Source organism: Camelus dromedarius, chromosome 9 (assembly GCF_036321535.1).
Source record: "Camelus dromedarius isolate mCamDro1 chromosome 9, mCamDro1.pat, whole genome shotgun sequence".
Lineage (NCBI taxonomy): Eukaryota > Metazoa > Chordata > Mammalia > Artiodactyla > Camelidae > Camelus > Camelus dromedarius.
The window spans coordinates 51,124,939-51,250,662 of record NC_087444.1 but is presented as its reverse complement, the minus strand read 5'-3'; the positions used below and the strand labels follow the sequence as shown (position 1 = coordinate 51,250,662).

Genomic DNA, 125,724 nt, shown 5'->3' with positions numbered 1-125,724 from the left:
ATTGGATCGTCCTCCAAGTAAATAGACTTAAAGACTAGCCTGTCATCTTGAGGGAAGATTTTCTAGATTCTTTTATGTTGTTTCCTCGCATCTCACTTCCTTTTCACAAGTCACAACCAAATCTGGTGGACTCAGTTTCTGGAATTCTCCTACAGGGCCTACTCCAGATCGACTCCGCAGCCATGGCACCAGGCCACTAAGGTTTATAGTTGGCCTCCTGTACCATGGGTTCCGCAACCAGGATTCAACCAACCGATGAAAGAAAATTCTTGGGAAAAAAAAAATCCCAGAAGGTTCCAAGAATTCCCATCCGAAACTATTTACATAACATTTACACTGTAGTTACAAGTACTTACATAGTATTTACATTTTATTAGGTATTATAAGTAATTTAGAGATGACTTAAAATATGTGGGGGGATGTGCTTAGATTATGTGCAAATACTACACCATTTTATATACAGGACTTGAGCATTCTTGGAATTTTGTATCCGCAGGGTCCCTGCAACCAGTCTCCCTCCTCTGAACTGAGACACAACTGTACTTGCCATGTGATGGTAGAAGTAGAGCTTTCGGGGAAAAAGAGAGAAGGAATGTGTTAGGTAAGAGAGGGCATCACAAATTCCTCATTTAAAACTCTGGGAAGAGGCCAGTTTTGTGGCTGTCATGAACCAGCCTAGGACATAGACACATAAAAGTGACATTGTGGAGGGAAAGTAAGGGTGCAGGGCAGTAAATTCTAGCTTGCAAGTCATGCACCCTGGCAAGGGGCTGCATGTGTCAGTAGTGTGCTGGTAAATATTTGTATCTGTAACGAACCTGTGCGGTTGCAGTTGGCAAATGAGCTTAGTTCCAATCCTGCAGCTGCGGTTGGTAAATGGGTGTAGTTCCAATATGATTGCTACTTGACATTTGCTATACGTTAATGAGTTAGAGAAAAATGAAATATCAGACACATGTTGATTGGATTATCATTCACTTGCCAATGACCTGAATAACTCTGCTGAATAATTTTCAAATACTGAAAGAATATTTCCTCATTTTTTGGGCTCTTCACAATATAATAGCTACTGGCACCACTTACTTGTAGATTTAATCTGCATCATTAACATTTCCTGCATTTATTTCTTAATTCTAGACTATCAATAAAACAATAAAACAAGCCCTAATCTGTAGCCTTTGCTGATTTTTGCGGTGTAAACATCCCCACCTTGGATGATTTCAAGTTACCAAAATGTTGGGAAGAGAGGCGCAGTCAGAAATCATTGGAAAGTATCTCCACCTTACAGATACAGTAGATGTAAATAATTTCAGAAGTATAAATAACAGTAAAATGTCGTGAATAATTAGGAAATGATAAATACTAAGTATTACCTTTGTCTTTGATATAACGTAATTGACTGAAAGTTTATATAGTTTAATTTTAATAATGCTTGCATTGAACAACCGGGCTCCCAAAATCCCTGAAAATTTGACAGTTGGTTCTCATGAACCAGTGTCTTAAAATGGTAAGCCTAAACAGTTATGTTCTCTTAATCAACCAGCAAGTAGGGGCTCATAAGGAAGACCAGGATTCCTAGTAAACAAACAGAAAATAGATTTTTTTCCCCTCACCTTTCATATATATATATATATTTGCCAACCTGGTTTATTTATACACATCTGCAAAGAGATATGATGAGGGTTTCAAAGGGGTGATTCCATGTAGAAATATGAAATTTATCCAGGAAACTAATAAAGGGTTTATAGGACAAAGTAAACCAAATGGAAATGAAGGCAATGAAAATGGATGTGTTCACAGAACACAAATTGCTCATCACAAAATAAATGAAACTCAGCCACACGTTGACTTGGGCCACCTTCCAATTCTGGGACACTCACCTCTGCTTCCTTGACTGGCCAGGGGAATTCCCTCCTGGACTTCCTTTGGCAGTCTTAGGAAAGTTCCCTGGCCTTCCAGCTTCCTGCCAGGAAGAGGACAGAGCTGAACTTTATTCACTTGATTTGTTAGAGCAGGCAGAGACCTAGATATGAGCAGAGAACGGGGGACACAGACCAAACGGCCGGAATTGGGCAGAAAGGAGGGGCACAGGCCAAATGCAAGAAATCACACATCATGCAAGCATCAGGGGTTCCTGGGCAGAGAAAGAAAAGCAGGAACCTCTGGGCTGATAAGTGGCCCAGAGGCCAACAAAGAAAGTTGGGAAAAAGCAGGAATCTCCAGTGTAACCTTTTGCTCATTATGCCCTCATTTCAATAAAATTAGCCTTGCAGATTAGAAATATCCATCATGCACCGATGCCATGACACTTCTGATCCAGACTAAACAAGGACAAAAATCCCTCCTCCCTTTGGGAAGGTGGAGTTGGGATAAAAATCAGGGAATATGACCCCAGACCCTTCCCTCCCTAATGAATATTCTGCCCACTTATTTTTACACTCTATGTAACCAACTTGCCAAAAAACTCAGGGCAGCTGCTCACCTGAGCCTGCCTGCTCTCCACTTGAGAATGTACTATCCATTACTTAATAAATCCTCACTTCACTTTTTTAATCTCCACGTCTTGTCTCTGAGTTCTTTCTGGGACAGGATGAAAACCTGGAACTCCGGTTACATGCACTGGCAACATCTTCAGTGGCAAGACCATCACTGCAGTTAGGATGCAGCCCAGGACATGACTAGGAATAAACCAAAGAGGCAACAGACGCTTCCAGCCCTGTGTTCCTTTCATCCCCGGAGTGGCCAAAGCTATAATTTAGTTTAGACAAGGGCCCTTTGCATATGATGAAACAACCTGTGTATAGGAGGAGGGCCATTGGAGTGAGGTAACCTTTCTGGAGAAACTGACTTATTTCCTCATTGTTTTCACCACTTTCCCAGTAGGGTCTAGGGCCCAAGGCCAGAAGGAGCACCAGAGGGTAGGGCAGGTGCCCAAGGTAAGGGGCAGAGGCCTGAAGGGCAAGCCACGTCTCAAGAAGCAGAGGTGATCACACCTTACTCCTCCCGTCCCTCCCCCTTCCAGACCACACGTTCCCTGTGGGAGTAAATTTCCTGGGGCTAGTTCTCCTAACTTCTGGGGCCCCTCATTGGCCATCTTGTCTGCTGAGTCCTTGCATCCCAATGTCTGGTCTCCTCCTCTGTTCCAGAAACTGGGAAGCTCCTCCCTACCTTGGTCCTTGCCCCAAGTCCTAATCTCTTACTGAGAACCTTCTTCTCCAAGCTCCTTGCAGAGCATGGCAGTTCTCATTCAGGTATCAGCTCAGACACCACCTCCTCGGGGTAACCTTCCCAGACCTCCCTCCTTAATGTTCTCCTATCTCTAGCCTTTTAGACATATTTTCCTATTAGATTTCCTTATCACTTTGGGGGCTTATTTGTTTTCTGTCTACCTCGCTAGAATGTAAGCTCTTTGAAACCAGGGGCCTTGTGCCTCTTGTTCACTGATGTAGCCGTGAATCAAAAGAGTGCCCAGCACACAGCAGGTGCTTAGTAAGTGCCAAGTGGATAAATGATGTAGTAGATGTGGAGCTGGTCAAAGAAGGAGCCAGGAAAGTGACCTGGTCACAGAAGACCTCACATTTATATTTGTGATGCTTTCCCAAATGGGCTACTGTCCCATCATAGGATAGACTAGACAGGATTGAAAGAAGGTGTTCATCAAGCAATGTAGGGGGAGAGTATAGCTAGCTCAGTGGTAGAATGTTGCTTAACATGTACCAGGCCCTGGGTTCAATCCCCAGTACCTCCAATAAATAAACCCCCCAAAAGCAAGCAACTTAAATGTGGACCTGTTCCCCTAAGACACCACTATAGTACAGTAGAACTCTTCTATTGCTGGTTGTGGTCAGGAGGAGTGTATGTTAAAAGCATTGAACATAATATTTAAAAAATACACTACAAGGTTTATAAGATGGTTTTTGAAGTTCTTTGTTAAAACACTGGGAGCCTCAAAAAAAAAAAAAAAAATGGGCCCTTCCCCCTTGTCCTTGGAGAGGCTTTGATGAAAAGATAAGCTCTCATGGACCTGGGAGGTGCATTTTGTATCTCAGTATCACCCCCAGTGTCTATTACAGGGTAGGGTGCCCAGTACCATCCAGAGGTGATCCAGGGCTTGCTGAGTAGATCCAGAATCTTCTGCTACCAGCCGGCTTCTCTTTAGGTCCTAGTGGCTCAGGCCCCAGCCTGGAAAGATACCCTTGACAGGGTCCCTTGACATCGGTTTCTCCTCCCCTCGTCCCGTCCAATCCGTCAGCACACTCTGGTGAAGGTACACTCAGACAAAGCTTGAATCCACTGTTTCGGGTCCGAGTTCTCACACCTCCGGCCCGGACAAATTCAACCACCTCCTAGCTGGCTTCCCGGCGCCTGACCTGAAACCCTCCTGCTCCAGACCCCCCGCAGCAGCCAAAACGACCTTTTGAGAACAGAAGCCTGAACAATTCTTCCGCAATGTGAAACCACCGGGCATAGCGTAGGACCCAAACTCCTCACTCCAGCGGACTCGGTCCCGCAACCTCGCTCTACAGCCCGGCCCTGCCCGGGCCCCACCTCAGCAAATTCCGGCAGCAGGCTCCCCAGACGCCCTAAATTCATTCCAGCCACAGGCTTCGCAATCCTCCGGGCTCCCTGCCTGGAATAGCGACCCCCAGTCACCCACCCCACGACCTCAGCGCTGCTGCCTCCTCGGTGCCCAGCTCGGGACCAACACAAGCTCCTCAGCAAGGCCTTCTCTGAACATCTAAAGGACGTGTCACCCTCCAAAAGGATTTTCCCTGCTTATTGTTTGTTTCTCCCCCTAGACTGTCAGCTCCATGAACCTTGTCTGTCGTGTTCACTGATGTATCTCTGTGCCTAAAGTAATACCCAGCACACAGTAGGCATTCAAACTATATTTGTTCAGTGAGTAAATAAAAGGTGGGATTGTGTCAGAGAAAGAGCTTTAGGCAGCAGGCTCCCAGTTCCTGCATTTCTGTCTCCACCACAGTGGCCAGGGCACCTGCCTTCTCCTTTCCCTCACCTGCTGCACACACGGAAACACAGTTCCATCTGCCCTGCATCGGACTAGGGGTCCAGGGGTCTGACCCCCCACCTCCAGCCCCCCAGCCCTTGCTGCCCAGCCAAGAGGAGCTTGAGGGTAGGCCCTTGCCTTACATTAGGCCCTCTACCCATCCACAGTCAGCCCAGGGCCTTGCCCTTTGCACCCAACGAATGCTTGTTGACTTGAATGGACATTGAACTCCCTCCTGGAGTCTGAGAGCATTGCTGGACTTTATAGCTGGGGAAATTTTTTCCCTCTGCAAGCTACAGTCAAATCCAAGTCCAGTCCCAACATAAAGGAGCTAGCTCCCCATGGCTAAATCTGGAGAAAAAAAATTCAAGCAACAAAATATGTGATATTATTGGATTATAACTCATAAAAAAATTGAATAGCCATGAGTCCATACTAATATAAAAAATAATTGAATAAATAAATAAATGAGGGAGAAGGAGCAGCTTTTTTGTACAGAATTCCAATTAATAAATGAAGAATTAACTCCCCCCAGGCATTTATTACTGATGAGAAACATAGTAGCTTAAAGTGGAGAAACCCAGCAGATACCACCTTCAAGAAATCATGGCCAAAATCACCAGCCGTAAAACATTTCACCGTCTTGTGTCACTAAGGCCAGATCACTTCTGTGGTTTTCCTGCCAAAAATGTATAACGTTGACCTAGAGAAAGCATCAGATAAACCCAAACTGAGGGACATTCTACGAAATAATGGACCCATACTTTTTGAAAGTACCAGAGTTTCAAAGGGGGAAAAAAAAGATTGAGGAGCTATGACAACCAAATGAAAAGTGGGATTCTGGACCCAAAGGACCTTAGTGAGAAAACTGGCAAAATTTGTGAAAGTCTATAGATTAGATAACAGTAATGTTCATTTCCTGGTTTTTATGGTTGAATGGTGATTGTGTAAAACGACTACAAGGGAAACTGGGTGAAAGGTACATGGACATTTCCTTCTATATTTTTGCAACATTTGTGTACATCTACAATCAATTCGAATTGAAAGTTACAACGTTTCAAGTGGACGTGATTTACATGGGATCATCCTTGGGCACACACACAACGCTGAGTGTGCCTCCCGAGAAAGCAAGCTGGGGAGCCGGCTGGGGAGTGGGCAGGTGCACGACGGGCGATGTGCGCCTCTTTTAGCATGTTTTCGGCGCGCGGGGCCGGCGTTCCGGGAGGGGGCGGGACCGGAAGTGGCGGCACGCCGGGACCGCGGCTGTGGTCGCAGCCGTGAAGGCCGCGCGTATCCGTGCGTCCGGCTTCAGGGGACGTTCCCCGCAGCGGAGGGCCGTCACCATGTCGTCGGTGAGCCCCATCCAGATCCCCAGCCGCCTCCCGCTGCTGCTCACGCACGAGGGCGTGCTGCTGCCGGGCTCCACCATGCGCACTAGCGTGGACTCGGCCCGCAACTTGCAGCTGGTGCGGAGCCGCCTGCTCAAGGGCACGTCGCTACAGAGCACCATCCTGGGCGTCATCCCCAACACGCCCGACCCGGCCAGCGACGCGCAGGACCTGCCGCCGCTGCACAGGTAGGCCGGGCGGCGCGGCGGCGGCGGCGGCGCGGCCTTCTCCCGGGACCCCGGCGTGGCCCGGGACGCGGGGCTCGGGGCGGCCCCGCGGCGGGGCTCGGCCTCTTCGGACGACTCAAGTGCCAGGCAGGGGTGACAGAGGAATGCCTCGTGACCGTTAAATGAGCTAGTGCATGGAGTGACAGCTGCACGTTAGCTGTTTGCAGTATGATGTGAACGCCCCGCCCCCCGGGTCCTCAGACTCCGAGGCCTTAGGCCCGGACTCTTAACTCTCCAGCCCCTCCTCTTTCTTTCCCTTCCTTTCTTCCTTCCCTTCCTTCCCGTCTTGTAACTGAAATCCTTGCTCTTCACGCACGTTCTCTTTTCCTTGTCCATCCTAAATTGCACCATCTCTTCATTAACTTTTGGGTGCCTTTATTCCACACTCCCTGCCTACTCTCCTCCCCTCAGTACTTCTGTTTCCCTTCCTCGAAGGCCTTCCCTGTTCACATTTTCCCTTGTCTCCCTTTCTGGAACTTTCCTACCTTCTCATCTCTCCTTCTCTCATATCTTATAATTTCTTAGGCCCCAAGCTTACCACTAGATTACCCCACGCCACGGCCCTAGTTGTGTGACTTTGTGTGACAGGCCGAACCTATGCCCGTTTCTTTTCTTCATTTGTCATCTAGAAACCAGCAGCATCCATCTCCTAGGTGTGTTATGAGGATTAAGTGAAATCACGTGTGTGGTCTGCTTTGCCTCATGCTGGATAAAGGGTTGCACTGTCAGTATTACACCCACCAGCCACCTGTGGCTTGAGAGCACTTGAAATGTGGCTTGTCCAAATTGATACTCTAAAGTGATCAGTTGTCCTGCTTTGCCAGGGATGGTCCTGGTTTTAGTACTGCAAGTCTTGTGTTCCAGACAAACCAGGGTGATTGTCACCCTAAATGTGCTTGAAGCGTACAATACACACCAGATTTTGAAAATTTAGTGTGAAAAATGTTGGTGAATAAATAGATTCTAAATAGATTAAATGTTGGAATGGTAATATTTTGGCTGTTTGGGGTTAAATAAAATATTAACTTTCCATGTTTCTTTTTTCTTTGTAATGTGGCTACTAAAAGTACCTATGTGGTTCACATTCTGTTTCTGTTGGACAATGCTGTATATAGTATGCTCTCAACAAATTCACCTCCCAAGCACCTTACCTCTTGTGATATTTTCAATTTAGAGCCCCTTCCTCATTCACCTGCAGTTATCCTCTTTTAAAATTAGGTGTACCTGACCCTGAATGGATTTCGGGAGGGTGAGGAATGTCTTATCTTTGTCCAAAATATCGTGATTATGTCCATTTTTTTTTAAAAGGAGAGTCCATAGTTTTAATCAGATTCTCAAAGGAGATTTAGTAGCCCTTCCCTCCCCTCCTAAAACAAAACAAAACAAACCATAATTGTCCATCATTAGTCCACACTGTAAAAGCCTTGCTTTTCTCAAGTATGGAAAACATTTTGGTTTCCATTTGATCTGCTTTGCTTATTGCTTGAGTGGAATTAGATACTTTTCAAATTTCAGTAAACTGTAATAAATTGTGTTGGATTCTGGTTTCTCTACATATGACCCTACTCCTTAAACCTTTGTTTATTTCTACCATAGTTTTTTTGCTTTCTGTGCCCAGGCACTTAGTTGCCTGTTAAGGCAAGAGTGCTCCTGATAAGATTTTTTGTTTTATGTCTACTACTTACCATTGGTACACTGTGAATTTCGAAAGTAGGTTTAGTCATGTTTCAGGTTTGAGTGACTATTTGTTGGTGTTATTCTGGCAAGATTTTGGAGGGTTTTTAATTTCTTTTATGTAAATCCCTCCAAAATAACAACTAAATTCTCCTGCTTGGAAGTAATCACTCATATTCAGATGATATAATCTGAATATAAATCTGGTATAATCTGGTCTGATATAATCTGAGTATAATCTGGTCCTTGTTGTTCATATTGCCTTTGTTTTAAATGAATAACAATGTTAAAATTTAATCATTTTAGTTAGAAAACATACATTGAAAATTCTTTATAGAATTTCAACATCATAAGGACCCACCAGACCATCTCGTTATCCTAGAAATACTGTTCGCTACTTGAAAAGTTTATGTAGAAAGATTGCAATTCCTTAGTATTAGGTTCTAATGTCTTTTTTCTCTAATATGTATGACCTTTACATACTCTTACTTTAAAAAATTGAAAAACTGGTAGTAGTACAAATATTGAGTTATCCATAATTCTGTTTCAATACCCAAATCTTTCCAGTTACCTGCTCTTCCGGGTGGTAGTTGGACCCCAGGAGGAAGGCGAGGGCTCCGCTCCTGTCTCGAGTTTCCTTCAGACCATGCAGGTGAAGATGCCTCCGTCTTCAAGAGGAGCAGCAGAAGCAATTTGTTTCCTCTGTGCTCCTTGTCATATAGAGTGGCAGGGCCAGGTGTTGACTTACCTGAACCACTTCCTTCATGGTTTTGAACAGCACAGACACTTTCTGCATGTCAGAGTGCAGGCATGTTGCCCGACCCAGGAGGCTTTATGAGGAAGAGCTTTGGATTATCCCCACAGTGTAGCACTTGGCTCCCGTGCCACCTCAGGACTGTCTTTTTCATGGCCCCTTGGTGACCCATTGTTTTCTTAGTGAAAATGGATAACATTGTCCTCACGCATTTCAAGATGGCCCTCCAGTCTTGTATCTTTCCATTCTTCATTTCCTCATAGTGCTGACAGCTCATCCCTCTTCATTTTTGGGTTACTTCATCTCTGAGACCCCAAATTAGTTTCATTGGCATTTGTCTGACAAAAAAAAAAAAAATGCTTTCTGTATAGCAGATGCACCAGTTCATAATTTGGATCGAGTCTTTGTCCGTGCCCTACTCTTACCTGTATCTATTAGTACTCTTAAGCACTTGACATATTACCTGATAATACTAACATTTTAAAATTTAATGTTTTATATTAGCAAGTATATAACGAATAGCTCTGCTTCGATTTTTCTACATCTGCCTTCACTCTTTTTAAGGAAAGTCTATGAGTAGAATTTCTTAAATTCAGAAATGAACTTTCAAGAAAGGAGTGAAAATCAAAACTCTTATAGTCACAGAAGCCTCGTCTGTTGCAGAACTTGGGCCTATCCTAGTAGACCACTTCCTTGTTTCTAAATCATTATTAATCATGATGATAAATTTCACTCAACATCGTCAGATATTCAGGAAGATAAGGTGAAACCAAGTGAAAACTGTAAAGAGGTCTCAGTGGGTCTTTCCCAGAAGTGCATAACGTTTGCTTCCAGAGCTTTGGTAGAAATGCTTCTCCTCCATAAATGTTGAGATGTAAGCATCGGGCATTAAATAACAGCTGTGCTTTGCAGCACCCCAGCTGTTTAGAAGCTGTGTTAATAGTGTTTGCTTTTATACTTCTTATAAGTACAAATTCACGTTGTCCATTGTGAGGGGAAAAGAATAAAATTTTTCGTAATAATTCAGGTCCCCAGTTTGCTGTGTAATATCCTTGTAATCACGGGTAACTAACCTGTTACCCTTTTTGAGTCTCAGTTACTCATTATGCTGAGGAGGTAGTGCTGTGTTCCCCACGGGGGTCAAAGGTGGTGTGTGATGAAATAATACTTTGGAAAGCCTTTTGTAGACTGCAGAGCAATAAACCTGTATGTTAGTGGCATTATTCCATTGCCTAAATGGGTAGTTTTATTTATTTGTTTGTTTTCATTTTTTAAATTTACGTATTTATTTTACAATATCACATTTTTAAAAATTGAAGTTTAGTTGATGTATGGTGTTATGTTATGACTGGGTAGTTTTAAATGTAGATTTCACAAATGGTGGTTGGGGGAAGGAGTACGAGGGCCTTTTATTGTTTCAATATGGGCAGAACTGAACTAGTGTCGTTACAGAAAAGACTCGGACGATTAAGGGTTGCAAGACAAATGGAGGGCTTTAATGTTAAAAAAAAAAAAAAAAAAGAAAGAAAGAAAGAAAAGAAAAGAAAGGTGGTTGGCATATATCCACCGCAGTTGAGCCACCTACATAATCACCTCCTCTTGGAAAACTGCTTTTTGCAGTAGTGCTGCTTTTAGGTTTTCCCACCAGGGTAGCTGATGGTTCTCAGATACTTTTGGAACTCTTGTATTATCTAAGTGGGTTTCTAAATGACACAAATCTTACCCATTGTTGTCAGACTTTGTTTGGATTAAAATAAAACTTCACAACTCTCAAAAAGTAGCTCTCAGGAATCTCAAAAATTCTGTGAACTATAAAACAGCACAGTCATTAAGGTGTGGAGCTGCCACTTAAAGGGAAAGAACACCACTCATTGGGATACTAATACATGTGGAGCTGTTGCAAAATCAAGATGTTGATTTTGGTTATGCCTAGTAAAGCGTGTGGTAGAAGAATTAGAATATTTAGAAAGATGACTTAACTTCATGTGAAATCTGTGCATTTTTATGGATCATAGTTAGAAGGGAAGTATTAGATTAATAGAATAATTTGTTTACTTCATACCTATTTTTATGTTTAAAACCTAGAGCCCAACAAATAGTACAACTTGTCTAAAATAGCATTAAACGTAGTCCTTTCCCCTAGAACTTTTACCCAAAATGTCTCTCATTAGGTACTCTTTCTAGCCATCTGATCATTTCACACATCACGTTTTTTCTTTAAATAGGGTGCATTCAAGTCAACTATAAGTAATTAAAACTAAGAACCAGTTAACATGTTTAAAACCTTTATGTGTTTTTTCTCATTAGGAGGAAAGGCATAGTGTAAATCCCCCTTTATCTCTTTTCAGTTTGGAACATTTTCCTTTCACCAGTTAGCAAAAGTATTTTATTTGCTTTGTAAGAAAACTCATTTTCAGTCTCACCTGTAATCAGTGACATAGCCCAAATAATTTAATGTGTTTCCTAGTCCGGAGGTTTGGATTTGTGCCTCTGGTTTCCCCTTGGTTTCTGGTTGGTTAATGCCTTAGGCTGGGGAACCGGTTCTGGTCTGTTGATGCTTATTGTGGACAGATCTGTAAACTCTTTCTGCATTTGTGTAAGCATTGTTGTGTCATCTACAGTGAATTATAGTCTCAGTTGGTCTCTGATCAGTTTAGATTAGATTAGGGAGGTATGGCTAACTCCCTCAGGCCATCTGGTTGGTTTTCAGACCCTGGGAGAGAAAATCCACTGTTGGTTGGTGACTGAAGGCAAGGAGCCACAACACAGATAACTCAAAATAATACGTAACTGCCAAATCATTTCATGTTTTTAAAGTATGTGATCTTTTTCCTTTCCACCAAATCATCATCCTAATTTTTTGGTTTAAATGATTGTTTAAATCAAGTTTTTTTTTTTAATATATTTATTTATTTTTTTGGTTGGGGGAGGTAATAGGTTTATTTAGTGTTTATTTGTTCTTAAAGGAGGTAGTGGGAATTGAACCCATGGCCTCGTGCATGCTAAGCACGTGCTCTACCACTTGAGCTATACCCTGCCCCCTAAATCAAGTTTTATCCCCCATCCCCTTGGTCTGACTGGAAGGGTGAGGAGGAAAGATATGCACAGCTCAGAACAGACTGAGTGGCAGAGGGAAGCCAAAGGTTACAGGTAATCTATGAATGAATCACCTACAGGAGGTAATCAAGAATTCAATGCACACATAAGTCAGCAAGCTCACTAAATTATCCACATACCGAGTGTGTCCACCGTGAGTGTGTCTGAGATGGGCAAGTGCAGTTTCCTGGTGTCACCGTTTTCCAGGGCATTGAGAGCTCTGGTCACCTTCACTTCAGTTTCTTTTCTGAAATGACCACCTTTCCTACAGCCGAGGGGAGAAAATATCGTTGTAGTTTGGGATCTGGAAGTGTCCTCTAACTGTTGGCCTTTCTGTTTTGTGTAACTTTGGCATAGTTTGGAGGAGACTTCCTTTCTGTGCATTAAGTTTACTTGTGATTGGGTCAGCATTGCATGATAAGGAGCTAGGACTGCAAACTTGTTCAACTAGTATTAGGTGAGGCGATTACCACTTAGTCGAGAACTAGGTTTATACCTTCTTGAGATGTAGGTCTGTGTTAACTCTCCTCAGTCCACGACAGTGTGGCCTCTGATATTCAGCCCCACATTTAGGAATTCAGAATTCAAGGGCATACACGTTAATTCCCAGATTTGATGGCACTTTGTGATAAGGCAGACATGTAGGTTTATAGATTGTGTAAAAATCCTGGCTTGATGTCAGTAGCAGAGCTGGTATTGGAACACGAATTTCTTAGATTGGTTTACATCATGCTCTTTATATATAAATCTGTTTAAAGTGCTAATAATATATATTGTGGTGTAAGGTTGCCTCATTACTAGTTGGCAAATATAATTTGAGCTGTGTAATTCTCCACTGCTTTTACTTTTACGTTTTTATGCTTAAATAATCCAAATATTTAGGAATTTCTACCTAATTCTTAAAAGAGGCACTAATTAGAATGAGATGGCCCCATAGCAGATGGTAGGGACTTAATCAGGCTGTGTACTAGCTGCTAAATTAAATAGAGAAATAATTCATTTCCACTTTAGATGTTCTTTGTTTTTTAATGAATTTCTCAGAAAGGCAACAGTTTTGAGGTGAGTTTCTGTTCTGCCGTATCGAACACTTGTAACACGGATGTTCTGTATGTTTTTCAGGATTGGGACAGCTGCACTGGCGGTCCAGGTTGTTGGCAGTAACTGGCCCAAGCCCCACTATACTTTGCTGATTACAGGCCTATGCCGTTTCCAGATTGTACAGGTCGTGAAAGAGAAGCCGTATCCTGTTGCTGATGTGGAACAGTTGGACCGGCTTGAGGAATTTCCCAACACCTGTAAAACCAGGGAGGAGCTAGGAGAACTCTCAGAAGAGTTTTACAAATACGCAGTACAGGTGAGTTGCTTTTAAGTTATTCCTTAAAACCCTATTTTGCTCGGTTTCTTCGTTGCCCTAAGATGTGATGAATGCATTGAGTGGCGAATTTTTAGGGCAGCATATGTTTAAATGATTTAGTAGGGTATTATAATATACTCATTTCAATTTGCTATTGTCTGGGATTGTACCTAAGACATACTAGCCAACCCTTTCTAAAATTTTTCCAAAGAGTATTTCTAGAGCTTTTCTTATAAGTTCCAGGGTCTCCATACCAGATAATTATTAAACCTAAATAATCTTAAATATTAATACACTGTACAGAGCTATTTATCACTAGACTATCTAGGCATTAAATTATACAGGTTATGTTGGTTCAGAAGTCAAAGTCACACTGTGACTGGTAATAAGTGTGGAAGGTTAAGCCCGCGGTAGACTGATTTCAAGTGTGGTTAAACCTTGACCATCTAGAATGCTGGGAAGGAAGCACAGGTTAGGCATGCATTGACTATTGGGCTCTTTAATTCTAGGTTTGAGTTTTTTGGTTAACTCCAGATTGAACATAAAGCTCATCCCATTTTGTTTCAAATCTTATTGAAAAATATTATAAAATATATTTTTATATATAAAAATATTTTATCTATTGATGTAATCCAGTGATGAAACTGGATCTGTGAGAGTCAGGCAGCATGTAAACTGATCATTAAGAAGCATGTAGGGCAGGTGTTCGTAGCGTGATTGTATTTGTACCTGATGTGGCATTTCAAGTGTGGTAAACAATGGAAAACTAGAAAATTTGGAGCTACAACTGCTGTTGGGGCTAAAAGGAAGAATCTACTTGAAGAAAGAACCAGAGCCAGTGAATATGCTGTTTAGGAATGAAGGAGGTAGAGGGGAAAATAGACTTTGCCTCTTCCTTTCCCTGGGTCATCCTCCTGGGTCTTCGTTCTCCTGTTGTACACAGCTTCTTGGCTTCTTTCTCTTGTTCTTTATTTCTACCCACTTTGAATCAACAGAAGAATTTTAAGCATATAAAGATTTTGCAATGACATTAAAGGAATTTTTGGAAAGAAACACAATTTTACTATCATGCATCTGATTTAATTTTTGCTTTCTTCTGGTTTTGGTTCCTATTCAGTCTTATGTTTTGATTTTTGATCCATATCTATTTTTTTATTGAGTTATAGTTGGTTTATAATGCTGTGTCAATTTCTGGCATACAGCACAATTTTTCAGTCATACATGAATATATATATATATATATATATATTTATTTTCATATTCTTTTTCCCCATGAGCTACCACAAGATCTTGTGTATATTTCCCTGTGCTATACAGTATAAACTTATTTATGTATTCTATATATACCTGTCAGTATCTACCAATCTCAAACTCCCAGTCTGTCCCTTCCACTCTCCTCCCCGCTGGCAACCACAAGTTTGTATTCTGTTTGTGAGTCTGTTTCTGTTTTATATTTAAGTTCATTTGTCTTCTTCTTCCTTTTTTTTTTTTTTTTAAGATTCCACATATCAGTGATACCATACCATATGGTATTTTCCTTTCTCTTTCTGGCTTACTTCACTTAGAATGACATTCTTCAGGGACATCCATGTTGCTGCAAATGGCATTCATATCTAATTTCAATATTAAGTACTTTTATAAATTCCATTGATTCAGGATGTCATAATTATATCATTTCTCTTCTTAGGCTTTAGGATTGTTTCCAATTAATGCTTTTCCTCCAACCCCTTGTACATCTGCTTCCACAGCCCTCATTGGTAGACCTCTTCAGTAGCTTCCTAACTAATCTCCTTCTAGCTTCTTCTTTCCCTGACCTGCTCAGGAGTCCTTTCTCAATAATCTTTGAGCATCCCTCTCCCCTGAGTAAGAGACTCTAATAGCTCTAGGATGAAGTTCACATTTCTTAGTATAACATTAAGGCCCTTCACACCTCTAGTTACTTCCATTTATACCTAAGGTTCTAGCCACACTGTACAGCAGAGAGCGTCACATTTTATTTCCCGTTTCTGTGATTTTTTCCTTCTGTTCTCTCTGCTGGGAGTGTTCCACCTTCTTTGAATTTTTAGATTTGATTTTTGCTTTCCCAGCTCCTGTAGACTGTTAATGCTCCTTTGCGTGTGTCTCCACAACCATTTAAACATCCCTTTTAACATAATGCTTATCACATTATATTGAAATGTGTCTTATGGGTTTGTTTCCCCTCCCAAACTAGAATTCATCCCTGCTTTAGCCATCCTGTACTGAGCACTATGTTGTGTCTGACAAATAGTTTGTACTCAATAAATACTCAGAGAAAGAATTTTAACTGTTTTACTTTATTTTTTTAGGAGAATTTTCTAATTATGTTATCTACTTCTCCCACACCAGAACAGCTTCATCAAAATTATGCTTTAATTCTTTTGGCTATAGGCAGGTAACAGTTTCCAAAGTTACAGTGCTTTTAGGGAGATTTGATTATTACTGGCATATGAAATCTCGTTAGAGTGACTGTATGAGGATTCGGTACATTGTGAGTTAGTCAGTACGGGCTAAGTTTTGCTGTGTTAAGTACCCCCAAATCTCAGTCACATAAGGCGACAAAGTTGTACTCCCCACCCGCACTTCATTGCCCTAGTGGGGCAATGATCTACCGAGTAGAAGTCACGTAGGGACCCAGGTGGGTTGAAGCTTCATTTTAAAACATGCTTCCGTCATTGCTGAGGAAGGAAGAGGAGATGTGGCATGTTTCTCAATGGCTTTTAATGCTTCTGGCCAGAAGGAACTGTCACCTCCCCTCATGTTTCATGGTTGAAGGCAAGACCCACAGCCACATCTGTGTTCAGAGGTGAGAAAGAGCAGCCCCCTACCATGTGCCCAAAAGGACAGGGGACTCTGTCAGCAGCCCCAATGACTATCACAGTTACTGAAAGCTTGCCTTGAGCTTAATCTGTCTTAACTCCAGGATGTCCCCTAGAAGTTGTTTTAAAAAAGATCACTCATAGTCAGTGCTCAAATTCTAGCTAACCCAGTGTTCTGCTAAAAAAAACCCCAGCATTTTGGCTACTGATTGGTTAACATAATAGCCTTAACCTTGTTACATTTCCAGAATTGGATAATTATACTGATTGTGTAAGAGAATGCCCTTGTTCTTAAGAACAAAGGTCATGATGTCTGCGATTTATTCTAAAATGTTCAGCAATAATTGTGTGAGTGTATAAAGAGAGGGAGAGAAGGCAAATGTGGCAAATTGCTAACAGTTGGTGAGTTTAGGGGAAGGATATTGGGGGAAGGAGTTTACTATCGCAACTTTTCTATAAATTTTGATTTTTTTCAAAATCATAGTATAAAATCACAAATTTACAAAACCTTTTATAAATATTAATGTTATCCATTTTTGAGCCATTTTTGCTTTTCATCATGATTGACATTTTAAAAGTACTTCTTTTTTCCTCTGAGGTGGGTAAAAATGCCTGGATATAATAATCAGTGATCTTTCAAAAACAAAGACTTTCTCTGAGGCCCAAACATTAAACTTAGATGATGGTCTGATTTTTTAAATCTACAAATAATGCCAGATTTCATTAGAAAGACTTTTTTTTTCCCTTGTAGTTGGTTGAAATGTTGGATATGTCTGTCCCTGCAGTTGCTAAATTGAGACGTCTTTTAGATAGTCTTCCAAGGGAAGCTTTACCAGACATTCTGACATCAATTATCCGGACAAGCAACAAAGAGAAGCTCCAGGTACAGTGTGCCTTCTGAAATGCCAAGTTACTATGGCACTTTTCATTTGGGTCTAGATAGTAAGTTTTGACTTTCAGGTAAGAGATACTGGAGACTCCTAGAAGTACTTAAGATGCTTTTACCCTTAAATTGGCTTGTTTGTTTGTTTAATGGAGGTACTGGGGATTGAACCCAGGACCTTTGTGCATGCTAAGCACATGCTCTACCACTGAGCTATCCCCTCCCCACTAAATTGACATTTTTTTTTTTCATTTACTTCATTGCTTTAAAAAAATTTTAGTTATAAAACTATCTTTTTAAAATTGTGGTTTAGTTGACATACATTATATTTGTTTCAGTGGTAGAGCATAATGATTCAATATTGACTTTAAAAAAATTTTTTTTCCTTTTTTTGCGGGGGGCAGTAATCAGGTTTATTTATTTATATATTTAATTAATTTATTTATTTTAAGTGAAGGTGCTGGGGATTGAACCCAAGACCTCGTACATGCTAAGCACACACTCAGCTACTGAGCTATACCCTCCCCTAGTATTAAGTTGACTTTTGGTTGTGATTGTTCTACACTGTTGTGTACTCAGGCAGTTGTTTTATTTGCATTATCAGTACTTGTAGTTTGTCAACTTATGGAAAAAGTTAAGGCAGAGAATAATAAAAAAGATAAATATTTAATTTAATTTAAATATATAATTACACTTTGTCTCACTACTGGAGCCAAGACCTTTCCCGTGTGTGTAGGCATGCTTTTTTGACCTCTTCATATTTCTTACATAAGCCACACCTGTGATGCATTATCTGTGATTTTCAATTTCTGTTTCTTTAAAGTGAAATAAGTTTTAAAGTACTTGAACAATAATCCAGGTGTAGACTCTTAGATTTGAATGTCTTTCCTCCAAACTATAAGTTTTTTTGAATACTTATTTTTATAGTATTTTTAAGCAGTCTGCTTCATCTTCCTAGAACATTAAAGTTTTCATTGAAGCAAGTCTCCTTATTTTATCAGTTTATTTAGTACTTGAATCCAGCAACTTTATTTAATACTTAAATCCAGGAACTCATGCAGACAGGCTGGGTTTAAACACAAGAACTCAGCTCACCTGGTAGGAGCAGAGAGTGCAGGGGTCCTTGAGACTAACCTGGCTGTGGGCAAGCATGTTCCACCAAGAGACCGGAGAACATCAGTCACTCAGACAAATCAGTAGTGGAGTTTGGTTAAAAGTGCTCCTATTCTCTTGGATATATAAAAATTTAATGCCGTGAACCTAGAATTTGTGTAGGCCTAATATGTAGACATATTCTGGGCTTTAGAAAGAATTGACATAAAATGTGGTTTTGTTCTTGCTCTTGGAACAGCAGACGTGGCTTCATTTTTAAAAGGGTAGATACCTTCATGCTTCTCTTTTTTGGGATTCTGGCACTGTGCCAGGTGACCTTGCTGATTTAATACAGTGACTTTAGTTGTGTCAGCCATCGGGTAGCTGTGACTACTGATGGTAGTGGCCTTCTTTACCTGATGACTGAAGTCCTGACTCTTGACTGCCTTGTTTTGGAGCATGTGTTTCTGAGAGAGCGGTTCTGCAAATTGACTCACGTTTCCTCAGATTTTAGATGCCGTGAGTCTGGAGGAACGGTTCAAGATGACCATACCACTGCTTGTCAGGCAAATTGAAGGCCTGAAATTGCTTCAAAAAACCAGAAAACACAAGCAAGATGATGATAAGCGGGTAAATACTTCTTTTAATCCATTTCTTCAGTTTTCTAGTTGTTTTTCTGTGATGTGAAATTCAGGGATTTTTGGAGGGGAAAAAGGGAGGAATAAAGAAAGGAACAAAGAAGAAGTAAGTTCATTGTCTCTTACATTCAGGTTACTGATACAGTTTTGGATTCTTGTTTGCTTCCCTACCTCTCCGTGTCTGAGTTCTTTTTTTTCTTTTAAGCATGTAGACATTTTCTCATTTTTTGTTGTTTCTTTTGGTAATCATCGAAAGGGATAGTTTACTAAGCCATTTCTCTTTCTGCTAAACGTTGTGTGATGTTTTCAATATTTTAAAAATTAGCAAATAACTGCATGAGTGTCTTTCAAGTATAACTGTTTTCACTGCATGTAGTATTTGTTAAGAACATACCACAAAATTGTTTCCTAAAAGGACTCTGTCAGTGTGTTGTGCCCTAATTTGGCTGACTTTTAACTTAATAAATGTTTCAGTTTTCATTTAGTCAACTGTTAGTCTTTTCCTGTCTTCTAAACTTAGAGACCATCTTTCCTCCAAATATCCACTTTCTTTTAGTTCTCCTTTAGTTGATTGTTTAAATATTTAACTCTTTAGCACGTATGTTTTTATTTTGCTCTAACACATTCGCCACCTCACCCAAATCTAGGTGAGAGTTGTGTTTCCTCAAGGGCACCCGATCAATGTGTTAATAAGGTGGGCGATCAATGTGTTAATAAGGTGAAGACAGCAGTTATATTTTTTCCATAATAGCTTTTTATTTAATTTAACACCATTATTAAATAATCCTTCAGTTCCCCATTGATTTGTGACGTTTTTATTATCATATATTGCATTTACTTGGATGATGAGATCTGCCTGAAGACTGCTTGGAGCTGTTGATCTTACTGTTATGCTGTAGGCACATTTAAGATAGTAAAGTAGCTTTGATGTGGACAAGGGTGAAGATGACAGCTCTCTGAAAGCAGTGGGAGGTTAAGTGAAAGGTTGAGAATAATGTTGGAGATTTGATGCCATCAGCACAGAAACATTCCTCCGTCTAAGAGACTACATTGTGGAGAAAGAAGAGCAGAAGTGAAGGATTCCTTGCGGGTGGGACTCAGGAAGGAGTGGGGAGGTAGGCTGAGAATGATGGGAGAGAGAGGAGTCGCTTATCTGTGGCGGATGTTCTAGGACATCGTGGGCGGCATCTAGGACATCGCACTGTTGAAAGCAAACACCAGAAGTCTCAGTTATTTCTGGCTTGAGATCGGAGCACTAACTCAGTTACTCATTTTGTGCAGAAAGACAAACCACCGTGTACTCTGCATTGGGAGACACAGAAAACTTACAGCTCCCTATCAATAAATAATACCATTGCTTAGACAGAGAGTTGTTCAGAATTGCTCTAAACAAGCAGCAGCTGAAATGCAGCAATCAGAGGCTAATATTTGGAGTTTGCCTAAAACTGATTCCTTGCCTGCTCCCCTAGGAGTTTGAAAGTGCTCTTTTAGTAGCTAGAGGAAAAACTGCATGAAGAGTCCTTTCGTCTCAACAATGAAATAATTGATGTGTTCTTTAAAAATCTAACTTTAAAAATATTTTATTTTTGGTTTTTTATACTTTAAAATATTTTATTAATTTCATCTGCTAATGACTTAAGAATAAAAGTATATATTTAATATTTGTTTCTATAAAATTAATTTTTTCACTGTTTTTAAGCTTTTTATATTTGAGTAAGTTCATAGGTTAAAAAATAAATTCCGAGGCTTTTAAATTGAATACCAGCATACCATTTTGCTCCAGTAATGGCTAGAGTAGATGCATGATGTTAATGAGCAGAGAATTTCAAAAGAGCACAAAGGTAGTTTTTAAATATGATAGAGAGCCTTGGAGAAAGAGAACTTATATAGGACTGTTTGACTTGGCATGGGAGACTGTTTTTGGATTTCAAAGAACAATTTCAGCACGGTAGAAATGAAAGACAAAGTACCGAGTACGAATCACTGAAGTAATTGGTGATGAAAAAGCAGAACATCACGAGAAGGGAAGTAAATCATGTGTAGTAAACTAGGAGGGACCGTAGGTAAGATGGAATGTTTTGAAAGGAGAAGGACTTTTCTGTGTGTTGAAGACAAAGAAAATAAAGCCAGTGGTGAAAAGATTAAAGATGTTTGAAACTTTGTAGTGTAGGTTGGAAAAGGAAATTTATTCAGTTGCCAAATGGTAAATAGTAAGTATATCAAGAAAATAGTGGCTGCAGTAATAACTCCAAAAAAGATAATTCCTAGATGTTTTAATTATTTCTAACAGCCAGTTCCTTGAATTTTTTTCCTCATGCTGGTCATCTAAGCATATGCCAAAGAATCATGTCCACCTTATATTGGTCTGCTTTTTAAATTCTGTAGCCTCCATGTGTGCATGTGCCTCCTACTTACCATTTTCAGCTTCATAGTTCCTAAAGATTTAGACTCTAGCCAGAAAAATGTCTCTTCAGCACCAGTTATAACCTTAAGTGTAGCTAAGTACTTTGTTTTCGATTTATTTTGACTCTTTTACTTTCCGCCTTAGGTTATAGCAATACGCCCTATTAGGAGGATTACGCACATCCCAGGTACTTTAGAAGACGAGGACGAGGATGAGGATAATGATGACATTGTCATGCTAGAGAAAAAAATACGAACGTCCAGTATGCCAGAGCAGGCCCACAAAGTCTGTGTCAAAGAGATAAAAAGGTAAATTGTGGAAGCTGTGCATTCATGAGTATTTTCATTTTGCTTATTAATGTTAAAAATAATTGCTCACGGATTTGCAAATATTAACTGCTATATAGAAAATAGATAAAGAAGTTCCTTCTGTATAGCACAGGGAACTGTATTCAATATCTTGTAGTAACCTATGATAAAAAGGAATATGAAAATGAATATATGTATGTATATGTGTGACTGAAACGCTATGCTGTACACCAGAAACTGGTGCAACATTGTAAACTGACTATACTTCAATTAAAAAAAAAAAATCGTTGCTTGTGGAAACGAATCTGCTATTTTGCATTACAAAGCTGAGTGATTTGTTTTATATTCTTTGATCTTTCTCGTTTTTTGTATTTAATATAGTCATGGACCACTCTAGTCATCTTTCCATTGTCAGCCTTAATCTCTTTTATCTCTTGTCTTTCACGGCTTTTCTAATTCTCAGGGTATAGCTGCAATCTATGGAATACTTTTCCTTCTTTCCTAAACCAGAATCTGATTCGTAAAATATTCTTAAGACTCCTGAATCAATACCGCTTTCAGGAATCTTGTTCTCAAATATGGAATATAAGTGACACAACTCTTCTACCTACCGTGTGCTGCCAGATACAATTACTGTTGCAACTGCCTTTTCATTGTCTTAAATACTTGGCCCACACTTGTTTAGACAGTAATGTTTGTTCAGTTAATACTTGTGTTCTTCACACGTTTCTGTTTTATTCCTTAGACTATAAATTCTTAGAAGGCAGGGACTGTCAGTTTCTCTTTGTTCAGGATAAAGTGCAAGGGAACCTTGATACCAGAATAGGGTATATGGGTTGATTACATTCTCTGGATGATCTCAGGGTTAAATAGAAAACCAGTTTTTTTCTTTACCTACTTGCAGTGTTATTCCTGTTTTTTTCTTTTTCTTTCTTTCTTTCTGTCTTTTTTTTTTAGTAATCTTTCTTTTTTGTTTTTTTTTGGGGGGGGTAGTAATTATATTTATTTATTTACTTATTTTAGCAGAGGTACTGGGGCTTGAACCCAGGACCCTGTGCATGCTAAGCATGTGCTCTACCACTGAGCTATACCCTCCTCCCCATACTTGCAGTATTGTAACTACGTTGCATTTTCTTTTATGAGTGAATTATAAGCAACCTGACTGAATGCTCAGTAACTGAAGATTTGACTTCTGAGGTTCACAGTTAAGAACATAAGTAAATATAGTTGAGGTCTATTTTATATTGACTCTGACATCAGTTAATAAATGCAGAACATCTGTTTTGTACAGAACACTATTTAATAAGCACTGCATATATTATGGAAGTTGCACTTTTTAATTGAATATCTCATGAGCTGGCTTCATCTCTGATACAGAACAACATGTAATTATTATGCATGGTTAGGCACTTAAATCTTATTGTCATAAGTAAATCAGTATGTAAGTGTGACTTGAGACTCTCCCTGTGAGATATTAATGTTGATAAGACCATATTTCAAGGATAGCATTAGATCTTGTCCACTCTACCCCAGTTTACAAATATCTGTTTGAAACAAAATAATCGTTTTAATAACTAGATTAAAAATTTTTTTTTTCAGTTTTGTTTGACCAAATATATATGATATATCTGACCAAGAAAAGGAGATATGCTTGATTTTTCTGGTTTATGGAATTTTTCTATGTTCTTGAACAGGTTTGCTATGTATTCTTTCCCCACAGGCTCAAAAAAATGCCTCAGTCAATGCCAGAATATGCGCTGACGAGAAATTATTTAGAACTTATGGTGGAACTTCCCTGGAACAAAAGTACAACTGGTGAGCAAACAAAAGAGCACCTTTTCCACAGCCTGTCACCCGGAAAGCTTATGCAAATTCTGTAGAAATACTGATCACCTCCCTGTCACAGGAGTTCATGATGTAAACTGTTCAGAGACTGAACCTGAGTCACCTAGGTCTTAGGATCGAGCAGGAAAAGAAGGTGCTGCGTGAAAGTGCCCTTCACGCGATTTGGAGAAAGTAGGATTTTCTGTACTTAGTGAAATATGTGTTTTCAATAGCAATAGTCAATCAGACAGCAACTTTTATATTTATGTCAGGAGCCAGAAGAAAACCAACACGTTTGAGGTAGTTGGCAATAAGTGCCCAGTCAGTCCTAGAGATGGTAAAGCTTTGTGTTTTCTAAAAGAGACAATTACGGATAAAGTCAGGATCACAGTAGAATGGTTTCACCATTTGGAAGTTTGTTTTTCTCCCACCAGAACCTATGTAAAGAGTGTAGATTCTTTTTATCCCTCTTTCCTTCAATAGAATTTTTCTGTCCATCAGGAGCATTTTACACTGGTTTTCTTATATCTTTGCTTTCTGTTTTCTCCTAGGATGAGAAATATACTTAGTTGTCTTTCAGAATCATTTTATTTGCATCAGTTAGTATAGAAACAAGATTTATTGAGTTCAGCAGTGGATTGGTTTGCCTCAACTACTCTTGGCATTAGAATAGCTGTATGGTTGAGTTTTGAGAATTCAGCAGATTTATTTATTGATTATCCAGGCTGATGAAACTCCTACATTTAAAACGGTGCTAGAGGTTTTGATAAGTGTTAGCCCTAAAACACACGTTTATGTGCCACATAAGGTATTTTTTACATACCAGATTTCAGGATGTTGAATTTTTAACATTAAATACTTTCCTGTTGACCTACAGAGGACTGTCCTCTCTGGTATGGAGAATTAAATTTTTTTTTGTCTCACAGAGGGCCCAGAATGAAGCATATTTATGTTCAATTAACTGTGCTGGGGCAATGTTAAGGTTAAAATACCCCCCTTTTAATTAGCTTTTTTTGGGTAGGATCATTTAACAGTTATTAATGTGTATAGCTAGATACTGAGATGAGATTGGCCTAATCATCTTCCTTCTGTTTTGACCACCTTTGTTTTTGTTCATTTATTTATTTTGTTTTGACCACCTTTAGATTTCATTCCCATTACAGTTCTTTGGTTCTTGTTTTGGGAAGCAAGTACATTCTAAGTTAGGCTAATTTTTCCTTTAGGAATATTCTGTAATTTTGCATTTATCCCATTGTCTAGATTTTGGTTTAAGTGTCTCTTTCTGTTTGAATGTTTGTAAATAAAGTTATAAGGCTAATTGATATTTTGTTTTCTGTTAAATTCTGGGAATCCATAAATTTTCCTTAGGTTAAATCAGGTTATACTGGTGAACTATAGGAGGAATCGTTCAGAAGCAACACTGGTAAAATTTTTCTTTATTTTCCAGTTTTATTAGGGTATAGTTGACATATAGTGAACTGCACATATGTAATGTGAACATTTTGATGAGTTTTAACGTGAGTATGTAACTGTAGTACCATTACCATAATCAAGGAAATGAACATACTCATCGCTTCTAAAAGTTTCCTCATGCTTCTCTGTGATTCCCTCCCTGCCTTCCCATTCCCGAGCAACCGCTGTGCACTAGTTCATATTTCCTAAAATTTTGTGTAAATGAAATGATATAGTATGTGTCCCCCTCCTTTTTTTTTTTTTGGTTATTTCCCTCAGCATAATTAAATTAAATTCATCCATGTTACTGTGTATATCGGTGATTGGTTTATCCATTTACCTGTTGATGGACATTTGTATTGTTTCCAGCATTTTAACAACGGTATATAAACTTGCTCTGAACTATGCTGGCAAATTTATTTTTTAATTTATTTCATGTTTATATTTATGACAAAATATTGCCTTCTAGTTGAAGGTGTTTTACCAAATAAACTGAAGCCGAATATCTTGGTTTAATTTTTAATTCAGAATTTTCTGGAAACACCATAGTAGGTGAATGCAGGGGAGCATGCATTCCCATTGATTTAGCCCCGAGTTGTCAGCTGATCTGTTTGAGTTCAGATGTCTGTCTGGATCCAGCTGGGCTATGGGGAAATCCATTTTGGTTCATTTGTCTTCTGTTAACTCAACTCTCCAGTGCCTGCTTTTAAGTGAAGTGGCCCTATTCTTAGAGATTTGAAGAGGGCCCTGCTCCCTGTTAGTTTAGACCTGGGAAAGGAATTACATTTAACCTTCATGTGTTTAGCTGCTCTGCTTCCATCTCATCTTCCAAGCTTCCATATTGGTATGTGTTTGCTAGGTATTTGTTTGTGTCATTGATGGAGTCATAATGATACCCAAACTCTGTTATTTTCCCTTTTGACCACAGAGTGAGTGCAGGACATGAAGCACGTCTACATAGCTTGGTAACACCAACGGTCTTGTTTTGAAATTTTGGTGTTCTCTCGGTAATATTTTTTTGTACTCCAGGATTTGTTTTAACTAATGACTTAAGTGAGGGTGCATATAGTGTAATGGCCTGAGAATATTAAAATTGCAGATTTCATTATTTGCTAGTAGTAGCCTAGTAAGTTGCTCTTGCTTTCCTCCCTCCCTCACTTGTCCTCTTGATAAAGTGAAATTCATGACTAACAAGGACTTTTTGTCAGGTTCACACGTGTAATTTTGGACAGTTGAGGCCAAAATGTTTATTTGAATGCAGAGTGCTGACTCCCATTTTTTACTGAAGTAATCCAGAAAATAGAAAATTAAGGCAAAGCTTTTATTTTTTCACAACTCAGAGAGTTTCTACTGGGTGTGTGTGAGCATCATAAGTGCGTAGGACTCATGGAGCCTTCATGAAAACCCTCCTGGTCCAGCATTTCAGCGGGGAACTGAAGATGGGTAAACTGTGGTGTGAAAGTAGGCATGTTGAGCTTCTGAACCATTACTACACAGACTTAGGTCTAAGTGGTTTTTGTGGGTCAGGTTATAAAACCATGAAAATGTCTTCCATAATCCTCATAAGACAAGCTTATGTCAGTAGAGATTATCAAAAGTAGAGAGGAAAGCAGAGATGAACGAGTTGTAGGAAATAAGTTTCTTGATTTTCCCATCTTGGGAGCCAGTAGATACCATTTCAATCTTCTGATTATAAATAGAGAAATATATGTTCCAGCAGGTTTGAAATTTTTTACATTTAACCATGAGTATTATTCAAAATAGTAAGAGTGCATTCTGAATCATTAAAAAGAGCAATCAAAAAAAATGCATCCTGTATAGAAAAGATACACGATATATAACATGGAAATTATCTTTCCTTAAAAGTTTGAAGGAATGTAACTTTTTAAATTGTCTTTACTTGGCATGTTAGAAGAAATTCCTTCATTGCTTTCATTATTTTCTAAAATACACAGAATTCTATTCTTAGTTTACTGAATGTTAATCAAGAATGGATGTTGCATTATAACAAGAGCCTTTTTAGTTACAAAATGACATTTTTGATGGAAAGTTTTTCTCCTTGGATGTGATAATGTAATGAATATGTTGATAACTTTATATTGAACCGTATTTGCATAAGTAAAATAAGTCCCACTGGGACTTAGTAGATTACTCTTTGAATAGACTTGATTTACCAGCATTTTAATATTTAGAGCTATGCAAAATGGAATTGGTCTGAAGTGGGTTCTTTTAATTTACTATGGTAGGTTTTAGTGTCAGAGCCAGCATCATAAAACAGGAAACTTTCTTTCAATTGTTCATACATTCATTGGTTGGGTTCTGAAACCAGGAAAGGGGGAAGAAATTTTATTCTTTCCTTTCCAAATCACTCAGCCAGGACTGACTAAAATCCATAGTACTATAAATTACATGTATTGCTGATTAGCTAGGTTTTTATAGACTAGCTTAGGAACCAAGTTACGATTTAAGGGCTTTTTGTTTTTTCCCCTGTAGGAAAAACACATGGCAAGTTCCAATAAGTGATTGAAAGAGTGGACATGTGTGTGTGTGTTTCTCTCCCATTTTCTTCTTTCACTGTCGGTATGATCACATGGTTGTGGATTAGCTTCTGGCTGCCGTCTAGCTGATGAATTCATTTTGGCTTCCAGGGCCTAGTGTTTAATCGGTGATTATTTTAGGTACTAAAGCACATCAATAAACCTAATGAAAGCTTGGATAGAAGCAGGGCCTAATTCATACATTTCTGCTGAGACTTTAATCAATAGAACTTAGGCAGTTCTTTATGTCTTAATTTTTTTTTTGATCCAGCCCTTCTGTTTTAGAAAATTAGCTGAAGGAAATAATTACAGATGTATGTGGAGATTTAGTTACAAGGACGCACAGTGAAGCATGCTTTATAACTGTAAAGATTTGTAGATAGCCTAAATGCTCAGCAATAGGGAATTAGTTAAATGAGTGCGATTAAGTAATGGAATATTATGCAGCCACTAAAATGTTACTGAAGAGTACATTTGCAGTCAAATGCTCTTCTCCTGAGCTATACCCCCAGGACTGAAGAGTACATTTGACACTGAAAAAGGTCCTCAGTGTGTTAAGTGAAAAAAATTTTCCAAAACTTGAACTCCTCATAAAATCTTATTTTGAAAAATAGATGTGCAAGTGCTCATGTGCACATGCACATGCACACACACACAGAACCTGGAATAGTGTTGAAGTGAAGGTGGTGCAGCTTTCTTGGGGGCATGAGATTATGGGGACTATTTCCTTCTGATTTATTCGTGTCATAAAGTTTTCTGGGATGAGCGTATATTCTGTAATAAACGAAAAAAGGAACAAATACCAGGACAAATAGAATATGTATAAATTATGTCTCCTTAGAAATAATGTGTATCAAGAAAATCATTCCCAAATGAAATGATAAGAGTATTAACTCTTTGAGTTTTTAATTATGTAGTTTCTACTCTTTCTGTAAATACTAAATCTTCTTAAGCAAAAACCCAAATCCAGGTCTCCCTGAAGACTCATTTAGAAGGATCCAAGCCTGTTCTTGTCATGTCTTTTTTTTCAAAAGAATATTTTGGCTCTTGCCAGCCTGGAAGGGAATTCTTCTATGTAAAAATCCCACGTGCTTAGATTATTTCTGTTGGATTATTTGGCAGACCGTCTGGACATTCGAGCAGCCCGGATTCTCCTGGACAATGACCATTATGCCATGGAAAAATTGAAGAAAAGAGTGCTGGAGTACTTGGCTGTCAGACAGCTGAAAAACAACCTGAAGGGCCCCATTCTGTGCTTTGTCGGCCCTCCTGGCGTTGGTAAAACAAGCGTGGGAAGATCAGTGGCCAAGACTCTGGGTCGAGAGTTCCACAGGATTGCACTTGGAGGAGTGTGTGATCAGTCCGACATTCGAGGACACAGGTAGAATACTTCTTTCAGTTTCATCTCTGATTTCCTTCCTTTTCGCATGACCAGAGTCCCCCCAAAAGCCAAGGCATAACATATATCTTAAAGGGCTATTTGCGGTGCCTTGCGTGGAGAGGACTAGCCTAGAGCCTCCACCATGATGTTATGCCCACACTAACCTTGGTATGAGTGTGACGACGGATGGGGTGTCTGGGCCACAGCTTTCCTGGAGTCTCATTTGAATGTAATTACAAATTAGTTGTGATTAAGTATTATAATGTCTTTACATTCATTTTGGCCCAGTATCATTTCATAGATAATGACCCATAACTTTTAGAGTTTAAAAAATAGCTGGGGCAGGTAGAAGGAGGTAAGAAGTCTTTGGTAACAAATTTATTATATTTGCAGTTTAAACATTGTTTTAAGAAGGATGATTTGCAGTGCAAGTATGAGTAATAAGGTAAAAGGTTAGGATAATTAAGGCCTTCCCTTGCATTTTGACGCCCTTACTATAAAAATACGTTCAACTGTAAGAACTGTGTCTCTGACTAATCTGACATTATTAGAATCAGATTTGCATGTCACATTCATTGTTTTGTTCTCTGTGGTCTCTGTTGCTCAGATTGGAAGATGCTTTAGGAAAGTGTGAACCTCTATTTCACAGTTGCGAGTTGTAAGAAAACATACCTATAGTGTAGAAGTATTTAAAAATATAAAAATCATGAACTGCTTAAAAGAATATGATGTACACCTGAAACTGATATGATGTTATATGTCAATTCTGTCTCAAAAAAAACTTAAAAGGAGCTGTTTAGCTTTGAGTAGAAAGTAATTAAACTAAAGATAAAACTTCTGTCCTCAATACCGTACCCTCAATCTTTTTTTAAAATTTTTTTTAATGGAGGTGCTGGGGATTGAGCGCACGGCCTCATGCATGCTAAGCATGAACCCTTAATCTTAAAGTTGTAAAAGCAATCCAGATTATAAGTGGAGACATTGGCAGGCATGCCAGGGGCAGGCAGTGAACAACTGCCAGTGGCTAAGGGTAATTTAAATGCATATGTGCAGTTTGGTGAATATGGAATACATGTGGATTGTGGGGAAAAAAAAGAATGTGATGCTTTTATAAAAACATCTCATTTTCCACTTGACTTATTCACAGGATCTTTACGCAGGGATGGGAAACTATTTCAGAAACTTTTGAAGAAAAATGGTTCTTTTTATTCTCTTTTGTTTGCTTATTTACAATTCTTAGGCATTGAAGAAAATCATTCCCAGATTTTTTAATAAACAAGCAGTGAAGACTGCAGATTAGATCAAGGAATTGCTTTGGGTTATTCTTTCTGGCAGTTTCAAGTGATAGGATGTTTCTGTTGCCCAGACTGTCTTATTCTCATATGTGCCACTAGGGGCTGTCATTTGCTTTCGTAAAGAAATCGGCAGGCATCTTGGACCAACCTTGGAGAAGCTGGATCTAAGGCTGAAACCTTCTAATTTTAGCTTCAGAGCTTTAGGGAGGTGTTCCCCATGCAAGTGACTTGATCCTGCCCTCAGAGTTGTTTTTGTTTGTCTCTTCCTTTCGTTATCTGTAGCAGTATTGTGTAAGAATTTGATGGAATTTAAAGAGTGGGTCTGTGGAGTTACTCTCAGGTGAAATTAATGTCCGTGGGCACATGGCATGTAGGTGTTTGTCCTTATTTCTTTCTACATTGGTATTAATTATTCATTAAGGCTTGGAAAGTGCTTAGTGCCTGGCACACAGTGAGCATTCAATAAAAGTTAGCTCTAATTATTATTTTAATTCTAAAGTCTCAGGCAGGCAAGTTGAGATTTATAAGCTTCAATATGACTTTTTATAAAATTCAATCTGATTTTTAAACTGTACCTAAAATATCCTGTTTTTGGCATTATTGTCTAATTTATGTGGCAGAATTGTGAAGTGTATTTTATGATCCTGTTGGTGGACAGTGTGTAATGTCGTAATTCCATCATTTCTTAAGAACATTGTGGGTTTTAAGCAGATCTTTGTTTTACATCTTTACTGATATTGAGAGATACAAAATCTATTCACTTTTTTCAAGTGACTGTACTTCCCCTGTGTGACTATCACAAAGAGAATTGAATCTGTAAAGAAAATAAGAACTTATTTCCTTCACGAGTGTTTTGTGAAAGAGCTTGTGTATTCATCTAAAATCTGTGTAAATATAAGCTTTTTAGAAATGTGTAGAGGTTGTGATTGTTGCCAAGTAACAGGTATGTGGTTTTGTCTATGAAGCCTGACTTTTGATGCAGCTTGCTGGTCAGTACGTGCTCCCTAGCCATCACTGTGTCAGGTGTTTCATTTGTGCTCTTGGGGACTTGTTACCAACCTGCCCCCTAAATTATCAGAGCCTGCAGAAAATTTTTATTTGAAAACCTGTTTGGAAGCAGGTGGAGAGTGGGGAGTGGCTGTTAAGAGGAGGAGGGGGTCGAGAGCAGAGTATGCGCTTATGTCAGAGTTACGGGTCGGAGGAGGAGAAAGAACAGTAGAGGATTCTAGCACAATCATGGGGTGGAGTTTGCGGGAACAAGTGGTTCCACATGACAGTGGAGGCATTTGGGAACACCCAGGTCTTGGCATTTAAGTACTGGTCACATGCTCACAATTAGAGTTCATGCAAAGTTTTGTTTTTCCTCAGCCTGTGAGTAGGCACTACTGTTCTGCAGTCTGAAAATAGCCAAGGAAAAACAGAGCTGCTTTCTGTTATCTTCCTTGCTTATTCTCTTGATTTTGTCACACACTTTCTGTGTTTTCCCATGCACGGAACTCCAGTCTTTTGTGAGAAGTACCTGTTTACAGGAAGTAGAGTGCTAATAAGTTAAGACTTGATTTTTAAAACAACCTAAGCCATGTCTTTTAGAGTTAAAATGATAGTGAGGCAAGAGATGGGGAGAAAAAAAAACATTTCGTTTGCATATAAATCTTAAACTGGGAAAATAATAGTTATCTGACTAAACGTTGGCCTGTTGTTTTTGTTCATATTATTTTGAATTGATTAAAGGAAAAATAGTTGTGCTTATTTTCCATATTAACTAATGCATTTTTTTCAGTGTAAACATTTTTCATTTCTCATTCTCTCCATTGGGATTTTTCCGTCTACTTTTATAAGCCACAGAATCTCTGTTCCCATCTATCGGTTTTTATGACTTACATTTTTATATTTAAATATTATACTTAAATAACTTAAATCAGTTCATAGACATTAAATGTAAAGTGACTTCTTTTAGGATGAAGTTTTAGGAAATCATGTTTGTATAACAGTCTCTTTTTCATTAGCTGTTCTTGGTGAGATACAGTATTGTGACATTTCTTAAGTTATTGTCGATATTTACTTTTCAGAAGTCACTTACCTCTGTTTGCCCAGATAATAAAATTGTATCATTTCAGGGAACCCTTGGCTCAGTTTTCAAACAAGATGAGAAGAAAAACGATCTTTTTCTTTCCATGGTGATAAATTTTCATATGTAACCTGAAATTGGTGATGTTTTAAATAAATTAGCTGTTTCATTATTAGTCTCTACAAGGGGGAAATAACTGAAGCAGCAAGCACTTAATATATCTCTAGCATAGTATACCAGAAAGGGTACGGTTTGCTCACTGTCCTCCTTATAACCTGTATTTGCATACAGCTCGTCTTCGCCCTTCTAAAACGTACAGGTTTATTTTAAGGCCCTAACCCAGGGCTTCTTCCATTAAGATGAGTGCAGTCAGTTATGACCCTTCTCTCCTGTAAACTGACCGCTTATTATCTATCGTGTTCTTGTAACGATTGACACAGACCTTTGTTGTTTCGAGCACATGCCTGTAGAGATAAAGCATATGTAAAAAGGAGGAGCACTGTGGAGTACGGCTTTTCCCATGTCTCACACTCCTCTGCATCACTCTGGGCTGCCGAGCACGGTACCACGTGCTCTCTGAGCGCTGTATGAGTTCAAGGAAGAGTAAAACGTGATTACACATTGGAAGTCGTGCAGTCCTTTAGGTGAGCGCACCGTGCAAATGAATGTATGGAAAGACTGAGGGATGACTGCTCCAAGAACAGTTGGATTGGTTTAACCTGCTATACTAAAGACTATTTTTAGTTCTTTAAAGACTCTTTCTTTTTTAAAAAGATCATTAGGATCTCTTTCAGGGTTATTTTTTCCATTTTGAGATATATGTGTGTTTGTGTATCTGTATATATACATACACATACATACATCCTTGGTAGAAAATTTCAAAAATAAAAGGGAAAAAAATCCCCGTTTTTCTGCCATACAAAGGTAATCACTTTCAACATGTTATTTCCTGCCAGACGTTTCATTGAGCAGCTTTTGCCCCTTTTTTTTTTAAAGCAGCTGAATTATAATCCTGCACTTTCTACTTAATATTATAATATAAACATTTTATATTACTAATTGCTTATGAATATAATTTTAATACTTTGTATTATAGCCCACAAGCACTCCTTAATTCAATTGAAGAGGCATGAAAAAAATTGATAGTAAAAATGCCTGGTTTTCTCCCTGGTCTGCACACCTCATTCCTGACATGTAGATGTCCTTGGCAGCGACAGGCTGACCAGCCTTTTGGATCACATTAGATTTGAATCTACCCAGAGGTGGTGCAGAGTAGTAAAATAGTTGGTTATCATGGAGCTGTAAATAGATGATATTGTAATTCCATGTAGTTGTTCTCTGAAGTATAACACAGACTACTTTTTGGAAAATGAAAAATGCTGATCTTGTAACTTAAAATTTTGAAGCGTATAGATGCTTTTGTTTTTGCATATCTTATACACTAGTTGAAGAGCCCTGAAAAGGCTGTGAACTGCCTGTAACAATTACAACTATAAGTTCATATATTTTTAAGTTAACTTGTATACTTCAGTTTTAAGAAAAACTCCTAGGTCGTTATGTATTCAGGCTGAGTAAGTACTCGAAGTGAAACATTCTTTGCAAACTTTCCCGTATTGTGCTGTATTTTTAGATGTTGTACCACAAGGATGACTGTAGAAAAGACAGTTATGTTTACCCTCAAAAAGGTTGGAGTTTGTAAACTCTAGTTTGTTGTGCTAGTTTCACTTACTTCTTACCTATGCAGTTTCTCAGTAGGAAATTTTGATATGCTAATTTGTTTTTAAAATGTTTGTGTTTGTTTGGTGACGTTGAAAGAGAACATTTTTACTTGTATATTGCTACATTTTTCACCATCTGATTCGTATTGCAAAGGTTTATTCAAAGTATATTCCGTATCTTCAGTCAGCAAATTGCATGCTACCCATACCTTCTGGTAAAGGACAAGCACATCATAGGTATTTTCCGTAGCTTATGGGCTCTGACGATACTTGTTTTCTTGGTTTGACATCTTGACTTGATTTGACGTTTGGGGATGTTACCTGTGATTGAGCAGCTCTGAGGATGTTGAGTGTGTTTCATGCTGTTATCACCGAGCAAAGGGCTTGTGTGTCCACCGCACAGAAAGCCGAGCTCTGACAGCGGGTTTATAGCAAAGGAGGGGTTTATTGCAGGGCGCTAAGCAAGGGAGTGGGAGACAAACCTCAGGCCCACTCCCACTTGGTCTTTGAGTTAGGGTTTTTTTTTAAAAGGCGAAGATGAAGAAGCTGGGGTTAATTATCATCTTGTGACATTTCTGTGACATTTCTTAGTCATAGTTTCAGGAATCAGCGTGTGTCTGGTTTATAATTTTCTGGCCAGGTGGTCCATGGCTCGAGGGTCTGTTAGCTCACCTTGCCCTGGAGAAACAACCTCAGTTTGTACATTAATAGTGATGTCTACAACAGCAATTTTAGTACATTAATGATGTTATCCACAACAGTAGTTTCAGTCATCTGACTCTGGTTGATTGGCGTTGAGTTACTGCAGGATTGAGGTCAGAGGGGGCAAGAAAAGAATAACGTTTTGGATAAAGAAATTAATTATAAACCCAGTGAGGAAACTTGGTTTGAGGGTGAGGGCTCGGTTCCACTATGAAAGGACATTTATAAGATTTGCTACGACAGGTTTCTTTTGTAGAGCACAGGGAACTATGTTCAATATCTTACAGTAATCTATAATGAAAAAGAATATGAAAAGGAGTATATGTCTGACTGAAACATGCTGTGCAGCAGAAATTGAGACAACATTGTAAACTTACTATACTTCAGTTAAAAAGTCATGAGATAGAGATTGAAATGAGACCCAAATTTAGGTGTACTGACTTCTGCTTTTGTATTTTTTTCAGGAAACCAGAAGTGGACTTTAAATAGCTATTGCTAATAATAATTAGAGTTAACATCGTTTGAAAGCTAACTGTGTGCCAGACACTCTGCTGGGTGCTTTACCTGTTATATTCTCTTGTGTTCTCATGTAAATCCACCAGGATGGCACTGTGGTTATCCCCATCTTAGCAGATAGAAAGATACTTGGATGCTGGCATAGCTGATCCGGTGTCCTTAAACAGGAGAAACAAGCTTCTGTTTGGGGAACAATCTCACGACTCAGCTCCTGCATCTAATCTGGATTAAGACCCACTCTGTCATCAGAGTGCTCACTGGGTCTTTTGAGGAGGCCGTATACTTGGTACCCAGGGATAAAACCTAGGTCGTAAGTATGTGTCAGGAGAATTGGAGGGCCAGCAAATGCTGCAGACATTGCATTATTGAAACGATCACTTTGTGAGAGGTGGTTAGGAAAAGTTTCATAGAATTTCTGGAATTTATGTGGGTGGGGAGAGTCCTAAGAGCAGGAAGTTACCATATTAACAAAGGTTAAAAAAAAAAAAACATAAGGAGTATTAATAGGATCTTGATTGTGGATGAAGCAAGAACATAACAACAAGTGAGTAAAGCTGTTGGGGGCTGGACTGTGAAGAGCCTTGAATTCCAGACAAAGGAGTTTGGACCTAATTCTCTAGGTTTAGGAAGCAGTGGAAAGTTTAGAAGGAATTGTTTATATACAGCAACTAGTATCTAAGTTTCCACTTCTTCTTTAGAAAGGGCAGCTGCCTAGAATACTATTTTCTCCCCATGACTTTAGGTCTAGAATTGTCAGTACTTATTTTTGTAATCTACCTGTCAAAAGCAGTGAGGAAAGGAAAAGAAATTAATGCAGCAAGAAATAACCGTTAGAGGCTTTGAGTTTTTTTTGTTTTTTTTGTTTTTTTAAATTTGCCTTCCCTACTTATTCACAAAAGGCTGACAAATCTGTAAGTTCTCTAGAGGGATACTTTCAGGGAATTTATTAGTTTTGAGTCTTGGCCTTCCTATACCCCATTCTGAAACCCTGAATGTGCTAATAACCCCTTATTGTAACAGGACAGTATTTATTGTATCTAGTTCCAGGGCCTTGATCACTCCCCCAGATGAAGGGCATTCCCACGATATTTTTGAGGCTTCCTTGTCTTTTCAAAGGTCACTGTTTACTCTGCCCTACTTTACAGCAGTCATGTGGCAGAACCAAGCCTGGTCCGTGAGCCGGCTTTGTGCAGGTCATGAGATACAGCCCAGCCGCCATCCCCCTTGCCGTTGGTCTGCTGCTCACAGGCACGCCCCCTTTATGCCTCTTCACAACAGCGTTTGATTTGTGCATGGCTTAGGCAGCAGGGTTGTAGTTAAAACTAGTAAATCGCTGCTTAAAATAAAGTTTTTGCTGGCTTTGTAAAAAAAAAAAAAAGGCCCTTTTTTCCTTTTGACAAACATATTTGTTTTTATTTCATATCACACTGTGCGTCTCAGTTACGTAGATGATTCTTGTTCAGATATGTTGAAGCAGCCTCTACAGTGTGAATGCCCAGCAGAGTGTCTGGCTGGATTTGGTTATGCCAGTTAGTGTATATAGGATGAGCACAGTTTTATTCAAAAGGCCAGAAGTAATGGGATTTTGGCACAAACACTGTTGACCCCAGATCCTCTTACTCCAATTAATAACAAATTATTGCCTCTGAAATTAAAAATTTTGGAATTTTTCTTTCTTTCGGGGACTACTTGTTGAGTGTCCCTTTGAACCAATTCTCATTTCCTTCATGAAGATGGTGGTGTTTTAACCAGCGCTGGGTCAGCCGTTTCAGTCTGTAAAAAGGAGGTTGTGTTGGGGGATAAGAAGTACCAGGAAGGAGGGTACTTGGAAAAACTGAAAAATATGGGAATTAAATTCATTGGGCTCTTTGCATGTTTTAGAATCTTGAAGAATAAGAATAACTATGTGACTTTAAGAGTAATTTTTTTCAATTTCACTAAGTAGCAAGAATCAGATACAATGATTCCAGTACCCTGGGTTAAATAGACAGACAGACAGAATTAAATAGAAAAAAAGACAAGAATTGATACTCTTGGATGTATCAGAGGGCTTTTTAAATTTGCAGTACCTCTTGGCTGTATTGCTCTGATAACTAAATGACTTTTTTCCGAGCCACAGTTTTGATGTCTAAATGACACCGCTCCTGCCTCCCGACATCTTTGTTGTGAATTTGCTGCTTGTCTTCTGTAGGCGCACCTATGTTGGCAGCATGCCAGGCCGTATAATCAATGGCTTGAAGACCGTTGGGGTGAACAATCCAGTGTTCCTATTAGATGAGGTGGACAAACTAGGAAAAAGTCTTCAGGGTGATCCCGCTGCAGCTCTGCTTGAGGTAAGATTTAGAAAATTTCCTGTCTGTAATCACACTTGAAGAGTGTGGATGAGAATAGTTAATCATATTAAAGTGACATGTACGTTGCCATGGGTTTAGTTGTGGGAAAAACACTTTGATACAGACTAAAACCTGAAGCAATTTGATATTTAAATTAAAATGTCATAGAGATTTCTTTTTCTTTCCTTTTTCTGATAATTCCCCTCATTTCTTTTTTCTTTTTCTCTTTTTGTTTTTATCAAATAGTTTAACAAAATTCTATGCATACTTTTTGTTTAAAGACCAGTAATTCTATAGGATTATTACAAAAAAAATCAGCAAGCTAGTCTCTCGTCCTTGGGTTCCTTATTTCCTCTTCTGCACTTTGACCTCTGACTCTTAGTTCTTTCTCACGATAGCATGGCTGTATTGTTTTCTTGATTTTACAGTTTTGGGCATTATCTATTGATTGCTGTCTGTGGGAGATGAGAGTTTGGCTTGCTTGCTTCCTTCTGTCCCTACCATGTCATTTTTATACCCCCAAACTCCCAATACAAATTTTATCCTGATTTTGTTAAGTCATTATTGACCATTTACATTATAGTTATACAAGTGCTTTTCACACCAGAGCCGTGTGGTGAACGATGGTCACTTTTCTTTTCCTGTCCTCCTTTTTGTTTTTATGTATGTGTTTTCAAAAATCTTTGTTGAGTTAATAATTATATTGTTTCTTTTGTTTATTTGCACCAATTGTCTAGTTCTCCTTTCAAGACTTTCAGACACCCTGTGCTCCATCAGTTTTGTCTTCTCCGGGCCTCGGATCCAAACTGGTCGTTTCCACATCCGGTACAGAGCTCCCCCTCCCACTCCCCGATGTTGGGGTTCCTGTTGCCGGTGTTTCACGCCTTCCTCTTTCTTGGTTTATTCTCTCATTGTCATAGTGTTAATCCCACAGTAGCTTCCTGAGAAAGCCTGCATAGGTGGAAAATGTTTTTCAACTTGCATATCAAAAACTTTCTTTATGTCTCCCTCATTCTTGATCGGTAGTTTGGGTATAGAATTCCAGTTGGAAGTAATTTTCTTGCAAAATTTTAAAGACGTTTCTCCATTGTTTTCCAGTTCCCAGTGTTGCTCTTGATGAGACTACCATTGTGGTCTTGCCTTTTGTGACTTGTTTTGCTCTCTGAAAACTTTTCAGATCTTTTCTTTATCCCACTGTTCTGAAAATGTATATCAATGCCTTGGCGGGGATCTCTTAGTGTCCATTTTTGCTGATGCTTTGAAGATTCTTTGAATTGGAAAATCCTGTCCTTTTATTTCTGTAAAATTCTCTTGAATCCTTTTGTTGACAACTTCATTTTTTTTGGAACTCCTGTTCATTTGATGTTAGATCTTTAATTTTCTTCTCTCTCCTATTACTTTATTTTTCGCTCTACTTTCTGTGAAGACTTCCTCAGTTTTATCTTTTAATCCTTCTATGAGTTTATCATTTCAAAGATCAACTTTTTAAAATTTCTCTGCATATTCTTTTTATAGTATTTTGCCCTTGTTACATAGTTGTAATGTCTTTTTATCCCTGAGAAATATACTAATAGGTTTTTAAAAAATTTTTTTCTCTTTGCCCAAAAGCTGCATTTATCTATTTTCTATATATTTTTTCTGATCGCTGTCTTTTATATTAGTTTTTCTGATAATTTTTGTTTGTGTGTCATATTTAATAGAGAGGAACAAAAACTGATTGGAAGCTGTGAACATAGGAGAGGGGCGTATTGATTATGAGTTTCCCAGTAGGGTCATCTGAGTAGGCTGTAGGATTACAGGACCTCCTGTGTCAGTAACTTCAGATCTTTCTTTTGAGACTGATCAGATTTCTCAGAGAAGAATCTTCAAGTCTCTTGGCTTGACAGTGAAGGCCCAGCTGCCAGCATTCTGGGAACCCAGTAGGGAAAGTATCACTGCATTCTGTGTCCCGGATGTATGTGTTCACCTGAACTGTTGTGTGTGAACTGTTCAGTTCGTACATACCTGCTCAGCTGTGCCCAGTGTCACCTGTGCAGGGAACCACTGTTTTTTGTTCTTAAGAAAATAAACCTCCAGTACTTTGCTGGGATAGGGGAAAGGGTCTGGGAACTGACTGCTTCATAAATTTACTTTAACCTGTCCTCCTTATTTACCACCTCTGCCCCCACTTTTTATCCTGGTCTAAGTAAAATATTAATATTCAGATTGATTTGTAAAATTGGGGGAAAACTTGCTTTGTGAAACTTTTTTTTCTTGTTTATTTCCTTGCTCACAGTTCCCTCTGGCTTCCTGTTTCTTTTCTGTTTTCATAAACTTAGAACAGAATGGCCTAGAACATGTGTCTTGTAAGCAGGGAGACCTTACTTTCTGGTTTTCCTGGGACAGTCTCAGTTTATGCCTGATTATTAACTGCACTCTCTTTTAATCTTAGAAGTTAGGTCCTATTTGGACAATAAAAAGGACACTCTACTTAAAAGCCCCAGAGCTTGGAGATAAGAGTTTGATTTGGTTTAGTTTTGCTTGTTTTATTGGAAGGTAGTTGTCTGGTGGCTTGGTAATTGGTTTACTGATCAGTACTATGAACAATAAAATAGTGACCATTGTTTAAGATTTTAGTGGTTTCTTAGATGTTGACGTTAGATTTTCAGTTTAATTTACATTGGGGCATTTTTCAGATAATCTGACAGATTTTCCCATTAGACACTTATAGTTACTGTTGAAAAGAATTTAAGAGTAATTCCCTGATACTTAGGTTTCCCAAAAGACAGTGGGAATTGTGAAATAAGTCCACCAAATACAGCTTCACAAGTGGTAGGAGACGGTGATTAATCCCCCGTCTTTTTTGCAAAGTATATTTTGAGTGTTCACCTGGTGCTTTGTAGTGATGGAGTAACATTTGTTGAATTGATCTTTGATTACAAGCAGCTGGCATAATGATATTTTCTTGTCTGATGGAGAACTTGGTGTTCACTTTTTTGACAACTGATTTCTTAAACTAAAAGTATGAAAGCCTCAAATAATGCCTCAGAGTAAATGCCACCTGGGGGCCCACGCTCATCACGGAGGCTTAGTGGTGAGTAGCGTCAGTTCCTTGTAGGCTGTGGTGCTGGAGAGTGAAGCAGGATACGGAAACCGAAGAACCGAGCGGCCTGGTCCCTGACCTCCTTCTCCTCCCCACCTGCCCCAAGCCTGGGTGAAAACCTCTCATACTTCACAGGTTGTTGAAACAAATGAGAATATATGTAAAAGCAGTCCGTAAACTGTAAAACACTCTACACATGTTATTTTACTTTAATATCCACTGACATTTCCTGTATGTCCATTTTGAAAGCCACTTGCCATTTCTGTCACCAGTAGACCCACCTGAATGAAAAAAAGAACAAATTCAACTATTCAACACCTTGTGTTTAAAGTAGAATATATTACTAAGATTCAGGAATATCCAAGAGGGTAGTTTTTAAATCTTTCTATATCGACTGCCTACGTTTAAAAAAAAATTGGCATGTAGATATCATTTATGAAGTATACTTGTACAAGATTATTTTATTTTACAACTAATGTATATCAAGAGAATATATACTAAATATGAAGAACATAATAGTAGATATAGAGTGATTATTCTGGATAAATTAGAGAATAAGCTTGTTCTGCCTGTAGATTCTTCTTGCTTTTATATTTGTTCATGAAGGATATGCTGATTTCCTTGAGCTTCCATGGAGTTGTTGCTTGTATAAAATAGAATGTATTTCTAGTTATTGTTACAAACATTTGGATAGCCTCTTTTGAAAATTTATTGGAAAAATATAAAAATAGATCCAACTACTTGATAAATGTTGGTAGACAGTAGAATTCAGGCAACTCTGTTGTTGGATACAAGGAAAGTCCTTTTATGTAATTATTAGACTCAAAATTACAGAATTTTTTTCTTATCAGGTAGATTTTATCTTATTTATAATAGATGCAAGATTCAGACTTTTTTGTTAACTATGAGTGCATTTCTGAAATATACTTTCATGTGATGGGCAAATAAAATACATGGATACTTTACCAATTTTCTATATAGGCAGTATTCATGGTTCTAAGTAATATATAGTATCCCCAAAGCAGAGAAGCCACTAGTCTAGATACAGTAAACTTCTTTCTTTAAAACTGAAGTTCTTACTTACTTAATTAGAATTGTAATTACAATTGGTAGTTAGATCAAGTAGTGTATTTACTATGTAGACACAACGAACGTATTCTCTTCTAAGCTTTACCACCATTGTCAAAGAATGTCAAAGAGAGGGGACTCAGGAAAATCCAGCCCTGTCCTTTTATAATAAAAAACTTGAGGTTCAGGATATCTTAATTTTTTATCTTATCACATGCTCTGTTTACAATATAAATTCTGGAACTCTAGCAGAGCGAAAAATGCCGTAAATACCGATGTTATGAGAGAAGTGTAGGTGAAGACCCATGCCCACTTTCTGGCTTCTTTTTCTCTCCTCCATCTCTAATTAGGGGAAGGACTGCAGCTGACTGCAGATGATCAGACTAAGCTAACTTAGGGAAATTTATGGCTTGCTAATCATTACTTTCCAGAGCTAGCAACCCTTTTTTTGGTTTGTTTTTTCCATTTCAAGCTCGTACAAGGGAAGAACCTTCTAACTAAGCTTGTTCAAGGATTTAATATTATGGAGTCATCACATAGACAAAATGTTTACATATTCTTTTCTATTATGGTTTATTACAGGATATTGCATATAGTTCCCTGTGCTATATAGTAAGACTTTCTTGTTTATTTTATATATAGTAATTTGTATCTGCTAATATAAAACTCCTAATTTTCCCTCCCCCAATCCCTTTCCCCTTTGGTAACCATAAGTTTGTTTTCTACGTCTGTGAGTCTGTTTAACTTGAAAAAGAATATGAATATATATATATATATGCACATATGCATAACTGAATCACTCTGCTGTACACCAGAAACTAACACAACATTGTAAATCAACTATACTTCAATATAGCAAACCTTGTTGCCAGTGCCAAGGCATAGTTGCAGATTCCAGAAAAATGTCTTAATGTCTTTGTTAGCTTTTTGATTTTCTTTTTATACCCTACTTCCATTTTCTGTCTCTCCCTTATTACCCACCCTCTCTACCCCTCACATATACGTGCTCAGGCTGCCACCAGACTATCCACTGCCGTCCAGCCCTTAGCTGTGTTCTTAATGAAAATAACTATTCCTCATTTCTACCCTGTTTAACACTCCTGTTAATTAGAGTTTGTGGTGATTGGATTGCATGACTAAATTTACATGAAAACTTATCTTGGAATTTGTTGGGACAATTACTGGTATGAATTTGAGGCTGGATAATTTCCAAGGCTTTCTTCTCCTCTGCTGCCATCCTCTGGGATGCTGTATCAGGGAATCATTGGACAAACATGTAGACCACATCTTGGCCCTTGTCATCTTTCTGTCTCTATAAGGGCTTACCACTGGATTCACTCGTAGAATAAGAAGAGAAAAGAAAAAAGAATACTTGAGAAATGTAGAGACAGTAAATTGTAAAAAATAAGTTGAGAAATAGTAGTTTGATTAATAAATTGAGAAATAATGATGAGCTGGGTTTAGTCTCTGCCTCCCAGGTTGTCAGGAACAAGCACTTTTCAAAATACCCTGTCTAAACATGTAGGGAAATATTTTACCAGTATTTAACATGTTATGTCTATATTCTTGTTTTTCATACAAAGATTAGAAAATATTTACAAAATTATATAGAGACCTCCTTTATATTAATGATTCTCTTTTGCCAAAAATAAATAAAAAATTTGGATATTCTGTAGAAAATGTATGCTCTACTTTGGGCAGTTTAATTCACAAATGGAGATGGGGATTCATTGATTAAACCAAAGCAGCTCACCTTTTAAAAAGTTACTACTTAAATAATATTTTATTGATTTTTTTTTACCACTTTAGTGTGGTATAATTGACATATAGTAAAGTGAGTGTATTTAAAATGTACAATTTGCTGAATTTTGACATGTGTATAAATTATGAAGCTATATGCATAATCATGATAGTGAACATTGAGTTTCCAGTTCTGAAATGAGAAATTCATTGGAGGGAATCAGCAGTAGATTTGAACTGGCAGGAGAAAGAATCAGTGAATTTGAAGATAAATTGATAGAAATTATTTAGTCTGAAGAACAGATAAAAAAGAATGAATAAAGTCAACAGACCGTCAGGGAAATATGGAATACCATTAAGCACACCAGTATATGCATAAGAGGACAGGAAAGGGAGACGGGAGCAGAAAAAATTTTCAAAGAAATAATAGATGAAAACTTTCCAGATTTAATGAAAAACATAAATCTACACATCCAAGAAGCGTAGTGAATCCATGTAAGATAAACACAAAGAAATCCATGGGCAAATAAAATACATCTTATTGACATCTTGTGTTTTGGTTGTTTTCTGTCCCCTTTGTAAGAAGGATCCTACTTTTTTCCTTTGAATTACATTATTAACTATATGGACAGTTTATTAGTTCAGAAGGCATATATTCTGTTGTATATTCTGGTTTTTTTTATACTACTTTTGGTACCTTTAAGTTAAAAAAAAAAAGCACATCTTTATTTCTCTTAGGTATCAACATCATAATGAAATAGGATTTCTTGTCCCTCCCTTGTATAAAATGAAATAATATACAGTAATCAATCCCTTCCTCATCTCACCACCTGGTTACTTTAATTGATTGTACTCTTTTTTTAACATTATGAATCTTTATCAAAAACTATTTTCAACCTTTATATTCTTTCTTATTTTAAATTAATAGCTTTTTTAAAAGCAGTTTTAGAATAAAATTGAGTGAAAAGTTCCAAGGACCCCATATAACTAACTTCTCACCCTCTGTTACCCAGTTTCCCCTTTTATTAATATCTTGCATTAGTGTGGTACATTTTTTAAATTGATGAGCCAGTATTAACACATTATTTTAGCTAAAGTCCATAGTTTACATCGGGGTTGAATTTGTACTGTATATTCTGTGAGTTTTGGTGAATATATAGTGACCTGTATTCCACCATTACATCGTAAAGAATAGTTTCATTGCCCTAAAAATCCCACATACTCCACCTAGTCTCCTTTCTCCTCTCCCTACATCCCTGTCAATCACTGTCTCCATATTTACTGTTTACTGTCTCTATAGTTTGTCTTTTCCAGAAATGTCATGTTGTTGGGCTTATGTAGTCTTTTCAGATTGACTTCTTTCACTCAGTAATAATGTATTTAAGATTCTTCCATGTCATTTTGTGGCTCATTTCTTTTTATCGCAGAATAATACTCCATTGTATGGACAAACCACAGTTTGTTTATCCATTTATCTATTGAAGGACATGTTAGTTACTTCTAGTTTTTGACAATTAGGAACAAAGCTACCATAAATGTTGACGTGCAGGTTTTTGTGTGGTCATAAGTTTTCGGCCCAGAGTAAATACCAGGGAGTGCAATTGCTGGATCATAAGGTAAGAGCATGTTAAATTTTATAAGAAACTGTCACACTGTCTTCCAAAGTTGCCATACCATTTTGCATTCCACCAGCAGTGAACGAGAGTTCTTGTTGCTCCACATCCTCCCCGGTATTTGGTTGTCAGTGTTTTGGATTTTGGCCATTGTAATAAGTGTGCAGTAGTATCTTGTTTTTATATTCTTTTTTGTAAACACATTTTCCACCTTTATTTTTTAATTAACAGATTTATTGAAATACAATTCACATACCATAAAATTCACCCCTTTAAATGTGCAATTCTGCAGTTTTTCAGTATTTTGACAAATTATCCAGTTTTGGAACACTGTCATTGCCTATGTCTCTGTTAGCAGCCGCTCTCCATTGCCCCCTCCCACAAGCCCCTGGCAATGACTAATCTTTCTGTCTCCATGGATTTGCCTATTCTGGATACTTTGTATAAATGAAATCATATAGTATGTGACCTCTTATGACTGTCTTGTTTCACTTAGCATAATGTCTTTCAGGGTTCATCCATGTTATATGTATCAGAACTTTGTTCCTTTTTATGGCTAAGTAATATTCTGTTGTATGAGCATACTACATTTTGTTTATCATTGGCTGATGGACATTTGGCTTGTTCCTACCTTTTGCTTATTCTGAATATACTTCTATGACCATTCATGTACAGGCTTTTGTGTAGACATAGGTTTTCAGTTCTTTTGGGTGTATACCTAGGAGTGGAGTTGCTGGATCATAAGGAAATTCTGTATTTAACGTTTTGAGAAACTTCCAAACTATTTTCCCTAGTGGCTACACCATTTTACCATCTCACTAATGATGTAGGAGGGTTCCAGTTTCTTTGCATCCTCCTCAACACCTATTATTGTCTGTCTTTTTTATGTTAGCCACCCGTTTGCTTAGTATGTGTAAAATGATAGCTCATTGTGATTTTGATTTTCAGTCCCCTAATTGCTAATAACATTGAGCATCTTTTCATGTATTTGTTGGCCAATTGCAGATCTCCTTTATAGAAACAGCTATTTAAATCATTTGCCCATTTTTAACTGGGTATTTTTCTTTTTCATAGTGAGTTTCTTACATATTCTGGTTACAAGTTCCTTCTCAGATTCATGATTTGCAGATATTTTCACCAGTTTTGTGGGCCTTTTTTCACTTTTTTTGATGGTGTTCTTTGAAGCAGAGAAGTTTTTAATTATGATAAAGTCTAATTTATCTATATTTTTCTTGTGTCATTTGTGGTTTTGATGCCATATCTAAGAAGCCATTGTCTAATCCAAGGTCATGAAGATTTACTCCTACATTTTCTTCTAAGAGTTTTACATTTTTAGTTTTTATATTTAGGTCTATAATCCATTTTTAGTTAATGTCTGTATGTGGTGTGAGATGTAGGGACCCTCTTCATTCTTTTGCATGTGAATATCCAGTTGTGCCAAGCACCATTTGTTGAAGACTTCTTTTTTCCTGGGATGTTTCCATGGAAAATCAGTTAACTATAAGTGTAAGGGTTTATTTCTGGACTTCCAACCATTCCATTGATCTGTATTTCTTTGCTTACTCCAGTATCACATGGTCTTGATTACTGTGGTTTTGTAGAAATTATTGAAGTTGGAAAGTGTGAATCCTCCAGATTTGTTCTTCTTTGTAAAGATGGTTCAGCCATTCTTGGTCTTTTGTATTTCCATATGAGTTTTAGGATCAGCTTGTCACTTTGTACAGAAAAGCCAGCTAGGATTTTGATAGGTTTTACACTGAATCTGTAGATCACTTTGGTGAGTACTGCCATATTAATAATGTTAATTCTTCCATTCTATGAACTTGGGGGTCCTGTTTGTTTAGGTCTTCTGTAATTTCTTTCAACTATGTTTTGTGGTTTTTGAGTATGTAAGTCTTGTAATTCTTTTGCTAAACTTGTTCTTAAATGTTTTATTCCTTTTGATACTATTGGAAATTGAATTGTTTTCTGCATTTCTTCTTTGAATTGTTCATTCCTTATATAAAAAAATTACAGAAGGCAGGGGTTATAGCTCAGTGGTAGAGTGCATGCTTAGCATGCACAAGGTCCTGGGTTCAATCCCAGTACCTCTATTAACTAAAAATAAAAAAATAAACTAAATAAAAGCTAAAAAAAAAAAGAAATACAAATTGGTTTCTGTGTATCAGTCTTGTATTCTGCAACCTTTCAGAACTTGTTTATTCTAGTAGTTTTTTTCAGCGGGTTCTTTAGGATTTTACAAGATCATGTTGTCTGCAAATACAGATACTTTTACTTCTTTCCAATCTGGATGCCTTATTGCCCCACCCCCCACCCCCTGGCCAATTGCCTTGGCTGGAACCTCTAGTACAATGTTGGATAGAAATGGCAGGATCTATTCAGATCAAATTTATTGGCATACAGTTGTTTATAGTATAGTCTTACTCCTTTTTTATTTCTGTAAGTTTGATAGTAATGTGACCTGTGTCTTTCTTGATTTTAGTAATTTGAGTGTTCTCCCTGTTCTTAATATTGCTAAATGTTTGTCAGTTTTGTTGAACTACTCAAAAAACCAACTTTTGGTTTATTGATTTTCCCAGTTGTTTTACTCTTCACTGTTTCATTTATTTACTCTAATTATTCTCTAATTCTTCCTTCTACTTGTTTGTGTTCTGTTTGCACTTCTTTTCCTACTTTCTTAAGGTGGAAGGTTAGGTTATTGATTTGAAATTTAATATAAGCATTTCAGCTATCAGTATATTTATAAGCACTACTTTAGCTGCATCTCATAAATTCTAGTAACATATTTTAGGTTTTTTTTATTCATCTCAAAATATTTTCCAATTTCCCTTACGATTTCTTTTTGATTCTTCAGTTATTTAGGGGTTAATTTCATGTTTTATGAACTTCCAGATTTTCTTTTTATTCATTTCTAATTTGATCACATTGTGATTGGAGATTATAGTTTCTATGATTTCAGGCCTTTGAACTATAGACGTTTGTTTAAGGCTTGCTTATGGTCTTTGCTGGAGATTGTTATATGTGCCCTTGACAGTAATGTGTATACTGCTGCTGTTGGGTGGGTTGTTCTCTAGGTTTTGTTATGTCTAATTGGTTTATAGTATTGTTCACGTCTGTACTGGTCTGTTGAAGACCTATCTTCAAGTTCATTGATTCTTTCTTCTGCCAGCTAAAATTACTCTTTAGCCCATCTAGTGAATTTTTCATTTAAATTACTATATTTTTCAACTTTTAGTTTCTATTTGCATCTTTTTTATGATTCCTGTCTCTTTATTGGTATTCTGTATTTGTTAGAACATCATTCTTACAGTTTCCTGCAGTTCTTTGATTTCCTTTAGTTTTGTTTTTTAATTGTGGTAGAATACACATAACATAAAATTGGCCGTCTTAACTATTTTAAAGTATACAGTTCAGTAGTGACAGATATAGTCACATTTTTGTGTAACGAACCTCTAGAACTTTTCCATCTTGCAAAACTGAAACTCTGTGCTAATTAAATGCAACTCTGTGTTTCTTCCTTCTTCAGCCCCTGCCACCTATTATTCTCCTTTCTGTTTCTGTAAGTTTAACTAATCTATATGCCTTATATAAGTGGAATCATACAATATTTGTCTTTTTACAACTGATTTATTTCATTTTGCACAGTATCTTGAAGGTTCACCTATATTGTAGCATTTCTGTTTTAAGTATATTTTTAATAGCTGATTTTAAATCTTTGTCTAAGAAGTCTAACATCTGGGCTTCCTCAGGGACTGTTTCTAGTCACTACTTTTTTTTTTTCTTTTACTGATTTTAGGCCATACTTTGTGTTTCTTCATGTGCCTCATAATTTCTTTGTTGAAACTGAACATATAAAATATTTTAAAATATATTTTAAAATATAAATATTAAAAATACGATTTTTAAACTAATCAGATTTCCCCCTCCCTAAGGGTTTGTTGTTTTGTTGTTGTTGCTATTTGGTTTTTTTTAGTGATTTTCCTGGTCTTATTCTGTAAAATCTGTATTCTTTGTCATGTGTGGCCACTGAAGCTGCTCAGTTTGTCTAGTGGCCAGCTAATGGTAGGACAAAGATTTCCTTAAGTGCCTAAATCAGTGGTCTTCCACGCTTTTCCGAGGGGCTCTGTGTTTAACACTAGGGCAGGTAGTTTATAACTGCCTCAGCCTTCACTTCCTGCTTTTACACAGCCTCAGTGTCTGCCAGAGGTGGGCTTTGAGGGCTGTCTCAGATCGTTCCTGGTCATACTTACAGTCCTGTACATATACATGACTGCCTAGATTCCCAGAACACCTCAGAGCTTTTGAAAGGCCTCCATGAGTATCTCATCCCAGAGTTTTTCATTAAGTTTTTTGATCAGCCTGTTGTTTGTCCCAACTGATGTCGCTGCCTCAGGCAGCTGCAGTGTCAAACACTTGCTATTGGTTTTTGACAAATGCACCGAGGATAGTGCTGTTCACACAGAGTGTTCTCTGAGTCAGATCAAATAAAGATGCATCCTGAGAATGAGGCCTTTCCAAGGAACTGCCAGACCCCTCAGACAGTGACATTCTCGGGGGCTGGGGCTTGTGGAGAGCTCTAATCCTGTTCTGCCCCATAGGGGCTGCTGGACTGCTGGTTTTCACAGCTATTGTAGTTGTGAGGCTGCCATGAACTTGGGAGAAGGGAAGGGTGTAAAGCAAGTGAAAACACCCCAAAGCTTGTTATACTTATGGAGATTCAGCTGTTTTTCTTGAAAAAACACTTGTTAATTTCTAGAATTCTGAAAAAATTGATTTTGACATTTTCCAGTGTTCTCATTGCTTTTATGGAGAAGCAGATTTTCAGACTTCCTTACTCCCTCATTCTAGAAGTGTGTCCTCCTACATTTAGTTTGAATTCTGTGCTTAAATGATTTCATTGCTTCTGACCTTTTTATTATGATTTATCTGTTGTTCAGATGGAGTGTATCTTCAGGTTACTTTCTTTAAGGATTTGTTTGTAAGTTATGTTTTGAGGCCTTTGTATTTGCTAAGGTCTCTTTGATGCCTGCACTGGTAGTCCCCATATGTTTTGTTAGCATATTCCATCAGCAAAAATTTTTGAAAATCCCTCTCTCTATAATATAAATACATATGTAATAAGGATGTATTAGTTTGCTAAGTCTGCCATAACAAAATGTTACAGATTAGGTGGCTTAAAAAAGCAAACAAATTTATTTCCTCACATTTCTGGAGGTTTGAAGGCCAAGATCAAGGTGTTGGCAGGTTTGATTCCTCCTGAGGCCTCTCTCCTTTGTTTGCAGATGGCCGTCTCTTCTCTGTGTTCCCGCATCCCTTTGTCTCTCTTTCTCTCTCTCCTTGTAAGGACACCAGTCATATTGGATTAGGAACCCCACCCTTACGGCTTCTTTTAACCTTAGTTACCTCCTTAAAGGCCGTATTTCCAAATATAGTCACATTGAGGAGACACAATTCAATCCATAAGGAAGAACAGATATGTAATATGTGTATAGCATACGTGTACCGTTGTACTGTTGTTAGGTACTCATATATACAACACACGCAGAATAAATTTTAAAAATTACATTTTGGTGAAGGAAATGATGTATTCTAATCAGGTAATTGTTTTGTTTCATAATGTGGCTATTAAAGCTTATTCTAGAAATAAAAATGTCAATTCTTATTTTCTCATTGTTCCCGTTTTTGCCTCTATTATCTCTAATGGTATTTTGCAGGAATCTTTTTAAACACTCCACTCACCCATTTTTAGTCTATAAAACACTTAATCAGGCACACATGGACCGCAGTGGCTACAACCACAGGTAAAGCAGGTGAGTGAGGGCCTCGCCATCAGCTGTGGGATTTCCACTCCTCTCTTAGGATATTTCATGTGTGTGTGAAGTGTGTACCAAGTGAGGGTGTTACTTCATTTTGTATAATGAGTATTTCATAAACTAATTTCTTTCTGGTATTACAGATGCACGAAGATGAATATATTACTGTTTTCTGCTCGTACTTTGGTGGGTTACTCTGAACATTCCACTTTTGTGGCCAGCGGTCTAAGCACAAGATGCAGCTGCAGTCACAGTTGGGTAGTGGGCTCGCAGGTGCCCACTTTGTTACACTTCATATCTTATGTGTGTGGCATATATTCTGCGTGATAAAATATTTTTTAAAATATTTCAGGTCATCATAATTTTGCTTGAAAATTCTGTAGGTGTTGTCCTAATAACATTTGTCATTTATTATCACACAGGAGGAATTTAAGGCTTTTCAGTCTGCAGTGTTGTGTCTTCTAGAATATTTTCTTGGCTGTTTCTTTCACTATAGGCTATTTTACATTTGCTGAGATCCTTTCTTTAGTTACATCAATTATCTGTGAATTAGACGTGTTTATTTTTTCCTTATCTTTCCCCTACACGGCTTTACGCCTTTTTCTTCTGTGTTCTGGACATTTTCTCAACTTTATTGTTATCACTGATTGAATTCCTGTGGGAGTTATTTGTGTGTGGCTTCCAAAGTTGATTTTAATTATTTGATTTTACTTTATTTATTTATTTTTACTTTTTGTTGTGGAGAATTTCGACTGCAGCGAAAGTTGAGAGAATAGCATAATGAACCGTTAAGCTTATCACCCAGTTTTAACAGTTACCATCTGATGGCTAGTCTTGTTTCATCTCTTCCTACCCATTCTCCCTCATCCCACTCCTATTTACCTTGAATCGAATTCCAGACATCATTTCTTTTCATGACTATGTTAGTATCTATCTCTAGAAGAAACAGACCTTTATAAAATAGCACCATATTCCCGTTCTTAAAGCTAACAGGTGCCTAGTCATGTGTAGTGAGTGGAGCATGCTCCTGGATTGCCTACAGACATCTGTAGTTCTTCTCTGGCCAGAAACTCTTACTGAAGAACAGTCCTCAGCATACACTCTGCCCCCCCCCCCCATAGTTTATCCCACCTCTGGCCTCATGTCCTGGAGAATAAAGTGTCATATCACAGCTATTTCCATTGCCAGGCATGCTGCGTAGGAATGATAGTTCAAGATTGATGTAGTAAGACCTTTTAATGAAGAGAAGAAAGAAAAAAACAGTTCTGGTCATTCTTGAAAGCAGCTCCTCTGTGTGGGTGAATTGGACCATGGAAGCCTTGGCTCTAAAGTTTGGGGGAAAGCAGCAGTTTGATGGCTAAAAAGTTCTCACTGTAATTCTTGTCCGTCTGTGAACTCAGCAGTTTACCTTGGTTTCATCTGAGTAGTGGTTACTAGAATGCTTCTCATCTGGCACACTGCTGATCAGTTTTTCTGTGTAACATCTGCATATCTTTTTCTGTTTTGCTAAATCAAAGATGGAGGCAAGCAAATTGGGCATCACTGATTTTCTCTCCTCACAACCTAGCTGTCGTGTAATACATTCTAAAAGACCTCATTCATAGCTCAGGAACATTGCTTTATTAATTTTCCTACTTTTTAAAAACCTCAGTGTCTTAAAATTTTAAGAGAAAAAAAAAATCACTTGGACAGTGCAGTAAACATTTCTCAAACATATCCAACATGTATGTATTAAATTTCATCACAGCCATTAAATAATAGATTTGTACTTAACTAGAATGGGTTTAACTAAGATTGCCATACATAGATTAACAGTTTTCAGGTAATTGATAGACAGTAATATTACTCTTAACCAATTCTATACTGAACATAATTAGAATTGCCTTGGGTGACTTGAAAGTAACTTATTATAACATTAAACATTATTAAGTCTTGTGAAAATATGAGTAGTAGAACTTTCTGGGAATTGTATTCTAGATAAACATACAGTTTCCAGTACAATGAATGTTTAACAAAATTCAAGAGCTTCAGAGAGCTTTGAATTAAGACTAACTTGTGGGTATATTTGAAAACAAGTAAAACTTTAGAAAGAGAATCAGAAGCAAGGAGAAGCTAGTTACATAGTAAAATTGTGATGGTAAGTATTTTAGTCATTTTACTTTTCAAATATGTTTGTCGACCCTGTTTATATCTTATACTAATCTAGTCTAAGTGAAAGTTATAATGTGTTAAAAGGTTTAGAACATGTGGAAGGCACTTGGTGCCTTTACAGTCCTGTGTAGAACTCTCCGCTGTGGGTGCCTGCAGCTTGGAGCATTTGAGCAGGGATCTTAGAAGACATATCCTCCTTAATATACAATTGTTCAGTGTTTAAAGAATCTAATCGGTAAATTGACTAATTTATCCAATTAAAATATTTTTGAGAGATACTGATATTTTGCTCATTATAAACAGAAAGGTTTTACTTTAAGGCATTTTTTTAAAGTGAGCTATCCCTTGTGCTTTGTCAGAATATAGGAGTAATTTTTATCCGTTCACTTTTGTTTGGAATTCCCCTTTCAGTTAAAGACTTTCTGATAATGTTTGAGGGGAAATACACTAATTACTATTTTACCTGTTACCTAAGAATTTCAAAATGCTCTACACGTTTACTTTATATTCCCATAGCAGTTGAGAAGGGTGTGTTACCGAGAGGGAAACTGGTTCTGCAGGATTGGTAACTAATTCATGGCCACACAGTGAGTCATTAATAGGTTAAGAACAAAGCTTGAATGGCTAATTCTTGCTTCTTTGGGCTTCTGTATGTTAAAAAATCTTTGGTATTGAATATATTTCTTTTTGGTCTTCAGTGTTTTCCTCATGTTTCTCAAACTAGCTGTATTGAGCAGAAATATCAACCTTGCTAATATATCACGTGTGTTTTAAAATTGATGCAGCTTTCTGTTGGAACTACTGAATCGGTTTAAATGTTTATTCTCCCACAGGTGTTGGATCCCGAACAGAATCATAACTTCACAGATCATTATCTCAATGTGGCCTTTGACCTTTCCCAAGTCCTTTTTATAGCTACGGCCAACACCACTGCTACTATTCCACCTGCCTTGTTGGACAGAATGGAGATCATTCAGGTGCCAGGTACTTGATTTGTAAACAAAATCATTATTTTGTTAAATAAGAAGCTATTTCTGAGAGCTTTTCTGAGCATAACTCTTTAAAATTGGTCGAGCTGTGGAGTTTTTAGTAAAAAGTTGATTTGCCAATGTATGATCTTCAAAAGTTCTGAATCTGGTATATAAACCAGCTTTTATGTAGATTCAGAGCCACAGAATTTTGCAAAATATTGTTTATTTGTTTTAATGGTGACAGATAAAGAGTGAATGTTCTGTAAAACATACGAGTAAATTTTGCACAACAATTTCAGATTTAACGTAGCATTAAAGAATGATCATTTTTATGGAAAACACGATATTCTTCTTTGAAGCAATTTCTAAAATTATTGACAAAAATAATTATTTTTTAAAGTAAGTACCTGAAAAGCAAAAATGGATCCTCGTATAACCAGTGTAGCTTCCTGTCTATCAGATTTTGAAGTTTTTACCATCTCTGAGAAAGTTTAATCATTCATTCTCATTGAGAGGTAGATCCTATAGCTTTCTGTTTGTTATATCTGGCCTCATTTTTATATAAAAGTTTAGGATGCTTTTAAATTCCTCTTCTTCTTAGTTGACTCTGTCAAATAGTTACATACTTTTTTTTTCAACCAGGTCTCCTTCACTGGAGTGTGTAAAATAAAGTCCTTTAGTTACTAACACTAAGTAAATCCCAGTGTTTTCACCTTATTTCAATTGCTCAGAATTACTTTTCCCTAGAAGAGATCAAATGTTAGTGGACATCTGTTAAAATGAAAATATAATTAAGTATATATTTCATATTAATCTGACTTTTTACTATCAAGTAAATGGTAATTGAATTTCTTAGTTATCTGTGAGCCCTACAGGTTCCTATATTTAGTTTTAAAATACAGTGGAGTAAAAAATTGCTTTGTGCTCATTTATAAGACTGAAATAAATAAGTAATGAGACCCAGTTGTCTGGAAACTGCAACTTAAGGCAAAAATCCATAAGACATACTAGTATGCTTGAAGTGAGACTATCAGGACAGCTGCTGCAGAGGTGACAGTGGTGCCGCCTTCCACCAGCAGGTTTGGTTGTCCTTTCCTCTCGCTTTTCTGGTGTTTTTTATTTCCTTTTTCTCCTCAAAAGATGCCTTGTCAATTCGCCTTTTTAATTTTGCTTGGAATTGGAAAAGGGGCGATCATTGTAGGGGGCAATTTTGTCTTACAGGATTTAAAAACAGTAAATTTTATACTCATTGAGGTTTTTAAGGAAATAAGAAAAGTAAATAAGAACACAGAGGTTTTGAAATATAAATTATATGCATAATTCCGGCATGTAGAGGGGAAAAAACTTGATGGGGAAAAAACTTTTTAGTTTTTGTACTGTTTTGTTGCTAAGATTTATAGGTGGAGTTCTGGAAATAGCTCCTTTGCAGCTCTTCCCTTGAAGTCTTAGTAAGAAGTCTTTGTTGTTGCTGTTGTAAGTTTTTTCAGTTATGTATCAAATTATACTAAAGAAAAGGAATGTGTTATTTTCTTACTAAATAATAAAATAAAAACTCACATTTAAGTTAAGGAGGTAACTATCTCTAAGTTAATGAGACTGAGATTTTTTTTTTTCTTCTTTGAGAGAGATACCATTTAATCAAAAGACTTTCAAGCACTGTGCTTAGTAAGTACTTGTTTTGTTTGTGAAAAAGTCAGGAATGCTAACAACTATGGGCTGGAGATTGAATTTCTTTATTCTGATTGCAATCTTAGTTGAAGTAATACTTAAATTCATTTTAAATCCAAGATTCGTTGAAACAGCTTTGGGTTTATTACTGAAGCGTGGTGCTGTGGAAGCCATGTGAATAATCACAAAGTGTGGTGGTGTCTTTTCCAGGGTACACACAAGAGGAGAAGATAGAGATTGCCCACAGGCACTTGATCCCTAAGCAACTGGAGCAGCATGGGTTGACTCCTCAGCAGATTCAGATCCCTCAGGTCACCACTCTGGACATCATCACCAGGTTAGTCTGCCGTCCTGAGGCTTCACTCATGTGCACGTCTAGACAGGAGATTGCTGTTTTACTGGAAACTCACAGTATCCATTTCTCTCTGTCTCTCTCTCCAGCAGATTCCCAGCAAGCATTGCCATAGCTGTTGATTCACACAGAGCTCTGTATTAGGCAGAAATTCATAGGGAAAGCATTTAGAGTTTCTTCCTAGCTAACTAAGGACTTGAGCCAGAATTTCAGCTTTTCCACAGTAGTAATGTAAGGGATTAATTTAATAAATTAACACCCCAAAACTGAGATACCTTTTATGCCCCAGGATCTTAAACGTTGAGTTCTCCTAAGAAGTGAGATGCTTCTTTCAGACATCTCTTTTAAGTTACTCAGATTTTCTTTTCTTCTCTTTGAGAGGTTTTAAAAATCTATGTTCGAGTTTTCACCTTTGGAATTAACACCAGGACAACAATAAAGGTGCTTCCCAAGTTAGCTACCAAATGGTTAAGCCTGTGGCAAGCAGGACATAAATTATCTGAGTGCAGTGTTGCTGAGTCTAATTTATAGATTGCATGTTTGAATGGAAAATATATCCTGTTGAGAATTTATATGTACAATAGCCTCTCACAGTTTTCCTGGCTCAGCATTGCAGGTCCATTGCATCATCTGGCAAATGGTGTCAGACTGCCAGGACTCCACATGCAGCGCTTTCCCAGCAACTGCTGCGTTTCAAGAGAAGTGAAGTCTCGCTCCCTTTTGAACTCTGACTTAGAGTTTGGCTAGGCAGACTGCTTTTTGATCTAAGCCAGCCTCCTTATGGAAGTCTGTTTGGAAGTCTATTTAAATTTACATACAAAATAGTTAGACTCTATCTGATCTGCGAGTTCCTTTTCTTAACTTGTGGTTTGCTGTCTGGGTAATGCCAGGGGAGGTAAAGTATTTTATCATTTTAAATATGGTGATTTATATGCCAGAGTCTTCCAAAAATATCATTATTCCAGATAACACCCCTTATGTCTGAGTAACTTTCAACAAGTCACTTAACCTTTTTGATAGCTTCCCCATCTGTAAAAGCTAAGTGATAGGGGAAAATACCCATTGATAGCTTATCTGGCTCTAAATAATAATGATTCTGAAGAGTAATCATTGTTATTTCCCAGTTGTTGCCTGGAGAACTGCTTCCTTTTTATATACTTGTTAGCTCAAACATCAGATATTAAAAGCTGTGAACATTGGGAAATTTCTCTGAGCAGTTTTAATATTTTTAAAAACAGCACAGGTATTTGCTACTCCAGGCAAGTTCTGGATATTTAGTGAGTTACCCAACTTAGGACCTAGGTTTTCATCTTGCATGTGTTTTTCATCTTATCCTGTGTCACAGTCACAGACCCACAGTGTTCAGGAGGAGGGGAGGGGGTCTTAGGAGCCGTCTGGTCCTCCTCACCTCCCGTATAGCCAGCCTGCTTGACTTCTTCCAGTGCTGGAGCGCTCACTGCTGACTGCTCCTTGTGAGTAAATACAGCTGCTGTAAAATAATCTTTATATTCACCCTCTTACAATTTTCTCATTCTGCCCAATACGTACACATGGAATCTAAATATAATTTCTCTCTTGTACAGCCCTTCTGGCATTAAAAAAAAATGCCATCAGGTCCCCATCCCATAAAGGTTCTCTTCTCTAAGCTAAACTTCCCTCTTCTCTTTACCATTCCTCTTGACCCACTTTTAAGACTTTTCCCCTTCTTGGTTAGTCTTCTTCTGAATGATTCCTGTGATGTCAATGTCCTTTTTTAATTAAACACCCATAGTAGAATGCAGTATTTCAGATGTAGCCTAAACAGTCGTGGTATAAGAAGCCCACTGATTTTCTTATTGTGACTCTGTTATTTTATGACTGTGTCTCAGGATTCTTAGCTTTTTTGAGTTGTGCTCTTGCCTATTGCACTTACAGTTACCCAACACCTTCAGTTCTTTTCCATATGAATTTCTGCTACGCCTGGTCTATCCCATCGCATATTTATAGGGGTTGAATTTTTCAAAGCCTAACTAGAGAAGTGTGTAATTATGTATGTTTTAATATACGTGTTCGTCTCAGCTACCATTGCAGCAAACTGATTTTCTCTTTCATCTTGATTATCATCAAGTACATTAGTTTTACGTCCTCTGAAAATTGGCATCTTCATGATCATCAGCCAGCTCTTACTTGACACCAGTGCTTCTTCCTTTTTTGGTTTAAAGATGCTAAGTAGGGGTTGAGTGTCTGCTCTCTCTCAGTCAGCTGTTCATGTCGCACTGTCTGCGTTAGTTCCCAGCCCCGTATTGCTGTAAACGCCTAAAAGCATCTCTCTGTTGTTGCTGGCGCCCTTATTATCTTTGGCATGCTGCAGCTTCCTCTGGACGTCCCGTGCCTTTTCTGCGTGTGCATGCCATTCCTCCGTAAGCTTCCTCAGGCCGTTCTCTTTCATCTTTGTGCAGACCCTTTAATCTGGGCTCATCAGATAGTTGTCTCAGAAGCTGAACTGGGTTTTGGCTTTTGTTTTTACATGTTGGTTTGTTTATTTTTAGGATGCCTCCCTGTTTTCTTTCTTACTGAAATTACATGAAGCTGTGGAATATGGACTTTTCTCTCCTCCTTATTCCTTTGATTGAAGTGAGTCTTTAGAGTGTTTAGCCAAGAACTTATTTACCTTCTCTCAGAACTTAAGAAATCTGCTTCACTGCAGTCTGAAATCTATGTCTGACTTCCTAATCAGTGCAGTTTTTCAGAGGGAACTGCGTTCTCTCTCTCTGATGCTGTCCATTCAGACTCATCCAGAGCTGGTGGCCAAGAATGACTGTACCATCTAAAGGTTTATGAAGTGGCGTACAGGGTTTAAGTCTGGCATACAAGTTTTTAAAGACAGCTATAGTGAATCACATTTAGAATCTTTTTCACAAAACCACAGTGCTTGCCTCATTAGCATACTTACTCTCTTTAGAAGTCTCTGCAGTGAAAGTACACTGAATGGGATAATAGGCACAGTTCCTAGTATGACTGGATTTCTGTCTCAAATTGTTTTCTGCTTTAGTTGGGAAAATAGTTCTATTTTTCTGATTCTTTCAGCAATATTTCAAGTATAATAAATTTATCAGAATTTTCTTAAATAGACAAAATTTTAAGAAAGCTTTTACACTTATCACCAAGGAGTAAGTGTTTTATGCACTGCCAGTTTACTTCGGCAGTATAACTTGAAGAACCAAGAATTCATTTTTTTTCTTTTTTTTATTGAAGTGCAGTCAATTACAGTGTGTCAGTCTCTGGTGTACAGCACAATGTCCCAGTCATGCATATACGTACGTATATTCATTTTCATATTAAGAATTCATTTCTTAAGAATAGAGTAATGGTTTAAGATATTCTGTATAAAGGGAAATGCTGTAGCCGAAAATACTTCTGAATCTTTAAGAAATAACAGTACTTTAATGAGGAATTTTTAAAGGTGAGGAAGTTAGTACTCAAGAAACTAATGAACTTTTAAATATACACTTCCTTTAGTGTAATTGTTTTTTTTTTTTCTTTTTTATACTTAATTCTCTTTTTGGGGGAGGAGGTAATTAGGTTTATGTACTTATGTATTTATGGAGGTACTGGGGACTGAATCCAGGACCTCGTGCATGCTAAGCATGCCGTCCACCACTGAGCTATACCCTCCCCTCCTCCTTTAGTATAATTATTAATCACATTACTTCTCTCTCTTTGTACAGGTGGTGTTTAGCCAAAAATAAAATATTTTTCTTCAATTTGATGACAGGTACACCCGAGAGGCAGGGGTTCGCTCTCTGGACAGGAAGCTGGGAGCCATTTGCCGAGCCGTGGCTGTGAAGGTGGCAGAGGGACAGCACAGAGAAGCCAAGTTGGACCGTCCCGACGTGACTGAGGGAGAAGGTCTGTGACCTTGATCTGGTGCCTGCAGGCGGCCAGGAGGGAATGGCAAAAAAGAGAGTTGGATGTGGAGGGTCGCTGTGGGTGGTTCTCGGAGCAGTGGGACATGCTTCTCCCCTGGTAAATGCATCCGACGAGTAGGTAGAGCTTCCTGGTTGATGTGCTGTATCAAGAGGATTCTCTTCTACAGACAGTAGAGTTTTAGCAGGAATAACACTTAGTATTAATGGTTTAAGGATATATTTTCTCCAACTTTATAAAGGTGGCACACTTTATGTTTGGGTTCTGGTGTTCTCTTTTTCCCATCTGATTTGGGTTGTTAAAAAAAAAAATCCATGCTGTCCAAGTACTGCAAGAGTAGATCTTTATACCCTGGAATAGCTTCTGGTGTAATAATTTGGTTTTCTCACACATTTTCTTTGCTAGGTACACAATTAAGATGTAATTTAAATTATTTTTTGTTAGAAAACTCATTGTGGAGGCGGTGACAGGGAGAGAAAGGGAAGGGTTCTACTTCAGTTAATGAATCGGGGGCATCTCCTCTAGTACGACCATGTTGCTGCATGGTCAACGAGACTTGCTTTAACAAACATGACTGTAATAGAGAACTGAACATTTCTTTCGTAGTAAAGAGATTTACTAGATGTTCCTCTGTTTCCGTAGCTGTTTCTAGGAAGGAGTTTGAGGAATATGGCTGAAGAAGCATGATTTGTGATAAGTGTAGTGGAATTACAAAGGTAAACATCTTCCCTGCTTTTCCTTCTATTGCTCTGCCAAGTGCATTTAACAGCAGTGTCATGCGAAGAGTAGACTTTCCCAGATCCTCCTATTTCTAGTTCATGCTTCACGCCTGTTCGCACTGTGCCTCAAACCTCACTGGTTCATTTCTGCAGAGTAAACCTCCCACCTTCTGTTGAATTGGGGGTGGGGGTAGGGGGTAGTGCCCTTGTTATGTGGAGTAGGAATAGTGACCTTAAACTCTTAATTGTTTCTTACACAGATTTAAAAACCTTTTGTCTTTAGTTTACTTCTCACCCATATTTTCAGGGGTACCTCAGATTCCTGAGCCTTGGTAGGATTTTGTGGATAAACCCCCCGGCCTCCACAGACATTAAGGCTTCCACGTCTTCTAATCTGCTAAGTGTTTATTACTTCTTGTTCATCTACATTCTGTTACCCAGAATGTCAGCATCTCTCGTCTTCTTTATTATTCTTTTTGTTCTTGTGGATTAATGCTTTTTTGTTTTCAATTTCTTAATTGTCGTTTTAATAGGATCTGGAGAAGAAATTTAAAGATAAACACATTTTCAGACCACCATTTTCAGAAATCTGAATTTTTGAAAAGTGCCTTAGGTGAGTGATAGCCTATCATGAATGAAATCACTGGTGTAGCTGAGAGTGAGAGTGGACAGAGATATTTTTCTCTTTTTTCCCCTTCTAAATGTAAGGCCTAGATCCTCATGAGATTTCTCATTTTTATTCTTAGAACATCCCCGTTGTGCTGTGGCCTCCAGCATCTGAGCCTGTGTGCTTTAGTTCTTGTCTGATAAGACAGAGAGTGAAATGAGTTTATCTAGTTAACACGTTTTGAAAGTTGTGTTTAAGATTTAGATGGTGTCATTTGGAATTTATAATACATTCAGTGGGATCTGATGTCAAAAGAAGCTTCCCATAGTTACACAGTGCTTAATATTTATATGTATATCCACTAGCATATCTCTAATAATGTCTGTGATCATATTAGCTATTTAAAGATAACCCAGAAATATTCAAGAACTTGTTCAAATAGTTGTGAACTATGTGAGAACATACAGTGTTTCATGGTAACATTTAGTTGGTTATTGTTATTTTTAATCCATGATTCGCAGAATAAAGCCTAAATAACAACGCAGTTAAGCAGATTTGGGTGGTTAAGTTATTACCTAGGACACCCATATAAATAAATAATCAGGATAAATACTTGTCTCTTGAGAGGGTGATTTTGATAATAGTTCTTATTAGCTAACCGTGGACTCCAAGCTGGGTCTTATATTGTTGATACCCTGAGTTACTGTAAACAACTCTCCTCTAGATTTTAGTAAAATTATTATAAGGTATTCTGAAAATTGGTGTTTATGACCTCAAGCCAAAAGAAAAATTTCTGCCAAAAAAGTGTCTCTTAGATTTTCATGTCACAGTTCAAATGGAGCTAGCTTAATAACTGAAAGTTTCTCATTAAGAAATGAGTTATTTCAAATTAGAGTATAAAATGAAAGTTGTTTTCGAAATTTCAAGTAACTCAGTGAGGGAATTATTTTTAATGTTAAAAATATTGCTGGACTCAGAGTCACTGCCAGGAAGAAAAGTAATTTCAGGCCACAAGCATTAAAAACAGGCAGAACCTCCAGCATATCGAACAAACTTTCTGGAGGAGGCCCAGAAATACTGGTCTGTGAACAGTTGTCTTTGTATTTGTGAGGTCTTAACTGGCAGTTCAACAGAATAAATAACAGGATTTAAAAGACGAGTCAGCTTTCTCGCTGATTGGTGTTAGAGGAGGAATGTGTAGGGTTTTGGTCCCTTACCTAAAAAGTATGGGAATTATTTCAGGAAAGCCTCACTGCCTGTGTTTCTCTGCATGTTATTAGTGTATTCTGAATTGCCCTTTTCCTTTCTGGGATATTAGTTGGGTTGAAAGATAAAAGTTTGTGGCTGAAGTTATATTCTGCTTTTGCCTGCCTTTAGCCAAGGACAGAAAAGTTCCATGTGTTCAGACTTGGATGTATCTCTGTGGAGCTAGGCACACCTCTATTTGTTCAAGTACTCATGTACCATATATGTCTTTTAATATCTAGTAAGTTTTTTTCCCTCAAAAATTATCCTCAGCAAAGATGGACTCACGTTATAGCCAATCCTTACAAAGTTTCTCAGGATATGGAGCACTCCCCATTATTTTTGAAAAGTATAGTATTTATTGGAGAATCTGCATTAAACTTCATGTACTTCAAGATGTTAGTTTCTTACTGTTCTCATAGAAGTCACCTGAAAAATTGGTTGGGAAAAAAAGAGAATTAGCCTCTTAACAGTTATTCCTGAGGTGTGTTAGATGTCATTATAAGTAAGCTTTTTAAATGTCGCTTAAATCAGTATGTACATGGTTATGTTATGGAGCGCTCAGATAAACACCTAAAGGGAAAACGAACCAGCTGGCTGCCTTATGGTTAGTGGCCGGGTACCTTGGGCCTGGGATGAAGTTCCCAGTGGCTGCGTCATACGTGGTTTCAGGAATGACTGTGTCTCGGCTAGCCTTGATATATCTGGCAGTGGAAGCCCTCTAGCTTTGTTTTCCTTCAGGATTGCTTTGCCTATTGTAGGTTCATCAAATATTCATACTAATTTTAGAATCAGCTTGTCTATCTCTACAAGTAAATAAGTAAATAAATAGGTAAAGCTTTTTGATATTTTGATTCTGATTGTATTGAAACTGTGAATCTCTTTGGGGAGAATTGACAATTTGGTATTATCAAGTCTTCTGTCAATTCATAACTAGCTTCATTTATATAAATTTTAATAAATGTTTTTAAGTGTTTCAGTGGTGAGCTTTTGCGTATTTTTCCTTTAGCTGTTTTCCTAGTTAATTGATCCTTTTGTGCATGTGTATTGTAAATAGTCTTCTTAATTTTTAATTTTCTAATTGTTTTGGTTGCTAGTATATGGGGATACTATATTCACTTGTATCCAGCAAACTTGCCAAGTTGACATATTAATTCTAACTATAGATTTTTTTCGATTTTCTCCATACAACACCAGTTACTACAAATGCAAATAATGTCCATTTTCGCTTTTCATTTCTGATCATTATACTTTTTATTTTAGTTCTTTCCTAGTGAACTAACCTCTAGAAAAATGTTGAATAGAAATAGTGGTAATAGACAAGAGAGGCAGAAAAAGAGCCTATGAAGAATTACCAGCCTCTGTAGCCTTTGTTTTGTACCTTCAGGCCACCACTCATCACCTGACTGACTATTACAAAATCTCAGTTGAGGAGGATTCTCAGTAGCTGTCTAGTTTGGCTCTGAGTTGATTCACAAGTCCCTTCACAACAGTCTCCAATAAACACTATGCCTTGCCAATCTGACTTTGTTAACAGACCCTTCTTTATAAACTTGGCTATCTACTTCCCAGTCCATAGGAAAGTAGAAGCTGTGGATTGGAAAAAGGGCTAAGTGGTTGGGTGGTGTGAGTCATACGCAGTAGGATTTGATGTCAGTGAAAACATGCCCGTCCTCTCATGATAGATTCCCTGGGGGCCCTGCTGACCACAAAACAGGCTGGCTAGACCACAGATCTAACTCCAGGACAGTTTCTGTAGCTCAGTCTCCATCCCGGTTTGACTTAGTTGCGCATTTTGACATGTGTTGTTTCCCTGATACATTTGCCTTGTGTATAGGACAGTGAAATCAACCTAATATACTGGGAGAAGGCAGAGACAGTATTAACTTCTTGGCATATCCTTTCCAGACAGCTTCACAGTTCAAAATGCATCAAAAGAAAACATTCAAATTTCACAGCACTAAGTTCTCCTCCTTCGTGCACTTTAATTCTCCCAGGTCCTCCCCTGGCTGCGAGCTGGAGGAAAGGGATCCTGCCTGCTGCTTCAGCAAGTCTGCTTGCTGCCTGGGGTCAGATGCCACGGGGAGAGCCTGTGCGTGGGCTCCCTCCTCGCTCGCTGCTGCGGTTCCTCACTGTACATCCCGCGTGTTTTCTAGGGCAGCTATTTTCTTAGCCTTCCTTGGATCCAGTTCTCCGGAGGAATCATCTTCTGTCGGGCTGCTTTCAGGGCTCTTTGTTGTGGCTTCCTGCCATTGACTTCTCAAGCCCTAAGCATGCTTCACGATGGTTATTTTAAGTGTGGTTCCTTTGTTACCAAAACAGGAAGCTGTTCCTGCAGGAGAAACAAGTGCTTTTGATCCTGTCAGCTTTTTTTTTTTTCTTTCAAACTAGTCGTCTCCATATCTGAGGCATATCCATTCTCTTGTCTGATGTCATGAATTTCTTATATTAACAGAAAACACTATATATAATGTTTTCAGGAAGTAGCCTCTGAACTTTGTATAACTTTTTGCTGAATTCTTTTGTCTTTGACTTCTTGGAGCAGTCTTCTGATTGTTGCAAGATCTGTCCCTTTATCCTTTGGATTTTACATTATTCAATGCTGTGTAACAAATTACCCCCAAACTGAGTACAGCAATTACCAAACACTTGTCATCTCACGGTATCTGTAGGTCAGAGTCCAGGAGCAGGTTAGCCAGGTAGTTCTGACTCGAGACCTCTCACGAGGCTCCACTTAGGCTGTTAGCCACCAGGTGGGTCACCATAGGGAAGAACGGCGTCCAAGCTCACTTACATGGTCATTAGCTGAAAAGGGTCGTGAGACTCCATTCCAGCATGTGTGTGGAGGCTTCCCCACACCAACAAGCAATTCTGGGACACCAGCTGGGTGTCCCAGAATTCAACTCAATTCTGACCCTGTCTACCTAGAGACAGCCTCGGATTCCACAGGCAGAGGGCTCAGTCCCATAAGACCGCTCTTCACACAGAGGCCGGTCACACGCCCAGGCTATTCCCTGTACTTCTGACCAACTGGCTCAAATCGGAGGTTCCCATGGCCCCTTCCTCAGGTTTAATTAATTTGCTAAAACGGCTCACCAAATCCAGGAGACCTCCCCCTCTACGCACTAGATTACTGATTTATTATAAAAGGATATTAAAGGATACGCATCAGCTACATAGGGTGAAATCTTGAACAAAGGCGCCTCTGTCCTGGAGCCTGGGGCCTGGCATGCAGAAGCTCTCCAAAAAAGGACCAAAAAACTGTCCTTTGGGGTTTTTATGGTGCTTCATTACATAGTTGTGAGTGACTAGATTGTTGGCCAATGGTGACGGATTTAACCTTAAGCGCCCCCCTACCCCAAAATCATTGGGTGCGATAGAAGGTTTCAACCCTCTAATCTCCTGGCAACCAGCACCCATCCTAAGTACTTCTAAAAGTCATCTCATTCACCTAACAAAAGACACCTTGATCATTTTTAACACAGGATATTCTGAAGGTTTGGGGAGCTATGAGCCAGGAGCTGTGGGCAGATATATTGAGAAGTTTATTTGGTCATCCGAATGACCAAGTATATACGTACCTCTCATAAATCACAGTATCACATAGTGGCCTTAAGTTCCATGCTGACTCTTGGCCAGATTTTCAATTTCTCATCACTTAGGCCTCTCCCTAGGCTCAGGACATAGCTGTTGGCTTCCCCAGAAAGAGTGCCGTGTGAAAGGGAGAAATTGAGAGCCCAAGACAGAAGCTGCAGTCTTTTGTCATCATGACTTCTGCCACATTCTGTTGGCCACACAGACCAACCATGGTACAGTGAGAGATGGCAGTGCTCAGGCGTGGTGTCCTTGGGGGCCATGCTGAAGGCTGGCTCTCACAGATTTTTGGTTTACTTATTTTAAAGAAGGTTGTTATATATTTCATTTCTATTAATACACCCCCCCCATTTCTGAGGATTGAAATAATTTATTTAGAGTTTTAAAGAAACCCTGTGGTTTGGGTTGTTAATAGAGAATGGAAATTGCTGTGCTGCAGAAACAGTTAAGAATAGCTATATAATTCGGGCGTGCCTTCAGGGGAGAAAAACTTAATAAGACCCACAAGCAAATGAATGATTCTTTAGTAACAACCGAAACAACCTTTATTTGTCAGCTTTTAATGGGGATTTTGTAGATAGTGTTCTTGTTTGTTTTGTTTTGGGACATAAAAACTTTGCTAGCTGTTTTCAGTGAAGCAAGGATAATTGAGTCGTTTCTTAATTACTTGGTTCCAGTTACATATAAAAGTCCTCTAACCTAATTCCCTTCCTTTCTGGCTAGAGTTAGAACAAAAAAGAGAGAGTAATTTGTGTGTGTGCCTCTGAGCCCCAAAACCACAGACTGGATGCTTTGGCTGTTTATTTTATATTGTTACAATAATACTCAGAAGTCAGATTGTTAGTTTCTGAAGAAATGCCTAAGTCTGATGGTAAGAGGTCTTTGAACACAGCATGACAGTTCCCAGTTTTAGTATTGTTATATGGGCTAAATTTAAATTGGCCTACATTTTCCTGCTCTTTAAGGAGCAAAACTTTGAGAATTTCTGCATGTTCGTACAGAATGTACTGATTTAAACGGCCATACCAGTTCAGTAGTCATCACGATCTAAGATACTTTATTATCAGAAGGATTTTTCTAAGCCAGCATTTAAGTTTGTGCTGTTGAATATCCATCCATCAAACTTGAGCTGATTTCTTACTAAAGACGCAGGTTGTGCCGATAGGGCTAAAAAGTTTTGATTCATTTTTGCATTTTCAGTATTTAAAGTCTTGCTTCAATCTGTTCATCCTTATCTTTCCTTTGATTGTATTAGTGACTCAGAACAAATAAAATTTTCTAATAGCCAAAGGAACAACTAAGGTTAACTGTTAAGGAATATGGACTTCAGAGAGAGTTTTAGTCCCAAGGCATATTGGTTCTAAAGCTATGGGGGCTTGTAGGGTTCTGTTACAACTAATTGGATTTTGCAAACCAAGATAAAATTAAATTTAGAGATTAAGACTTTCTATGCTAAATCCTTTGCATTTGTAGGGGTGTTAGGCAGCATGTTGTTTCCAAACATCTAAAATCAAGTGGTATTCCAATGGTGAGATGAAAAGATCGCGTTGGTATATACTGCCACTGTCATGAAGAGGCACCACATACTCTTTTCTGACATTTACACTGATTTACTGATTGTTCCCTCTTCAGTACTAGCCTGGCTTAAGAGAGCTTTGTTTGCCTGTGTAGACCGGAAGGAAGCTGAGATAAAAGAAAACCCTGCTTACATATGATAGGAGCCAAATGTTTTGTTTAAATTTAAACTATTTGGAGACAGGAAAATCTAATATTGTCAAGAAATTAAAAAGTCATTGTTCCATTTAATGAATCATATAGGAAGATTCAGTGGCCTTTGAGTATCATTGACATATTATCAAAACCAGTCTTATGTTACAAGATAGTAAAACTGTACTTATTTTTTTTAAATATTACAGACAGTCTCTGCATTGTAGCTGATAATCCAGACAATTCTCCAAGACTGTTTTCTGAATCTGTGACACAGGAAGTGAGATTTATTAATACCAAAAAAACCTCTGGGAGACAGGGTGCAAACCTCTTGTCTGGGGTGAAGTTAGGGTCCTGTGTCTTGGATAATGTTGATTTATTCAGTCAGTGAGTCAGCTAGCATTCACTGAACACTTACTGTATGCCAAGTTCCAGACTGGACTCTGGGAAGCAGATGAAAGAGATGTCTAACAAGTGTGTAGTCCACTGGAGGAGGCAGATATATAAACAAATAATTTTTAGATAGCGGATAAATGCTGGTTTTTAAAGTTTTGTAGCGGCATTGGATTGATCTTTTTTTTTATTGTAAACTTCATTTTATTTATTGTAAATACGGTAGCTTTTAAAAATTGCTTTTAGTAAATTGAGACAAAATGATCATTCACTTACATCTCAAAATTAATTTGGATAGATAAATAGATGGGGAAAAATGTTTTCCAGATAGTCTTTTTTGATGGTCTTTATTTTCACGAATAGGTAACTACTACTAAAGTTGAAAAGTGGTTCCCAATCATGATTTCCACCTCTGTCTTAACAGGTATTATATAGAAATGTGTCGTAGGTAAACTTGAAAGGAAGTGTATTTGGTAATGTTAAAGCTGTATTACCATCCCCCACAAAATGAAGAAAATACTGGCAAAAAGGACTTAGAAGATTTCATTGCTAGTATAAAGGCTTCTCTGGGCATTTGGTCCACAGATTTCTTCATTATGACTAGTTCCTTTAAAAAAAAACACACAAATTATTGTAGAATAGACTACACTGTATAGCACAGGAAAATATACACAAAATGTTATGATAACTCACAGAGAAAAAAATGTGACAATGAGTGTGTATATGTCCATGAATAACTGAAAAATTGTGCTGAACACTGGAATTTGACACAACATTGTAAAATGATTATAAATCAATAAAAAATGTTAAAAAAAAAAAAAGAAAATGTAAGCTCAGAAAAAAAAAAAAAAACACACAAATTGAAAATATTCAGGCGCAAATGCCTTCTTGGCAGTAGGGGTCAGTAACTTGAATCTCAGTTGCGTTTAGCACACTTCCTCTGGTTGGGGGCATGGTTTCTGGAAAAGATCTACCTGAAACTGACAGACAAATTACATAGTTGAAGATATTTCAGGTTTTTCTGATTTGTTTTTAAGATATTTTGTTTTCCTCTTTCTGCCTTCCTAAGAGAAGCCTCTCAAATGCATTTTCTCTACGGTCAGTTTAGCTTTGAGGCACATACTTCTACTGTCTTGGAAGAAATAACAGAAACACTTACAATCTCAGTATCTCATCTCACTTTTTAAAGTAGATTCTTTTTTTTTTTTTTTTTTTTTTTTTTTAGTTTTATAACCGCACCCATACAGATCTTTCTCCTTATGCCTAAACGGGTTCTGGATCCATGATACACACCCCTGTGTGCTAAGAGATTGCGAGGTAAACATACTCCCCTTCACTGGCTCGTGCACAGCCTCTCTGCCAACTACCCGTTAACACACCTAGCCCTGCGTACAAATACAGTTCAGCACCCCAGTTTGCATGCTTCAAAACTCAGGAGCCCAGGGTGATTGAACTCAACTTGCAAGAAAGATTTTTAATCATTCAGTAATCATTTTCTTACATACTTTACTTTTCACAGATTAAAAATGTTTATATTTTCTTGACAAAGTCAGCATTAAAAACCTGGTAATTTCTTGGCAAATCAAAGTAATGATTAAGTATTTTGGTGATTTGTCATTTGTCCACAGATGTTATTAAGATTTGAGAATGAAATAGCCAAATTCAATTTAATTCTGCAGACCTTAGTGGAACACCTGTATTGTTTGTATAAGGCACTGCGATGAGTTGATACGGCAAGATTAGAGGTCATCTCGTCTAACTTTCGCTTTACAGGTAGGGAATTGAGGTCCTCACCCAAGACTGTGCTCCATACATTTGTTGAGTTATGGCTGGAGTAGTGGACCACAAACCCAGGCTGTCTGACTCCAAGGCCTCTTGGAAGTAAGGAGTATCAGTTATACCTCTACTGGATATTCCTGTAGGTCAGGAATACTGAAAATGGGAAGTTTCTTGTTTCTATAGCTAAAGCAATTTAATATCTCTGTCTGAGGCCCTAAAGTTCTTTAATCTAAACATTTCAGATACTTTTAGTGGCTAAGAGTTGACGACTGGGAAAATTTGTCGCTTTGTAGAAACAATTGTTTTTGTTCAATATTAAAGGATAATCCTTTTTAATGGCAAAATCATCACTATTATACAGATATAAAGTGAACATGTGTTAAAGATTTTAATTAACTCTATTAATCAATGAGAGAACCAGTAAGATGTTAACATCTGGTTCAGTGGACCATCCAGAAAGTAGACACATATATAGGCAATCAGGAGTGCTGACATTCATTTGCAAAACCAGCTTCTTGGAAAGAGAGGAGGCAAAATTGATTTTCATTTCTATGGACAAGAACATCTGCATTACTATTAGTTTTCTAGCACTTACAGAACAGCTAGTCATCTATTTTGGCTGATTTCCAAGTCTTTCATGGTTTTTTCTGACAGTGGTCACAGAAGGGAATTTGTGTATGTCATACCAGTTGTGTTGATCATTTTTAGTCGAGAGGAAAGTAATCTGATCTCTACATTTACCACCAGGCTGCCTTGTCAGGGCTATGGGCGCTTTTCTAGATTGGACTTTGGGCGGGACCAAGGGTGTCCTCGGCTAGGGGTCGGAATCCTCATACTGTGATTTGCTGTGGGCCTCAGGAGACTTGTTTAACCTTCCTAGGTCTCAGTTTCCTTGAGTATAAAATGAAGGATTGGACCAGAATTTTTTACTTTCTGCCTAGCTCTTAAATTTGTATATATCACAGTTCTATCCTATGCTTCCTGAATTCCTGATTCTTTCTGAATTCTGCTAAGCCTTGGAATGACAGCTGGGCATCCTCAGGGACTTCATATTAGTGTGACAGGAAAAGGTCATATTTGTTCCTTTGGAGAATTAACCCCCTGTTTCTGGGCCCTGTTATTTAATCGTTAACAGTGTTGTACACCTTATCCTTCCCTCCATCCTGACACCAAAGGAATTAAAAAACTGTTATTCATGAAAACGAACACGAATTTCGTAATCTGGAAGAAGGGGTTCCTTTTATGGCTGCATCGTAAAGCGTAGCTTTTGAACTCACGAGCCTGGGCTTGAGAGTGTAGTGTATGCTTCAAGGTAAGCAGGATGTAGAGAACAGTAAGTGATAACTAAAATGTTCTGTCTGGAGGGAAGATGCCTGTAGATAACTGGGGGCTGCTCGTGGTGGGGTAGATTTTTGTCTCCCCGCCTTTCTGGGGGATAGTCTTTGGTGTTAGTATCCTGCTCCAAGCCTCTGCTGTCTTCTCTTGGTTTCCCTTGGTCACCTGCCCAAAGACACCATTTGCTGCAAGATCTATTCAAGAGATAAGAAACTTAAAAAACAAAAAGAGAGAGCTATTGGAGCTTCCTGCGGTATCACACCCTCTCTTCTTCCTCCTTACCTCCCTCTTCAGATCATCCTTTCTCCCTCCTTCCCACAGTGATTCTCTGGCTCTTGGACCTGCTTTCACATAAATCACGTTCCTCTGACAGGAGAGGTGGCTGGGAAAGACCCCCTGAGATGTCCTAGTACAGTTGCTTTAGGAAAGCTTGCCCCTTCCCCGGGAAGAGTTTGAAGCTAAGGAAGATCCTTTGGGAACAGCTGTGGCTTGGCCGTCGGGGAGCGCCCTCAAGTCTCACTCCTGCTTCGCCACCGCTCACATCTGTCCTGCTGCAGGGCCGCCACCATTGAGCAGAGTGAGGGCCTTGCAGCTTCTGCCCCTGCTGTTGCCTTCTTGCTGTTAAGCTCCTTGGTTATGCCCTGACCACCCTCTCTCTGTCCTGAATTAGACTCAGAACAGGCTGATAATACCCACGAGAGAAACCTGGGACAGAGTCTTGAGTCTTGGTGCCTTTTTGTTGTTGTTGTTAAATGTATTTAATTTATGGGATTCCCAGCAGTCATGTGATTATAGTCAAAGCCCCGTCTGTGGGGCCCTGGGTGGGACTGCGGTGCAGAGGACATTTTGTTTTCTTCTAATGAAAGGGCCTACAGAGTAAGATGTGTGAGTCTTAGAAGTCTGTATGAGATATTACTCCAACTGTATAATTCAGTTCCTCTTGTTTATGCCTATTAAGGCTTTCAGCAGTATCAGATTCTCCCAGCAACTCTCTGAGGGTTGCTATAATTATTATGGTTTTACTGATTAGAAAACCAGATACAAAGAGATAAAGTAACTTTTTTTTAAAGCCACCTAGGAAGCCAGAGCCAGGATTGGAGGTGATTATTGACTATCTCATCACGGAATCTTAACCTCATAACTCAGGGAATAGCTTGTGTTAACATTTTGGACTGTATCATTTCATTCATTCTCATATACATTTATATTACATTATATTGGTAAAAATCATGGCATGTGGTATTTTATTCTCTCCCCATTCCTCCATTTGATGATGTTTCAAAAGAATTTTCTCACATCACTTAAAAACACTTAGGAAACAACTTTAGTGACTGTAGTATTTTATTAGATGAATAGATGAACCATGGTTTACTGACCTGTGTTCCCCATGTTGAATATTCATCCTGGATCTGATTTTTGCTTTTATACATTGTGCTGCAGTGAGTAGCTCTGTTGTCTAAACATTTGTCTGAACTTTCGGTTATACCCTTAAGGATGGGTTCCTGCGAAAATAGAATCACTGGGTTTGAGATTGTGAGTGTTTGGGAGCCTTCCAATATACTGACAAATGGCTTTCCAGAAAGATTAAGTCAGTTGATACTTCCATAAGCAACAGTGTTTGAGAGGATCTCTCTCCACTCTAACATTGATCTTTGCCACTCCTTAAACTTCTCTACTGCTTACTTTAATTTGGTAACCAGAAAATGGTATCTTGCTTTTATAATGTAAACTTCTTTGCTTCTTGGTGTTTTTCATGTGACTGTTAACCATTTGTTAAGAACCACTGTTTTAGCCCAAGATAAGGGCATACACAAAAAAAAGTTAACTGTACAGTTTCAGTAGGAAACTGTGGGACACAGTCCATATTATAGGGCGGTTGAACTTTTATTTAATTATTGTTATTTGCCTTGCCTTCAAAAGTCCATCTGGCTTGAATGTGACAGTCTGGGGCAAGGCTGGTGATGAGTCCCAGGGACTCAGCCGTTGTCTTCTCTTGGTGCTGACCCCTTCGGACAGGAGAGAACATGGCAGGCGAGCTGAGTCCTGAAAGCTTGTACGTAGGACCCAGAAGAGTCAGCCATACCCTGGGCCTCATGTTTTTGAATGGCGTGCTGGTGAGATGATGTTTCACTTGCTGTTTGTCTTAGTGAGGAACCAAGAGTGTGTGTCTGTGAACATCCAGCATTTCCTTACTCTCATTTTGCATTACACAAGGTGCAGTGGATGATTCCTAAGATCCAGTGCCAGCCTGTCTCCTGATCAGCTGGCACCATTTTCTTGACTTGAGCTTTAGTTTTCTAGGCTTGTGTGCCGTGATGGAACACTCTGAAGCACAGATTAGTTCTCAGTTTACTGAATTTTTCATCACACAGCTGCTGTGCCTAAGGCCGGGAGTGAACTGCCATCCTTCATATTATGAGGTCTAGTTGCATTAGAAATAGCTCTCCCCAGCCCTACGCCTCCAGGGCTCAAAGTGCTGGATTCACTACTTCACTTGGACAGGGGTGGGATGTCCCAAAGCATCGGTCACATCACTGTGGACTGGCTTTCAGCCATCCCCTCCAGCTTTCCTTCCTCCTGTGGTCGTGAACTCCAGGCAGCAGTTAGGCCTCAGGAAAGCCTGTTCCGAAGCACTTGCAGGCTGACGAGACCGGCAGCCCTTCTGTGCATGGGCTAGGGTTTCAGAGCCCTTCCTTTTTAGGGTGCAGTAACCTTAGACAGGAGTGCTTTTTACCCTGTGCATTAACTTTAATTAAGCAGTGACACCTGGTTTCTGTCCCACTCTGAGATCTACGTGTAGCTGAACAGATGGTTCAGGTGCCTTCCCGTCCTTGGTCGTTGACGTCGCTGGGATACGCTGCAAACAGAGCAGCGGGCAGAGGGGCTCTCACAAGCTGCTGAGTAGCCCAGGCATTGCTGGACTTTGTGAAGCAGATAAGTATGTGTGTTAGAACTTGGGAAGATCAGGGAAGACTTCCTAGACTCTGTTGGAGCCAAACTTTGAAAGATCAAGTGATGTTACAGAGGTTTTACTGTGAGAAAATATATATATATACCTCAAGACTCACATTTAGGATCCAGTATGCATATCACACTGTGCGGTCTACAGAGGGTTTCCCCTTTAATTCTCGCAGGAGTCCCGTAGAGAGAGGTAGTGAGAGGCTTAATGCTTTGCATAGGATCAAACAGCAGTTCAAATTTTTTGCCACTTGCTGGCTGGCTGTTTTCACTCGTGGTTCGGTCTTGAAGAGGAGGCCCTGCGGGAGAGCAGACTAAAGAGAGCCCTTCGCAGCAAGGTCCCAGCAAGGCTGTGACACACGGAGGTCATTTGGGGACTTTGTTAGAGTCCAAGATTAAGGTCTAATATTATTAAACATGCTAAGTAATCACTTTTGAAAAGGAAAGTTAGCGAAAAACAATTTTTTTTAAACTAAATGAGCTATCAGAGTTGAAGAATCATAGCAAAACTAAAATATGTACAGGTATACAGTGCTTAGGTGACTACATGTTGTAAACTAATGTATACGGTAGTCATTTCCTGAAGGAAGGGTGTATGTAAAGAAGGTAAGGAAAGATATTTCAAAATACTTCATGAGATAGTACAAGAACTAGAAGAATTACGGCAAAAGTAAAAGCAAAGCAAAGCAAGGAATGAGGGTGAATAGAGCCAAATATCGCCTACATTTTTTAAACCTCTTCTCATTTTGGGTTTCTGGCTATAGACTTAAGTAACATTTTTCTTTACTCAAATCGGAGTTACAAATACCAGTAGGAAAGGTAGCCTGGTAGGTCACTTGTCTCCTGTTCCCTGGATGTCTGGTCTCAACCAGAATGAGTCAGTACTTTGACAAGGTGTCAGCAAGCAGGTAAGGGAAATAAGCCCACTATTCTAGGGGTTTCAAGCCCGGCTTCATGTTCTCTTACCCTGGCACTGCCAGTTATGTTTGTTTTTATTGGAAAATGATAACCTTGGAGTTGAACTATGTTTACATAAGAGGCATTGCTTACATGGGTCCTGTCACTGCCAAGTTCACGTTGCCTGTCAGGAAATAGGACACCTGATGGAAGGCCTCTGAAGAGGAAATTGAAGCGTTTGAGTTGTGTTGATCTAACAGACTTGTGCAAGGTGATCTATTGCATCTGATCCTTGAGTATCTGGCCTCCAAAGGCCATTAGTTGAGTAGTGCCAGGCGTTGCTCTTGGGTTAATATAATGGTTAAGAAGAAGACAGGCAAGGTTGCTGTCCACCTGGAGCTTACACTTTAATGTAAAGGAGGAGACGAAGGACACACAAGTGAAAGTAAACGAACAAGGCAATGCGTTGTGTCACCCTGAGGGGACTCTTGTAACACTGATTCTTCTCCTGCGTTCCACAGATGCGCAAGGTGAATTTTTGTGCCTTAATGAATGTATAAAGGCGAGTGAACTGTTGGAAGTCCACTGTGCTTCTATTTGATATTCACTGCTAATGAATTTTCGTACCTGCAAATGTCAGAATTCTTAAGTATGTGTTTCTTTTAGGTTGCAGAGAACATGTCTTGGAAGATGCAAAACCCGAATCCATCGGTGACACTGATGACTTGGCCCTGCCACCTGAAATGCCGATTTTGATTGACTTCCACGCTCTGAAAGACATCCTCGGGCCCCCGATGTATGAAATGGAGGTGAGCATTCTCGTTTCGCTGTTGGTACCCACCAGTTCACTCTGTTGGTTGCTTAATGGACTAGGGGAGAAGTAGCTTTGGGTGTTTGGGGAGGCTGAGTTTTGTCTTAAGTTTGGAAACTTGTTTTCTCTGTGGTGTTGAATTTTGGTGCTTAATGTGATAATGTGGCTTTTGCAGAACACCAGAGACCCTGGCCAGACCCTCTTTTAGAAACCCAGTCTGATCTTTTTCTCTGCATCCAGTTCCATTTTAAGAACAGTGTTTCTGACTTTCCTCTTTAGAAATTCTATATTCCTATTGTGTGTGCTTTAATTAAGGATTCCTTTGTGCCAGCAAAGGCTTGTGGAGGGAGGAGGAAAGCAGCCTAGTACAAAATACCTGAAGTTGGGAACCTGGCTTCAGCTTCAGGCTGCTCTAGTGCAGACCAGCTGGTGTCTTCCAGGATCTATTCTTTCTTTATTATTACTAGTTTCTCTGGGTTAAGCCCATGTACAGGTCTAGCCCCATTTCCACCTCTCCCCTGACTGTCCCACACGGCAGAATGCCCAACTGGAAAGTCCTGGAAGGAAGCAGGGCTGACTGAGTTGAGGCAGCTGGATGGAAGGAGATGTCTGAGTCTGTGACTGCCAAGGCCCTGTGATGTGTTTTATAGGATGCTTACTTGAGCTTTTATGAGTTAGTTACTAGGAAAAATATGTATTTTACTACTGAGCTTATTAGCATCTTTCTTCAGAAGCCTTACCATCACCTTTTCAGTATAAGGAAAAAAGATTTTCAGAAGATACATCTGGTAAATTATGAAGAAGATAACCTCACCATCTAACATTTGAAATCACTGCCAGTAAATAAGGTTTTCCTCAAAACTGAGGAGAGGAGAAGTAGTCCCCAAACCTACCTTATTTCTCTATGTAAACTCTGAGCTGGTCATTAATGCCTGCAAGCCCCTGAAAAGCTCTCAGCTACAAGAACAGAACACGTTTACTCTTGGTGGTGAATCTGGTCCTGAACCATAGAATCAGAAACATTATTCTGGTTGTTGGAATTCTTAAGATATTGTGGATTTAAATTTTGAAGTGTTGAAAGAAGCAGAGCGAAACTTGTCTTGGTTGAGGAAGTGGGCCAGCACTGCTTTCCTGTTCCAAGAGAGCGCGGTGGTGTTGTGAGCAAGGATGGAAACAGGTTCTGCACGCACGTGTCCGGCGGGCTTGCTCCTCTAGGCTCTCCACAGCGGTACGTGCCAGCCGTCCTTGCGGAGCTCACACCGGAGGCCTTAATAAACACAAAAGATGGATGTGCGCTTCTGTTGCACACACCCCTCCTTCCCAGCCATTTCTGCTCCTGTTAGGTTTGGAAGCACTGCTGACATTCTTGGAGCTTTGGCAGAGAAAGAGCCAAAGGACCGAAAGAGTAGTTTTACAAACATGGCTTAACAGCTCTGTTTGAAATCATTGGAGAAACTGTTTCCTTTTCCTTGTGGCATCTGAGGTATTACACTTTCACTGACATGAATCCAGTAGCCACTTTGACTTCTATTTTTCTATAAATCTTAGAATAGAAGGTCCTGTGCCTGGGAGTGAGGGACATTTTGTTCACCTTTTCTACACTTGAGAGAACTCACCCTGTCGCCGGGCGTTTCCGTCTCTACCTCGATGACCATCAGCCCCCAAGTTTTTAACCACCCTCTGCCTCAGCTTTTGCACCAATGAGATTAAGATTTATGGATCATTTCTTCATTGTCCACGAGGGCTGTCACTGTCCTAGGAGTCCCCCATTTTACAGACAGAGAAAAAGCTTAAAGAGGTTAAATGAATCATGCAAATTCACATCAGGTGCAACCAGTGAAGCCAGTATTTAAACTTAGCTCAGCCAAGTGCAAGTCCAGTATGCTTTCCATGTGCCTGCAGACCACGCTCATTCCTGCCCTTTCCTGCTAAAAGAGAATCACTTAAGTATGGCAGTTTTACAGAAAAGGCATCTGCTCTACATCAGATTTTCACTTATATTCTCACCGACTGTAGTGCTGTGTTTTGGGGTGGGAGAGGTCGGGTTGGGCTTCTTGGCCACTTTCTGTTTGTGTATCTGTTAGGTGTCAGGCACTGGAGGAGACCCTGTCACAAGCAACACATCGAGTCTTCAGGTATGGCGTCTTTCCGATACCAGATGAGGAACCAGGCTTAGCGTGTTTAAGTGACTTGTGAGAAGATGCACCTTTTGCCAGAACTGAGATTTGGTTCCCGGCCTGACCCCACGCTTGTGTTTTGTGTGTTTCGTTAGAGAAGTGTGACCCAGCGCCCCTGAGCAGCCAGCCCTCTGCTGTGTGCGGTGCTCGTGGGGGCTATCCCCGCCTCCCTGCCTCTCTGCGCCCGCCTAGGTCAAGAGTCTGGAGAGACAGATTATACTAGGAGTACTGGAGGCCATGGTGAGGTGTTCCCAAGATGCTGGAACGTGCCTTTTGGGGTTTAAAAGTCTGTATTCTCCATGAAGATAAAAGTTGAGGTTCTGTCATTTGTCCTAGAAGGAGTTCCATTTTCAGTAAATGCATGCTGCTGGCAATACAGGAGTAAACAGGCAAGGGGTGATTCTACCTTCCGTGGAGCTTACATTAGTAGGGAAAAGAAACAAATTAACAGATGATTATCAGTTGAGATTGATTCTGTAAAGCAGACACACAGGGTGGTCCTGAGCTAGGGAGTGGCTGCTCCAGCCGTGTCTGGGGTGGACTTTGGAGCTAGACTGGAGAGTCTTGCTGATGGAGTACCTGTGGGGAAAAGGAAACAGTAATCAAAAGGGATTTCGGGTTTCTGGCCAGAGCAGCAGGATGTGTGTGCAGTCGTGCTGTTTCCTGAGATGGGAGAGCCTGACGACGGAAGGAGGAGGGCGGGAGTGAAACTGGGCGCTCCTTTCTGCACAGGTCTGAAATATCTCTGTGGCCTCTGAGTGAAGGAGACATTGGGACATGCAGGTCTATTGTTCAGAGGAGAAACCCAAGATGGAGATGTAAATTACAGAGTTGTCGTGAGAAAATAGAAACAAGATCAGTTAAACCCAATTTTAAGAAATAAAATAAGAGATCTCCCTGCAGTATAAAGAGACGTGGGAGAGGGTGGGGGTGCAGGCGCCTGAAGCGGCCTGGCCTCCGTCCACAGCATGGGGTGTCAGGACATGTCCCCAGCGGCACCCCCAGGTCGGGGGCTGTAGGATTTAGGGAAGCGCACAGCTATTGAATCTTTGGTCAGTTACAAGATTGCCATTAATAATGGTAAACTTGTTTGCAGTTACTTTTAGTTTTTAAATTTTATTTGCTTATCTATTTACTTATTTAGAGTCCAACCCATTTATTTGTTTTCTATTTTTTCCTTTTTTGTTAATTGATGTATGGTTGATTTACAGTGTTTCAGGTATACAGAAAAGTGATTCAGTTATATATATATATATAAAAGTATTATTTTTCAGAGTCTTTTCCATTGCAGGTTATTGTAAGATGTTGAATGTAGTTCCCTGTGCTATACAGTAGGCCCTTGTTGGTTATCTATTTTATATATGCTAATCCCATACTCCTAATTTATCTCTCCCCTCTTTACCCTTTGGTAACCATAAGTTTGTTTCCTATATCTATGAGTCTGTTCCTGTTTCATAAATAAGTTCATTTGTATCATCTTTTTAGATTCCACAAATAAGTGGTATCATATATTTGTCTTTCTCTGACTTACTTAACTTCATATGATAATCTCCGGGTCCATGTTGTTACAAATGGCATCATTTCATTCTTTTTCATGGCTGAGTAATATTCCATTGTATATATACCCCACATCTTCTTTATCCATTTATCTATCTGTAGACATAGAGGTTGTTTCCATGTCTTGGCTATTGTAAATACTGTTGCTTTGAACATCGGGGTACATTATCGTTTCGAAGTAGAGTTTTCGTTTTTTTTCCAGATATATGCCCAGGAGTGGTATTGCTGGATCATATGGTAGTTCTATTTTTAGTTTTCTAAGGCACCTCAATATTGTTCTCCATAGTGGCTGCACCAATTTACACGCTCACCGACAGAGTAGGAGGATTCCTTTTTCTCCATACCGTCTTTTTATTTATTATTTGTAGACTTTTTTTGATGGTGGCCATTCTGACTGGCATGAGGGATACCTCATTATAGTTTTGATTGGCATTTCTCTAATAATTTGTGATGTTGAGCATCTTTTTGTGTGCCTGTTGGCCGTCTGTGTGTCTTCTTTGGAGAATTGTCTGTTGAGATCTTCGGCCCACTTTTTGATTGGGTTTTTTTTTTTTAATTGAGCTTATATTTTGGAAATTAACTCCTTGCCAGTCGCATCATTTGCAAATATTTTCTCCCAGTCTGCAGGTTGTCTTTTCATTTGGTTTATGGTTTCCTTTGCTGTGCAGAAGCTTTTAGCGAAAGTTTAGCAATAATTTTTATTGATTACATGACATCTTTTGGGGAGATGAGAATCTTATAATTTTCATTTCCATCCTGTCAAAGCCAGGAGAAGCCTCCACGTTATTAGATACATATACATCTTCATATTAGATGTATATACCTATTAAGTATACTATATAAATATCATAAAATCCTGCAGCTGACTCCCCCAAAAAAGCCAACATAAGGAGTTCCTGTATATGTCAGGAGGGAACAGTCTTCAACTCACAGATTGAAAATGTGGGGACACAGTCAGAAGAACATGTAAGCTCTAGTCTTTCCAGGATAAATTTAATTTTCAGCCTCAGAAAACCAGCCATCCAGGCTATGAGTGTCTGTTCTGTCCAGTCTGCTAATCCTAAGAATGTGTCATCCGAGTATTCCTGACTCCATTCATAGATTGTAGGAAAGCTGCTGTGGTGTATGAAAAGTCCTTATTCCAAAGGTCACTGCCCTCAAAAGAACATTAATAAAGGGAAGAAGACAACAGATGTGCAGATTTTTTTTCTTTTTAAAAGTTTTTTGGGGCGGGGTAATTAATTATTTATTTATTTAGTCGGGGTGCTGGGTGGAGATTGATCCCAGGACCATGTGCATGCTAGGCACACACTCTACCACAAGGCTATACCCTCCCCACCCTAGACGTGCAGATTTTTAAAAGCTTCCTGAATGGAATGCATCCAAAGGTGAATTCCAAGAGATTCCATCAGTGTGCTTACCTTGCAGACAGACAGAATCAGATGCTAGAAGTGGGTGAAGTGTCTCAGCACTAACGGAATGCCCTGAAGAGTCGTTACCGGTAGTGAATTCCTTCTCCGTTCCACTCCGTTCGCTTGGTCTGGGCCCTACGCCCTGTTAAGACAGCACTGAGGCTGCACGTAGCCTGGCCCCCGTCCTGTCCGTCACCCGGCAGCTGGGCCTGGGAAAGGCCCCTCTGGAGGTTCTGGGACAGCTGGCCATCAGCAGTGCCGGTGTCCAGCCAGACCCCAGCACCTCGCCAGGGGAGAAGCTGCTGAAACAAATTTACAGCTGGAAAAAGCAAACATTCATGAAGTCAAGGCTTAGGATCTTATTAGTACAAAGACTTTAAAGAAGTTGGCAGATGGAGAGCTGCTGTGGTGAGAACCCTGGCAGGAGCATAAGAAGCGCTGTGTGAGCTGTGAAGGAGGCCGGCGTGCAGTGTGTACGGCACTGCAGAGCCAGCCGCCCCCGCGCCCCACATCCGGTTTGTGTGTCCCGCGGCACCGGGCTTGTCCCTGGGGAGAAGGCCCACAGCATGATTCGTGTGTCTAGTCCTTGGCACATACTGGCCTCTCTGCTCCGATGGCTTTCTGGCCTTTTTCTGCCCAGCAGACCCCTAGTCATACTCTAAGACTGCTCAGTCCCTCCTCTAACACCTGTCCCAGCTCCCCAGACATGACCCTGCTTCTCCAGGGCTCTCTGTAGATACAAGCACTCAGTACATCCTCTGTTGTCACACTCTCTGTGCGGGGGTATAAATGGCCCCTTCCTCTGATGTAGGTAAGTAGTCCTTCACTTCCCTGAGGGATTCACTTGATATTCCTATGATCCGTGATGGGGCAGGCACTGACGAACGAGTGTAAAACTCTTAACCCCTCTGATTGGCTGCAATAGTGAATAACAAGGTAATAAAACTGTATGTGTTGGTCTAGGCTTGGAAGGGTCACAAGTTGTACGTATTTACTGTTTCAGTCAAATTTCACTGTTTTAAGTTAATCAAGAGGAAAGAACAGTGTGAAATTGGCAGTGATTACTCACATGCTTCTTAAACACCGCTATCACTGAAGTGTTAAGAATGCAACCATACTTTAAAAGACATACTCTGTTATGATTAGGTTTTTCATTAAATATTTTAAACACTTCCTCAATCTGCATATATACATGATCGATAGAATTATTACAGAAGAAACTGACCATTTTTCTTTGAACAAGATTCACTTAACAGATAAAGGAAACTGAAGCATAGGGATTTATGAGTTTCAAAGGAAACTGAGTGACAGAAATGAGCTTGAGATACCCACGTTCCACTTTGACATCTACAGGGAAAAACCTAAGTGCCACGCCTCGGTCTGTCTCGGCTAATATAACTGATGGTTCCACAAACCAGTAATGGAATTAGAAACTAGTAAAGCACTGTTAGATAAACATAGTTTCGAAATAATTGTGTTGAATCACTTGTTAGAGAATACTGTAAAATACAAATTGTTCCCTATAAAGGGTTTAAGATGGCTGGGACACTTTCTGCCTTCAAGAGCAAGAAAGAACACATATCCTATCTTTTAAGTTCATATTTACTTGCACTCTCGTTGTTTCTGAGGGAAAAATACATAGAAACTGGATGCTTGATTGTTACAGAATTGTTAGTTTCAGAACACGTGTCTTTGAAGAATATGACCAAGTGAATGAAGGTTCTTTACTAAGTTTTAGGTAACTGCTCTTAGCCTGACCACGAGGTTCTGGGTGTGACGGTAACTCCTGCCCTTCAGTTCCGCCGTGTGTGTGTGTGTGTGTGTGTGTGTGTGTGTGCGCGCGCGCGCACGCTACATGGAAGTGTCGTTGGTTCCATCTTAAGGTTAATGTTAGAACACTTGCCATCAAGTTAGAATAGAGTGATTGTGAGCCTGGATGTTTTGGGTTTGGCCATTCGGACTTATCTACCCCCATCCTTTCAGCTGAGTGTACCAATCACTTCTGCCCAGAGCACCAAGACTCTGGCAGATGGAGTGTGTCAGAAACAAGCTCGGTTTCTTGAAGCAACGTGGCAGTCAATATGAGTCTTACTCCTGATTTTTGGGGGACATTTTTGGTATTATTCTGAAAAAATGAGCTTTGAAGATTTAGCTTTAAAAAGGGATTGTTCTCACTATAGCTAACAAAGTTGTGCCATATGGCTTTTTCTGTTAAATTAGCACATGCTTCAGTATACTGAGGCTGATTCTTCAGGACTGGTTCAGTCAGCCCTAGAAAAGAGCCACGCAGGAAAAACAGGAACCCCTGGCAGGTTCCTGCCCAAATTAGATGTCATTAAGGTATAGAGAACTGATTTTGTATTAGCAAGAACAAGCCTTGTGATGCCTTTATAAATAGTTGTTTCTGTGTTTTCCTTCCATAGTTGATCATTTGCATATTGATCTTGTGCATCTTTCTCAAGTAGATACAGAACAGGGCAAATGCCAAAGCTGAGGGGAGGTGAAATCCGTGGTGCACGGTCTCAGCTCAGCTGGCGCTGCAACCTGGCCTTCCAAATCTCCAGCTTCTCGTAGTAAATACAAAACCAACTTGAAAAACAGGCTTTTATGTTTACTACTAAAATTAAGTGCCCAGTAGATTCAGTGGATGCCACACATCCATTTAAAATCAGGATTTTCAGCACATGAGCCCCTTGGGAAAGGAATAATAATCAGCCACCCAGCCCTCCAACCAGAAACTCAGGGAAACTCAGAGGAAGTTACCTCTCGGTGGAAAAATCTCATGTTTCAGTTAGTGCTGGGTTGACACATTGTGCCCAGTTCCTTTGACATGGGTAACTTCTATAGGGTAAAAAATTTGGAGGCTCAAAGTGTGCAATAAAACTTAACATGACTGCTTTTCAACTGTTACTTTTTATATGTTTTCATAACTTGGATGTGTTAACCTGTTTGGCTCGTAAGCTCCTGTGAGTGACATGTTCAGTGTAAAATGGCAGTTAGGCAGCACAGTGGGCCTCCGGGTGCATGGAAAGGATCTGGGATGTCATGAAGTAGCATTTTATAGTGTCTGCAGCAATAAAGAGAAAGTAAAGCTAAGTGGTGGAGAAGTAAAATCTAGCAATTTTAATATACACCTTCGTACTTGGCCTCTGGAGCTAACACTTCTCAAAGGAATATTAAAAAGAGGGTTTCTGCTTTCTGAAACAAATTCATGATTACCTAAAATGAAATTCGGCTCTAGACTATTTATAAATAATGAAAATATTTAGATAAAACAATTCCTTCTGTTCCTTGAAAAGTAAGGTGTGTGTAACTAGATGTGGTGGCTGAGAATCAGTTATTGACATGTATTTTGAGGGAAAATTGTTTCTGGTAAATGCCAAAGAGGAAGTTTAGTTTATCTTCTGGCAGAAAGCCCTACGTGACTCCAGATCCTGTGCAGCAGTAAATACTTTGAGATGCAGCTTGAACTTCAGCCCTTCACGGAAGCGAACAGCCTTGTGACTGGGTCAGCCTGCAGACAATCTGGCTGCGTTGACCTCACAGATCATTGTCCTCCTTTCTCTCAAGGTGTCTGAGCGTCTGAGTCAACCAGGAGTGGCAATCGGCTTGGCTTGGACTCCCTTGGGTGGGGAAATCATGTTCGTGGAAGCGAGCCGAATGGATGGCGAGGGCCAGCTGACCCTGACCGGCCAGCTGGGGAACGTCATGAAGGAGTCTGCCCACCTCGCCATCAGCTGGCTCCGTAGCAACGCCAAGAAGTACCACCTGACCACCGGTGAGTGACCGCGCCCCGGGGCGGGGCGTGCCGACAAGAGCCGTGGTTGTGACCACGGAGGCACCCCATAGTTCCGTGACAGAGAGTGAGAGGAGCTGTAAATTGCCGGAAACGCCTTAAATCACAGACCTTTGCTTTTGAACTCCCATGGAGAGTCCAGTTCCCGCTTGAGGACTGTCTGACTAGAACCTGAGCTGGAAACCGGTTCCAAGGGTTTGTTTTGTTTCTCATTCCCCTCGGAATAGAATGAAATTGTTCTTCCAGACCCCCACTTTACTTGTACTGCCCATTAATATTCTGAAGGGTTTATTTACCCTAAACATTCGTTTTTATCTGATATTCTTTTTTAGGAGAAAAAGAAACAGGTTTAATTTTTCTACATTAAAATCCTTTTTTTTCCTCCCTTTTTTAAAGCTTCTGGAAGTTTTGATCTTCTTGAGAACACAGACATCCATCTGCACTTCCCAGCTGGAGCTGTCACAAAAGACGGACCATCTGCAGGAGTTACCATAGCAACCTGTCTCGCCTCACTTTTTAGTGGGCGGCTGGTGCGTTCGGATGTAGCCATGACTGGTGAAATCACACTGCGAGGTCTTGTTCTTCCAGTAAGTATAAAGAAACCTATTTATATGGTTTTTAAAATTTTAAATTAAAAAAGGTTATTAATAGTATTTTAAAATTTAAATTAATAGTGTTTTGCCTTCTTCCTATGAATGTCTTAGTTTTAAACACAGATTGAATTTTTACACCTGTAATTCAGCTTTTTAAATTTTGATCAAATAAAGGGAAAACAGACAAATTTCCCCATGTCTTCCCTTCTACTAAGAAAGAAGACTTGCTGAGGGAAAAAATACCAGCCTGGGCATCAGAAGTATCTGCTGTTCAGGTGAAGAAGATTTGAGGTTTTGTCCTAGTTAACAAATTGTTAAGTGTATAGATTGCCTATGTGTAAAATAGCTGTTTTAAAACTTTAAGCCCAATTCTCACCTTTTGAAGTTCCTGTGAGACCTCCTGTCCCCCTGTAGATCACTTCGATTACTGTAGTTGATAAATCTATGGAAAAGAAGTGGTATAAAAGAGAAATTGTAGTAAAGACTAACCATGCCTAATTGCTAAATTTTGAAAAAGTTCTGTACATACGGGGCTTTGGGGCTCCAGTCCGTATCGTAATTACTTATGATACACTGAAAAATGCACAGAACTTGAGAGATCATTTAGAGGTTTAAGTCACTAGTTAGCAGCACCTGTCTGCAATTAAGTTTTGGCAGGCTCACACCGAAATGAGGGGAAAAAAAAGAAGGAATGTTTTTTATTCTGAAAATGCCTTTATTTTCTGAGGTAATGGTGAAAGTAGATCATAGAATCACCAGTTAAGATCACTAACAATTTAGCTCTCAGTTCCCAAAGTTTTTAAGTTCAATTCAACCAGGAAGTCATATTCTAAGCTTATTTATTACGATATAACTATGTATCTGCACTCAAAAGGAATGCTGATCTCTTTTCTTCACCTGACCCAGGAACCGTTGCATCTCAGGAGACAGCAGTGGTTAACACTAGCTGTGCTACTGAAGGGAGATGAACAGGTGCTTTACTGACCATAAACTCTTCAGTTTCCCAGTTCAAAATGGTGGGCTAAGCAAGGAATAAAGGGACTAAATTCCAACAGTCATGAGTGAGTGAGGAGCCATCAGCTGATAGTTCAGCCAACTTCTAGAAGATGGAAGTGTCCTGGCTGCTGAAACAGAACTGGAAGGAGAGACAGTGTTCCTAGCAGGAACCTGGTGAGAAGCACTGGCTCAGAGCCAGAAGGTACAGACCAGGAGAACAGGAAGGAGGTGGGAAACAGACACCAGGGGATTGGTTGAAATGTCCACAGAACAAATGGCTCTTCCACGTGGTCCCTTGCTCTCAGAGCAGATCACACCCAGGCAGCGGCTTCCCCACCCCCGTGGAGAGTCCCAGCAGCTCTGAGTAAGCCTGCAGTTGAAACTACCATCTGAGACGCAGAGAAAAGCAGCAGCATTTAAAAGAAAGACCTGCTAAGGCTAGAGAACACATAACTCAAGAACAGAGGATAGGACAAAGCTCTTAGATTTAAAACTGTGGTTTTAAGAATTGGTCAAAGAACCATTTAGAAAAAAATAATAGAAAAAAGCAATATCACAGACCCAGCATCTAACTAAACAGAGAAAATGGAGTAAAGCAAAATGTCAAAGAAATAATGGAGCGTTTCCTAGAACTGAAGGTTATCTTCGGGTTGAAAGGAGCTGCACCAACTAGGAAGAAGGATTTCATCCTCCTGACTCTTCAGATCACCCAGGAAAGAGCATTCTCATCAGGGACACTGGATGTACGGTGCCTTCAAAACTGAGGGGAAATGATTTTAAATCAAATCTTGTATGCACGGACAATCAGTGTGCATAGACATAGACATTTTTATACATGCTCGGAATTGGTTTATCTTATACTTTCTGAAGAAGGTATCTTGGAAGTGTAATTCAACTTCATAAAGAAAAGGCCTGGAAAGAGAGTGACAGGGGGCAGGATGACCGCTGCACAGGAGGGCCTGCAGAACAGCCAGTGTCGGGGCAGCAGTGCGGGAGCACTCCCGAGAAGGCGTCTCCAGGAATCGCACGTTCTAGGTGGCGTGCTCCTTCGTTATCCGTTGCTGCATACACACCACCCCAAAGCAGTATTTTTTTATTCTCAGTTTCTGTGGGTCAGGAATTCAGGAGAGGCTTAGTTGGGCCCTTCTGGCTCAGGGTCTCTTACCATACAGTCAGAATATCTGCCAGGTTGCAGTCATCTGAAGGTGGGCTGGGGCGGCGGGATCTGCTTCCATCATGGTTCACTCTCATAACTGCAAATTGGTGCTGGTTGGCAGGAGGCCCCAGTTTCTCACCTTAGGGCTTCTCCATAGGGCTGTTTGGGTGACCTCAGACATGGCAGCTGGTGACCTCCAGGGCAAGAGATTCAAGAGAGATCCAGGCAGAAACTCTTACTTTTTAATGACTTAATGTTGGAAGTCATAGAGCATCACTTTCCACACTTTTTCTTATAAGTGAATTGCTAAGCCTGGCACACATTCAAGGGAAGGGAATTAGACTCCACCTTTTGAAGGGACCATCCATTCTGGACGTATTTTAAAACCACCATGAGAGCCTGGATCACCTGGGAATATGTTTTCTTCATCAGGTGGCACAGAGGTCATCATGGCTTTAACCCTATACAGAAGGAAATAACCCTGGCATGCAGCTAAGCTGTGTAGGAGTGGTATTTATGGTCCAAACAATGTAATGCTTTTTCAGAGTCAATCCACAAACAAGAGTGTTATGAGTAGACAGGAACATAAATGTTAACCTTGACAATATATAAGGGATAATAGACAAAAGAGGTGCTTATTCCTATCTAATTTAGTTTCTCCCATTAAAAGGACTTAATATACTAATTGAAATGTAAAGAACTTACCATTAATGTTTTTAGTGGATTTCCTGGCTCATGCTGTTAAAAAGGAAGACGATTTGGATGTTTTAAAATAGCTGTGAAAGAAAGGTGGGTCAGGGTTTCTTCCACAGCCTGAGGATGACCATAAACTTTAATCGCATTCTTCTCTCCATACAGGTGGGTGGAATTAAGGACAAAGTGCTGGCAGCACACAGAGCAGGACTGAAGCGTGTCATTATCCCTCAGAGGAATGAAAAAGACCTTGAAGAAATCCCAGGCAATGTCCGGCAGGATTTAAGCTTTGTCACAGCAAGCTGCCTGGATGAAGTTCTTAATGCAGCTTTTGATGGCGGTTTTACTGTCAAGACCAGGCCCGGTCTCTTAAATAGCAAACTGTAGGCCCAAATCAACTTTTCAGAATTTTAAGTTTTAAAGTGCCAAGAAGGTACTGACAGGATGATTTTATTCACACCAGTAGGGGTGAGCAAAATGTGCCTGATTTGTGAACATAATCACAGCAATAACACACCTCACTCAAGGGATGGCTAGTGTTTATTACAGAAATGTTAATTTAATAAATGGATAAAATCGGAATTGAATTCTTACCTTTAGTGGGTGCATTACTGTCCCTGGAAAGGTCTGGAACAGTGGTTCTCATGTGGTCCCAGAACAGAAACACCTGAGAACTTGTGAGAAATGTAAATTCTCAAAGCCTGTCAGCAGACCTTCTGAATCAAACTCGAGGGGTAGTACCCATAAATCTTTCACTAAGCCACCCAGTCAGTATTCAAGGTCAAGAACCACTGGTCTAGACCATTACCTTAACAGATTCACCTGTAGACTTCATTGGACCCTGAAAACAATCACTTAGAAGGGAAACTGGGCAAAGGTGACAATATAGCCAATTAACAGTCTTTGTGGAAAATAAAGTATTCAGGTGATGCAAACTCTATGTTGAGGCCTACACATCCCAATATAGGTCCCTTCTTATGCTGAGGGAAGTCGCCCTGTAAACATTGGTCATTTTTATCAGGCAGAGGGCACACATTACAGAAACACACTGGCAAAACCTAAATGCCTGTCATCTTAGGAAAAAGTCCAGTCTCCAGAGGGAAGCGGCCGTCATCCTGGGATGGTCCCTAGCCTGACTACTGCCCCCTCCTTTTCTGTTCCTTGTTTGCCTGCGCCAGTCCCAGTTCTGGTAGACTTTCCAAGCCTCTCTTCTCCTGCGACTCAGTCCATGGTATGGATAACTACGAAGTTAGGCTTCTCTACTTACTGGCATTTAAACTTTCTGTATCTTAGTTTTCCTTACCTTTAAAATGTAAATAGTAGTACTCATCAGTGTTACTATGAAGATAAAGTTAGAATGCAGCATAAAATAACATTGAGCAATGACTAATCATTATTCCCACCGGTAATGGAATCCTATACTACAAAATACAAGGACAGATACATAAAGAAACTTTGGAATTTCCTGCATAAGAATGGGGTCTACAGGTTACCCAAATACTGAGCTCACGCTTGCTAGTAAAAATCTGAATGCGTTCTGGGAGGACAAGTCCAGATCTGGGGAGAGTGAGCGAACACTGAGAAGTTAGACAGCCTTTCACTCTCTTATCACTACTGTGATTTTATTTCTGTTCCATCATCTTACAAGGGAGGAAAAGAAGCTATGATGTTAATTTGTTCTCAGCAACCAGAGGGAGCTAATTGATACCCACATTGCTCTGCCTTGTTCCACCCAGCAGAGGCAATGCATCACACTTTAAAAAGTGGGAGTTACCTGTATTCTTCGAGAGTCCTGAGCATGCAGCTCTGTACCGGTCTGTAAGCAGTAGGGCATATTCTGTGCCCTCTAGCTATGAGCACACCTGTCCTTACTAAAGGAGCCTGGACGTGTGCAGAGTTTTAACAGTATGACCATTTCTCTAGCATTGTTTTTGGTTTTTTAAGTCTAAGCTTTTATTCACTTGTTTTTATACTGTGCAAGATAATTTACCATTTTAACTTGCAAGTTTGCAATTCAGGGATGTTAATTACACTCAGTGTTGTACAACTATTACCACTAGCCATAACCAAAACTTTGTCATCATCTTACTGAAACTGTGTCCACTCAGCAGTGACTCCCCATTCCTCCATCCCCTAGACCCGTTACACTATTTTGTCTCTATAAATCTGCCTATTCTAAGTACCTTATGTAAGTGGAATCATTGTGTAGCTGTCCTTTTACATCTGGCACATTTCACTTAGCATGTGGAGGTTTATCCCTGCTGCAGCATGTATCAGAATTTCTTCAAGACTGAATAATATTCCACTGTTTGCACATGCCACACTCATTCATCTGTTGTTTCTACCACTAGGCTACAGCTATCTCTTCGTCTGTTTTTCATTCTTTTGGAAATACACCTGCAGAACCACCCTGGCTTCCCACTAGGAATACGCAGAGGTTCCAATTTCCCCAAGTCCATGCCAGCACTTTTCATTCTTGATAATGGCCACCCTGAAGGTGTGAAGAAGCATCTTGTTGTTCTGCTTCGCATTCCCTAATGACTAACAATGCTGATTATCCTCTTCTAGACTGTTTGTAGAAGTGTTTCCCAAAGACCCCTATCTATATCGCAGTCAGCTGGGGTTTTTGAGAACTGCTGCTGAAGTCAAATTCCAGTTCAGCAGGCCTGGAGGTGAGGGCCTGGAATCTGTGTATCTAAACGGTGCTCTCCATGCTTTTGTGTATGGGCTTTTAAGACTCTTCAAGTATTACAACTATATAAAGCTTTCTTGGTAATCAACAAATTCTGTACTAGTGGGGGGGGACACGTTTTTCACTTGGCTCTGCCCCTTCTGTTTGAACCTTACTGCAAACCATGTCAGAGACACAGATCTTTAGTGCTTCTGATTTCCTCTATGCAGATACAGTGGAAGATGCCATCAAAGTGACTGATCCTGTTTAACATCAGTTTATAAATCTGCGACCATAGTTTAGATCCCCTGACTACATGAGAGGTTTTAAAGGATACTAAACATACCTGAATTTTTTTTAAAATAAGGGGAGGGAGGTTAAAAAAAAAAAAAAAAGTGTATGTGCTGAGTGAAACAGATTTCCTTCTTTGCTTTTCTTCCCTTGACATCAGTCAAGATTTGCATTCTGGTCACAGCACAGATCCTCTTCATCAGAAGTGTGGGGATGCAAAGTCACGTCCATCTCCAGTGCCATCTGAGTTGTAGTGGCTGCTGGAAATGCAGGAGTCTGATTCCTGTCATCTGAGCACAGTGACTACTGATGTCTACCACCGTGGCCCCTGTACTAGGTGACTGGTCCACATTTAAACCTTACCAAAGTCAAGCAGGTTGTGAGGTAATCAACTGCTGAGGGCAGAGGACTTATTTCGTATTTTCCTTTAACAACCACTAAAATGAGGAAAACCTTCCTATAATTAAGGGACTTGACACTAAACTGCAAAGAATGTTAATTTTGCCAATTCTCCTTTCAAATCCAAAGTTTATTTTGTATGGGGCTATTAGATGCAAACATCATGAATGTTTGTTCTTTAATGAACTGTAACATGATCAAACACATTATTTTGGCAAAAATGAGATGTATTTAAGGGCCCATCTCCATGAAATTTTACCCAGCAGCTTAAAAAATGAAGACTGTAGAAGCAGTCAGCCAATTTGATGATTTATATCCAATGCTATGCTTTTTTGTTTTACTAACATTTAATGGATACTGCCATGAAAATTATGCTGTTACTAAAAAAAAAAAAACTTTCAAGCACCAAAACAGGAAGGAAATTAATATAAAGGACCTGAAAAGACACAATAGGGAAATACAGTGAATGGCCATGGAAGTGTTTTAAAACAGCTGTATCAAGTTTTTCGTTTTTTTTTTTTTAATCTAGGAAAAGCTTTATCTGCTATGAAAATTCACTTTTTTGGAACATATTAGGTATACTTTGTACTTACCAATGAGCTAAAGAATGTGTTCAACATTCTTGGATCTAATTTTAAAAAGCAGATTAAAAATTTTTAACAAGTTCAATTCTAAAATATCAGCACATTTCTAGGCAATAGGAACTAAGACCCTTTAGGCTAAATCCTATCTTGACATGACAGTGCATGCGTGTCGAAGTGTGACTGTATTATAAAACCAAATATTCTTTCATACCAGAATTTAGAAAGGCCTAAAAAAATACATTATTTTCAAAGAAAACTCCGAGCTGCATAAGGTTAAGGGAAATGTCTGGTTCAGCAGGGCAATGAGGATACAGCACCAAGACTGAAGCACACTCAGCCATCCTCATTCCCTCATGAGGTAGACACCATACACCTTTCACAGAGGAAGAAACTAGGCAGAGCCAGGTTAAATCCAAGTTAGTAGAAGAGGGTCAGAATTCAAGCCCAGGCAGTAAGAACCTACAGCCCACACTTTATATTTTGGTAGGTGCTTGATAAGTATTAAACTGTAATTTGGGGAATGATGCTGTTTTTAGGTAACTGTTTCTTTTGGTAGATGATTCAACTAGCTTAACATTGTAAGCAGTAAGCCACCAAATAATCCTTTGTAACATGCAAGCTAGGTAGGTGGGAAGGGGGATGACTAAGGTTCTAGCAGTGCATTCAGTCTACAGATTTTCAGAAGATTCTGTCTATCTGTACCTTTCTTGTATAACCTACATTAAATGACTACAGTACCAGTTGGTAAGTCATACACCATTCACCCTCTCTGGTCTGATCTTACTCTGGTCTAATGCAGCAGTCACAGACTGACCCCCACATATGTCTAGTTTGATCCAGGTTTTGTTTTTTAATCTGGGTTACTTATCAATTCTTCCACAGAAGAACCTGAATGAAATAAGATTCTGCCATTAGTAAAATCATTGCAGATGCTCTTAGATATAAAAGTTCTTGAGCTGGGTGGGGCAAGGGGACAACTAAGATTTTTGGTGAATCAAAACATCTACACCCATTCATGTTAAAGTTTGCAGAACTGAGAGCCTTTTAAAAAGTCATACATGCTATATAATAAAAATCACTCAAAGCAAAAAAAAAAAAAAAAAATCACCAAATCATTAACATTAAACTGGTCCATGAGTCAACAAGACAAATTAAAGTTTAAGAATATAAAAGAACAAAGTTACCCCTACCCTATACAATCCCCTGAAAGAAAAAACCAAGATACCAGAAGGGGTGGGGACATCAATAGGAGAAAGTAGAATATTGATTATAATAAAGACGATTTAGGAACAAGAGTTAGACCTCAGATAACAAAAATCAAATGGACCCAAAAATCAAGCTCTGGGTCTCACTATCCCTATAGGCCCAGAATATGAAGGCAACTTAGAGGAAATATAGTTAACAAATATTAAAATGTCAACCTTATTACCTATCAAACACACTAAATGTACCATCTTAGTTTGCATAACTTAACAAAACATGAGGTAACCACCAACTGGAAAATCTTTCACACTGCTTCCGTAAGTTTCCACTGAAACCTCTCCAGAAAGCAATGAAAAACACATTAAGACCTTAAAAAAAAAAGAATTCCAGGAATATAATCAGGAAACATGTAGAAATGTTCACAGGCTATTTATAATTAGCCAAAAATTTACCTGGATAAACTGGACAAAGCAAATATCCAACGCTGGGAAACTGGATAAAATTATAATCAATCCTCACAAAAGTTACCCCAAATTTTTTCCAAGATCATTAAAGCTGTGAAATGCTTAGATGATCATGTTACATGTGGGGGTGTGAGGGAGTTAAGATAATTACATGATCCCAAATTATGAGATTTCAAAATAAATGTGTATCAACACATGTAAATACACATAAAGGATTAGAAATACGAATATGTTCATAGTCACCTCTGAATGAGTAAGATTACAGACCCTACTGTGGGTGCCAGTCTATATACTGAACATCTACTACTTTTAGAATCAAAGAAACATTTTAAAAACACAAGTAATTCAATACATTAAATGAGGGGGCAAAACTGCTTTTCTAACCACACATGCTAATAGAACAGACCTGGATATACACTGGTGGTTGACCTGTTCTCTTTCACCACAAAAACGGCTACACAAGCACAAGTTCTAACCAATTCAAAAAACACTGCTCATGTAGGAAACTACACAACCTTCTTTCCTGAGAACAGTAGCAAACTGCGCTGTCCAGAACTGGGGGTGGGGTAAGGGGTAAGTCCAAACTAGCTTTAACTGACTTTCTATGTTTAGGATACCCATAAAGAACACACAAAAGAAAATGATCTCTGGCCAACCGAAGGCAATTTCAGACTCTTGCTAGGTGCCGCAGAGTTAACTAGCGACAGTTAACTAGATGGTGCTAGTTATAGGTATAAAAATAGCAGCTAACATTCCCTGGTGCTTATTATGGGCAGAGCACTGTTCTAGGTAACTTGTATCCCATTTAACCCTCGGAGGTAGCTATCATAATTAACCCCATTTTACACACTAGCAAACTGAGGCCCCAAATCACATAGCTGGCTGGTGAGTTAGAGCTAGCACAGGCATGAAGGTCCTTGGAAGTCTGGCTGCAGAACTCAGGCTCATAACCACTAGGCTATGAAATATTTATTAACCCATTTTTGCTGTTGTTAAAGGAGGGAAAAGGTGATCTGCATTGTAACTAATCAACCTCCCAACAGAGTTATGAGAATCAAACTGTAAGCAAGAGGAAGGAAAAAAACAAGACTGTGCACTCCAGAGGCCATCTACCCATTCTTCTGCTATACTTTAAGAACAGATCTCTTACCTACCAAACTTCAAAATATGGTACATTGCTTTTGGCTATAAAGTACAGAATTGAACAGGAAAATAACAGGATTTTAATCAAACTCAGAGCTAAAGCAGACACATAAGAGTTTTTAATTTGCCAGATATTCTTTTAATGAGAATTATAAAAGACCAAAAACATTTTTTTTTGCAAACTGCCTTTTTTTAAACAAATGATTTGCTTTTAATTACAAATACTGTGTAAGACGATGCCTTCTTTTGCAAAACCAATAAATACAAGAACAAATTTTAAACATATGTGATTTGTCCAAGATACTTGGGGGGAGGGGGTAGAGCCTGATTTTTTTTTCCAGTGTTTAAAAAAAATCAGTATGCCCTAAAACCTTTCAAAGAATAAATCTGAAGGTATGACTCAACTGGAGAGGAGAGAGAGAGAGAAAGAGAGAGAAAGAGAGAGAGAGAGAGAGAGAGAGAGACAGACCATCTTATAGCTGCTTTAAATAGCTTCTGATAATTCTTCCAATGTTATCCTTCCTTTCTGGAACTCTTATCTTCACAAAATAGTCAAATTTAAAATATTTCTAATGAACTGATTAATGGGGGAAAAGAAAATATGTATCGAACATATATATAAATTTACCATAAACAATTATGCATATCAAAAAGACACTAACTTTAAAAAGGTACAAAAAAAAGTGAGGAAAAACCTGAATTACAGAAAAGAAAGTCAAATTTATTTAATGAAAAACTAGAATTAATAAAAATTAGCAAGTACACACACAAAAAAAATATACACACACAGCAGCACTATGTATTGACTCACATAGGGGAAAAGCAGTGGTCCAAGACCACTCAACATGGCTTGTCAGTTAAAGAAAAAAAAACAAAAAACCAACACACAGACACACTCACGCACACATACACGCACGCACGCACGCACGCAAAAAACAGAACAAAAAACAAAAACCCAGTATTTTTCAACAGTACACTCAATCTACAACAAACACAAATTCAGAATTATTTTACAATGCTTTCTTTCTTAATACAAAAGATGCCCATCTTGGGTGTATATATATATTTTTTTTCAGTGGTTTACTGTTGACTTATTTTTAAATATATTAGTGTTACTACATGCAACTGTTTCCTGTATTTAACAGCCTTTCCTTTTATTTACCTTCATGTGTCTAGCTTCCACCTACCAAAAGTTTCAGGTTGGCAGACAGATGGGTGCCTTATTCTCTGTGAAATTGAATGCAACGGTTTTAAACACTGGCCAGAAATTGTTTGATTGCCATTTCAACACATGGAAATAGTTACATTGATGCCTAAATTGCCATTTTCTGCAAAAAGCTGTGCAATGCTGGTGTCAAAGACTAAGCAGTCACTATTCATAATGGCTGTTGCAATTCCCTCATGAATAGATCGAGGAGTGGCTTCCCAAGTCAATCGCCGCCTATGACCATTTAGCTCAAGTCGATAAGCAAAATTTTCAGCTTGCTTGCGTGTTCCTATCAGCTGTACAATTGCAAAGAATTGCTGGTGACCATCGTATTTTTCCTGTTTCTCCAAGACTAACATGAAGTGAAAGCCAAAACAGGACTGCATCATCACCCAGTCAACAGCACCAGGAAGGTTAATGTCTGTAGCAAGGAAAACTATATCCTCTCCCTGCAGGGTTGTAATGGACTTATGCTGATGCATCAGATGTGGCATTACAGCATCCAAAGAGCCTTGCCATTTACAGGAAGCACCAGGGCACGGACAGGAATAAGGCCTAAACTCACAGAGCTCTTCGTGGTCTGCTTTTTCTGTGTGTGGCAGAGTTATTTCACATCCAGAAGAGGCGTATTTACAAGGGAAAAGTACTGAATTGGCCACTTTCTCCATAGCCAAGTTGCGAATGGATCCCAACGGGCCCCGGCAAGTTGGACAACATGTGAGCTTTGGGCGACAGTTGCTACAAACAAGATGGCCACTCTGACACTGAAGAATGGGTGGTAAGACATAGTCAAAGCAGACCGGACACTCAAAAAGACTCGCCAAGTCATTGTTGGATGCGGTCGTGCCAGTCAGGGCAGGCACCCTCTGGGACGGTGTACACTTTGAGGTTCCAGTAGGTAATGCTGTTGCAGTCTGACGGCTCATTTCTGTAATAAAAAACAAGTAAGAATAAAAGGAGGCAGGAGAAAAATAATTAAAACTATAACTTGTTTTATACAAATAATGTTTCCATGCCAGAAATATTAAAGTTTCATGCAAAATTTACCAGGAGCAAAAGAACAAAGGAAAATAGGGTTTTTAAAAATATATAAATTACGTAAAATATGCCTTTTGATTATTAGGAGCTGTACACTGGATAAAATCTCTTTTCAAAATGTTCCAGGGCACATTGAGAATTCCCTTTCTCTAAAAAATGTTAAAAATCATCCTTGGATGGACTACATGGAATAAATGCTAAAATAGAAACTGGACCATAAACAACTAAGAAACACTATGTAAGTAGCTTAAATTCAGTGAAATCTGTTTTGACTGGACTTTCTTCTCCTTCTCTGTGTTTATTTCCCCTACTCATTCTATTTCTTCCCCATTCTGAGTCAGCTGCTGATAGCCCCAGGGAGTTATATGTGATCCAAAGGATCACCGGGGTACTGACTTTGATTAGCTCCTAATGGTGAACAGGTATCTGCTCTAGGGGTACATCTGGGGGATGGAAGGGGTTACAAGGGGAAATGCCGACTGCCATCCCATCATCCAGCTCCATGTTAACACCAGCTAGACAGTTACCTTGTTTCCTAATGATCAGTGCCCACCTTCAAAAGTGAGGCAGTATAGAGGAGATATGGCGGGCCATTTTTAAGTAAAAGTTTTGAGTCTGGTATTTAGAGAAAGTAAATCATTCTATTCTACTTCCATTCCACAATATAAATCAGGTATACTTTGCAAAGGGGAAAGAGAGTCAGGAAAAGACGAAAAAGAATAAAGATCAAAAGCACCAGAGAGGCTCACGTAACACTGGGGAAAAGGGATAGTGGCAACAGGTAAAGAACTGCTTGTACCCTAGAGTTCACCAGTGTTGCTGAAGCATTCATCAGCACAGTAAAACATTATTTAAGAAATAAATGTCATCTGCAAGAAATGTTCAACAAGGTTAACTAACTTGTCAGGCTGAATGAAAGTGAAAACAAGCAACTTCTCCCAGGAATCTACCTTTGCTGGGATATAGTAGGTCACTGTCTAGCGGATGACAAAAGATCAGTCTATTGATGTCAAAAGAGTACATGCCCAAAAACCATAAACCATATTTCTACAACTGAAATTTAACTCCTCAAATTTAATGTTTCCTCAATTATAATCATTATTCTATTGGAAAGAATTTAACTTTGAAAAAATAGTGCTGGTTATTAATGTGACCACGTAAATGCAATTTGGGTTCTATTACTCATAATTACTCAAGGATAGATACCTTCAATGGGGACTGAAGGTTTAAAAAAAAAAACCCAAATCAGATCAATTCCACTGTCACTAAAAGAATATTCTAAAGTCCAAGGAAAAACAAAAGTATCACATAATTCTATCATAATGTGGCCCATCACATGGATTTAGGACAACAGGAATCAATTCTCATCATCTGTATAACCCAGGTGTTCTTTCTAGTCCAACAAAAGCACTACAAAGAAATTCTCCTGTAATCCTGTTTCTCCCTAAGGAGACTGACTCTGTGCATATGATGATCCATGCATTTGATTTTAGGTCAGTAGTAAAACAATGGGCTTAGCATTGTCAGAATGCCCTGAATGTGTGCTGTATGCTTACTTCATGGTCCATTTTATGCTGCTCATTTAAGAGAGCAACATAATAACTGTGAAGTGGTTCCTTGGGTACAAAATGATCTTAGCCACCAATGCCTTTCAAATCACTAAACCAAAACAGCTAATCACATTGAGAGGCAACAAACTCATATTAGTATTCAACCTAATATAACTACTAAGCAAGAAAAACATTATTGTTTAATTTTTTGACCTAGCAAAATAGTTATACATTTATCAGATAGTTCAGGCCCATGTTACAATATATATTTATTATTTTTCCAAACATTGTAGAAAGCACAATTTAAATTCCTATTCAACGTGTGAGAAAACAAGTGAAATGTGGCTTGTATTTCTTGTGAATGGGAGAATTACAGGCTAGCAGCTGCTAAGACCTCCCAGAGCTCTGCACGTGGAACCAAATTCCATCTTCAAACAGAAAAAGAATACGAACCACACAGCAGCCATGCAGTAGGAACCAAGGACTCAAGTGTCTGGACAACCCTGCAGGAGTCATGACATAACCTGAAGTTTGATTTAAACTGAGAAAAGTACAGCTTTCAAAAGAAACATCACTGCCAGCTCAGTTATGCTGCAGCCATTCCCTGATCCATTCAGATTCCACTGGCTTACAACTTTCCCATTTCAGAGTTTAAGCAATCCAGTCTCTTAATAGCAATACCTTTTCTTTTCCTTGTCCCAAAAGCTGGTAAACAAGTGAGCAAGACGCCCCTCCAGGAGTACAGAAAAGGTGAGGGAGACTTCCCGGTCATGAGAAGCCAGGCAGCTCATAGCCTCTCCCCCAGAAGCAAAGACAAAGTTGTAACAGAGGGCCCTCCTGGACACCTTCTGTCCCCAGTCATGTCCGGGGTCAAGTTTTTAAGAAGGTAAGGCACTTGCCCTGCTCCATACACCCATCCACTCCTCAGAAGCAGGGGCTACTGAGGCAGAGAAATGAAGCCCTTTCTCGTCCCGAGAGGAGTCGACCAAACCTCCCCGTGAGCTCAAATTCGCCTGCGTCTCCAAAAATGGGAGCCATCGCTGAGCTGTCTTCTGCTGGGCCCTAAACCTTGATCTGTCTGTCTTGGAAGTTTGTCTTCCCCAAATTCATCGGCTAGGCTCAGGCCAGCTCGGTGAAGGAAAGGATTGGAGGGTGCGTGACGGCGACCGGACGAGGTGGTGCGCTCTCCGTGCCAGCTATGAAGCTACTACTGCAGGTTCGGGTCCGCGAGGATAGCCGTCTGGGGGCCGGGCCGCAGTGGGGAGAGCCTGCTCCAACCAGGACTGCCAGCGGTCCGCAGGCTCGAAGTGCTCAGGGCAGCGGCTGCGGCGGCGGCGGCGGCTAGCGAGGGGCGGGGCCGCTGCGTGGGGGCGAGGCCTGCAGCTCCGCCCCAATCGGCCTGGGGCGGCTCCAAGGCACGCAGCGTGCAACTACCCCCCCCCCCCCCGCAAAGCCCCACGATCCCCAGCGACGCTGTGCACGCCTCAGCATTTCCACCAGCTTACACGTAAGCCAAAATGCCCTGTTTTTGTAAGGCCCAAACAGTCGAATATCGGCAATGTCGGATGGTTTCAACCCAAGAGCTATACAGAATTTATGGGAAACACGTAGTCAGATAAGCACTCTCTGCACTATACTCTCACGGTTAACCCTGTGACCTCTTGATTTTTATAAAGCATTCTCCCTACTTCATTAACTATTCATCAGGCGTCAACTACCTTATTTCCTCAATTCTAACTCACTTCTCCATTCTTACCGCAGTCAGCACCTTATTTTAAACTCCCCTCTTCTCTCTTAGACAAGAATTCACAGTGAGAGTAGTAAACAAACATAACCATATTACACTCCTACTTCAACCTCCAAATTGAGATTATATCCTCTGCCCACTCTGGGAAAGCCATCTTAAACAGCCTCATTAAACAGAGTAGCTTGTTTTGTTTTTAAACAAGCATTACCCTTGCCCCAATAAAGTCCTGGGCCTCAGATTTGCATTGCGTCAGCTCATGGATTCGGAGGTTTAACCTGTCATTACATCATGCTTATTTAGGGCACCCTTTAAAGGCAGCAAGAGTTGGCAGTGGAGAGTGAACCCTGTGCAGTAAATTGCTGATTGCCCATTTTCAGCATAAAATTTTAACTCTAATCACTTCCCCACCCTATTAAATAGGGTGTTCAATCACCTCAACCTCATTTTGTATTAGGCTACACAAAACATCATTAGGAACAGAAATATAATTGAAAATACAGTCTGTCCACTGACAAATATAAACTCCTATTACCTATGTTTTTATTTTCTAATACATATTCATTCTAGATAGGTCTCAGGTTTCTAAAGCAGGACACTTCAAATGTTTTAGGCAGAAAAACTTTCTAAACAGAATTAAGAGTCCAAATGTCTAGAACAAGTAAAAGGGATGACAGATTCCTCCAGTCAAAAAGAAAAATATTTTTTTTCTCAAACTTCCAAAGGACCTGTACAGAACCTTATAACACCATCTGAATACCATCAATCTATGGATAAACCTCTCAACAAGTGATTCAGGACAGTAAAAGTGGAAGTGTTCTGGAGTCATCTACACTAGGATTCAAACCGAGTCTTCACCACCTGCTAAGCTGTAAAACTGGGACAGTATTTCCAGCCTTGCATGGCTGCCGTGTGGATTAAGGGAGATGGGTGAATTACGTATATCATAGGTGGTACATACTCCAAATATGTAAATATTCACTTACATACTTCCAATAGTTAACCTGCCTTGCCTGAGATCATCAACTAGTTAGAGACCACAGAACTTGTGGGTTCCAGCTATATATACTCTAAAAGATGCCTTTAGCTTATAAGGTCATCAAACATGTCTACCAAAGATCATCTGCCACTTAACTAATTTTTAGCACAATACAGTAGAATTTCTTGACTAGGTAGAATATTTAAACTGACTCTGCAACAAGGGAAAATTTCACAAAAACTACATTACACTAAAACAATTCCATAGAATCCAAAGTCAGCAAAACTCCAAAATTTAGCAAGAGTGCACTATTACCTACCCTTTCTAAAGCCTACATCTCAAGCCCAGTTTGGTATAAAGCTTAAACAGATTTTAATCTAAATCAAAACATTTTAGAAGCAGTCTTTAATGTTGCCTTAGTAATTTCAGAGCATTTAACCACATTAACAATCTTACGGTAGAAGTAAATGGATTTAAACTTTTATTCTCAATTTCATGTGGGAAACTTTGTTTCCTATTATAAATGGCTGATGAAGAATTTCTCTGATGAATCATAACCTTACACCTGGTTATTCTAATGGATACACAACAATGTTGTGCTTTTCCTTTTCTTGCACTTTACAAATGTTACTGTGGCCTACAAATTATGCCCCCATCAAGATGCCCACATCCTAACGCCTGCCTCTGGAAATGTTTATCTTACAGCAGCAACAGGAAGCTAATAGTTACCTATGAAAAACGTTTAAAAAGAAGAAATGTTCTCAGACAAGGAAAAAGGGTCACAATGTATTGTAGAACAAGTTATAAACAGAACGTACATGAGTGTTTCTGGGGTAAGACTGTGAGAAATCAGGGAGACTACACACCAGAAAATAATCAACAAGTCAGTTACCTGAGTGGTAGGATACTGGTGATTTTTAGCTATATTTCCTTCAAAGGGGACAATAAAGAAACTACTTTATAAATATTAGTGGATTGAGAACTGTGAAAATTAGTCAAAATAAGAAGTAAAATTTGAATTCTTAATTTAGTAAAAAGATAAGATTCAAACATAGCTATCCCTCTTTTATTTCTCCAAAAATTATTCCTAGAAATGACATAATATGTATTATAAAAGTACAGGTTCAGATAAGAGACTTGCTCTGTGTTAATAATCAATGGGTTAAATAAAACTCTTCTATTCAAAACATTTAAGGGCCTTCCTCCTTTCCTCAACTTTTCTCAGAAAAGGTGCTTTATACATTTGACACTGAGCTCTATTTTCCTGAAGATAATTTAGAAAATGCTGTAGCCACGGAATAAGAATTACGTGTCCAGTAAGAATGATGATCTGACGTGGGGAAAGCCCAGGACAAGAGACGTGATAGAAGGCCACTGTGAAAAACAGAAGTCTGAACAAAGGTAGATGACAGTAAATGGAAAGAAAAATGAAAACCATAACTCAAATGTGTAAAAGCAAAATACATTTGCTTTTTCCTGCCTAAATCACTGTATTTTGATGCCTCTACATCTGATTTTTTTAAAAAAAAGTATATACTTAATCAGAACCCATCAGGCACTATGCTAGGTACTTAACTATAAGGGATTAAATGTAAAGTAGGAGTGAGATGCCTGTGAGATGTCTAAAAGATGAAACTCATACGTTGCTGGTGCGAATGCAAAATAGTATCGCTGTCTCTTCATTACTGCAGAAAGCCCTATTGGACAGAACAATTCTATAGTCTAACTTTATTTTACTAGCTACTATCCTTATTTTTATTTCACATTCAATCTACATTAACATCAAGAATGAAAGTATTAACATCTCCCAAAACAAGGCAAGCCCTTTAACATGCTACTAGTGAAACTTTCCCTTTCCCACCTGCCAGGATAAAGACTGTACTTCAAAACTTTGTCAAAACAATCATTGAAACCTAAATGCAACCATTCTGGTTTCATTTCTCACTATTATACCATAAGACAAATATCATTTTTCTTCCCTTTGAATCCCTAATTATGATACATTTTTAGTATGGCTCTAGAGTCTCAAGAAAATGTTCAGAAAGGGCATACAAGTGCTTAAGTCTCAGTCTTAGCAATTTGAAGCTCTTGCATAAATTGCACAAGCTTTGAATTCTAGTCACACCCTTTACCCCTAAGAACTATGTAAATTCTGCTGTCTTCTGACATGTAATGATACAGGCGAAAAATCTAATGTCATTTTTTATTCTCATTCCTTTGCAGGTAACCTTTTCTACCCTGACAGGTGGCTTGTAGGACTTTTTCTTTACCTTTGGAAGAAATTTTCACCAGAACATCTTAGATACATGCCATCAGCAGTCGCCAAACACCAGGTGAATATTTTCAATCCCAAGACTCAAGCCTTCTACTTTTGTCGACTTCTACTTGTTCTTTGACTCGATCCACTCAGTTTTCTTCACACAATTCTGATACTGACTCTCCTGGATCTATCTTCCAGTCACTTTATTTTTTTTCCCTCATAATTCCAGTCTTTGTTTTGCACTGCATTCCAAGAGAACTCATCAAGTCCATAAATTTGGCTTTGCTAAAACTGATAATGCTATCACTTGATACGCTAAAACATTTAATTAATTACACAGATTCTCAATCTCCAACAAGGGAACGATTTTGATGGCAGGAACCGCTACTCCCCATTCCTTTCCCTGAAGTCGGAATGGCCACATAAATTCGGACTGTGCTGCTCTTGTCCTTCCTTAGCCCTTCTACATAAGTTTTCATGTTTAATTTTCACGTGCCTCATTGGCGCTTCATTGTTGGTTGGTAGTTTTATTCTTACTGATATAATCTAAGTGGGTCCCAGGATCAGCAAGCCAAATACTGAGGCAGAGTAGGGACTTTCCATGGTTCTAAAACAGCTGCTTCAAATATTTATTAACAGGCATACATACGTCCCAGGTATTGTCCTCAATGGTTTACATATGTCCTAATTCAACCAACTCAATGAACTTCCAGGTTAGGCATTTACCCTTTGCCTTACAGATAAGAAAACAGATTTCAAAATAAATGCTTCAGATCACAGAACTAGTTGAAAAAAAAAAAAGTTGGAGCTATCTGATCAAGGAAGACTTCGAAGGGGTGGCAAATGGCATCCTAGGCAAAGCAAACAGAGATGTATCCATCAAAAACTTTAGCGTTGGAAAAGATCTTAACTCACTCTCATTTTCAGAAGAGCAAAATGATAGTGAAGTAATTTGATAAGTGTCATATAAATTAGGTCAATGTTCAAACATAGGCAATATAATTTCCTAGATCTTTTTTAAAGCAGATATGCTTTACATATTTTCTAATTCAATTTAAAAAATTAATGTTTTTGAAATTTAAGTCTAATAAGATTCAAAACAAACAAAAATGAAAATTTACATTGTCTTGCTTTCCCTCCCAACACAAGAGGGATCCCCAAAGTAGCCAGCAAAAATCAAAAAAGAAGAGAGATGAAACCTGGTTAAGTTCTGAACAAGTAAGAGTTAACTAAAGCCAGCTCCTCAGAGGGACCTTTCCTGATCACTCTATCTGAAGGCCAGATCACCCTTCTCACTCTGTCTTCATATTATCTCTTGCCACATGAAATTCTCTTGCTAAATAACTTCCTTATTGTCTATTTTCTCCCCTTCTCCCTCCCCACAGTACCAACTTTCTGCTGATAAGAGCAATTCTCAAACTTTTCTGGTATCAGGAACTCTTTACACCAATGGCTGGCAAACTACAGCTACACGCCACTTGCCTGTTTTTGTAAGTTTTATTGGAGCACAGTTAAGCCTATTCATTTACATATTATCTACAACTGTTTTCAAAGGTGGAGCTGAGAAGTTGACCCTGTGACTTCTAAGCCCTTTATACTTATCTGACCATTTAAGAAAAGATTGCCTTTACTACTTTAAAGTTTTAAAAAATTATTGAGGACCCCAAAATAGCATTTTATCAATGTGGTTTACATGTATTAATATTTACAATATTAGAAATTCAAGCCAAGAATGTTTAAAATAGTTGTTAAAATTACCATCACACTTTTTTACACAACATGTAAAAATCTACTACATATTAAATATTTATGAAAAACAACTTTTCCATAATAGGGAGGAAAAGTGTCTGTTACATTGTTTGCAAATATTTTTAATATCTGACACAATAAAATACAGCTGGATATTCATTACCTGCTTCTGCAATTAACCTGTGAAGATATCACATGTCATGTAGCCTCTGGGAACCTCCACTTTACTTTCATGTCTCATTGTTGTGGAAAAAAAGTTTTTAACCCTCAAAAGGTCTTGAGAACTCCCAGCCTCCCTGAATCATTCATACTTCTAGTTCAGAACCTCTGCACCACAATATAAACACTTCATGAGAATAGACCTTGTTTTGTTTTGCTCACTCTTTTATATCCAGCACCTAGGACAGTACCCAGTCCAGACCAGGTACTCAAATATTTCTGGAAGGAATAAATAAATCAAATATAACAGTATGAAGGATTCCAAGTAGAAGAAATTCCAATGTATACAACCAGCATTCTCTCAGCCCTGATGACCCCTCAGGTAGAATATATCTGTTGCATGATATAACCTTAAAGAGGGTGAATTCACAACTGAGATTTAAAATTCACTTTAAATAACACTATTTTAAAATAACACTATGCTGATCTTTGACAGAGGAGCAAAAGGCAATACAATGAATAACAGAGAGTCTTCAACAAATGGTGCTGGAACAGCTGGGTATCCACGTGCAGAAAAAAAGGAATCTAGACACAAATCTTACACTCTTTACAAAAACTAACTCAAATGGATCACAGACCTAAATGTAAAACATAAAACTATGAAACTCCTAGAAGGTAACACAGGAGAAAATCTAGATGGCCTAAGGTTTGGCAATGACCTTTCAGAAACACCAAAGGCAGGAAAGAAACAATTGATAAGCTGGACTTGATTAAAAGTAAAAATGTCTACTCTGCAAAAGATATGGTCAGGAGAATGAGAAGACAAACCACAGATTGGGAGAAAATATTTGCACATTAGCTGATTAAGGACTGTTATCCAAAATATACAAAGAACTCTTAAGACTCAGTAAGAAAACGAACATGCTAATTAAAAAATGGGCTAAAGACCTTAACAGACATCTCATCTCATCAGATTTACAGATGGCAAAGGAGCATATGAAAAGATGCTCCACATCATTAGTCATCAGGGAAATGCAAATTAAAACAAAAATAAGATACCACCACACACCTATTAGAATGGCAAATCCCAGAACACTGACAACATGCTGGTGGCCATGTGGAGCAACAGGAATTCTCATGCACTGCTGGTGGAACGCAAAATGGTACAGCCTCTTGGAAGGCAGCATGGCAGCTGATTACAAATACAAACTAAACATATTCTTACCATAAGATCCAGCTATCATTCAAAGGAGCTGAAACCTTATGTCCACACAAAAACTTGCATACAGATATTTACAACTTTATTCATAATTGCCAAAACATGGTAGCAACCAACATGTCTTCCAGTAGTAAACAGACAAACTGTGGTACATTGATAAAATGGAATTTAGTTCAGAGGTAAAAAGAAATGAGCTATCAAGCCACAAGAAGATATTAAGGAGTCTTAAATACATACCACTAAGTGAAAGAAGCCAATGTGAAAAGGCTACATACTATATGATTACAACTATATAACATTCTGGAAAAGGCAAAGCTATGGAGGCAGCAAAAATAATAATAATAATAAAAATAAAAAATCAGTTTGCCAGAGATCTGGTGGGGGCAGAGGATGAACAGGTGGAGCACAAAGGATTTTTAAGGCAGTGAAACCACTGTATTCTGTATACTATAGTGGTGGATACATATCATTATACATTTGTCAATACTTATACAGCTCTCAGAGTGAACCAGTAGTGTAAACCATTGACTTGGGTGATAATGATGGGGCAGGATGAATATGGGAAATCTCCATCTTCTGTTCAATTCTCCTGTGAATATAAAACTGCTCTAAAAAATAAAATCTATTTTAAAAAATAACACTATGGTATGTGAAGTAAATCATTTTATCACCATAAACGCAATCTTAAAAAATTGGATGTATTTCCAAACCAATTCTCTAAGTTTTCAAAGCATATTTGTGACATCATAGTTCCATAAACCCATGCATTCCTAGACAGTAATTTCATTTTTCAGTAAAGCACCACTGAGAATATACCTATACTAATTATTCTGATATTGGGCAAAACTACAGTATCCTGAGTCTCAAGTTTCCCACTCGTGAAACAACAAAACTATCAAGACCTTTGGACATTAACTGAGATCAAATACATGGGAACATTCGGTATATTATTAACAACATACTCACTTAGTGATCTTTACAGAGCCATACTAGGAACCCTGCAATGAATCACTAAATTAAAAGACCTAGGTTTTCGGGATTTTACTGTTGTTTTAACCTACTGTGTTCACTTTCATAACCTCAACTTGGGACTGTGTCTGAAATCTGATAAAGGTAACAGAGTTTGCTATTAAAGAAGCTATTCAACTGAGTACCTATCAACCTGTAAGGCACCATGTCAGCAGCTTCATATACACTATTTAAGCCTCATAAAGAAGGCTGTGTCTCCATTTTGCAGATGAGTAAATTGAAGGTCAGAAAAATTAAGAATAAGAACAGAGCCAGACTGTCCACTTTGTCCCTAAATCTTATTTTCTTTCAAATAACAGTATGTATAATCTCAGTCTGACACAGAATATTCAATTTAGCATCCAACAAAAAATCTTTTAAATTAAACTGATAGTCATAGCAAGCAGTTGCTTTTTGAAATTTTCTGTATCAAAAATGATAGATTCTGACAGTCATTAAACCCTTAGACATTAAATCAAAGCAAAGAATCAAGAAGAGAGGTAAGAGGAGAGAAATAAGAAAGAGGGTCAAATAGGCTCTCAACCTTTTTATTCTCAACAGAATTTTTGGTAACACACTTGAAATTAGTGAAATCATGTCAGTCGTGATTACAACACAATCACTAATGCAGTATAACCAAGACTCACAGTATCTAGATGAAAGCATTCAAATACTATTCACTTAGTTATTTGTGTCCAAGTTTCAACACAATTGTTTACTGCCCAGGCTTTGTTTTATATTCTCTCTAGAAGTAAAACTGTCACACATTGCAGTAGATCTTTGCTCTATCATGGCATTATGCTACGTTTTAAATCTTCCTTATAAAACATCTTGTACACTGTAACGTACAATCCATTCATCTCCACATTCCACCGGACAAGTAATGGTAGGTAAATACACACATATATATATATACAGAGAACAAACATTTAAAGTAGATCAAAATTGGTAGCAACCTATTAAGAGTTGGTGATACTAAGCTGAACAGAAAAGAGCATGCTGCTTGAGAGACAGAGAAAGAAATGAGGTTAAAAGTCACATCAGAGTCTTAATACATTATATAATTAAGGGTTCTTTACTACTAAAATAGCAGAAAAATAATAGAATGTATGGGGGGAAATGCCATATTAAATTCATGGAGCCTGATTCAAATTAAATTGTATTCCCTTGAAATAGTTATAGTTTGTGTCTTCATAAGCTCACATCTGAAACTCTATTCTCAGTGGAGGGGGACATATTTCTCTACAAAAATTTAATGTTTTAACTTCCTGTGTTTAAAATAACCTAAAAAAAACAGCATTAGCACATTCTGGATCATCTGAATCCACCTATTAGCCATAAGTGAATGCTCCTATTTGCATTTATGGTCACACTGGCTTCAAGTTGGTACCATAGTACTCAGTTACGGTAGATTAAAGAGAAAAATAGAGGGGGACCTAATATAAATGATGCATTTGTGTGACATGAAGCCCAACGACATGGTTTTCACTGAAGCACTTATACACAGGTAAAAATATGCATCATGCGGTGGCCACAATATATGTGGGATAATTTTGGTATGTTCAACTCAAATTAAAAAAAAAAAAAACCTACAGCAAAACAGTTGTTTCAAGACTTCAATTTAGAAGGCAGTATTCAATACTTTCATAAATTAATATAATTTAAATTTGACTGGTTTTGTATTCATTTGTATTTAAATTTGCCAAGTTTTGAACTGTCACCAACATCTGACAGAGTTGATGGGTCACTGGCCTGGTAAACTCTGTTCACTGACTGCACACTCTCGGTTTTCCTATTTTACCAGTTCCTCCTCAGCTCCTGCTCTTCTCCAAACTCTTAAAACTGGGAATTGCCCATGGCCCACTTTTCTTCACTTTGGTGATCTCACTCAGTCTTGTGGTTTTAAAATTCCATTGATACTGCCACGGATTTCTAAATTTTTATCTCAAGCCCAGAGTAAAAAACAAACAAAAACCCTCCGGATTTGTCTTAAACCCCAGATCTGTACACCCAACTCCCTCTAAGACATCACTATGAGGAGCGGGGGACGGGGGTGGGGCCCAAAACTGAACTCCTTTTCTTCTCCCAGACTACTCAGTCAGTAGCCTTCCCCTCATTTGATGGCAACTCCATCCTTCCAGTGACTCAGTTCAAAAGCCTTCAAGTCATCCTTGATTTTTCTTTACACACCACTTATCTAAAACCACCAAGAAATTTTACTGTACCTCCTTGAAAAATATATCCAGAATCCAACTACTCCTCACCACCTCTACTACCACCATATAGTCTAAGCCACCATTATCTCTCAACTGAATTATTGCAATATCCTTCTATCGAGTCTCCCTGCTTCCATCCTTGTCTCCCATCCCCACCCTCCAATACATTCTGAGCATAGCAATCAGAAAAATCCACTAAAACTTCCCAAATCCGGGTAATAGATAAAATCCTACAACAGCCTAAAAGGCCCTACGCAAAATGATGATGTGTCCCCATTACCCTGACTTCATCTCCCACTTCTTTCTCCCTCACTCACTGCACTAGCCTCCTTGTTCCGTAAGGCTAGGTTGTTGCTTGGGGCCTCTGCCTTAAAATACTTTTTCTCCTGGATATCCACATGACTTTCACCTCCTTCTAACCTTTGCTTGTATGTTACTTTCTCATTGAGACCTACCTTGTTCCCTCTATTTAAAACAGTGACCAGTGCTCTGCCCACTGACCCTTCTTCCTAATCCTTACCCATTCCACCTCTCTTCCTCCATTTCTACTCTATTGTTGTCCATAAAATGTTATTACCTTCTATCAGGCTACACAACTTACTTATGTTTGCTGTTTTAGTCCCTCTCTATCACCTGGAAGGTAGGAATCTGTCTGGCTCAGTGATGTCTCCCAAACACTTAAAACAGTGCCTGACACATAGTACAGGCTCAAAAAATATTTGTTAGAGTCAATAAGTTAGAAAGCAAAAGAGCTTTGGACTTTTTGAGCAGTAATATCCAAAGCTAGGTGCAACAGACCAATAGTTTTTAAAAATCCTCCAGGAAAAATGATTATCATTCTAAAATTCTGTGTCCAACCAAAATATCCTGAAAGTGTTGAGGGTAAAATAATCATGCAAGGTTTCAAAACATTGTTTACTTCCCCTAGGTATGTCCCCTGGAGGACAGCTCTTCAAATACAAAAGGATGAACCAAGAAAGAAGACAACATGGGCTACAGTAAACAGAAAGATGCAGGGGAGCACTGAGGATAATGACAACTTTACACCACGGCCATCCAAACAACCTGAGCATTTAGACAAGTGGTAAGGAATGTGGGGTAGCATCAGCATTTGCACAGAGAAAATAAAGCAAAACAGGAAAGTATTAACTACAAGGAAAATGATACAAATATAAATTAAATAGTTGAGAAAAAAGTAACCACAATTTACTTTATGGCTCAAATTATGAATAACCTTTACAGTCACAATAATGCAAACACAGAATTATGATGTTACTAAATTAGGACAGTATGGGAATGGGAAGGGACTGGGATGGGGGCAGAAAGAGGAGTTAAATCCACAATAGGAATAAGGCCTAAAACTGAAATATCGAAGTAAAAACAAAAGCATGTTATTTAGAGACAGAGAAGGTAAATATAAAAATAATCATTTCAAAGAAGTAAAACCAGTTGCCTCTGGCAAAGGACATCTGGAGAGCAGTAGGGGCAGGGAGTTTTTCTTTAAAAAACAAGCCTAATGGAATAGACTTGAATTACTATGTATGTAGAACACTTCAGATGAAAGGAAAATGAAGTTCAAAAACTTAAATGTCACAAACTGCATGCATTACTTAAGAAATTTTAGATATAAATTTGTTTTTAAAGATTTGATTCCAAGTATTCGCGAAGATGTGCAGAAACATTCCTACACTGTTGGAAATGTCCACTGTGAAGGCTGCTAATAAGATTTGGCAGTTTGTTTCAAAATTTGAAGTGCATATACTCTTTGACACAGCAGTTTTTCTTTTCAGAGTCTATCCTATGATTTACACGTTGGCAAAGTTGTGTGTGTCTGTGTGTGTGGTGGTGGGGTGGGAGAGAGAGAGAACTACAGCAATCTTGTTTGTAATAGCAAATAAACTGAAAACAGCCCTATCTTAAGAATATGATTAAATTATAGCCCATACAACGAAATGCTTTTTTTTCTTTTAAATGAGATAGACTCACAGACTAACATATAAGAATCAAATTGTTTAAGCAGGTAGAGAAAAAAAAAAAAAAACAAGCTACTGAATACATTACAATCCCATTTATGTTGAAAGAGAAAAAAAGAGTTAAGTAAATATGGACACTGATATAGTTGTCTATTTTTATGTAAGTACGCCATGTACGGACATACCATATAACGTAACAGAAAAAAACTAGAAGGGCATCCGAATTGCAGAATGTGGTTTAAAGACTTAAGGTGCAGAATTAGAGAAGGAAAGAAGGTCAAGTTTGGAACCAGAAATCAGAGAACAGAGATGGGACCACTGACCTACAGGTACACAAAATGTCAAGAACTGCAGGATACACAGACTATAACCACACACTTCATCATCTGGAATTATACAATTCAAACATGTATAGTTACTGACAAGTGGTAATCCTTTAATGGGAAAATATCTGTAAGGATGTAAGTCAGATCAAAGAAATTAACTTTAAAATATATATGGCTGCGGGGGAGACTATAGCTCAGTGGTAGAGTGCATGCTTAGCATGCACAAGGTCCTGGGTTCAATCCCCAATACCTCCATCAAATAAATAAACCTAATTACCTCCCCTCTCAAATAAAATAAAATAAAATAAAATAAAAAAATAAAATAAAATAAAATAAAATAAAATAAAATAAAATAAAATAAAAATAAAATAAAATAAAATAAAATAAAAAATAAAATAAAATAAACTATAGCTGTCTCAAAAAAATGTGAAACACACACAGACCAGAAACTACACCAAAATGTCTACAATGGTTACTTTCCAATTACTACACTATGAATGAATGTGGGAAAGTGGGGGTTGCATTTCTGTACATATTTCTCAAATGTTCCATAGAACACATATTACTTTGGTAATAAAAAAGGATTAAATTTTTAAATTTTTGTGCATATTTTGTGTCCCCACACTTTCCTGCTAATCAATTGCTGGTAACTTCATACAGAAATTGAAACAGAACTTAAGAGTTGATTTTGCCTATAGCTTTTTTCTCTTAGATTTCTTTTTTCTTAAAAAGCCTTGAATAGATAGATGCATACTTACAGAGAAAACATTATTTATAAAACAGCCTATTCACATTAAAATAACCCCACACATTTCAAATACATATATATACACTTTAGTTTATACTTATTAAAAAAAAAGCTTAAATTTAGCATTTTAAAAGTTAATTGTAAGACAAAATGTATCTGATCACCTCTCCAAGCAAAATCAAGAGAATACAGTTTGCAGACCTTAACTCAAAGTTGTCCCTAATAAAGCTAAATCAGGGACTTTGACCAAAAACAAAAACAAAAAACCCTCAACTTTAGCCAAATTCAAGAGCTAAAAAGACAAAAAGGGAGAAAAAGCAAGTTTTTAACAATTAGATTACTTCATTTAGTTAAACCAAAAACAGAAGTAAAAAAGTTAGTGTATAGTAAACTTAATTTCACTGTATCAACCATCACTAGCTATGCTTGTCAACATGACAATAATAAATAACTAAAACAAGTACAGTTTACTACTTCCTATAAAACACAAGACTGGCATTAATGTTTTTATAATTTTGAAGGAAATAATTCTCACTGGCAGTATCTGCTTCATAAATACAGATTAATTCTCCAAAGATTTTTCTTCCATTTCTCCTTCTAGTTCCTTCCATGTGCTCCCCCCACCCCCGATCCCCTGCTATTCAAAACAAACAAGAACAAAAGCCACAAGTTCAACAGGACTGGGTAACCTCAAGACTTATAAAAGGTCTTTGCCAATCTCATTTGTGTCACTGTGGATCAAGCCTAGAGAATAAACTGACCCCAAATGGACTGTATGATCTACATTATTCAGCCTAGAGTTCCTAAAGATTTCAATAAAAGTAATGGGACAGGTGGGAGCTGGTCACAACAGTGTGTTAAAATGCCATCAAGCTGTACACGTAAAATCTGAGCACTTTTCTATATGTAGTTATCCTATACTTCAACAAAAAAGTTTACTTGAGGAAAAAAAAGTAATTCCACTCCTGCAGGTATTCTAGAATCTCAAGAACAGTATCAGGTATCATCACTGGCAACACATCACAGAGTTCTCCTCTCTCCTCTCTGCTCAGTTTCTCAACATGTCTTTAACCTGCAATAGTACAGTAATCACTAACTATAAATACTCTCAACTGATGGCTTCACCCATGTTTCCTTTACGAAATACAACAGAAGCCATCAAATGCTGATTTACCACTTCCTTCCCCTTAGAATGGAAGAAGTGACCCCTGCCATTGGGCAGTATCCTCACCTTCTTAGACTTCACATTCCTTCTATTATCCGTCTCTCTTGCATCAGTCTCTCCCTCTTCTTCTACTGTGCCACTTCCTCTAACACCCAAACATCTCCTAGTATCTCACTTCTGTGATGTTCCTTCTACCTCACTGGATCATAGATACCTCAAATCCAACATATCAGAACTTTGAATTTTACTACTATCCTTCTGTTTTGTTTTGTTTTCACTTTTATTGCTATCTGCCCCCCATTTCTAGTTTTTCCCATCTTGGTAAATAGCACCATGATCCACACAATTGCTCAAGCCAGAAACCACCTAATTCCTTCCTTCCCTCACCTCTCATATCTAATCCATAGGCAAGCCCTGTTAATTCTGTACCCAAAATACATCTCAAATCCATCCACTTCATCTTCACTGCCACCACCTTAATCCAGGTTATAATCAACTACAGCACTTCCTGATCAAAGAAATGGCCTTCTAACCAACCAATTTTCCAAACAGTTAAAGCAATCTTAAAAAGTAAAAGTAGATTATGTTACTCCCTGAATTAAAACCTTCTGATGGCTTCTCAGTACTCTTAAAATTCACATTCCTTACTTTGACTCTGCAGGATTTGATCCTTGTCTAGCTCTCCCCCTCATCCTTTTGCTCCAGCAACACTTCTCTCAGCTCCTGGAATAGTCCATGGTCATTCTTCCCTCAGGGCTTTTACTTCTGCTGCTCCTTCATTCAATCTGAGATGTTCTCCCTTTCCTCCTTCAAACAACTAGCTCCTTATCCTTTTAATGTAGCTTAAATGTCACCACTTCTCACAGCAAGCATCCCTCCCACCACTATTCTTTATTTCAGCACTTTTGACTCCTTTATAGTACATATCACAATTTGTAATTCTTCTCTTTCCCTTTCTAGAATGTAAGTGGTGATATTTAGAGAAATTAAGTAACTTACTAAACAACTAATTTTTTAAATTATTTAAGCACTTTCTATGTGTTAATGTAATCTGCTTCTAAATGCAAAAGTAGGCAATGTACCTGCTCTCATGGAGCTTAAAGTCACAAACACAACTAGTAACTGACAGAGCCAAGAGACACATCCAGCTCTGGTTCTTAACCACTCAACTACACTGCCACTCTAGCATTAGGACCCGGGGCAAGGGACAGCAACATGCTTAATAGCTGTTCACATGCTAATGGAAATTAAGGCTTGGAGAAGTTAAGTCATCTGCCCAAAGTAGCACAGATAAGACATTTGAGAGATTAAGTACAATCATGAGCAAAGGCACAGAGCTGTTAAAGGAGAATATTCAAGAAACAAAGAGAATCCAGTTTAACCAGGTATAGCAAAGAAGAAATGCTAGAGAATAAGGCTGGAAGATCATATTAGGACAATGTGAAGGTATTAGTCATTAAATAATACTTACTGAGCACCAACTACATGCCAGAAACAGTGCTAAACTCTAGACAAGGGTGATCAAGGCAAAGTCCTCATACAGATTGCAGTCTATCTGGGGAGGCAAAGTAGTAGAGAAAAATTAGTCTGGTGAATAGCTTGGGGCCAAGCAGAAAGTGTTATGGGAACACAGGGAGATGACATCCAATTCAAGGTGGGGGGGGGGGGTCCAGGAAGAGCGCCTCAGCTAAGTGATGTCTCAGGTGAAATTGTAGAGCTTTGCTGGAAAAGAGAAAATACCGTGCATATAGGAACTTGCAAGTACATAGCTGAAAATGGCAGGAAAGTAACAAGAGCCAGCTCCAGAAGGGGCTGTGTACTAACTAACCATGTCAAGGAACTTGGGACTTTAAACGGAAGGCCTTGTAAGTCACCTATGTTAGAAAGCCCCTTTAAATTAAAGGAGGAATAACTGAAAGGAGGAGGAAGAGACCAAAAGCAGACAGACACTTAGAAAGTAGAAGAGAAGGACATGTGAAAATGAGGGAGAGAGAGAAGCAAAGCCAGATCTGACATAAACAGAAAAATCAGGGCTTGATGACTAACTAACTGGATACAGGAGATGAGAACCTTGGATGGTTGGAAACAAAGGTTTTAGTTTTGGACACATAAATTTGAAGTACCTTGGTACACAAAAGTGGAAAATGACATGTAGGAAAAGACAGTGTCAAAAGTATGAAAAAACAAACCACTGACTGGGAGAAAATATTTGCAAAAGACATATCTGATAAAGACTGTTACCCAAAATACACAAAGAACTCTTAAAACTCAGCAAGAAAACAAACATGCTAATTAAAAAATGGGCTAAAGACCTTAACAGACATCTCATCTCATCAGATTTACAGATGGCAAAGGAGCATATGAAAAGATGCTCCACATCATTAGTCATCAGGGAAATGCAAATTAAAACAAAAATAAGATACCACCACACACCTATTAGAATGGCAAATCCCAGAACACTGACAACATGCTGGTGGCCATGTGGAGCAACAGGAATTCTCATGCACTGCTGGTGGAACGCAAAATGGTACAGCCTCTTGGAAGGCAGCATGGCAGCTGATTACAAATACAAACTAAACATATTCTTACCATAAGATCCAGCTATCATTCAAAGGAGCTGAAACCTTATGTCCACACAAAAACCTGCACACAGATGTTTACAGCAGCTTTATTCATAATTGCCCAAACGTGACAGCAACCAAGATGTCCCTTGGTAGGTGAGTAGATAAATAAACTTACACATCCAGAGAATGGAATACTCAGTGCTAAAAAGAACTGAGCTATCAAGCTATGAAAAGACATGGAGGAAACAAATGCATATGACTAAACGAAAGACACCAATGTGAAAAGGGTACATACTGTATGATTCCGATTATGTAACACCCTGTAAAGGGCAAAACTATGGAGACGGTAAAAAGAGGTTAGGGAGGAGGAAGGGATGAATAGGTAGATGACAGAGGATATTTAAGGCAGTGAAACTATTCCGTGTGATACTACGATTGTGGATACACATTATTATACATTTGTCAATACTCATAATACACAACACCAAAAGTGAACCATAACGTAAACATGGACTTTGGGTGATAATGTGTCAGTGTAGGTACATCAGTTGTAACAAATGTATCACTCTGGTGGAAGATGTTGATAATGGGGGAGGTTATGCATGAGTAGGGCACAATATATGGGAAATCTTTGTACCTTCTGCTCAATTTTGCTGTGAATCTAAAACTGCTCTGAAAAATAAAGTCATTAAAAAAAATGACCTGCAGGCAAAAGAATACATGGGGCTAGGTTTCGGCAAGCAAAGAAATCTGAGTGTCATAAGAATACATAAGCAGTAAGTCAGGAAATATGTACTGAGTGTTACACACTGAGGATATAGGAATAAAAACCCACAATCCCTGCCCTTTTGCAGCAGATGCTCTAGTAAAAGTCATGGAAAATCAAATGGCTTAAAATGCATTAGAAAATCTCTATTTAAAAGAAAACATTAAGGGTGCTTATTAGAGAGGAAAAAATTATACCCAGTTGTTTTTTGAGGGGAGGGAAGGAAGGGGGGAAGTCTGAGGTTTTCATATATTGATTTTGTTTGGAGTCAGGTCTAGACCAAAAATATCCAGAATTTAAACACTTTATAAGGTGTCTATGGAAATTTCATAATTATAACTAAAAGTCTGTAACAGATCTCCTTAAACCAAGAAAAACCTCCAATTTCTAAAAATCAAGTAAATCAACTGCTTTAAAATACAATCTAAGTGGTTGTTTTACAAAGTTACTAAACTTACTTTGTTACTTTCTTCATTTAAGACCTATTTCCAAAACACTGTGTAAGCTGAAAACAAAATCTTATTCTTATTACATCACTGTTGCCATAGCTATATGTTTCCTTTTTATCTCCAATTAATTTTAGCCTAATCATAATATTCTTTTTAATTACAGATATTAAAAAATATTGCTCTACATCAATTTTGTAAGAATTTCCCAAAGCTTCAAGGGAATATATCACACTAAATTGATATAAATTTCAGAATTTGTACTTTGTGAAATACTTATCCTGAAAAGTTCCTTATCTATTAATTATACTGTATTTCAGTTCAAAATATTATTAAAATGTTACTAGATTATGCTGGGAAGATGCCAAGAAGGGTCATTTAAAGCAATTCTGTAATACATCTAAATAAAATATTTTGGCAAAGTCAACTTTAGGATTGCAACTAATTATTCCAGATCACAAGTTTACATCTTTAATTTCCAGGGCAAAAAACCCCACAAAATTTGTATAATCCACTTAAGATCAAAATCTACTTGTCACAAAGTTCTCCTAATAGCTAACCAAAATCCTCTCCTCCACAGTTTGAGCCAAGATCTCCCGATAAACCTACCAGACCACCACAGTACACTCTGCTCTTCAGTAACGTCCAAAAGAGATGGTGACACCATAGACACTTCAAACTCAAAGACTCACTGTTTGAAACTTTTCCAAGTCAGTAAACTCAAGTCCTGGGAAGTGAATTTGATTTTTTAAATTCCAGACCACATAATCCCTTACTATAGACATTTCCCAATGCCATCATCTCCAAATGCCTGGACATTTACCATCTAAACTTCGTCTTCATTTTTAAGAACTAATGAAATACACTAAAAGAAAAACCCAAGCACTAAAAGTTTATAACGTGATTTCACATATTCTGGCCTATGCACTTCCAACATACCCAACATGCCAAGATAATCTCGTAAGTTTAGTAGTTACCAAACAAGAAAAGCCTTAGCAGCAAACATTTACTGAGCTCACTGGGCCTGCCACTGCTCTAAGCCCTTCGCCTACTAACATCTCATCAACTCTCCCAACAATCCTACGAGGTAGGTACTGTCATTACACCCATTTTGCAGATAAGGAAAATGAGGCCGGAGAGGTTAAGTATCTTGCCCAAGGTCACTAACCGGTGGGGGAGGGCTGAAACCAAAAGCAGGCAGTCTTACTTCAGAGTCCGTGTTTCCAACAATCAACTGCTGAAAAGAGTTAACAATTTACCCTTGACAGCCGCTTATCAAAGAATGGTAAATATTCAACTGCTAGAAATGGGCAGTCCGATCACTGTCCTACATCCGTGCTCATGGCTTCTATGACTTTGACAAATCAGCTACACCATCTGATTTTCCGAATACACGAACTGGACTTCTCTGAATGTCAGAGCAAACAAATTCTGAATCTTTCCAGGAACGGGAAAAGAAAAACCTACGCAACGCTGTGGCCCAGATTATCCACATTCCTAAATTACAAATCTGGGAGTCGAGAAAGCCCCCAAACGAAGCGACAAATGAAGCCGAGAAAAACCAAGATTTACAATAAGAAGCTGAAGCCTCCCTGGCAAGGGGTTCACGCGATCTCCTCTCTAACGACATAAACAAGGGAGGAGACTGCATTCTTCCCACCGCACAATGACGGCTCAGGCCAGAGCCGGAGAGAGAACGCGGCGCAACTGGGGACGACCGCTCCCGGGGTCGGGGGCAGGCAGGGGAGGCCAAGGACGGCCGAGTCGCCGCGTCCGCCCCCGGGCCTCGGGGCGGTGCGGGGAGGGGCCGGAGGGAAGGGCCGGCCACTGCCCGCACTCAGCTGACCTCCGCCATGTTGGCCGCACACCCCGGGACCCTTCACAACAAAGGCCGGCACCGGGGCGCGGGGCGCGCCGGACGCCTCCCCAAGCCGGGCCCGCCTCCCCGGCGCGCGGGGGCAGGGCCGGGCGGCGAGGAGGCCCTTCCCCGCCCTCGCCGGGCCACGCGGGGCCGACCCCCGCCGCGGGCCTGCCGGGCCCGGGGCGCCGGGGGCGGGGGCGAGCCGGCTCGCGGCTGCGGGCAGGGCCGGGCAGGGGAGGGGCGGGGGGCGGCGCTCGGCCGGGCGGCCCGGCTCCGGCCGAGACAAAGGCGCCCGGCGCCGGGGGCTGCCCGCGCCCCCGCCCCGGAGGCGCGACCCGGCCCGGCCCGGCCGCCCTCCCCGCCTGCCGCCATTACCGGGCCTGGGAGTCCTCCTCCCGCGGAGCCCCTCGCGGCCGGCTCCTCCCTCCAGGCCGGGCCCCACTTACCTGTGGGCGGAGAGCGCGCCTCGGACCCCGGTCCTGGCTCAAACGCGCTCCGTCGCCGCCGCCAACCCCCGCCACCGCGGGCCGCGCCACCGCCTCTTCCCCGTGCCGACACCGACGGGACTCCCTGGGCCGCCGCCGCCGCCGCTCGAGAGCGCGCCCCGCAACGGCCGCCCCGGCTACCCCCTGGCCGCCGCCGCCGCCGCCGCCGTTTCGCGCGTCCTCGAGCCCGCCGCGCGCTCCCGCTAAATACCACACACTGCGGCGGCCGCCATGAGGAGGCGCGGCACCGCGCGCCGGCGGCCCGGAGGGGGCGGGGCCTCCCGCGGGCGCGCAGGCGCGCAGGCGCAGAGGCGTCCGGCCGGCCGGCGGCGGGTTTCGCGGTCATCGCGGGTGCCGGGCTCCCGGAGTGGCGGTTGGCCTCCGGGCTGCTGGGCTACCGTTGCTGCGACTGAACACCTCGCGCCCAGCAAACACTGGCACATCCTGCTCTTGCCCGCAGCCGTCCCCGCCCGGGGTGACGTGGGCACTCGCCTCCCGCGTCAGGGACCTTAGTTGCGCGCCCCCCGCGAGGCTTTGTTCCGCGACCCGCGGGGTCGTCCCGCGCCGCGGCCCGGCTGTCACACAGCGCCGCCTCCGGCCCTTCCCAACTCCACTTTCCCCCGCAAAAAAAGAAACCGCGTGCCTTGGCCACCGACCGGGGACTCCACCTCTAAAGGGGAAGAGGACCGAGCCCTTTCTTTAGGTTTGCGCCGCTCTTCTAAAAGCGGAACGAGTTTTAAAAGCTTATTTTCGCTGAAAAGTGGGTAGTGGGAAGCACCCCCTTTCCCTTGTCCTCACTCGTCTGGGAGCTTTATGAGACTCTGGGTTTTCTTTACATAAAAAATAAAAGGAAAATACCATTCACGATTCTTGACAAGGCATATACCTGAACAAATGCCAGTGTCAGGCATTTACAAACTTTGGACTTCATGTGAGACCCTCCATAAAAATTAGTATTACGCTTGAAAACAAACGGGTACTTTTTATATGAGATTTTAGAAACCATCCAGGGAATAGTCTCCCACTATGTCCAAGCTCCCTACCAATAGAAAATCTTTTTTAGATGGGAAGGTTTTATGCCAGCACTGCACTGAGAACACTCAAAAGTTTCTGCCTGAAAGTGAAAGGCACACGAAGTTATGTTATGTACTAATGCAAGCTGCCAGTTTCCAGTTTCCCCCAACAAATTTGTAGACTGTGTCTGTATTGATACTTCTGCATCTGCTCTCAACCTAATACTTTGCGTATTGTGGCTGCTCTCTTCCGCCTGAACCATTAGCTCAGTTTCTTGAGATTGGGAAAGTAAAAAACCACGTGTTCTTAACCGCAACCTATGCTACTAATATACTGCTAAAAGCTGGTCCCCAAAGCCCAGGTCAGTTGAAGAACTTGGGCGAGTTACATAGGTCCCTGCAGTTATTGGTGATGTTATTCGTTTCTTCAACAATAGCCACTACTTACAGAAGAAATCCGACAAGTACTATCATACTCTGTGCTTGGTTTCGCATGGAGCTTACCTAGTGAAGAAGCCATTCATTTACCCCTTCTTCCACACAATGCTAGGTTCTGCAAATGCAGAGCCACCAAACTAGGCATGCATTCATAGAGTAGATATAATCTAGTGGGGGACACAATCAGTCTCACAAATCTATCACTACGATTGTGAAAAATGCTAAAAGGGTGGCAGGGGAAAGGTGCCTGATGCTAAGAAGTTGTATGACAGACCAGGTATATGACAGATGACTGACTAAAGAACCTGACGATTAGAAGGAATTAACCTGCTTGTGGGGGTTGGGGTGGGGAGTGGTGGAAAGTCGAGGACTTGAGTAAGGGGAAAAGCATTTCTGAGGAAAGCCTTGCATAGTAGTAGAAGCCTGCCGGATTCTAAGAACTGAAAAAAATCTCCACTGCATTTTTTTTTCCCTTGTGGAGATGGGAAGGGACTAGGAAGGCACAAGGCACATGGATGTGATGTAGACAATGATGCTGAAGAAATCAATAGGGTTCAGAAAGTATTGGGCTTTGTGGTCCAATGTACCCAATGTAACGGACAACAAACACTTCTCAGTCTGGTGAGTCCAAGAAAGGATTCACTGAGGAATAAATTTAATAAATTGGAACTGAGCCTTGGCTAAAGCGTAGGAGTTGTCCAGAGGAAGATGGAAGTCTTTCCAAGCCAAGGAAACATATGAAACAGACAATCACAAAAGAAAATGGCTGTGTCCAAGACACTGTACAGGGAGGTAGAGTTTGGTTGAGGAGACTGGCCAAAATGAGCAAAAGCTGACCAGGGAAAACACTTTTGTTTAGGCAAGAAATGAAGGCCTGAGCCAAAGAGATGGCAAAGACATGTTGAGGAGGGTCTTGGGGGGACAGAGCTGGACTGGAATCAATTGGATTTAGGGAGGGTAGGATGTGAAGAAGATCAAAGAGCTGATGCTGATGAAAATGACAAAGATATGGTAGAAATAGGGTTAGTGGCCATTTTTAAGCATCTCTGTGCCAGGCACATGCATTACCTCATCACTCTTCACTGCCCATTGGAAATATGAGGTAACGGAGGCACAAAGAGTTCAAATAACTTGCCAAAGGTCACACAGCTGCTAAGTGACAGAGCCAGCATTCAAACCCAAGCCCAGCTTCTGATGCTCTCCCCTCAGGCCTATTCTGAGATTTCTAGCTTGGCAAATGGTGATGAACAGGGAGTGCATGAGAAAGATAAATTCTTGTTTTGGAGGCATTAGGTGTGAAGAACCTGGAGCAGGCAAAAAGCAGCTGGAAATAGGACCTACAAGGAGTTGCAGGTTACTCTACACAGCCCTGCCCCACCCTACCCCACCCCCATTTGGGGTGGGGCACAGGTGTGTGTTTCTAGCAGATTCTCTGGAATGAGATAATAGGGCGTAGTAGGTGAATTAATAAGGAAAACCAAGAAGGGTTCTTTTTCAGCAATCATTTTGAGGCGGTCAATTTCAATTCAATTAAGGCAAAACTCGCCATTAGAAGATGGAATATAATACATATTTAAGATATAAGATGGAACTCAAACCAAATAAAAAAGGCAGACACAAAGCAAACGTATGGCATATACACAAGTACAGATTTAACATAGTGATGTCACACCTCACCAGTTAAGTTCTAAACTCCACCCATAAACAAAAAAAAATAAATGTGATCAATACTACAAAGTCACGGCGGTAATCAAAACAGGAGGCTATTGGCTGTTGGCAAAACAGATGTATGGATCAATGGAATAGAATAGAGAGCCTAGAAATAAACCCACACGTCCACGGTCAGTTAATTTTCAATTAAGAAGGTAAGAATATATGGTGGAGAAAAGACAGTCTCTTCAGCAAGTGGCGTTGGGAAAGCTGCACAGCTGCATGTAAATCAATGAAGTTAGAACACACCCTCACACCATACCCAAAAATAAACTCAAAATGGCTTAAAGACTTAAATGTAAGACCTGACACCATAAAACTCCTAGAAGAGAGCATAGGCAAAACATTCTCTAACACAATTTGTACCACTGTTTTCTTAGGTCAGTCTCCCATGGCAGTAGAAATAAAAGCAAAAATAAACAAATGGGACATAATCAAACTTATACACTTTCACATAGCAAAGGAAACTATAAACAAAATGAAAAGACAACCTATGGACTGGGAGAAAATATTTGTCAAGGAAGCAACCAGCAAGGGATTAATTTCCAAAATATACAGACAGCTCATACAACTCAGTAACAACAAAAAAAAAAACAACCAAAAAATGGGCAGAAGACGTAAATAACCATTTCTCCAAAGAAGACATACAGATGGCTAATAGGCAAATGAAAAGATGATCGTCACTTATTATTAGAGAAATGCAAATCAAAACCATAATCAGGTATCACCTCAGAATGCCATCATTAAAAATTATACAAATAAATGCTGGAGAGGGTGTGGAGAAAAGGAACCTTCCTACACTGTTGGTGGGAATGTAATTTGGTGCAGTCACTTTGGAGAACGGTATGGAGATTACTTAAAAAACTAAAAATAGAATTGCCATATGATCCAGCAACCCCACTCCTGGGCATATATCCAGAGAAAAAGTCTAACTCGACAAGATATGTGCACCCAATGTTCACAGCAGCACTATTTACAATAGCCAAGACATGGAAACAGCCTAAATGTCCTTCGACAGATGACTGGATAAAGAAGCTGTGGTATATATATACACGCTGGAATACTACTCCACCATAAAAAAGGAATGAAACAATGTCATTTGCTGCAACATTGATGGACCTAGAGATTATCATACTAAGTAAAGTAAGTCAGAAAGAGAAAGACAAATACCGTGTGATATCACGTATATGTGGAATCTAAAATATGATACAAATGAACTTATTTACAAAACAGGAACAGACTCACAGACATAGAAAACAAACTTATGGTTACCAAAGGGGAAAAGGGATAGGGAAGGGATAAATTAGACATTTGGGATTAGCAGGTACAGACTACTGTATATAAAATGGATAAACAACAAGGTCCTACTGGGAACTCTACTCAATATCCTGTAATAAACCATAATGGAAAAGAATTTTTAAAAAATAAGTGTAATCAAAATTACCCTTGGTGGGGAGGGTATAGCTCCGTGGTAGAGTGCATGCCTAGCATGCATGAGGTCTTGGGTTCAATCCCCAGTACCTCCGTTAAAAAAATAAATAAATCTAACTACCTCCCCTCCAAAGAAAGTTTTTTTAAAAATTACCCCTGAAAATCCTTTGAATTGCCCTTAATTGCACATTGTGTTGTGGCAATTAAAGTTCCAAACATCATGCTTTGCCAAAATCAAATTTTGGCCCCCTCATATCCCCAGCCTTTCTCCCGGTTCGACTGTTAATATCCATTTATCAACAGCACTTTGTACATCTGAAAATGACAGTACCTCCTTTGGCCCGGTGCTGGAGTACCTTATAAACTGGTGGATTCTTTTAAGCTGCAGGGGTGCCCAGGACAAAGCGGTCCCTGGAGATGCCACACACTGGTTTCGAAGTGTTGGAGCTTTTACGTCACCACTCAGAAGGAACTTCTTTTTCTGGAATTCTCCAACTTGCTTTTCTTGGCTTGGTAGGAGCCTGCTCTCCTGTACAGACAGTCAAAACTGCTTCTTCCTTCTCCCGTTTCCTTTTTATACAAAACTAGCTCATTAGATTAACTTCATCATCACTCATCTTACCTAGATTCGGGAGG

At 39.3% G+C, this 125,724-nt stretch overlaps 2 protein-coding genes across 6 annotated transcripts; one reads left to right on the top strand and one right to left on the bottom strand.

Annotated features, from left to right (window-relative positions):
* The first annotated feature begins 6,262 nt into the window (after window positions 1-6,262).
* LONP2 (lon peptidase 2, peroxisomal) lies at window positions 6,263-88,865 on the top strand. Of its 2 annotated transcripts, XM_031458505.2 has the most exons (15): window positions 6,268-6,584; window positions 13,267-13,501; window positions 17,090-17,221; window positions 18,821-18,943; window positions 21,500-21,663; window positions 23,384-23,478; window positions 28,599-28,857; window positions 37,348-37,489; window positions 53,790-53,940; window positions 55,806-55,932; window positions 59,702-59,835; window positions 75,754-75,896; window positions 84,615-84,822; window positions 85,237-85,427; window positions 88,444-88,865. In XM_031458505.2, the coding sequence occupies exons 1-15, from the start codon at window positions 6,352-6,354 to the stop codon at window positions 88,663-88,665; spliced, it is 2,559 nt and encodes an 852-aa protein (XP_031314365.1). In that variant the 5' UTR covers window positions 6,268-6,351; the 3' UTR covers window positions 88,666-88,865. The 2 variants fall into 2 exon arrangements, with proteins under 2 accessions (XP_064345260.1, XP_031314365.1); XM_064489190.1 differs by lacking the exons at window positions 84,615-84,822; window positions 85,237-85,427; window positions 88,444-88,865 and adding an exon at window positions 77,983-78,075 and having other exon boundaries at window positions 6,263-6,584.
* A 6,079-nt stretch (window positions 88,866-94,944) lies between these two features.
* Window positions 94,945-120,639, bottom strand: SIAH1 (siah E3 ubiquitin protein ligase 1). 4 transcript variants are annotated; one of them, XM_031458506.2, is made up of 2 exons: window positions 99,510-100,249; window positions 94,945-97,168 (listed from the first exon to the last, which is right to left on the bottom strand). In XM_031458506.2, the coding sequence occupies exons 1-2, from the start codon at window positions 99,598-99,600 to the stop codon at window positions 96,318-96,320; spliced, it is 942 nt and encodes a 313-aa protein (XP_031314366.1). In that variant the 5' UTR covers window positions 99,601-100,249; the 3' UTR covers window positions 94,945-96,317. The 4 variants fall into 4 exon arrangements, with proteins under 4 accessions (XP_031314366.1, XP_031314367.1, XP_064345262.1 ...); XM_031458507.2 differs by lacking the exon at window positions 99,510-100,249 and adding an exon at window positions 120,458-120,639 and having other exon boundaries at window positions 94,946-97,168; XM_064489192.1 differs by lacking the exon at window positions 99,510-100,249 and adding an exon at window positions 120,387-120,407 and having other exon boundaries at window positions 94,946-97,168.
* Window positions 120,640-125,724: the final 5,085 nt, after the last annotated feature.

Excerpts from the sequence above, each read along its gene's own strand:
- SIAH1 (XM_031458506.2), bottom strand. The coding sequence starts at position 99,600 with ATGACCGGGAAGTCTCCCTCACCTTTTCTGTACTCCTGGAGGGGCGTC. Across the intron at positions 97,169-99,509 it reads TGGGACAAGGAAAAGAAAAG|AAATGAGCCGTCAGACTGCA; the intron begins GTATTGCTATTA and ends TTTTTATTACAG.
- LONP2 (XM_031458505.2), top strand. The coding sequence starts at position 6,352 with ATGTCGTCGGTGAGCCCCATCCAGATCCCCAGCCGCCTCCCGCTGCTG. Across the intron at positions 21,664-23,383 it reads TGTGTCAAAGAGATAAAAAG|GCTCAAAAAAATGCCTCAGT; the intron begins GTAAATTGTGGA and ends CTTTCCCCACAG. Across the intron at positions 85,428-88,443 it reads TGCGAGGTCTTGTTCTTCCA|GTGGGTGGAATTAAGGACAA; the intron begins GTAAGTATAAAG and ends CTCTCCATACAG.